A 116,141-nucleotide genomic window follows, 5' to 3' on the forward strand; every position below is an offset into this window, starting at 1 on the left:
TTGCATTTCAACCCCCCATGTGCCTGGGGCACATACATTCCTGTCCTGGTTGCCCTCTCCTGAAATCTCAAGGGACATTTCTTGCCTAACACCATTGGTGGGCGCTGGCCACTTCCCCTGCCTGCTAATGCTGACCAGATGGGCCTGTGTTCTTCCTCTGGGGCTATTGTCCTACCTTCCCTCACAGTCTCCAGGTACCTGGCCTCCAGTATGTCCACCAGCTGAAGGGGACACCCCTGAGTAGCCAGGACCAGATCCTACTCACACAGGGTTCAGGGCACCCCCCTCAAGGAGGTAACTGAGGGGACAGGCAGGTGGGAGGCCAGCCCAGCCTGTGCCTCAGCCTGCAGTGCAAACAAGACTGGCTCTGAAAAGGTCGTGACCCAGGGGCCTCCACACTAGACACCTAGCTTTCCTCCTCCCTGCCTGGGACCTCCAAGGAAGGGGACCCAGGAAACTGAAGGAACATAGAAGATGGGCAGGGAAGAAAATATCCCATGCTCCTTCTGAGCGGACACACACATACACATGCACACTTGTGCACACGTGCTAATGCAGAAAGGGAGAATGTGGTCACGTATAGCACCGCTGCCCATCAGAGATGGCTTAAGGGATGTCACCGGTATACACAGGGGCATGGACCGGGGGCTTTTGGAGAGCTGTCCATTCCTGAGACTATTTGGAAAATTGCTCCCACAAGGACCAGCCAGACCTTGGAGGGGATCACAGAGATTCTCCCACAAGGCACTCCGGCCAAGGGGAAGAGGAGAGTGATCTTTGCCAATAACCTTGGCAAACTACTTTGTGCCAGGTACCATGCTGGGCCTGGGAGTGCACAGTACACCTGCAAGGCTCAACTTGTACCAATACCGATGAGCATGTGGGAAAAAGGGTCCCTACCACCAAGAGATGGACCAGTCCCTCCACCCGGGGTTGGCTGAGCCGTCACTGAGGGGCAGCAGAATGGTCTTTGGCCAAGCTGAAGCCATGCTTAGGATTGAGACCCTCGCCCACCCCACCTAGTGCCCAGCTTATAAGGGGCCAGGGAGGGCCTCGGTGTCCTCCCTGCCCCCACCCCCACAGTTCAGGCCCCTGGCTGGGGCCCCAGAAAGGAAATCACTAAGGAGGATTGAGTGTCAGTTCACAAACTAATCGGATCAGCGCAAACAGTTACAGCACACGTTGTTCCACCAGTGGCCCCCTCCCCTGCTCCGCAGACCCTCGTGGCTGCTGGCTGGCAGGCAGGCAGGCCCATGACTGGCTGTGAGGCTTAATCACCACGGTGGTGGCGACGTGGTGTTAACAAATGTCTGCCCATCAGACTCCTTCTTGGGGAGCCCGGAGGGAATGACCCCTGACAGCTCTCCTCCAAGAAGGAGCGTGAAACTGGATCCCAACAACACGCTGGTGGCTGCCAGCCAGGGTAACGCCTGGCTCCTCTTGCTGCCTGCTGGCCTCTTGAGTGTTAGCCCCTGCTCCTCCTGCCTGGGCAGAGGGCCCGCAAGGACAGGCCTGGGGACTGAGCATCCCCTGAGCACTAATGCCACTGCTCCTTCCCCGCTGTCATTGCTGCCTACAGCTGAGCCTGGGGAGGTGGTGCTCCCTGGCAGCCAGAATAAATTAGGTGCCGGACATTGAGGTCTGCTAGGCATTTCCTGTGTTGGCTTTGGCTGGTGAAGCCAGGCCAGTGGGCCGCCCTCTTGACCCCAGCAGAGTCAAACAGGCACGTCCCAGACTCTGGAGCCCACTGACTTCTGCTCTGTGCCCCACAGGGAATCCTGTTCCGGAAAAAAAGATCAACCCTCCCTGCCTGGGTTCCCACTGTGCTGCCTTCCTTTGCCTTGTAGGGTGCTCTGACTGCCTGAGGCCTGGCCAGCCCCCAATGTGGCTCCTCTCAATGCATGTTCCTCAGGCTCCAGAATGGAGTCCACAGAATTTGTGGATCTCTGAACCTCCCAGTGCCTCTGGGATGTGGCGAGGCCCCTCAGCATGCAGGCCCTAAAGCAGGGGTTTAGCATGGGGCTCTGAGCTCCTCTGATCTTCTACTCCCATCTGTCTGTGGAATTTCTCCAACCCAAGGAGAAATTATCCTTTGCCTGGACCCCAAGGAGCAGTGGACAAGGAGACTGCTCTGGGTGTCAGTGCCTGGGTTTAAGCCTAGGAACCCACAAGAGCTCCCCTGCCCAACCGTGGAAGGGCTGGCTTCACCTGCAGGCCTCAGCATCGCTGGCTCTGGTTCCCCAGCCCATGTTTTCTTTGGCTTTGGATCTCTGGGATACCAGATTGTCCAAAACAAGATGTCTTCGTGATACTTATTTTCCCAAAGAGCAGAGTCTATAACACAATCACGCTCTTTGTGTGCTGTGAGGTCTCCAACTGCCCCCTCCCTGGTTGCCTCCATCCCTGCCCCAGCCAGGTCCCCTAGGGGCATGAAGCACTCCTCATTCCCAGTGGCCAGGGGTCTCTAGCCTAAGATTTGGCAAAGCTGGGCAGAAAGGTAAAGCCAAATTCCACCCCCATAGTCCATCACTGGTCCACAGTTCTTTTTCTCTCTTCCCCAGCCTCAGGGTTCTAGCAGAGGCCCGGTGAGAAGTAGTGGGAAATGAGAATAGTCTACAGCACAAGCTCTAGAGTCAGAAACACCCGAATAAGAATCCCAGCTCTACTGTACACCAGCTATGTACCTTAAACAAGGTATTGAATGGCTGAGAAGCTCAGTTGCTTTGTCAGGGAAATGGGGACAACAGAGGTATCTACGGCCTAGGGTTTGTGCAAGCAGTCAATGGGCTTAGTCTATAGTAAGCCCTCAATAATTGGCTACTATTGATACAGCTATCCCTCTGGATGCGGTTGGTTGAGCAATCACTAAAGGTTCAAAAGAGTGGTCCTGGGACAAGCCTATGCCACACTTAGGATGGAGGCCCTGTACCCCTACCCTACTAGTTGTTTCCTTGCACCCAGCTGGCTCTGCCCTGGCATCTCTCTGAGTAGGCTCCAGGCTCAGGCTGGTTCTCTCTTGAGCCACCACTTTGTGGCCATCAAGAACTTGTCACCTCGATTGGACAGGCCAGCCCACCAGGGCAGAGCAGTGTCAGGGGCACGTGAGGATGGTTGGATACCCTGAGTCCCTGCTTTTGGAGGTCTCTACCTTTCTCCAGGGAATAGAGAAGGCATAGCACAAGTACCCTTGGCTCCTCAGTGCCAGGCACATGAGTGCTCAGAAATTTGCTGAATGTGTGGTAAAGGAAGGAAAAGGCTTTATATTTCCTGCACTGCTCATGAGAGGAGCAATAGGCATAATTTTTCTAGTAAGTTTGGGGTGATATTTATCAAGACTGAGGAGTGTTTATCACCTTGATGAATAATTCTACTTTTGGTACTCTTCCTTGGGAAATAATCTGAAATGCCAGAAGTCAGGTCAGACTGCAATAGGTCCCATAAAAATTTCTACAGTGTCATTTATAACTGCAAACAAACAAACAAAAAGAAGATACCTTAGTATCCAATGGCAGGAGACTGGTTAAGTGTATTATGCTATATCCATTCACATAAGGAAGTAAAGAGTAAAATAAAAATATTCCATTATATATATATAAATGGAATATTATTCAGCCTTAAAAAGGAATAAATTCTGACACATGCTACAACGTAGATGGACTTTGAGGACATTGCTCTAAGTGAAATAAGCAAGACAGAAAAGGGCAAATACTGTATGAGTCCACTTATATGAGATTCCCATGCACCAAAAAGGTGGCAGGTTCTATTTCTAGTCAGGGCACATACAACAGGTTTCGGGTTCAATTCCGAGTCAGGGCCCATGCAGGAGGCAATCGATTGCTGTTTCTCTCTCACATCGCTGTTTCTCCCTCTCTCTCCCCCTCCCACTCTCTCTCTAAAAAATCAATAAAAACATATTTTTAAAATAAAAAATAAGAAATGATTGAAATGATAAATTTATGTTATGCATATTTTAACTCAATAGAAAAGAAAGAGCCCGGCTGGTGTGGCTCAGTGCTTGAGCATTGACCTAGGATCCAGGAGATCACAGTTCAATTCTCAGTCAGGGCACATGCCCAGGTTTCGGGCTCGATCCCCGGTGGAGGGCATGCAGGAGGCAGCTGATCAATGAATCTCTCATCATTGATATTTCTGTCTCTCTCTCCCTTTCCCTTCCTCTCTCTGAAATCAATAAAGATATATTAAAAATAAATAAATAAAAACTAAAAAGAAAGATCCTAGGGAAATGAATCAAAATGTTGGCAATGAATACATTTGAGTAAAGGGATTATGGGTGATCTCTATCCATTTTAGTTGCCAACATTTTGCCCCTAGTAAATGAGATTTTTGTTTTGTTTTGTTTGTTGTTTGTTTTAAGGAAGCTTGCTCCAAGATCTCCCAGATGTGTGCTGGGGGTGGGGGTAACGGGGTGGCTCTGTCCAGCTGCAGCTGGAAATGAAGGAGCACAGCCTGTTGGGGGAGGGCTGGCTCAGAGAAAGCTCAGGGTGTCCCTTAAACTTTTAAAAAATATATATATTTTATTGATTTTAGAGAGAGGAAGGGAGAGGGAGAGAGGGAGTTGAAACATCAGTGATGAGAGAGTTGCCCAGCCGGGCGTGGCTCAGCAGTTGAGTGTCCCCTAAACTCTTGCTCTTCTACTTGCTGGCCTCTTTCTCTGCCTTCTCTCCACACTTCGGGCCAGGCCCAGGGGCCTTTCCCCAGGAACAAGACAGTCACTGGCTTGAAGGGGTTGCCTCTGTCCTAGTGGGAATTTGGGCTTAGGGCTTTCTCAGACGGTCAGTACCCGAGACGCCTTCCTGCTGCTGCTCCGCCCCAGCCCAGCTGCAAAAACAACAGCCCATACCCAAAGCCCTGTGATAGCAGCCCAGAATGGAGCCTCAGTGTGCAGTGGAGTGAAGATGGGGCCCGTCAGCCCTAAACAGACCTAGGAACAGGGTTGCTTTTGGGAGTTTTGGGGGTTTCCTCCTGTTCCCCTGGGGAAACCTGGCTCCAAGGCGTTTGGTGAAGGGCTTGGGTAGGCCTGGGAGACAGAGCACCAACTTTGCCAGTGGCCTTCCTGACTCCCTGGGGACTTTGGAGGGTGGGGGCGGAGACGGGGAGGGATCCAAACCACTTGGGAACACGCTCAGCCAAGTGGTGGGCAGGAGGCTGCAACACCGTGGTTCCCAGGCAGACCAGGGCCAAGGATTTCCCACGGGCATGAGTGGTCACTGGGGTCCGCAGAAACATCCACCCCAGGTTAGGGCCTGTGAGCCCTGGGAGGTTTTGTGCAGTCTTCCCTCCAGGGGGCAGGGGTGATTCAGAACCCAGCAGGGCTCTTCCCTGTCCACCCCCCAGCACCATCAGGTGTGTGCTGGGCATCCTAGCAAGGCAGGGCACAGCTCTCAGAAGTCTGCCACCTAGATTTCTCAGCATCAGCTCCAGTCTCATCCATTCACGCCTCCCTATTCATATGACCGGGTAGGGCCACAGAGCTTATGTCACCAAGATACTGGTTTTAGGCTGGTGGAAGCCTGGCCCCTGTTTGGCCCCTAAAAGCCATTCCTCCCACTCTAACATGAAGGCTGTGGGTGCTGTGGAATTAGGAGGCACTCTGGAAGTCTCTGGAGACAGACACACCTGGGTTAGAACCTAAGCTCCACCTCGTTAGCTCTATAACTGGGCATGTCACTTAATCTCTCTGATCCTCAGCTTCCTCCACTGCAAAATGAAGAAATTAACATTTACCTTGCAGAGTTTTGGAAGGCTTAAATGTACATGCTTACTAACTGGAGGACACTATGATTCTTATTACTCAAACCCCCCAAATTAGCTGAGATTGGAAAGACCCTTCTGACCTCAATTCTTAGCTTCTCCCCCCTTATATTACATACAATGTAGAGCATGCTGGAGAACTCTCCCACTCCCCACCCCACCTCCTTTCACTCTGGTTAGGAATCAGTTCATCAAATTACACTCTGAAGTTAAACAATGACTGTTGTTAGGGATGTTCCTGGCCACAGACACCAAACCAGAGGTAGAAACTATTCCAGGAAAGGAGGAAAGCCAGCTGGGAGATGGTGAGCCTCGGGCCTCTGGGAGCCACCAGCAGCCTCTGTCTGCAGGTTAGTCACTGTGTCACTTTTGCACCAAGAGTGGAGGGAAGTTCCTCAGACCCAGGGCACCAAGCTTCCTGACTGGGCCATCCCATCATGCAAAGTCTGTTGCTGTTCTGAATGCTCTCAGGTAGTTAGAATAACTGGTTCATTCTTAAAGGAGAGGAGTTATGGAAATAAAAGCTGGTGTTATTTTTCTCTGGATTATCTAGTCTTCCAAATTAAAACCAGGTCCTTATTAACTACCCAAATCACTTTTTATGGGCATTTAAAAAAATGCTCTCAATTATGTAATGGGTATCCAGACCTACTGCTTTAAAGATCACTAGTAGCACAATGTCTCTAAATCTTTGAGATGACTACCACTTTCAGATGTCACTGTTATCATCTCCACTGACAGACAAGTTAGGAAGGGGAGACCTGAGATTCATATGACTTCCAAACCCAGGCTTTTCAACAGTATAACATTCAACTACACTGCTATCATAGCCAAGAGGATACCTGGACAGTGGCCCCGGGTCTCCACTTTTTTTTTTTTTTTTTTTTCAGAATCATAGACTATTTGTTTTTGTCTACCTATGTGCTTGGCCAGTTCTCACTGAGGATGGACCTATCAATTGTGGAATAACTGATATCTTGACTAGAACCAGCCAACTTCATAGGGGTGTTTAGAGACCAAAAGAGATAAGGAGCATGAAAGTCTTTTACTAAAATTCAAAGTACTCTAAGTGTAAGGGATGAGTTTCCCCTAGTACAGGGGCTGTTTTCCAATATGCAATATATGGTGCTTGGCATAAAGATGCTCTAAATACACATTGAATATGTTGATCTATAGAGCATCTGTTAATCTGCAACTCTAATAACAATGGGGTAGTATTTTTTCTAGTCACATGCCCTGTACCACTACCTGTTTGTCATTAGAATTTCCTTCCAAATTCCTAGCAACTGACAATGTTCAAGGGGGTAGGTAATCTCAAGAGCAGAGACAGATTCCACAAAAACATAAATCCACTTATAGACCATGATTAGCTTCTAGTCTAATCAATCAAATAATAATGAACTCCCACCTTGGCTGAAAATAGGGTTGGGTTCCCAGGAAGACAAAAGAGAAGCTTAAGTCAAGGCTTTAGCAACTCAAAAAGTTAAGCTGAAGGGGAATTTGTTGAGAAGTCCAAGGGTAGCTCTATGTTCAGGCCTGGCTAGATCTAAGGGCTTACATCAGCTCATTTCAAATAGTCCACCTATTTGCTCTTTCTCTCTAAAACTTGGCTCTGCTTGCTTCTGCTTTTCCTGGAGGAATGGCCTGACCTTCTCTGCAGACAAGCTTTCTCCATGAGGCAGGAAAGCTGGCCACTGGAAATTGACCTCCTTATAGCAGACAATCTCAAGGACAGAAAGCCTTTCTTCTGGGGTCGAACTGTATAGCAAATCACAGGGAAGGACTGAATGGCTTTGCACAGCCAATCAGCTTGGAAATAGGGTGACTGACCAGACCTGAGTGGTACGCCATCCCTGTGGCTAGGGGCTACTTGGGACATCAGGAGGCCCTGGGATTGATAGTTCCACCTGAATGTCATGGGATGAGGAGGGGCAGTTCCCAAAGGAAAAGGAGTGCTCAGGACAGACAAAAACAACAGGTGTCCACTACAATAGCACTTGTTCTCAGGTTGCGTAAAGACATGACTTATCCACCAAAACAATCAGAAGGATAAAAACAGTAGTGCATTCACATGCCCAAGTGTTAAGTCAAAGTCCTTCAGGAAAAGGAAGTGATCCGATAGCCTTACAGGAGATTCTTTAGAACTGGGGGAGAAAGACACAAATATTTTCATCAGTCTTCCTTCCCCCAGTTGAGAATTATCATCATAATCACCTTATTCTCAGAATTAAGTTTGGAAACTATGACTTGATAATTATGAAATTGGGACACTTTTGGAAAATCAACAACATCATGCTCCTGGTTAAGAGAACGGGCCTGATGAAAGATTTCTTCTTTTTCTTATAAATAACTTTTCTTTCTGATTAAAAATGGGACATGTTTATTGCAGAAATTTTGGAAAAACACAGGACAGTACACAAATAAAAATAAAGATAATTCTTGTATTTGTTAGGATTGAGTGTGACTGCAAGTGCTAGAAACCCCAAAATAACAGTGGCTTACACAAGACTTAAGTTTCTTTTGCTTGCAGATACATGAAGTCCCAATGTGCAGGCTGGTATGGGAATTCTACTCCACAGAGGCCTCAGGAGGAGGAGTTCTCCTCCTGCCAGCTCACTACTGCCGTCCCTGCAGTGTGGCCCGCATCCTCACCATCTAACCTGGCAGAGCACAGCAAGAGATAAAAAGGCCAAGGACTCATGCCAGCTATTTCCTAGGGAAGGTTCTCAGAATCAGCAACACCACACTTCCATAGTCACATGACTACCTCTGCCTGCTGGGGAGACTGGGAAACATCTTTATTCTGGGTAGCTATGTGCCCAGTTAAAACTCTATTACTATAGAAGAAGGACTTCTGAGGCAATTAGGGGTCTCTAAAACACCTGTAATCATACTACCTAGAGATAGTGTATATGTCATTTATACACTCACATATCTACCCACCCAACCATACCTAGATATAGATACAATATATAGATATAGATAGTTATGGTATACTATGTGTACATATGTATGTGTGTGTGTATATAAGTACATGTGAGCATATGTATATATATTTTATATAATACATATGAATAACATATATTTTTAAATGAAGTTGAGATCCCAACTCAAAATATATTATTTTTGCATCCTATTTTGAAAAATTGCAGACTTTAAACAGTCTTTTTTATTATCTATTTTAGCCCTGAGTCATTTAACAATTATAGCTAGAGTAATATAATGTAATAATTTATAATTTTCTTTTAAGTGTATGTTTTTATTTTATAAATCCTGGTTTATGAAGTTTTTGTTTAACTATTTATTTAGAAATAAGTGTAGATTAACAGGAAGTTGAAAGGAATGTACACCAAAGTCCCATGCACCCTTCCCCTGCCTCCTCTGATGGTAACATTTTACACAACTACAGTACAATAGCAAAACCAAGATACTGACATTGATGCAACACAGAAAGCTTATTTAGATTCTGCCACTTATACATGTGTGTATGTGTTTGTAGTTCGATCCAATTTCATCAGGTGTAGCCTTGCATAACCATCACACAATCGAGAGACCTAACTGTATTATATCCTGTGTGTCACTACTTTACACCCCTCCCATCCCAAGTCACCACCCATCCTTAAACCCACCCAACCACTGATCTATTCTTTATCTCTGATTATGCTACTTCATGAATGTCATGTAAATGGGATTATATAGTGTGTATACTTTTGAGAGGTATCTCTCAGCATAACGTCCTTGATGTTCATCTCAGTTGTTTCATGTGTCAATAATTTGTTCCTGTTTATTGCTGAGCCAATTCCATGGTATGAATGTACCATAGTTTGTGTAAAAATTAACCAACTGGAGGACCTCTGGGTGATTTCCAGTGTTTGGTTATTATAAATAAAGCTGCTATGAACATTCATGTACAAATTCCTGTTTGGACATAAGTGTTCACTTCTCTGGGATAAATGACCAGGAGTGCAGCTGCTGGGTTGTATTATAAATCCATTCTAAGTTTTTAAAGCAACTGCCAAACTATTTTCCAGATTGAGTATATGCAACCTGCCTTTTAAACTTACTATGTTGTCATTCAAACAATTCTCCTTATCATTAAGCATTTCCTGTCATTAAATATTCTTCTAAAACATGATATTCTATTGTATGGCTGTACTATAATTTCCTAATTTTGAATATTTAGGAATATTTGTTATTAATAATAAAATAAAAATATTATTGTGGATAAGTCTTTATTTCTATTTCTGACTCTTTCCTTAGGATAAATTTCTAGAAGTGGGCATACTAGTTTAAAGGTTATGAATGAACATTTTAAAGTCTTTTGCTATGTATTTCTAAATTGTCCTACTGAAAGGTGCTTCAATTTACAATCCCACAGCAATATATGAGAACTGGGCAAAGTTTCTAAGAATACTAATATTGCAACACAAATTGCAGTCAAACAGTTGGTATCTTAATATATAAGATCTTACAAATCAACTAGAAAAATATACATACCCAATATCAAGATACTTTGGGCTGCAAGTGACAGAAAACTCAACTCAAAATTATATAAACAATAGAGAAATGTAGTTTCATGTAATAAAATGTCTAAAGGTAGGGCAGCTTTCTGGATTTGTTGATTTCACACAATGGCTTTAATAAAAAGCACCACAGTATACAAACTAACAGCACAGGCTCTGAAGCTAGACTGCTGGGTTTATATCTCAGCTCTTCCACTTACTGGATGTGTGACACTGAACAAATTACTTACCCTATTTATTCCTCACATTCCTCTTTTGAAAATGATTATATTAAGAGTACTCTCTCATAGGATTGCTGTAAGGATAAGAAGAGTTAATATGTGTAAAATACCCATTAAGTGGTGATATTATCAAGAGTCTAGGTTCTTTCTGTTTTGTGTGTGTGTGTGTATGTGTGTGTGTTCTGTTTTGCCATCCTCAGCATGTTAACTTTACCCTCAGTCTTGAGGCTGCATGATCACAAGACAGCTGCAGTAACTCTAGGCTTCACATCCAATTAGGCCAGAGATAGAAAAGACTAAGTAGTCTTCTCCGTTTTTTCTTAAGAACAGGAAACCTTTCCAGGAAGTCCCAAGTGGACCACACTCATATGCCACTAACTAGAAAATGAGTGAAAGTATCATAATTAGCTTAGACCAACAAGGATTTACCCATAAGCTAAAGCCACTTACCCTTTGGATAGAAAATGAAACGAAATTAGTTCTTCTAATAAGGAAGAAAGAAACAGGTATTCAATGGACAACAAGAATGTCTACCATACATCACATAAGAAAGATGGGCAAATCATACATACCAGCAATTCATAAGAGAAGAAATATAAGTGGTACATAAACATGAAAAAATGTTCATTATGATGAATGATTAATGAGAAATGCAAATTAAAACTAATCAAAAATTTTTTCTTTATCAATTTGGTAATGACGAAAGGAATGAAAATCACCTACAGTAGCAAAAAATATATAAGCTGCATAGAAATAAGTCTTACACAAGATGTGCAAGATCTACAAAAATAAAATTATAAAATTTTACTGAACTGCGCTGGCATGTGTGGCTCCGTGGTTACAGCAATGTCCCTAGCACCACCGAAGGGTCTCAGGTTAGATTCCCAGTCAAGCGCACCTACCGGGGTTGCAGATTTGGTCTCCGGCCCTGTTGGGGCAATCAGTTGATGTGTCTCTCACACGGATGTTTCTCTCCCCACTACCCCACCTTCCTCCCTCCCTCCCACTCTAAAAATCAATGGAAAAAATATCCTCGGGTGAGGATTAACAACAACAACAAAAATAAATAAATAAAAAGAGCTCCTTGGTTTTAAAAAACTTTACTGAACCATATAAAGAAGACCTAAATAAATGAAGGTATATACCATGTTTACAGATAGGAAGACTCAGTATCTTAAAAATGTCAATTCTCCTCAAACTGACTTAGAGATTTAAAGCAATTCCTATCAAAATCTCAATAGCAGGTTTTTGTTGTGGTGGTGGTTGTTTTGTTTTTTTAGGGTTTTTTTGGGGGGGAATAGACAAGTTAGTTATAAAATATGTATGGAAGAGAAAAGGCCCAAAACTAGTTAAGACACTCTTAAAAGAAAAGAATATGGCACTGATTTTTTTTTTTTTTTTTTTACCAGACAAGCAAGACTTAAAAAAAAAGACAATAGTAATTAATGTGATATTGGTTCAGGAATAGGTAAATTGAACAATTTTTATGGATACTTTTGTGGATTAAATTTTTGTGGATAATTTTGTGATGATACTTAAATCATCACATCTCCTCCCCACCTCCCCCTTTGGGTCTTGTTGCCTCCAGAGACTCCACAGACTCAATGATGAAAGCAATCAACAAGAATCCTTACAGAAACTTGTTGTTTTTTTTTTAAAATCCTCACCTGAGGATATATTTATTGATTTTAGAGAAAGAGGGAGAGAGAAAGAGAGAGAGAAACATCGATGTAAGTCAGAAACATGGATCCAATCGGTTGCCTCTTGCACATACCCAGAACCAAATTAAATATGCAACTTAGGTATGTGCCCTGACTGTGAATTGAACCTGTAACCATTTTTTTGTGTACCAACCAGACAACACCCCAACCAACTGAGCCACGCAACCAGGGCCTTACACAAACTCTTGACAAAATAGAGGGCCCCCAAACATACTCACGCATTAGAGAAACTTGACATACTACAGTGGTAGCATTGAAAATTGCTGGACAAAGAATGAAAAAAGAAAATATAATTGGATTCCCACCTCTCACCCTACATAGAAAGTAATCCCAAATTATGTGTAAAGGCAAAATTTTTAAATATTTAGAAGAAAATATAGATTATATTTATGACTTTGGGCTAGAAAAGAATTTTTTAAATAAAACACAAAAGGCATTAACCATAAAAGACATTAACTATGAAAGACAAGATCGATACATTTGACCATATTAAAACCAAAGCAAAAAGAAAAAAAAGCCATAAACTAAGAGAAGATATTTATAAGACAAATAACTGAAAAAGATTATATAAAGAACTTCTACAAATATATTTGAAAATATTTTTTTAAAGCCAAAAGAAAGTAGGCAAAGGGAACAAATGTATTTCACAAAGAGAAAAACACTTGACCAAAAAACATGTGAAAAAGTGAACAACTCTTGGTAATCAGGAAAACAATTGCGATCACAGTGAGATAGTCTTTTATATCCACATGATTCTCCAAAACTAAAACAGTTGATAATACCAAGTGTTGATAAGGATGTAGATCTTGAACTCTTTAAGTCCTTCCAGAGATAGCATACATTGATTTAACCACGTTGGAAGACTAGCACTATTTGTAAAGGTGAACATTCACATAGCTATGACTCACCTGTTCCACTGGGGATATATATGAATTTATATTCACCCACCTGCTAAAACATTGGAAACAACCCAAGGATCTGCTGAAGGAAAATGAATACATAAATTGTGGTATAGTCACATAATTGAATATTATGCAGCTGTAAAAATGAGAGAACTACAGATACATGTAACAATATGGATAAATTTCAGGAATGTCAGTGAAAAGTTGCAAAAAGTTACAACTTATAAAAGACTCAAAACAAGAAAATCTAAACAATATATTGTTTAGGGATTGTAAATATATAATAATTTTTTAATAAAGTAAAGGAATATCAATCAAAATTTAGTTTAGAGGTTATCCTTGGGTATGAGAGAAGGTAGGAAAATGAGTTAGAAGAAGAGCTCACACATTGATGTGATGGTATTGGCGGTATTTTTAGGGTGTTGTGGTTTTTTTCATATATCACATATTTACAGGGGTTGGCAAAAGTAGGTTTACAGTTGTAATACAAATAAATAATACAATAATTAATAAATAATAATACAAGAATAAACTGTGTTACATGTACTCACAACTGTAAACCTACACTTGCCCACCCCTGTATTTATTTAAATTGTGGTAAAATACACATAACATAAAATATACCATCTTACCTTTTTTAAAGTATGCAGTTCAGTGGCATTAAGTACATTTACATTGTTGTGTGATGTAAGGACACATCCATCATCCACCATCCATCTCTAGAACTCTTTTCATCTGTAAGACCAAAATCTCATATCCATTAAACAATAATTCACTCCTCCCTCCAGCCCCTGACAACCACCTTTCTTCTTTCTGTCTATAAATTTGAGAATTTTAGTTTTTAAGTTGAGAGATGGGTCATGGGTGTTCATTTTGTTGTTATGCTTCGTAACTTCCATAAACATATATGTGTGTAGATATATACATATACACATATATATATCTACACACATATATATATTTATATGTATAAAATAATATGTGCTTTATTTTTTAATGGCTCAGTACCTGAAAAAAAATAAAGAACAATATCCAAAATTGACCAGAACATGGTAAGTGCTAGCAAGCATGTAAAATGATGCAATTTTTAAGACATTTAAAACTCAACATGTAGTGACATTGACAAATTTTTATGGCTTTTGGGAACTACTGTATTTTCAATTTTGGTTTTGATTATTCATTGCTAGTATAGAGAAATATAATTGATTTTTATGTGTTGGCCTTGTATTCTTGCTAAATTCACTTATTAGTTCTAGGAGGGTTTTTTGGTTATTGATTCTTCAGGATTTTCTACGTAGACGATAATGTCTTCTATGAACAGGGATAGTTTTCTTTCTTTCTTTCCCCTCTATATGTTTAAATTTGTTCTTTTCTTACTGCAATGGGTGGGACTTTTAAGAATAATGTTAAATAGGAATGGTGAGAGTAGACATCCTGGCCTGGTTCCTAATTTTAGGGAAAAAGCAGTCTTTCACCATGAAGTATGTTGTTAGGTGTAGGATTTTGTAGATGCCCTTTATTAAGTTGAAGTTTCCCCCTATTCCAAGTTTTGTGAGAGTTTTTAAAAAATTAAATGGCTGTTGAATTTTGTCAAATGTTTCTTGCATCAGTTGATATGATCATGCGGTTTAACTTTAGATTGTTAATATGGTTTATTAAATTGATTGATTTTCAAATATTGAAACAACTTTGCATTCCAGGTTTAAATTCTGCTTGGAAATTATGTATTAATCTTTTTATGTATTGCTGGATTTGACTTGCTAATAATTTATTCCAGATTTTTGCACCTGCTGTTCATGAGGGATACTGGTTCTCAGTGTTCTTTTCTTGAACTATCTCTCATCTGATTTTGGTATTGATATATCTTTTTGGAGGGCCATTTGTCAATTGTAACAAGCCTTAAAAATGTATGTGTTCCACTTCTAAGAATTTATCTTAAGGAAATAGAGATTCTCATTACACACAGACTTTGTGTTCAGATAGTTCTGGATTTAAATATAAATGCACCCCCTCACTAACTGCGTCTGTTTCCTAACCTGTAAAATAAGGATAAGACGACATACCTCACCGAGTTGCATTCGATGAGCCAGTCCACACACACTGCCCAACATCTGGACGCTCTGGGTAAATGGCAGCTCTCGGGGCTGTATTATACTGTCACTCCTCTGCAGTCTGTCCAAGCGGAAGGACATCATTTTTGCTCCCATGTGAGCTCCCTCTTTGAATTTCCTTATTTTGGTGGGTATCGGTCTCCTCATTCCTGATCCCTCTGTCTCATATCAGGTGTGCTGGACGGTGGGAATGCACAGGCAAGAAAGATACGGTCCCTGCCCTCAGCAAGCCGGATCCGTCAGAGGCGCCGCGCAAACGCTGCGTTATAAAAGGGGGTCTGCCCCCGGGGCAGCGGGCCCCGCAAGCGCCTTCTGAGCGTCTGAGGCAGGAGACGCGGCGGTCACTGGACCTAGGGCACCAGGGAAGAAGGCCGCAACTGCTCCAGCGTAGCCTCGGGTAGCAGCAGGCAGAAAGACGGGCTGTTTCCACGGCAACGGCACTAGCCACTCTCTCTGGACGCCTCTCGAATCACGTCTTCAGCGTCTGAGGAGCCGACGCTTCTCCCGTCCAGAGGCGCGCAGATTCGCCGCTGTCACTCAACTGGAGCCCCACGTCTTTGATTGGCTCAGGAAGCGAGGGGCGTGGCCTGCCACCTCCCCCAGCGGATTTTTTTTCTCGCAGAGCGGAAGCCGACCGGGTCCGTCCCGGAAGTGCAAACCCCGCGGTAGTGCAGGTGTGGATTTCGCCGTCACGGCGGCTTCTTTCAAGATGCCCGGAGCGGCGGACAAGGCCTCGGAGTTGTCCGAGAGGATCGAGAGTTTCGTGGAGGCCCTGAAGCGGGGCGGCGGGCGGCGCAGCTCCGAGGACATGGCTCGCGAGACCCTGGGGCTGCTGCGCCGGATCATCACGGACCACCGCTGGAGCAACGCAAGTAAGCAGCTCCACTGTGTCCCTCTCCACTTTCCGTTCTCCATTCCTAGATGAAAGTCGCCCAGGCTTCATCCTCTCTGTCTTGGACTTCAGGGGAGCTGATGGAACTGATCCGCAGAGAGGGCCGGAGGATGACGGCCGCGCAGCCCTCGGAGACCACCGTGGGCAACATGGTGCGGAGAGTGCTCAGGATCATCCGGGAGGAGTATGGCAGGTCAGGCCTCCGCCCTGGGCTCCGGTTTGGATCCAGGGACGCTTTTTGCACGAGCCCCTGTCCACGCTTGGAGCCTTTATTGGCGCTGAACAGGCCTTGTTACACATCACATCGCGTTCTCACCTCCTTCTTTGGGTCTTGTTGCCTCCACAGACTCCACGGACGCAGCGACGAGAGCGACCAGCAGGAGTCCCTGCACAAACTCTTGACATCGGGAGGCCTGAGCGAGGATTTCAGCTTTCCTTATGCCCAACTCCAGTCCAACATCATTGAGGCAATTAATGAGTTGCTCGTGGAACTGGGTAAGAGCCCTGACCCCTAGGTGGACGGAACAGGTTGCAGAAAAATGAGAGAACAACAGAAGACCCTCGGAGTTGTTCATCAGGAGGGATGGGCCATGGCTATTATTCTGGTTGTCAGAGGTTTCCCCTCCAACCTGATTAGGAAGGGTTGGAACAGGTGGTAGGACTAAGATAAGCCTCTCTACATTTCCTTACAGACCAATCCTTTGTAGGTTGCAAATCCACTATGGCAGAGACTCCATTAGGACACGACTTTATTTTAATTTTAAAGAAGATGAACTCCTTAAAGCCAAGGCTAGTAGACCCTCCTTCACTACACTTCCTCTTGAACTTTTGTACCCACTCAAGCCACCTCCATTCCCCTTTCTTTGTGACCCAGGTGATCTGCAGATACTTACTACAATCAGAGGTCTTCAGGGGAGGAAGAAGCTAGATCTGCCATGCACTGAGCTGCTGCTTCCAAATTCCTCCCCTGTTTTTCTTCTGTGGCCTCCCTCTCAGGTGGAGGTGTTTTGGCCACCTTTCAGAGGGTATTTTTTAGAAGGGGAAGTTCTCTTTACCCCACTGTCAGCACTTCAGGATTTCTCAGTTTGGACCGTTTCATGCCTGAAATCATTGTCTTCAAAATCAGTTGTAAAGGAGCTGGTGTCATGGCAGGGCAGGGGGGGGTAAGTTGATGGTGAGGGGATACTGCTGCAGAGAGGGCAGGCTGAGAACTTGGGAGATAGAAGATCTCAGAGGAGCAGGGTTTTTAAGAAAATGTGACATTTCACATTGTTTGTAAACCCTGTGTTACCAGCATCAGCTAGGTAGCCAGTCTGTGTGATGGGCACACATCCCCCTTTGTGCTCTGCCATGTCTGTGTTATGGCATGGCAGTTTCATACTTTCCTTGTAAAACTGGCTGTTCTTGCAGAAGGGACAATGGAGAACATTGCAGCCCAGGCTCTGGAGCACATCCACTCTAATGAGGTGATCATGACCATTGGCTTCTCCCGAACAGTAGAGGCCTTCCTCAAAGAGGCTGCCCGGAAGAGGAAATTCCATGTCATTGTGGCAGAGTGTGCTCCTTTCTGTCAGGTAGGAGCACTGCTGCAGTTGCTAAGAAAATGGGAGAGAATAAAGGAGTAATACATGGGACTCATGCCAACTTTGACTTGACAAACAAGACATTGAGAAGATAAAGTAAAATATTAAGAGAATTTTCAAGTTATTCATCCTGTGAACATTCTCAAACATTGGTTTAAGAAAGTTGGGTGAGCTGCTGGGTCCATGAAAAGATACATATTGATCTTTTTTTAGGAATCAAAATAGGGCAAATTACCTTGGGGATGACTGAGTCCTGGTCTGATGTCATTCAATCCCTAGATAAATAATAGGTTTCAAAGAAGGACATATGTAAGGAGGCAGAATGTTGTAAAATAATGAGCAGGGAGGACTCATGTTAGCGATGCCTGATTATGCAAGCAAGTAGTATTTCCAGTTTTGTGGACACTCTGGTGCTGCTGTGAAGTATTAAATATTTACTGGCTTCCTCTGGGCTTCCTTGCAGCTTACCAGAGAGTACCTACCATAGGCATAAAAATGAGTTATGTGTTGAAAAGTTAGTTATAGGTTGAATATGCTCAGTATTGCAAAATTCCACAGATCCAGTTACATTTTAGAGGTCTTTCACTCTCTCTCACTCTTTGTCCCAGCATCAGCCTTTGTCTTGTACTGCAGGGTCATGAAATGGCAGTCAATTTGTCTAAAGCGGGTATTGAGACAACTGTCATGACTGATGCTGCCATTTTTGCTGTGATGTCAAGAGTCAACAAGGTAGGTGTGTTTAGAGGTATGTTTTGTTGAATTTATGAAGATTATACCTCTAAAATATTGATTTTTATTCTCTATTTTGTAATATCCATTGGAAGAGGTCCTTTTGAAAGTGCACACTTGAACCTTTTAACTCTATTAACTGAATGATTTTCCCTTTGTCTGTCATTGGTCCTCATTTGGAATAGCCTGTTTTTGGTTAAAGTATTGAAAGAATGAAGTGGAACTACTCTAAGCAGGTCAGCTACTAGGGATCCAGGAACAGGCTCAGAGAACTTGGTGGTGGTGGATGGAGAATGAGAAAAGCTCCCTGCTTCTCGGGAGGTGTGGCATATAGATTTTTAGAAGACAAGGCCAAAAGCAGCAAGTATTGCAGTTTCCTGTCCTGCACTATGTTCACTCTTTCCTTGGGAACCCACTTTTAAGCTAGAACTTGTGGTCCTGAGCCTAGAATCCCTTTCTCTCAACTGCTGTGTGACCCCCTTCAGGATGCCAAGACTCAGGATTGAGTGTTTAGGCTGTTGTGCCCAATGGCCCTATTAAGGCTTTATCCCCAGGATGCTCACATTTTTCTTCCTGTCTCAAAGGTGATCATTGGCACGAAGACCATCCTGGCCAACGGTGCCCTGAGAGCTGTGACAGGAACTCATACTCTAGCATTGGCAGCAAAACACCATTCCACCCCACTCATCGTCTGTGCCCCTATGTTCAAGCTTTCCCCACAGGTATGTCTGTCTGTCTTTAAGCAACAGAGAGAAGGAAGCCAAAGGGTAGGCTTGATCTCTGGGCTTTCAACCTACTCTGGGGCTACTCTTTATCTGTATTTACTCAATGGATTAGATCCAGTAGAGGCTGGAAAAAGCCACCAGGGAGTCTTGATCCAGGAAAAACAATTGATATTTATAACCTAGCAGCTTTAAGAAGTCAAAATTGTAAGGTCAGGACAATACATAGTTGAGGAAGGCCTATTGTTTACATTGCTACTACTCCTCATCACCCTGACTACTTCTCAAAATGCCAAGCAAGTTAAAACTAGGAACATACAATTTGTTTTATTTGTCATAGTTCCAGGGACTGTCCTCTGAAGCCTGAATACAAAAAGTTACTAAGTAAAGAGTTATTTCATTAGTGATAAAAACTATTTGCTTTGAAAATATCAAATCTATTTATAGGTCTCTACTTTCTTAATTGAGGTATATTTCACACAACATACAATTAACCATTTAAAAATGTTCAGTTTAGTGGCATTTACTACATTCACAGCATTGTGCAACTACCACTCTCTAGTCATCTCAGAAAAACACTCAGTACCCATTAAATAATCATTCCCTTTTCTCCCTTCTCATCTTCTAGTAATCACTAACCTGCTTTCTGTCTCTGGGGGTTTACCTATTGTGGATATTTTATATAAAAGGAGTACAGTATGTACCCTTTTGTGTATGACCTTTTCACTTAGCACACTGTTTTTGAGGTTATCTGAGTTGTAGCACAGGACTTGATTTCTTTTTATGGCTGAATAATATTCTAGTGTCTGGATATACCACAATTTATCTGTTCACCTCTTGATGGGCGTTTGGATATTTTCTACCTTTTGGCTTTTGTGAATACTGCTGCTGTAAACACATGTGTACATGTTTCTGTGTGGACGTTATTTCTCTTGGGTATATACTTAGAAATAGAATTGCTGGGACTATTTTTTTTTTTTAAATGTTTCTTTTCTAGTTCCCCAATGAAGAAGATTCATTTCACAAGTTTGTGACTCCTGAAGAAGTCCTGCCCTTCACAGAAGGTACAAAAGTGTGTGTGTGCACGTGTGTGTGTTTTGATTTCAGTGGTCAGTGGGATTGAATACTGTCAGGTGGTACTTTTTTTTTTTTTTTTTTTTAATCCTCACTTGAGGATATTTTTTCCATTGGTTTTCAGAGAGAGAGTGGAAAGGAAAGAGAGAGAGAAACATTGATGTGAGGGAGACATATCGATTGGTTGCCTCCCGCACACTCCCTGACCTGGGCTGGGGATCGAGCCTGCAACTCAGCTTTGTGCCCTTGGCTGGAATCGAACCCGGGACCCTTTAGTCTGAGGGCAGATGCTCTAACCACTGAGCCAAACTGGCTAGGGCCGGGTGGTTCTTTTTATCATACTTGTGGGGACTGTTCTCTTTAGCAGCTTAGAGTGCCTGGAGACCTGATCTCATTTAGGTTCATTTTGTTCTGAAACTAATCTGTCTTAGCTGAGTTACTGGAGCCATGGCGGGTTGGATCACCCAACATTGACTGGGTTCGGCTTTGCACGTTGTTTGAGACACAGGCAACAACCCAATGGGAAATATACTTGTTTTCAGTTGCTGCCAGAAGTCATTTTGCTGAAGTGGTTGCCAAAGGAAGCAGGCTCTGAAATGTTCCGACTTATAAAACTTGCTTATAACTTGGATACCTTTTTGTGTTGGGGTCCTTTTTTCTGACTTCTGGAGGCAGCAGCTGTGGTCAGTGAGCCTCATCAACAGTTAACATGGCCTGAAACAGCCTCTGGGAGCAAACATAGCGTTTGGGGTGCTAATTCTTCTTGAAAGTTGAATAACATCTACTTATTTAAACATTCATTCTTAGAAATATTTGTATCTCTTGAGCACCCTCTATGTACTGACACTATTCTGGGCACGAGCAATATGACAGTGACACTGCAGGTAGGCCCTCCTCCCACAGAGCTTGCATCCTGGTGCAGCAGATGGACAGGACATATCAGGTCATGGGGTGTCTTAGGGAAAACAGACAAGGACGATGAGATGGAAAGTGACTAGGGGACGACCTTAGCTTGGGGAAGGGTCTTAATGAGATGACATTTCAGCCAAGTTCTGGATCCATAGAGCGCCCCAGGAAGATCAGGGAGAGAGCTGTCCAGGCATTGGTGCAAAGGCTCTGAGTTGGGTACGTGCTTAGCTAATTGGGAAAAGATGCCATATGGCTGGAGAGGAATGAGCAAGAAGTAGAGGGGTACGACTTGTAAGTAGTGGTGGTGGCGGGGAGGGCCAGAGCTTGAAGGCTGCAATTCCAAGTTTACTTCTATTCTAAGGGCGAAGGAGAGGCATCGGAGAGTTTTAATCAGGGAGCATCATGCTCTAAAGTCATCTCTTCTGGCTTGCGTTTGCTGTAGCTTCCCTTCCTTGGGGTTGCAAGTGTGCCTGCATTATTGAGCCTAGAATCTATGTGTTACTTAACCATTCGTGCAGGAACCTCAGTTTTATCTTTATAACCTGTGATTGCCTTTCAGGAGACATTCTGGAGAAAGTCAGCGTTCATTGCCCTGTGTTTGACTATGTTCCCCCAGAGCTCATTACCCTTTTTATCTCCAACATTGGTGGGAACGCACCTTCCTACATCTACCGCCTGATGAGTGAACTCTACCATCCTGATGATCATGTCCTATGACCCCACTCGTCCTAAGCAGAAGCTGCTTAGGCACTAAACACAGAATGGAGAGGGGACTTTGGTGCCACTGCTGAAATGCATTTTCCTTGTAATGGGGGAGTAAACTGGAGTCAACCTAAAAAAAACAGATACTGTTTTTGCCTTTTTAGTCACCCCATAAGAAGGATGCACGTCCAGGACTGTTTTTTGTTTGTTTTTTTGCCTTTCAGGTCTTAACAGAGCAGCAGGGCTTGACCTATTGGTTTTGGAGCTTCTTAGTGACCTGGGTGTCTGTTTCAGGAACTTTAACTTTCTGGTTCAGTAGTGTGTTAAACAAAACCCTGAACAGCTTGTGGGGATACAGGTTTTTGCTCAGAAATAGCTACCACACCTTTTCGTAGGCTGTGCCAATAAAAGCTGCTCGAAGGTTCCTGAGTTGGTTTATTTCTTGTTCTGCTCTGATTGAACTGCCTGAAACAGCAGCAGCAGAGCCCTTTTCATGTTTTCAGAGAGGGCTGTAATTAGAAGTAACAGTCTAAATCAGAGAAGTACAAATGAAAGTATTTACAGTTTCCTTTATAATTTACTGGAAATGGTCCCAAACAACTTGTTAGTAATCTAAGCCTGTGGTTCCAAAACCTCTGATCATCAGAACCATCTGGGAGCTTAAAAAAACAAACATTCTTGGGCTCCATCCCAGACCCACTACATCTGATCACTGGGGTGGCACCTGGGAATCTGTTTAAAGCTCCCCAGGAAAGGACCCTCTCGTGTACTGTTATTAGGATTGTAAACTGGTACAATCTTTTCTAGGGCAGTTTTGAACCTGCACTTCTTGAATTATTTATACAAGCACACAAAGGTACAAAAGAGACTGTCCATTTTAGCAGCTGTAATGTTACAGCCTAAGGGTTCAGCAATAACATTTTGTATTCTGTTAGTTAAAAGCAAGAAAGGTTTTAAAATAATTATGATATACCGTGGGACATTATGTATCCACTGCAGTAGAGGTTCCAAAGGGTGGCTTGAGGGCAGTGTCTGGATTGAAGACGTTTTGGCTGGTTCACCCAGTATTTGAATTAGTTATCAATATATAAATATATGGAGATTGCACATTAAACAAATTTAGGTCTCTTGCTTCTTTCGAGAACTCAAATGATTTGGCAGTTCTGGATCCACATTCCCAAGTGGCAGCAGTTGGCTAGAGTTTGGTAGCTTCTGATTTCATTAGATGGAAAACCTCCAGGTTTCTGCAGTTCCTCCCAGCTCCATTTAACTTATTTATGTTATCTGCCTAACCCCTGTAAGGCATTTGATATGTGAGCCTTGTGTTAATGAATGGGATAGATTTGTAAGGAAGTCTATTTTATATTAGTTAAAAACAAGCTAGGGAACAAACCAAGCTGCAGAGCAACATGCTTAATAAGATCCTTCATTAAAACCAAACCAAACTTATACTTGCATAGGATAAAAGTCTGAAAGAAGAACGCCAAACAGTGGCAAGCAGGAAGACGTCTACTTTTATTTAGTATGTTTACATATTGTTTCCATATTTTATGTGGGCTAATTTAATAATTACTTTTTTTTTTCTTTAATATATCTTTATTGATTTCAGGGAGAGGGAGAGCGAGATAGAAACATCAATGATGAGAGAGTCGTCATTGATCAGCTGCCTCCTGTATGCCCCTGACTGGGGATTGAGCCCACAACCCAGGCATGTGCCCTGACCAGGAATCGAACCTCGAACTCCTGGATCCTAGGTTGATGCTCAGCCGCTGAGCCACGCCCGCCAGGCAGTAATTACGTTTTTTAAAACTCTCCCCAGGTAACCCAGGTGATCTCTGTGTTTGGAAAGTACTGGTCTAAAGCTGAAGTCCAAGCAGACTTGAGTATGCAGGGACGCCCCCTGGAATGCTTGTCTCAGAGGCTGGCCTTCTACTTCTTGCAGTCTGTGGGGTGGAAAGAGCCCCGGGAGTCTGCAAGCACCCCAAGGGATTTTAACAAGGGATTTGATAACCACACTTGGGTAAACACTGGCCAGAGGCACTCTACTCTTTTGATATCTACTTAGATCTTTGCCTTAGGGCTCTTGCATTCCCTGAGGGAGGAAAAAAAACAAGATCTGGAGAGTCAGTCTAAAAGACTGACCTAGGAGTCCTATGACTCACAAGAGCCTGACTCACTCAGGGCTCAGTCTGTCAATTATTTCTCACAGCGTCTAAGACCTCAGCTTTCTCAGTGAAGTGGCTTCTAGTTGCCAATTACGAGCAATTGTCTCCTCTGAAGGCACCAATTCTAACAGCAATTCACTTGGGTATAATTGTGTGGTCTGGAGTAAGAGCAGCAGTGAGTCAAGGAACTTAAATCTGTTTCTGGCTCCAAAAATGCTTTATGATACTTGTTCTTTGTGCATCTTAGTCTCTGGGTTAAAATTAGCACCAACGTCCTTCCCAGGCATAACTGGGATGGATGAAGGTTACAAGGGTAGAGGCTCTCTTTTTGGTCAGCTCTTCAGTGCCTAGAACAGAACTGCATAAATGCATATTCTTTAGACTCTGAGGACCTCAAGTAAATCCCACAAAGCTATTTATGTGTCTCGTTTTTTCTATTTCTCTCTCCCCCTGTTCCTATTTGAGGAAGAGTAAATATTGGAAAGGGGGACCCTGGGTGGAACAGGGTCTGAGGAGTTCCACGTCAGCTTACTACCTGTGAGCCTTTGTCCCCACCTTACTCCCCACCTTTGCAGTCAGAACACAGAAACTCATTTAAAAAAACTTTTAGCTTAGAGATAATTAATAGAAAGAGGACGCCATGGATGTGAAAGTTTTCCTGACTATGCTAAATAAACCAAGTTAGATAACTTAATACAGTTTGTAAAGACACTTTTCCCACGGTCTGTATCTTCCAATTTGGGCGGAGGGCAGGAAAGGCACAATTCTTGGAACTCAAATAAGGAACAGAAATTCCTAATTTAGCCTCAGAAGAGAAGTCTCTGAAAAATACTCTACCAAGAAAAACTTAAGTGTAAAGTGATACCTCAAAAAAAAATGCCAGTACCCATAGGGTCATAAGTTTCACAGATGTGCTTCAAAACCACTTCTCAGAGCACGCTGTTGCATCAGCGTGCAGGTTAACGAAGGCGGCCAGCCACGCGGTTCCGCTGTTGAGCGATATGGCTCTGTAATGCCACATATGTAGAACTCAGGACATCAGAACTGCTTTGCCATAAAGATAGTACAGGTGGCGATGTAATTATTGTAAAGGCCCCATTGTATCCACCTGTCCTCACAAAAACTCCCTCTGCAGACATGCACCTGGTTTACACAGGGGAGCTATTTGAAGTGTGCCTTGGCGGTGGTTTATGTCTGGCCTGCCTCGCTCTGAATTCTTTCACTTGCCAAACAGCTGCTGCAGGACACTGCCGTGGCCAAGCAGTCCCTGTCAGCAAGGAGCCAGAGTCTAAGCTTGCGGTCTTCACGGCACTCACACGGAGGGCGGCCTTTCAGCCTAACCGCACTTGAAGTGATGATTGCTTGATGTTTGTATTAAACACTGTGCGGAAGGGAAGGAGCCTTTCAGTCGTGTTTTTTGTTTGTTTGTTTTTTTGAGTCATGTAACATTTAGAATTAAGACCTGCCTAGAAAAACTTGGCAGGATTCCTGAAATTCATAATTTATACATTAAATTCTGTAATTTACTACTACAAAAGAGAGGTGGATGAACTACCTTGAAGAATGATAAACTAATAACAGTAGCTAACTCCAAACCACTATTTTGTGGGGACCGTCATTACTTGCTTTTGAAGTAAAGGAGCACTTGCTCAGTCAGGCAAGCCGTACGGCAGAGTGAGGCCAGATCTAGCTGCTTCAGGCTGCTGCTGAGTCACACTAGCTCGCTGGCTCCCTAGGCTCCAACATGGAAGACACTCCGATTCCCACGGGCTTTGATTGCGCTGCCTGAACTTCATCAGATGTTTCTGGGTAAGACTGAGTGCTCTATGAGAAATGGCCGTGTGTTGAAAATGACCCAAGGGTTTGAAAAATCCTAAGCCATAGGATAACCCCTTTTTTCTTTATACCCCCCACAATTTCTGATGCAATTTGTTTAGAAGGGACTCGAGTTACTGAATGATGAATAAATGAATTAATGGAGGGACAGAAGGAAGGGTCTGCTTGGTGCAGATTATCCAGGTTTCTGGTTTCCCAGACTTCTTTTCCTCTCTTCTGAGCCCACCTTTTTGCCATCTCACTGTTGATGAGCAACTTCAGCTCAGAAAGGGTGAAAATAGGCAGGACATACAGTGGCAAACATACCCATCAGTTCTCATTGACTTACTTTTGTAGAGAGTTTTGATGGAATGAGGTGGTACTCCAAGTGGGAAACAGGGAGAAAGTTCTCTGTGCCAGAAACTGCTCCTCCCTTCGCTCAGATATGCTGTTACCGGCGAAGCTTCAGCTGAGCTCGGCTGTCAGTGCTCTCCAGGAACTGACGGGCTGCATCTGTTCTCAGCTTGGCATGGCCTCCTCAGCCCCCTACACATCTCTAGAACTTGGCCCCCTCCTGCTCTGCCCCTGTTCTGGTTGTCTTGTTTCTTTCACTACCTGTTAGGCCCAGATCCCAGCTGTTCATTTGTTCTGACACTTCCCTTGCTCTGAAATCTGATTGCTAGAAGCTCTCCGTTGCCAACTACTCATGGAGTGCAGATCCCCGGCTAGGTTCTGGACCTTGCCCTAGCCCTCTCCCCAGTCTCTCCCTACACTCTAAGCTTCCCGATACTGCTCCTATTGCCATCTATAGACTTAATTCTGACAGAATTATTTCCTCTTATCTCAATAATAAAGATATAGCTGGAACTCAGTGGTCCCTAAACCTAGAGGAAGTTACCATATTCTATCATCAGTTTCCTTGCCTCTCTCCCTGACTACAGCTAAGTTTCTTAAAGTTATGTACCTTTATTTGTCAATAAAAATTTGAAGGGTGTTACCAAAAAAAGGAACTCTTAAGAACTTCATTGCATATCTCATCTCTCAAGTTTTACTCTGAAGTTAGCGAAGTCTCCACCAACCAGAATCTAATAAAAATGAACCACTAAGTTTCAAACTGTTAAGTTGCTAATAAATTAAAAATACATAGGGCAGTATGGGGGTACTAATGGGAAGGACTGTGCGACGTGAAGTCACACAGACCTGGGTCTGCATTCTCTTAGGTAGGTCCTTGGCAAACTAGTCAACATCTCTGAGCCTTAGTAGTCTCACTGTAAAAAAGAGATACTAGCTTCCTAAGAGGACTGTTGTAAGGATTGAAATAATGTATACATGGTAACTATTATTCTTGTTATTGGAGCTAGAAAACTTGGATATCACTCTCAGCTTTACTTACCGGCTGTGTGATCTTAGACATATCACCTAGCATTTTTCATCCTTAGTTTCCCTGTCGGTAAAATGGGGAGAATACCACCTTATCCCATGGGTTGCCAAGAAATTCAAATAAGATAGAAAAGGTATGTAAAAATTATGTCATAAACTTTAAAAATTATGAAAAAGATGTTGCAATGAGAATTTCCATTTTTGTATTTCCTGACCAGCTGCTCAAATAGGCCTTTGTATCAGTGGAATTATTTTTCATTGATAAATTGGAAAATTTAAATGTATCTTTACTCTTATGGCACCTGAGTTAAAAAACAAACCAGAACAAAACCCTAACAGGCAGTAATAACAGTAATGTTAGATATTTTTGGCTAATAGATTGGTTTTATGCTGATGCATGCTACTGAGTTTATAAATTATTAAAATAGTATAATTATCTCTTACACTGATTGATTTGGGCTAGCTAGGAGAATTGGTTACATAATTTATGGAGAACTTTTTCTAATCCTCTCTTATTTTCCAGAAAACAGTGGTTTGAGGTTATAGCAAAACCTTTAGAAATTGCACCCCATCATCCTAATATAAGAGGTATTGTAACACATTTTAGTCACACAGATTGGTCTGACTTAAAAAGACTTTTAAAACTCTCAGGACAGCTGGCCTCCATGTAGGTCTGGAGAGTGAAGACAGAGGTCCAGAGGCCAGGGCACCCCACTGGGCCTGGAGGCAGAGCCCCTGACGGCCTTGTCAACCCCCCTGAAAACACCCTCCTAAGGTCATCTCTCCGGGCCATGAAACCGTTTATGCGTATTTAGAAGAATAAAGACCATTTCTAGACAGTGGTGCCTATTCTTCAGGGTTCCAATTACGTAATTCTACAAGGATCCCCTTGAAAACCAGCGAAGGCTTTCCCTGAACCTTCTCAGGCACACGCTAATGAATGCAATACTTCATTGCTCCTGTAAGATTCACTGCAGGGCTGTTCGCAAACAAACTTCTCTTCTATGAGCACTAATTTGTTTCCTGCATTTAAAAAGGAGGAAAGTAATTCCACTGATACAAAGGCCAATTTGAGCAGGCTGGTCAGGAAATAAAAAAGTGGAAATTTTCATCGCAACATCTTTTTCATTGTGTGTCACCCGGTTGCAATAAACACTGCCTGCTGTTTGCCCTCTTCCCCCTTCTGGAGGACGTTAGTCTACTGGGCCTGTTCAGCAGAGACCAAGTCCTCTACCCAGGCGGGGCAGTGAGAATTAGAGTGAAAAATGAGCACTTGCAGAAAGACCCCAAGCAGATTATGAGGCCATTAGATACGCAAACTGTAATGAAACCAAGATACAATCTGAAAGGGACCAAAAGAACCCTGTCTCCTGAAAAAATGGAGAGAACACATCTGGGTAGGTTGAGAATAAATGCATTTTAATACGAAAATTGCTTTCACATAAAGAGATACTTTATAAAGTACAAAAAAATCATATTTTAAAAAACAAGTTCACAGTACTTGCATTGTTTTACTGGTTTGGGATATGAACAACATCAGTCAGAGTTCTTAAAGTGACGATAAAACAAAAAACGAAGACAAGGACTTCGATTTTCTCCCTCTATCCTTGTCCTTGTTTCTCTTTATCAATTGCTTTGATCCCTAAAATAATCTAACTATAGGCCTGATGGAAGACGGCAGAGTGTTTCCTGAGGGCAGAGAAACTCTTCAAGTCTGAGGTTTGGAGTGTAAGCAGCAGCAGAGGGGAGCCAAGAAGCCTGAAGGAAAGGGAGGGGAATGCAGCAGGGCCCCGGGCAGGCTAGAAAGGCAGACCTGGTTCCTCGGAGTTCAGCATCAGGTAAATGGTCACAATGCAAATTATGAGGCTGGAAAAAACTGCAAAACCAAACCAAAAAACCCCACATCCCACCCCAAGAAAACCACAAACCAACCAACCAGAAAGATAATAAATAATTAAAATTTTATCCCTAAATAAGTTACAAAAAGTAGATATTATAGGGCAACCTCCTGTGTCCATGGATGTAAACGAATGAAGTATCTTTAGGCTTGAATTTCATCTGGCTACTCAACTAGAGGGATCATCTCCTCAAGGAAGACTGATACGTTACGTTGTTCAGGTGCCCTGGGCGGGTTCCGTCAAGACTGCTGGTACCTGCTGTTTATGCTCTGCTCAGGGGCATATCGTTAGCATCCCCTTGGTTCCTTACAGATCAGTAATTCTGTTCTCATGGTGGCTCACAAGAAGGCATGGATGCCTGTAGGCTTTGCCTCGTATCACATCCTTCTTTTCCAAAGAGATGCCAGGCCTGGGCCATTTTGCGAAGTTTTGCAAGATTGGGTTTAATCTGTGGGAAGAAAGAATAATTCCAATTACCAGTAGGAAAAGCCAAGTAGTATAGAAGTATTTCCTAATTATAGCTATTCGAATCTGTCTAGATTCCTCATTTCTGGATTCAGATTACGGATTTCTTAGGATAAGCGGTACTGAGAACTGGAAGTCTAGATCCCACCCCTTCAGGAACAGGGACATGGCTCTTTTTCATTATCATGGGAAGCAGACAGTTTTTAATGGAGTAAAATCTACTGGATGAATCAGAAAACAGTGGTACCTGAAAACTCCATGCAAGAAAAGACTTTATGGCCCTCAGCAGGGAAGGTAAGCAAAAGAAAAGATTTAGGCGCCGGCTGGGTGGCTCAGCTGGTTGGCGCATTGTCCCGTACACTGAAAGGCGGCTGGTTCGATTCCCAGTCAGGGCACATGCCTAGGTTACCCGTTTAACCCCCGGTCGGGGTGCGTACAGGAGGTAACTGATGGATGTTTCTCTTTCTCTCCCTCTCCCTTCCTCTCTCGCTAAAATCAATAACAACATATCCTTGTGTGGGGATTAAAAAAACATATATATATGAAAAGATTTTGGAAAGCAGCAACATGGACATTCCTATCATGCTGTCATTTCTGTTTCATTTAAGATTACAAGGACAGGATATATTCTTTAATCACTCTGTGCCTTTATTGTATTACCAACGTCATTGTTCCTGGACTGCTGAGTAATCATGGCCAAAGCCTGATGTTGAAATCTCCTAAGCTTGCTTCCCTGGGCCTGATGATCCTCAAATCAAACTCTAGAGGTCCTTGCAGATGGCTACCATTTTCAGCAAGGTCACCATTTCCAGCAATACCATCAAGCAACTGGCTGTTTAGGTTCCACTTGCCAGCAGTGAATTTTCTGTTTCTACCAATTTTCTGTAATCCCAAAGAACTGCATCCTATCAAACCTAGAGCCAGTAGGTAACAGATGTTCAGAATACATCAGCTTGTACATGTGTTAAACTAAAAAATACAAAGGTATCATGTTTATAATCTGACAGTTTACCCTAAGCTCCATTTTGAATTTGAGCTAGAAGCTGAAATGGCGAGACTTTACATAAAACTTCCAATGCGTAATTTTCAAAAAATCTCCTGTTTTGGAAAGGATTAAGACATTACATTTGAATAATAGGATCTGAAAAAGGAAAAGCAGATAGACTTTACTTCCTCTCTGTTAGTCATCACTGTACCTGTTTTTCCTGCTCCAAGTGGTCTATGTCAGCTAATGGCAGCATGGAGGGTCTCCCATGAGCACACTGGAATGGCAGCTGGCACCAGGACAGAGCTTCAATAAGGCGATAGCTCTCCTCTAAGCTCAGGCCATCATTAAACTTAATGGCCCCTAAACGAAAGACAGAAACAAGAAGGTTATGATGTATATGGTGGGAAACCAATGCTGACCCTGGGTCAGAGCCAAGTATCTGGAAAAAGTAAAATGTTTCTGAGGCTCTTTCATGTGACTTTAAGACTGCTTGAAATTGGCATTTACGGCCATGGATGAAACTAAGGCTTCAGGACTGACCTCTCTCTCAGCTTTTCCTTATGGAACCCTTGTCTTCCTAATCCCTGTCGGAGGCATTCCTTAATTTATTAGGATTTTGCTTTCAGAGGCAAGAACAATATTTTTGCCTGCTTACAGGTTTATGAAAGCAAGGTCATCTTTTGTCCATAGCCAATCTATCACCAAGATCTCTGACTGTTTTCTACAGTGTCCATTTCATTTGCATTCAATGTCCAGTTCATTTTTCTAGTTCCATAATAACCTTCTTAATCTAAACTCTCATATTGTCAGAACCTGCCTTTATGCATCCATTAACTCACTCAGTCAACAAGTATTTACAAGTGTATACTCTGTATTAGGAGCTATACTGGGCAGAATGAGACAAGGATTTCCACCCTTGTGAAGTTTTTAATCTAATGGGTCTAACAGGTGAGACAAACATTAAACAAATATTACACAATAATTTAAATGATAAACTAAACGATATATGTAAAATACATATTTATATATAAAAATATTTTATATTACTGTATATATTTAAATTATAAGTACTGTGAGATGTGAAAGAATATGTAATAGAAAAACCGAACCCAGTTTAGGAGGTCAGGGAAGGCTTCCCTGGCAAAATGTTATTTAATCTGAAACCTTAGGTTAAGAAAGACAAGAAAGAATCGGAAAGGCATTTCAGACAGAGGAGAAGGGCAAATGCGGAAGTGCAGAAACATAAGAACCAGGTCAAGGAAGCAGGCTGCATGTAAAGGGCACAGCGGACAGTGAGATGAAACCGGAGAGGTGGGGGCCAGAAAATTGCTTTCACGTAAAGAGATACTTTATGTGAGTAAAGCCCCTTGCAGACCATGGTGAAGAGTGAAATTTCTATCCTAGTCTTGACACATTTTAGTTAGAAGAAGGATATGCTCAGAGGAATGTTTCAAAAAGATTCCTCTGGGTGCTGAGGGAAGAGTAGCTTGAAGCAGAGCCAGAATGGATGTGGGGAGACTAAGAGGACTCGGGCAAGAAAGAGGGAGGTAGCAGTGGAAACAGATCACATCAGGCAAATTTAAGATACATTCTGAAGGCAGAGATGGTCAAATTTGGTGATGGAGTACATATGAGGAGTAAAGACAGGATAAAGGGAGTTTAGGATATTTACAGGAGACAAATTAATGAGTGATTGTGGTTACTAAGCTGGAAAAGACAGGAAGTGAAGAGAGGAGAAGGTCAATGGAGAGAGATCAAACAGGGAGGGTGTCATTTAACTGGAGACCCCTTTGTGGTCAAACGACAGCTGCAGGGGATTCTGTAGCTGTCAGGATCCCTAAGGTAAGTTCCTCCAATACCACTTCCTATATTTTATCATATTACCCTACTCAAGAACCCTCAATGATTCTAATGCCTTCTGTATAAAACCTAAAGGTTTTGCTGTGGCCTTCTAGGCTTCTTTCTCACCAGCCTAATTTACTGATACTCTCTGCTGAGCCTCATAACTAATCTGTGCCTTTGGGTCTCTACACAGGCTATTTCCTCCCCTTGCAGTAAACTTCCCCTTCCATCCTATGAATTCACGTCTCTCAGCTCATTCAAAACTTGACTCAAAATATATCTCCTCTAGGAGTTATTCCACTCATATTAGTCAGTTTGCATTATGGTCAAATACTATATGTGCTGGAATTTTGCTTTGTAAAGGTAATTTTTTAGTGTTCATTTTGTGTTCAGTTTCTTGATCTAAATTGTACCCTCCCTGAGATGAGTAGTAAATGTGCCTTCTACTTTCATACTTGCGGTACCCCTGCCATTGCTCAGCATGCAGAGGTCCTCATCACTGTTGTGTTGAGTCTTACCATGGCAGGCTTGAGATGCCAACACCTTCTGGACAGTCAGTGGCAATGTCCCTTGGATGCCTCCTGTGGTCTGGAGTAGCTAATGCATAAACATATTCTTCATTAATGGAAAAGGAAATGGGGTAATGATGCCTCTGTGTAAAAACTCAAAGAAGAGAAAAGTTTACCTCCACTTGCTCTCGAATAAGTTCCTACAAAGCAAACAGGAAAAGAGGCATTAATCTACTGTTAAGTTATTCTTGCCCCCTGATAGTTTACAAAATATCCCAATTTTCTTCTTTATGCCTCCTGAAGGAGAGTTCCAGCAATACAGCACTTAGGTGCAAATTATTTTTTGTAAGGCACTTTAAATATGAAATACCAAAACAACTGAATAGAACTCTTACTGCATAGAGAATATATTTAGCTACTGAAACTTCCTCCAGAGGTAGCTCATCAACTCATGCGGTTATGCAACTGGTGAGAGCAGCCTTGATGATTCGACTGACTCTAAATAGCAGGGAGGCATCTAAGAGTCTGTCTGTTTGTATTCATAATCTCAACCAGAACAAGTGTAATATTACACAGACACCGAATAAATATACAAGAATCATCAACACAACTGTGCACTCAGTATAACACTTGCTTAGATATCATAAACATAAACATAAGTAGTCACTTTAGTTCCCACAGGCTTTTTTTTTTTACAATTCTTTTCAGGTCAAAAAGTTTATTTTCTGAGGCATTTTGTTGAGCAGTTTCTCCTCACTAGTATATCTGTCCCAAGGCCTTTTTAACAGTTATACCCCTGCAGATCTTAATATTTACAAAAGGACTTTAAAGAAATCTAAAGCAGACACTATTTCATGTTACCACTTTGTTTAACCTCTGAAAGTAACTGTTTTGAAATATGGCACATTTAATAACTTCATTATAAGAAAACACAGGATTTTTTTACTCCTAGAAATGGCAATGTATAAATTAGCTTCCTAAGATTACAACATGGTAGATTTTCTTTTTACACCAGACTCAGAAAATTCTCTCCCCTCCCCATCTACACTCTAGTTCACCATGCCTATAAATGAGCATAGTTTCAAAGAGCTAGGTGCCAGATACTACTGCATTTCTTAAAAGCCACCTATTTTCCCAAACAAGCTAAACAGGAAGATGTCTCATAATATCTGACCCACTAACAAAGCTTAGTGTGGAGAGAGATCAAACCTACCTTTTTCGCTATTCTCTCTTTTGCTTGTTTATCTGGGACTTGTAAGCCTAGTCAGGGGGAGAAAGGTCTATTCTCTGTTTATTTCATATTTCAGTGGTTCAATTTTAAATAATTTAAGTAATATAAAAATGGTTCATTCATCAGGCTAGAGGACAGAACTTTATAGAAAGATGTATTAGTGATCTTTCAACTGCTAAGGTCCAAGTAGCTACCTTTTCTTCAAGACACCAAAACTTACTTCAGCCTCTTCCAGAGTCAACAGGATCTCTCCTGATCAGCCTGACTTAACATAATCAAGATTTACTGAAACCATAAGCATTGTTTCCATTTGAAGTAAACTCCTTACCAATAGTCTTTGAAGTCACTTTACAAAAAGTTTTTATTGTAATTTTCTGGTTAAATACTTAGGGATTGAATTACAATAAAAGATTCTAACAGATCTTATCTTTTGGATTTAAGACAATTTGGAGGAGGAGCCTTGGAAAAATAAGCTATGTTGGGAGGAAAGAGCGATGCTGAAAACAAAGGCTGTCTGATCAAAGGGCAATTTTGGAAAGGGTAAAATCAAGGTAATCCAAAAGCTCTCTTTACGCAGCCAAAGTTCTTGAAAGAGTAGTATAGTTAGCTCCACTGTCCCTCCCTTCACTCACTCTCTGACCCACAGCAACCTGTCTTCTGCCCCACCTGACTCCCAGGCAATGATTCCAAGGTAACCAATGTCCTCATGACAGCAAAATCCAACTTGCGACTGCTGACCATTCCCTTCTTGCTTAAACGCCCCTTGGCTCTAGCAATACTACTTTTCCCCAATTTCCCTCCTCCCTCGCTGACCAAATATATTCAATGATCCTTTACAGCTGCTTCTTTCTGGCAGAAGCTTTCCAGCCCTTTGCTAAAGCATTTACACCCTGAATGCTTAGTTCCAGGAGCCCTTCTGAAGACATATCCCTGCTTGAAGACACATTCACGTACCTAACAGAGGCTGACTCCCCAGGCAGGTGCACTCCTCCCCATTCCCCTTCCAGTCATCCGAGTTAGGACCCTCAGAATCATTACGTAGCTGTCCCCTTTATCCCTTTCATAGTCTCTAGTTTCCCAGGTCCTCTGGATTCTAAGTTATGTGTCAAATACGTTCCTCCTCTGCGTTACCACTGCTGTTGACTTAGTCCAGCCCTTGTCCTCTATCTGAGCCACTGCAATAACCTTTCAACTGCTCTCCCTACCGCAGATCTTTCCCATATCAGTCTATCCCATTAGTTACCCACTAAATGTATCTTCTAATTTTTATTTTTATATATTAATAAAGTAATTCACATTTCTAGAAAATGATAACGCTAAGTTGATGTGGATTTGCCTGTGCTCCAAACAGAAAGCTGGCGATGGAGTAGGAAACCATGATGAATAAAATGAGACACTGTGAAAAAGAGCTGAGAGATCTGAGAAAGAATCAAAATTTTGGAAATAAAAAATATAGTGAACGAAATTTAAAAACACCCAGTGGACAAATTAAACATCTAGTTAAGTAGCAGGTGACAATTTCCTTGACTTCCACCCTCCTGGGCACAGCAATAATTTTGTATTTCCACAGCACTTTTTTTAAAAAAAAATTGATTGATTTGAGAAAGAGAGAGAGGAAGGAAGAGAGAGAAAGAGGGAGAAACCTTGATTTGTTGCTCTACTTATTTATGCATCATTGGTTGATTCTTGTATGTGCCCCAATGGGGATCAACCCCCAACCTTGCTGTATCGGGACGACGCTCTAACCAACTGAGCTACCCGACCAGGGCCCATAGCACTTTTTAAAAACAAAATATTTTTATTGATTTTTAGAGAGAAGAAGGGAGAGGGAGAGAGAGAAACATTGATGCGAGAGAGAAACAACGATCAGCTGCCTCCTGAAACCTGGGCATGTGCCCCAACTAGGAATTGAACAGGCAACCTTTACGTGCATAGGACGGCGCCCAACCAACTAAGTGACACCAGCCAGGGCCATAGCACTTTTGAACATACTTCTGCCTAAATTTCATTGTGTTATAATTACTTAAATGTCCTTCTTCCTCACCTTGAGCTAATTCATCTTTGGCTCTCTAGTACCTGACACACAGCAGGTATTTCATAAATGTTTACTGAATAAAAGATGAATATACAGAGTTTCTAAACAAAATAGGAGGTTACTATCACTCAGCAATTTCAACATCTACAGCTGTCTTACCTCCACAATACTCTTGGTCACGGTAGATCTTCCTCTTCGAAGTTCATTGGCTTCTCTTTCTATAAAACAGAGTGGTACTTTTCCTACAAGGACCAGAGAATCACTAGTGTCTGGAAATATAATTCCAAGGCCCATATCTTCCAGATTTTTGTGATAACACCTAAAGAGATAACCTCAATGTAAAAGTATGACAATCTCAAATATAAAATTACTTCATTTACATTTCAGTACTGGTTCCAAATACCTGATAGTTTCTCAAAAGCTGCCACAAGTTTTATAAGCTATACTGTTTTTCTTACATTTATGAGTATTTGTTTAGGATCTTACTATTAAATTTCCTTTTTGAATTACAGTAACTTTCTTTTTTTCTCCTTTCCATTGAGAGAACCAATTTAGTTCTACGTCTTGTTCCTAAGTTTTTATTCTTCACTGAGCAATTGCTAACTTCTCGCGCTGGCACTTGAAGGAGTTTGGCTCAAATAAAAGGGCTAAGAGTGTTTGGAATCAGCATTACAGCAGGGAGGTAATGAATAGCCCCAGGAACTGAGAAGTCCTGACTAATGGGATGTAAATAAATGCATCTGCCTCTAATATAAATTATGCCCCAGGGGAAAAGATATATTGGCAGTGGCATACTCCCAAACCTGAAATAAATTCAGAGGCAATTCTCTTTTTCATTTCCAATAATCTGTGCTGCCTAAAAGTGGGAAAAGGTCTTATCTTGTGATTCACTATGTTATTTGTCCCTTCCTTGCAGTCCAGTGTTTTACTTTCTTCCCAGTATGATTATGATAATGAAAAGTAAGAATCTAGAATGCACCAAGGCAAAGCAGAGTGGAAGCAATTACTGCAGTAACTTTGTTTTCAGAAACAGGACAGCATAAACATTGACTGTTCCAAGAAATGGCAAGAGTATTCTAAGCCAACTGCTGGAAAAAATTATCAGGGTAACTCTAGTCTATGCTCAACAGCTGTGATATAGAGGAAAGAACAGCTTTTGGAGTCAGAAAACCTGCATCTGAGTGCCTGCTCCACCACTTAAACGTTGTTATGACCTTGAACAAGTCATGCAGCTTCTCTTAGTCTCAGGTGACTCATGAGAAAGGAACAGTAACTATGCTTATACCCCACAGAATTGTTGTGAATATCTGCACCACCAACATCACCTCCTCATGGTGGTACTAACCATAACAGTCTCCTTTGTTCCTCTGTTACTGTTATCGCTAGTGGAGGACTTACAGTGGAAGACAGCAATTTCTTCCGACCAGAGCCCTGTGGCTGTTGCTTCTCATAGGAATCTATGGGGAGAAAGATGAATGGGTTAAGAGTAGGAAGTGGTCTTCTAGCTTCACATAAAAATGAAGCATGGGAAGGCACAGCCATGTAAGTATGACAGTGCGCAGCAGTGTGTTCAATGTACAGTTTTAGGCTTTGAATTTCCATCATTAAAGTAAAACTAGTATATATCCAGTCTGTTTATTCATTTTAGCAGTATTTTCAAAAATAAGAAATACAGCCTGGCCGGCGTGGCTCAGCGGTTGAGCACCGGCCTATGAACCAGGAGGTCACGATTCGATTCCCGGTCAGAGCACATGCCAGGGTTGTGCGCTCAATACCCAGTGGGAGGCATGCAGGTCATCCGATCAATGACTCTCATCATTGATCTCTCTCTCCCTCTCCCTTCCTCTCTGAAATCAAGAAAAATGTAAAAAAAAAAAAAAGAAAAAGAAATATAAGACTTAAATCTTGCATTCAAATGAACAATGCAATGTTCCTGTAGATAGTCAATAAATGTGGTTTTAATAACAGAGGAGAGGAATGTGGATTACTGAGGAAATAAAATGGGTTTACTGTCTAGTCCTGTGGCTCAAGAAGGCTTCCCAATTCCTTCAGAAGGGTTTCCCATCTCCGAAGAGACTTAGTAGTGCTATTCTCAAATGGTCCAGGACGTATAGCAAGTAAGTTTTTCCAACACTGTTTTTACTATCTCTTTTCCAACAATTAGGTCTTCATTTTACAAGGAAAAGTGAACATGGAGTAATAGCATCACCACTCTAGTCCATAAAATATCTCCCTAGGTCCTCACTTAGCTCTTTGACATTAGGTTTTTTATTACTTGACCACAGGAGTAAAGATTTTCCTGGTATTTTACCTCTTGGAGAACACACTGCTTCATGGCAAGAAAAAAGGTAGCAAAGATTAAAAAGCACATATTGACTTTGGAAGGATACATAGCAAATTAGTGATACTGGTTGCCTCTGGGGAGAGAAACTAGGTGGGATGAAGGACAAGGGTAGAAAGAAGACTTTAATATATTCCCTTTTGTGCCGTTCAGACTTGAATCTATTTGATTACACTACAACATCGTATGGGCATGTGGAGGGGCATATATTTCAGCTAGATGTCATGCTGAAATAGCCTAATCCTCAGACCCCCAATCCCTAGGGTTGATGATATAGATACAGCAAATGTATTCTTGACAATGTAAGATCCAAATGTTTGAATTAGTAAAGTGAACTACTACATTCCTTCAGTTATAAAAGAAGCCAAAACAGAGGAATTCAGCTTAATTTTTTAAAATATACAATTCATTTTCCTCACAACAGTAACAGTTAGAAAAACTCTTTCAGTTACACTAATTCTGCTGAGGAGTCTCAAATCTTTTCTAGTCCCAAACAGATCCTTACCAATAATAAGCTGCTCCAAACGAACACGCTCATGGGCAGCATGCTGATCCACCAAGACTAGCAAATTTCCACCTAGAAGGTTATCAAAGATTACTGAAGTTTCATATTATCAGATCAAGACTGAAATAATCATGTGTGTTGAGGGAGAAAAAGGTTAATTCAAACTATGTAACAAGGTGAGCATAAGAGAAACATACCAAGTAGGAACATGTGTCTTATTTCCTTAAAAAAAATGAAATTATGGGGGAATACAACAAATCATTTCTGATGAAAAACTCTTTAGTTCATTAGTATTTCATTTATAAAACAAGGTTAAACCCCTACTTTTTTTTTTTTTTTTTAACATATCTTTACTGATTTCAGAGAGAGGAAGGAAGAGGGGGAGAGAGAGAGAGAGAGAAACATCAATGATGAGTCATTGATCGGCTGCCTCCTACATGCCCCCCGACTGGGGATCAGGTCAGCAACCCGGGCATGTGCCCTGCTGGGATCGAACTGCGATCTCCTGTATCCCAGGTCGATGCTCAGCTGCTAAGCCACACTGGCCGGGCCCTACTTTTTTTTTTAATTCTCCTCTGAGGACATGTTTTCATTGATTTTTAGAGACACAAAGGAAGAGAGAAACATCAATGTGAGAGAAACAGAGATTGGTTACCCCCCATACCCGCCCCGACAGGTGATCGAACCCACAACCAGAAACTGAGCCCACAGCCTTTTAGTGTACAGGAAGGTATGCCAACCAACCGAGCCACCTGGCCAGGGCAAGCCCGACATTTTAAGCTTCAAATACTGACTTTGCTTTACTAATACAAATTTGATACAATGAAGGATCATTAAACAGTACATTATTATAATCGGCTGACCTTGATTTGCAGGCTACCCAGGAGCCCAAGAAGAATGTAATTCTACTACACTTTAGATCAGAGGTCAGAAAGTTTTTTTCTAGGCTTTTGGTACAGATGGTTTCTGTCCAACTACTCAACTCTTCATTTTGAACTAGAGGAGCCATAGATAATATGTGAATATTGTAGCTGTGTCCCCATAAAACTTTATGTGTAATTTTCATGTGTCAAGAAATATTCTTCTTTTGCTTTTTCCCCAGCTATTTAAAAATGTAAAAACCATTCTTATCTACCTGGCTGAACAAAAACAGGTGGTAGTTGGATCTGGTCCACCAGCCACAGTTGGCTGTGATTTAGAATCAGCCTTCTCAAACTTAGGCACACGAATCACCTAGGATCTTATTAAAATTCAATTCTGATTCAGTTGGGGGGGGGGACACAAGCTTCTGCAATTCTACTAGACTCCCAGGTGATGATGCTACTTTCATACTTCGAGTAGCAAGGTTTTAGATGCTTAAGTGCAAGAAAGGAGGCAGAATGTCCTGACCCCAAAAGCCAAAACTAATCTTTTTCTCATTGACAGAAGGACTGACATTACTACATCACTTACATTACTACATCTTTTTAGCTTATAATTTAATACTTGGGCCAAAGGGTTGAGATTTATTGCTATTGATTATATTAAAATAAAAGTTCTCCTCTTGAACTTGATCAAAAGAGATAATGCCTGTTTCTCCTCTTTCTACTAAAGATTAAAAAATTGTTTCTATGACACTATCAAATTCACGACATGAGAGCTTAAGATTTAAAGAAAAAAAGAAATAATTTTTCTGACAGCATGTTCAACCACAGGAACAGGCCCCAAATTGTTGAATTGTAAACTCCTTTGAGGATAGGAGTTGCAGCTGGTTGTGATGAATACTGAACATCCTGTATTGGGCAAGACAATGGAATAATAAATTGGAGGGAGTGATCTCAAATTAGAGCCAGTGTGAATTTCCAAGAGTCAGTGACCCTAAAAAATCTATCCTGTACCTGACTCTGGAGGAATGGTTTACAGTCAATATAGTGTTCACAACCGTTTTCATTCCTTGAATGAAACAGAATATCTGAAGGTAACTTACTAATACTGGAAGCTGTATTTTTAATATTCCAACACAACAGAATATAAATTTCATATGGGCAAGGATTTTTGTCTGTTATATCCCCAGCATGTGTAACAACAATCAGGTCCATAATAGGCACTCAATAATTATTTTCAGAATAAATGAATGAATCTTTATTCTTTACGGTATCATAACTGAACAACTGTATTTTACTGTAGGTGGAAACATTCAATAAAAAATGATAATATATGATGATAATTTTACTATAACTTAATATACTTGTAAGTTACAAAAATATGCGGAGATATTAAAATACAAGTAAGTCAATTATAAGAATAGGTTGCTTTAGGTATTCATAAGCAACAGTAAAAACACATTTTGATTTAGAAAAATGTATTTATCTAAGAGTACTCTTTGGTGGCAGCTAACCAATACAATGATAATATAAAATTTCAAGAGAAATTTAAATAGGTCCCTTTTACTTCTTTGAACATCTATAGATTTTGTGGCTACACCCATCTCAGGAGCCATTAGTAGAGATTTGAGAATTTTAACAAAGAATTCCAGGTAATCAAAACTTTAGAATAAAATCTATTCATTTTCTAGAAACAGTAAAACTATAATTTCACCTTTATTAATTCCATATTTATGACAGAATTTTGATTAATTCGCCTTTGACCTATTACGACATTTATTAGATAAGTCTACACTGTAAATAGGGCAAAAGGGAATATTCTGAAATACAAAGAGGACGAACTGCTTTCAAACTTTAGAAGCACTTGCCTGCAGGTCTACTGCTCTGGAGCCAGGGCTCACAGCCACCCGGGCCTTTCCTGGAACCATACAGTATCAAGTATTGTAAATGTGCTCAAGAGTCTCCCAGTTTAAAGGAAGAAAAATGAAAAGAAGCCTCCTCTCACTCTCACCCTCTTTCAGTCCCTCTCTTCCACGTCACAGATTTCTGAGTCTCTCCTTGCAGCCTGCCAGCATCCTCCCCTACCTCTGACACAGTTCTCACCTGAGTCCCTCACTTCTGCTGTAACAAAGTTGAACAGATCATTTCAGTCCTCATCTTACTCATCCTCTTGGCAGCATTTATATGAAGTCTTGGCTTTGCAACACCACCTTTGTCTGTTTTCTTCCTATTTCTCAAGCTGTTCCTTCACAACCTCTTTCGCTGGTCCACCCTTTTCTGACTAGCTGTTAAATGCTGGGATTACTCTAGATTCAGAATCTCTTCTCCTTTCCCTTCACTCTTTTTCTAGGTAGTAAAAGTTACACTTGCAACTTCAATGACCAACTTTAGGCTGACAACTCAGGTTTATATCTCCATGTCAGAATACTTTTCTAGTCCCAAACCTGTAATATCCAGCCACCTTCTGGACATCTCTTCTTGAACGTTTCCAACAGATTACAGACTGAACTCGTGGTGCTCACTCTCTGCCGGCCTCTCGTCCAGACTCATGATGTCCTGCAACATCACCCACTCAGCTATGGAGGCCAGAAAACTAGGAGACCTCTTTGATATACCTTCCCCCCATCCAATCCATCACCAACACCTGTTGACTTTATCTCCTAAATATCTTTCCAATGCATTTACTTCTCTCTAGTCCACCCTGGTCCTCGCTATACTGCAATATCCTCCTGATGGTCTCTCTGCAGTTACTGGGATGCACCCTCCTACCCAGTTCATTCTCCACAATGCAACCAGAGCAATAGTTTCTTTTCTTTTTAAAAAATATATCTTTATTGATTTCAGAGAGAAGAAGGGACAGAGAGAGACAGAAACGTCAATGATGAAAGTCATTGATCAGCTGCCTCCTGCACGCCCCCTACTGGGGATCGAGCCCGCAACCCGGGCACGTGCCGTGACCGGGAATCGAACTGTGACCTCCTGGATCCTAGGTCGATGCTTAACCACTGAGCCACACCATCTGGGCCAGAACAATATTTTCAAAATGCAAATATGATGGAACATGTGCCACCACAAAAATAACATCAGAAAACCAATTAAAAAAGAAAACAGAAAGCTTTCAATTGTTTCCAGTTGGTGTTGGGACAAAGACAAACTTGTAAGTGGCATTTGAGACTAGGCCTCAGCTTCTTGCTCTCACTCCCATTGCACCTGCCCTGATTTTCCTCACTAAGGGAGAGAAAATCACACACTGCACGCTATCCCCTCTGCCAACAATACTCCTCCTTCTCTTCTTTCCCTAGTTAACTCATACTCATACTTCTGATCTCACTTTACCAACTAAACCTTCCCTGACCTCCCTGACTAAATCAGGTCTCCCAACACAGGTACTTACAGCATCTTGTTTCTCTCCTCCGTAACACCAGCTAGAGTTAACATTTCTGAAATTATCTGTTTCTCCTCCATGTATTTTTCCTCCACCATTGTATCCCTAGGGCCTAATACAGTCCTGGGCGTACAAAAGGCACTCAATATTTGTTGAATGAGTTAATATGATTGACAGCCCGGCCGGGCATGGCTCAGCGGTTGAGCATCGACCTAGGATCCAGGAGATCGGGGTTCGATTCCCGGTCAGGGCACATGCCCGGGTTGCAGGCTAGGCTGCCGATCAATGACTCTCTCATCACTGATGTTTCTATCTCTCTCTCCTCCTCTCCCTTCCTCTCTCTGAAATCAATAAAGATATATTTTTTAAAAAAATAAGAAAAAAATATGATTGACAAACTATTATTGTTTTATTAAAGCAGGTCACCAAGAGATTGTACTTAACTTTCGATAACCCTAGTATAGTTAATTATATAAACTTTCTATAATTATAAAAGGAATACATAAAAACATTATTTAAAAGTCAAACAATACAAAATATTTTAAAGAGTAAAACATGTAATTCCCCCTTTTCCCTCCCATTCTCACTCCTAAAGTAACTACTGTTTAATAGCTTAACATGTATCTTATATATGTATGCCTTATATATGTATGTGTATGTTTATAAAACTAAATGTGCTTTAAAACTATCATAATATTAATTTAGATTGGTTTTCCCTAGTCTTCTTTCCAAATCATTGCAATGGATATATATATATACACACATGGCCTTAAAAGGAGGCTGTAGGAAGACCAGCTGATTGTTAGTCAAGGCTAAACTCCATTCTTACCTGCTTTGCCACTTTCCTCAGTCTTAGTGCTCATTAAACAGGCAATAAACTTGTTATCCACTTGCTGGAGAACCTGCCATACATTGAAACAAGTGGTACAACACTAAATAAAAATTAACAAAGACTTATCTGTATAGAAAGAGACAAAACTGTACCTAATTTAGAGTTGCTTGCATTATAGCTTTCCTATCTGAGGCTGAGTTAGGTGCTGATGAACCTGAGGGAGTCGTTGGGAAGGATAAAAGGATGGGCAAGCAGAGTGAGCAGAGGACATAAAAGGAGCGCACACAGAGGCATCTAAGAGGGAAATGCTAACAAAACTTTAGAGCAGACCTGAAATCTTCCCAAGGGAATGACTTCTTAATGGGCATATAACCAGAGAATTATTAATATGACCAGGACTGCTAACAAATAGAGCTGATATAAATTTTAAAAATTTATGCAAAAGCAAGGAAAAGCATTTTGGAAGAGCTAGTCCATTAAAACGGTAAGTGAAAAATCTACCTGTGGCTTTAGGCCTTAGTGGTTCCTCTCTGTCCAGGCACTGACAAGGCTCCCCCCAGTCTATACCCCATAATCTATACCTCTACCCCATGGCCTATTTCTGGGTCAAACATGCCAGGTTAGGAGTTTACCTAGATGTGTCTAAACTCCTAATTTGTTCCCATACTGAAAACAAGGAAACAAAGTGAAAACAAGACGGCCAGAGTGGTATAGAGAAGGGGCATCTGGAAAAGCAGATGGGACAAGAGGTCCCGATTTTTATTGGAACGCCTCAACCTGGGGTCTCCTAAGTCATGTCATTTGTAGCCTCACACAACAGAGGTTGTTTGAAAAGGGACATTGTTGCACATTTAAGGACAGTATTTCTGCAGCACTTAGTTGATTTATAAATTACTGACAAAATATAAAGTCTGTAAAAACCTTGAAACTGGGAGCCTCGTCCATCACCCATCCTAAGGACATCTTCTTTGTGAAGAGTTCGGTCCCTCTCATTCTCTTCTCATGATAAAACTCCAGTAAACATCAACCCACATGTGCCTGACCAGGGTGCTCCACATCATTAAATAAACCAAATTTCCTAAGAGTTAGTCTAGCTTAGGGCTTATATATGTATTTTTATGAGATTTCAAAATCAATCTTTTACCTGCATCGAATGAATCATGTCCTTGGTGAAGCGATAAGGATATAAGATGTTGTGAATTTTAACAGCTAGGCCTTCAGCCTGACCACTGCTTACATCAACAGCAACCTAGAAAGACCCAGCACAAATATCATTTAAATTTAGGTGTGTGTTTTTTTATGTCTGCAGAACTGTTTTGCCAAAGATCTCAAAGTGCTTTAAAAACTTTCATTTTCATAGAGCCTACTAGAGGTGGGCTGATTTCAGAGAGCTTATAGGAATTCAAAAGGCTCTATGAACAAAATCATTGAAAAAACCCAATATTATTTCAGGTTAACAATTGGTCTTGGCTCCATAATCAAGTCCTTAAAGATATCTTTAACTGAAGGATCAACAATTAAGTGTTCATCTATTCTACACCCTCATTACAACACACAAAGTACATTCTGTGATAACCCACTGAAGAGAGTACTCTCAGTTCAATGATGAACTGTTCCTCCAGTACATGATTCACTACTTTATTTAATGATAATGGTTTTTATTATCGCCACCCTAAATACTCTGCCATAGCTACAAGCTGGAGTTTTGAAGAGTGATAAACACTTTCACTATTCCCACACTGATTATATACGCTTATTCCAAAATTAAAGCTGAGCTCCCAAAATATCATGAATTCTGATTCCTCCTTTCCACATTAAACATTAATTTCCAAGTAAATTATTTGGAAACATACCCACTTCCCATTCATAATTACAAATTAGTATAGTCAGTCACCCATGCCCAACTTAAATAAAATTCAAATATTAAAATAACAAGCGAAGAAAAACTGCTGCAGACCCACCTCTGGATAACGGGCAAATACTGGATTGTCCCATTCCGAGAACAAGGACTTAAGCGATCCACTCCCAACAGCATCTTCTACAGTACCTAGTGCGAAAGGGGACAGGTAAAGTTGGCATCAAGAGCCTCTGGGAAAAAGGTGAGTGACATCTCATATTTGGTGTGGTGCAGTCTCAAGACCAAAGATCAGACCCATTGTTCCAACATGCTACAAAGGTTTAGTGTTTGTTGTATCTCTAAGTTGTTTCAATATGTTACTTTTTAAACTACAGTTGATGACTGTATCTTCTCACATTATAGCTTTTTCTCCAAACTATTTTCAAGAAATATTTCAGAATACAAGCCTAGGAGAAATTGGTTCAAATTAGTAGCCCCACTTCCTTTAGTAAAAAAATATATATACCATAATCTATTTTTAGAAACAAAGAATAGGAAAATAATGTCTGTAACTTTTTAAAAAAATAAGAGTTTTGCGTATATAAAACTGCCTCAATATGGAGCACAACTCCAATCTTTAAAAATAAGAAACAATTTCTCAGTCACAAGACACCACAGACTGCATAATCACTCAGTATTGACCTCAAGTCTGGAAAAGTAATTTCTGATCTACATGCATGCACAGAATTACTTAGTTCTGCTGTTAAACAGGACCATGGAGTATTCCTGGTTCCAGTAAGGCACAGCTGGTACTGATCAAGCTTAATAATACAACCCTCCTTTTTTTTTAGTTAGGTGGTACATTATGCACTAGGTGTTCCAGCAATCTCCTATTGCCCCTACCTCTGTTAGTCTGTCTCATCACAGTCCTCTCTTCCAGAGCTCTAGGAAGGAAAGGAAGAACAAGGTCGCTTCTAAAAGGATGACACCTGTACTGAGACCCTAAATGTAAAAAAGAAAAACCTAAACATCTGAACTCAAAGGACAAACTATTAAAAATTAAGTTACATAAAATCTCTTTCTACACAAACTGAATCAAGACATAAGGCATACTACCAAACACTAGCTTGAGAGTCCAAAGTTCTTGAATGAAGTTAACTCTGCTAACTTATGAACCTACATTAATGCTTTGTCCCATTATCCATCTATACCAGGCAGAATGAGAACCCAAACTAGATCACTGATTCTCAATGGGGGCAATTTTGCATGGAGACATATGGCAATATCTTGGGACATTTTTGGTTGTCACAACTTGGGTGAGGGGGTGTTACTGGCATCTAGCAGATAAGAGGCTTGGAATGCTGCTAATATCCTACAGTGTATCAGACAAACCCTACAACAAAGATTTATCTAGTCCAAAATGTCAACATTGCCACAGTTGAGCAACACTATATTAAACACAGAGTGGTACCTAATTATCATCCTTCACTACTGAGTACAGCCTTCACAAGTCTCCAATTTATATGTCTCATATCCCAATATATGTATCTATTATAACATTTATCTCATCATATTATATTTAGATAGCTATCTTCTCTGATAATACTGTGAATTCCTTAAACCAAAAGTCGGTTAATCTGCAATGTGGCAGGGCCTAGCACTGTGTGAACAATCAATAAATGAATGAATAAGTGAATAGGTAAATGAATGAAAAGTTCTCAATTTAGCCCCGCTGAGAGCGGCTCAGTGGTTGAGCACTGACCCAGGAACCAAGTGGTCAGGGTTCAGTTCCCGGTCAGGGCACATGCCCGGGTTGTGGGCTCAATCCCCAGTAGGGGTGTGCAGGAGGCAGCCGATTGCTGATGTTTCTCTCTCATCTATGTTTCTACCTCTCTATCTCTCTCCCTTCCTCTCTCTCTAAAAATCAATACCAACTTTTTTTTTTTTTAAATGTTCTCAATTTAAACTCTAAGGTCTAGTAAGATTTGGCCCCAAATCTACCCTCCTTCCTGAAGGATGATCAGATTTGTTTTAGGAACAATGCTGAATTTGACAGTTTTTAAACAGGGCAAAACATGATGAAACTATTATTTCAAAAAGATAAATCTGTTGGACAGAAACTGGCGAAAGATTAACTCAGAACAATAAAATTAAAGTGGGAAGTGAAATAAGGTTGCAGAGTTAAAGACATTTTAAAGAGAAAAACTGTCAGGGCTTGGAGACTTCACACAATTCCTTAAAATTACCTTTATATATCCTCTCTTCTGTACAATTAAATTTACCTCTTAACAACTCATCTTAGGTTTTTATGTATGGCTCAACAATGTCCTAATATACATCAGCCATTTCCAGAAAGGTAACATTCCATGTAAATGGAAGGTGCTTAGGAGCCATCTTTCCATGGAACTTGTTTCTATATCCAAAATGCTTTATTTTTCATTATGAAACTCTGGGTCAACATGACCCTCAAAAGTTCTTTACAAGAACTTTTGCTAATCCAGAAAGTTAAGTAGGTTGAAGTGTGTGTTTTTTCAAACATCTAGATTTATTTAACAGGAGCAGATGCTTATGTTGAGTATGGCAGCCAACCAAGATTTCTGCCTTTGTTTAGGAACAGCCATGTCAGTTTAATGTAATTCAGTTATTTTTTTTATAACCAGCAGAAGTAGTTACATTTCAGGAAGATGAGGTGTGAGTTCCTTAGATTTACCTCTGATAAGCACTCAGTATAAATCAGGACATAAAACTACACAGACTGAAAAACACATGTGTCTTTAAGAGCAACCTGAGAGTCTCAGGAGCACATTGAAAGAAAAGGGTTTTCTCCTATTTAATGCTTTGAAAGTTACTACAGTGATTTTTTTTCCCAAAAGAAAAAGACAACAACAGTGAACCCATTGAAAAATAAAGGTCTTATTTAATCCTAAATCAGAGCTTCCTGCCAGATATTAATCCTAAAGAGAAATTATAATTTGCAACTGCATACATGTAGTTTATGCTCTTAATGTCTATCCTCCTGATGCAAAACCAAGATTACAGCCAGATGGGAATCAGCTTTACTATCCCCAGCATCTGGCCCTAAGCACACTGCCAGAACAACGTCACTATTAATGGGGACTTAGGCCTGAGAACCCAGAGTCCTTGTCTAGGCTCTGATGCAGCCCTGCGGTATGATCTAAGAGCCACATTACTGTCTCCCTGAACAGAGCTACCTACACAATAAACAGGTCAAGTGGATTAGCATATGCACTGTAATAAAGTACACATTTAACCTGGATCCCAGAACACTTATGGTCAAACCTTATTTTCTAAAAAAAACTCCAGTGACAAAAACATATATATGGTACTGTACTGAGCCATAGCTTTTACTGGGAAACCTAGGATGACTATAGGATCATTCTGGCTGTTTACCTGGGAGCTGCAGAGAGCAACTTCCAGAAAAATACTACACTGGCATTGCAGTTCCTTTACATTTCTAGGAGAGTGGTGTGTTTGGGAGAGAGGGGAAAGCAGGCTAGGGAAGCACAGTGGATCTTCTCTACGATTAATAGTACCATTTCATTAAAAACTGTCTCACCCTCTTACACATATACACACCCATAGACACATTTATGTACACACTTCCATTCTATAGATGTCCATTGTGTTTCTAGATTTAAATAGTACTGGACCTAGAGAATATTCGTGTACCATAAAACATGTTTTATAATTAAACTTCAAAATGTTCTATCTGCCAAGATAACCTTCAAAAGCATTTCATGCCATGAACACCATACACTTACCATTCTCAAGTATGACATCCACAGCCACAGTTGTCAGATCCTTAGTACAAGCAGCCCGAATGTCCTCAGGAGGAGGAACGAATGTGCTAAGGCCAGTTGTTCTGTTGACATAAACCGTTCTTCCCAGGGCTACATCGAAATGCTGCTGCCAACCCAAAGCACACGTGTTCGACTCTTCATTTCCAGAACAAGTTCCTGCTATAGAGTCCTCATTCTGCAAACAACTTCCACTTGGGTTGGTTGTGGAATCGCCTCTGTGATCCATCAACATTCCTCTGGGAGAGTTAGGACTTCTCATCTGCAGCTCCGAAGCTGTAAGAACATCTGAATCTTTACTAATAACTGCAGAATTATTATTGGCTACTGCCAAATTTGTTTCTGGTACCACAGAGTTCTCTGTTGTACTGTTGTTAGAATATGTTTCACTATCTTTATTGGAAGAATTATCCTGTGTGACAGAGTCTGACATCGGGATGATGACACTCCCCGTTTTTTTATGCTCATTTTTAAATAACATACAAGAATCTAGGGATAACCCACTGCACAAGTCACTGTCTTTCCTACTGGAATCTGCTTGTGGAAGTTCAGTAAAATGACTCATCATCTCCACTGTTTGAGTCTCTTTTTCAGAACCTTTCATTTTGGATAATTTAGAGGCTAGTGAGTCAGGTGATTTCTCCACATCCAAAGGTTTTCTGTTCAAGTGATGCAGATCCTTTAGAATTATAGGACTTTCTCTTAAGTGAGGCATCCGGTGTTGTAAGCAGTCTTCTTCCTCGGAGAATGGGAAGTTTTCTGAGTAAAGGATGTGGCTTACTGGTTGACAACTACTACTGGAGTCACTGTGTTTCACAGGGGTGGTTTTACACATATCAGCGTTGCCTAAGTGTTTTTTGTCTCTCTGTGGAATGCCAGGTTCGACCTGAGGACTGAGATTGGTATTGATTTCAAAATTATTTTCATCCGGTTCTGTATTCAGAGGATGTTTAACCTTCCCATAGTGTCTCTTAAACTTCTCTAAAGATCCTAGCTGTGAATTTAAGCTTAGCTTCTTAGGGGCTATGGGTCTGGAGAAACCAACCGACTTACCTTTTCTCCCACTCCCATCTGAAATGTGCCTACACCAAGAGAAAGGGGATATGTCTGGTAACAGGCCACCTGGGTGTAATTTTTTACTACCTTCCTGCAAAATAGCAGATTTTCTGTAAGTCGGTATAGAGTTATTCTCTAGCCTATAACCTATATTTGCTCTGCGCAATTTTTGGTTGGGCAGTTGAGCAAATTCTGTACTTAAAGTGCTGGTTAAATCTTTGATGTCTGGAGTCTCCACTGAATGGTGTGTTCTATTTTCAAGTGTTTCTTTGGCACTCACAGGACCGGGTCGAACACAGTTTTTAAATAGATGTTCTGTTTCAGTTGGTTCATTTTGTACCACATGAGTTATAAAACCAGTGGAACATAATTTAATTTGTCCATAACTAAAGACGTTTATTCTTCCACAATTACTAGGTTCTTTTTCTCTTTTCTCTTCCTCCCCCTGAGAACCATGTACTCCCAATAACGTTGTCTCAAAAGGCAGAGGTTGGTGTCCCATTTCAGTAGCACCTTTAAATATCTCTAGCTGATTCTGAATTCTGTTCTTTTTCAGGATGTCAGTAGCCATGCCATCAACAGCAGTACTTATTTTCTGTATTTCTAGATCTTCTCCACTCTCCTCAAAGTGATCTAATGTCTGGAAAGGGCTTGCAGACATTTCTGAACTGGTTCCACATGGATTTTCTGAAGAGTTAAGTTTCAAGCAAGGTTTTTTATGTTTCTCATTTTCTGATTCTGAAGCTCTAGCTCTCTCTTGTTCTAAGACCCTTGATTCTGAGCAAGAGCTATCCTTGTTTTGTAAAGTTGACTCTGTCATTTTACTATGACCTGGGCCATCTGATTCATAAATATACAAAAATGAATCATTTGTCTTTTTTCTGATAGCTTCTGAATTCTGTGTGTTTATGTTTTCTGTAGCTTTTCTTTTTACAGCTTTTGATTGCAAATTAAACATTTCATAGGAATCTAAAATATTATTACATGCTTCTTGGAAACTGACTTTGTCACACTTCTCATCCGAGGACACATGCTTCTGTAGAGTGGCACTAAATAAACTAAAATCATTATCTTCACTAAATTCCTTAATGTCCTCACCTGATAATTCCACAAATAATTTTTCTTTCTTTAAAAACATCTTCATTCCTTCCTGAATGCAAACCAAAACAGTATCCCAGTTCTGAAACTCAATCAGAGTTTTTGCTGGCTCCATACACACATCATATTCACAGGACTGGCACTGTATATTGATTACATATATCCCATGGAGTTCTGGGTTAGACCGATGCCGAGGACTTGAATTCATTTGCCTACTGGCAGAACTGTTTTTTGGCTTGCATATAATACTTTCTTTTCTTAATAAAAAGTCAATGAGTTTATGCAATTTTGTCCTTAAAACTAGCCTCTTGTTCACAAACAAAAACTGCATATTCTTATTGTAGTGGGCTTCAGAGCTGATATAGCCACTAAGCTCAAACTCTTTGTGTTTAAAATGTATTTCTCTTAACTTTTGGGACTTACCTAGTCCATAAATTTGACAAAATCGGGAACATATGTCTTTGGTTTTAGGGAGTTGAAGAACCATGGAACCAGAGACATCATTTCTCAAAGAGAAAGAAATGGAAGGGTGCATGAGTGAGAGAGCTTCTATCCTTTGCCTAACCTTCTCAAACTCCAGTCTAGGATCCATGCATTTCCTCCTTACAGGTAACTGATAAAATAGGTTATACACTGTTACCGTTGTTCCAGCACTCGGTCTAGTCAAGTCAGCTTCACAAGCTTTCAGGGCTTTTCCATTCTGAAACAGTTTCATAAAAGTCTTCACTGTTCCATTTTTCTTGGATGAAATTTCCACAGCACTGGCCATGTCAGCTATACTGGCCAAGGCCTCCCCTCGGAAACCATAAAACCTCAGGTTGTCCAAGTCCTGTATGCAGTTGCATTTACTAGTGAAATAACGATTTCCCACCTTGTCTACATCATCACTTCCCATCCCAAATCCATTGTCAATCACTTGAACTTGGAAGATTTCCATGTTCACCCTCACAGCCACACATTTTGCTTCAGCATCAAGACTGTTGAGGGCAAGCTCCTCCACACATTGGCCTAAGGAGCATATAGCCAAACCAGAACGCAATTTGGCTTGTACTTCATCTGACAAACACTTGATCATGGCAGGTGGAAAGCTGGTGAGAATGCCAGGCAGTGGTTTCCTTCTCTGAGTATAAATAATTGCCTTTGGGAGAAAAATAAAACAAAAACACACGTATCAAAGCTTCAGAATTACATAGCATTACCCATTTCTCTGAAGCATTATGAAAGACTATCATTTGATGTAAATGAAATCTCTTACTAAAACACATTGTAAAACAAATGACAGCTCTGATCTCTAGGCAGCTCACGCAGCTCAGGTTTGATGCAATGAACTTAACATCCAAAGCAGCCCTGATAATTTCATCATTTTCACTGACCCCGTCTAAATCCCACATGCCCTAAAGTGAGATCATAATCACATTTGAAGCTGACCCGTGAAAACAGTGTTCGAAATTCTAATCACTTCACAAAAAACAGATGCCTAAATTCCGCTAACATTAGCTAGAAATTATTCACACACAAAAATCTAAGCTAGTTTCATAACATTTATACATTACACAATAACCATGACTTTTAGAAAAACTTGTAAGAAGTATTAAGATGTGATAATGTGAAGGAACAGGAGGGAATAAAGTCAAATTATTGTATCAAGAAGAGATGGGCATAACAAGGCTATTGTTAATAATTACTATATTATTATGGTTAAGTGTAGTTAACCTCAGGGGGAAAAGGCTGGGAATGGGAAAGGCTAAGGCAGGAAAGTTCCTTTTCATTATAAGCCATTCTCTATCATTTGATTTTACTTTGATAAAAAGTTTTCAGAAGGTTCTTATTATGAATATTCTTTGTGTTAATACTCTGGTCTTTACAATGGCTACAAACTACCTTGCCAATAACAATGATGGTAAAGGACTGTCTAACCTTGATTTTTAAAATTTCCTCACAGGTTAAAAAATATATATATATAAAAATAGTGTAATTAAAGGTCCTATCCCTTCTTCTTAGTTGAGAGAGCAGCACTGTCTAGACCTCTTGCTGGCAGGGCTAGTTTTTGAAACCTGGGAAAATCAGAGCTATAACTGCTTATACAGAGTGGGGCAAAAGTAGGTTTACAGTTGTTCATATGGAAAATACCATAATAAATAAATAATACAAGAAATAAACTGTGACTCACAAGTGTAAACCTACTCTGGCCCCACCCCGTCTGATGATTTCTAAGGCAAAGCAAAGCTTTAGGGGACCGGCCCCCCAGGCCTCTCCAGGCTCAGGCTCAGGCTCCACCCCCGCCCCGCCCCCGACTCGCCCCGCCCCCGACACGCCCCCCTAAACCCCGGCCGCCCTGACGTGGGCGCACGCGGGGAAGGCAGGCCGGGCCTTCCTGGAGCCCTGACGCGGACGGGTCCCGAAGCTGGCCCGCAGGGCTCGCCACGACCCTTCCGGTGTTAGAAACCAGAGCTCCCGGAGTCGTCCAGTCGTCGCGTACTTCCCGCAAGTCACCTAACTCGCCCTTTAGCAGCTCCGGATACCAACCGCCTCGGACGCCGGCTGCGCGCTCCCTGGTTCGCGAGGCTCATGCACGCGCGAGCCCGGCGCATGCGCCTCAGAGGTTCGCCGAGAAGGCCCTTCCGTCCGCGAAACCTCAGTGCGCAGGCGCACTCATTGAGTCCCTGGCATTTGCACGCTGGTACCCAGAATTCCCCGTCCTTATCCTTTTCTCGCAGGGCGTGAAAAACTTCCTAGCGATTTTTGCTTTTGTTTTTAGTTCCCTCTTCCCAGTTCCCCTTTGCACGTACTACCAGGTAGTTAAGCATGTTACTTGCTTATAGTCTGTCCTCTCTCCGTGGAATGTAAGCCATCTGAAGGTAGGGACTTTGTTTTGTTCACCTGCTGTATTCCCGTGGCCAACAACAGTGCCTGCCCTACGTTAGGCACTCAATGAATGAATAAATCCAGAGCCTCCCATTTTACCAAATTACGGCGGTTAAGAGCTGGGAAGACTGAGAAACTACCTCAGCTTTCTTAATTTACAGATGAGGACACCAAGGGAGGCAAAGACTCCCTTCATTGTCTTTTTGGGTGTCTACCCGATACGCCACAGCTCCTTTTCTAACAGAATGGGGGTGAAACTCTAAGAACACTGTGAAAATAGGTGTTCTGAGAATCATTAACCAGTTTTTGCTGCCTCATTTTCATTGAAAGCTTATTTTTTAATAATTGGAATTTGTGACAAACTTGTCAAACCCAGTAAGCATTTGATACATACCTGCTTGATGGCTGACCAACCCACTCAGATTTCTAAGGCCAATGAAGCAAAATCCTGTTACTGTTTGTATTTGTTTGCCACAATAAACCACCACAGACTGGATGGCTTAAACTACAGATACTTATTTTGTCACAGTTCTGGAGGCTAGAAGTCTGAGATCAAGGTGTAAGAAAGACATGGTTGATTTTTTCTGCAGACTTTGTCTTGTAGAAGGCTGGCTTCTCCCTCTGTCTTAACCTGTCCTTTCCTCTGTGCATGCACATGTCTGTGTCCAGATTTCCTCCTCTTATAAGGACACTGGGGCACACTGGATTAGCACCCACCCTAATGACTTCATTTAACCTTAATTACCTCTTTAAAGGCCTTGTCTCCAAATACAGTCACATTCTGAGGTACTGGGCATTAAGACTTCAACATATGGAAGGGGGGGGGGCATAATTTAGCCCATAACATTGCTTTTTTGTGAATTCCTTACCTGGAGAAAAGGAATGACAGCAGAAACTCAAGAAAACTAAAAGTAATTAGACCAAGACATCATTTGAGCAGCTAACAAATTGAACTTGTGGTATTTGTTCTTATTAGGTGTGCAATTTCCTGAAGAAAATTTCATGGAAACCATTTAAAGAAATGATTCAAAGTAATTGCTAACTCTTTCTTTCAGACTTCTTTAGATTACCTCAAAATTACCTTCCCACAGATGTTTATTGGGTAAATATCTCTTATTTTGCTCAAAATGAATTTCACCCTATACAAATGGTTCTGATGTGTTTTATTAGAATTGTGTACAGTTGTAATTATTCCTTCCATTATACATATATACACAGTAATATTCAGGTGTCTGATACTAAAATAACTTACTGACAAATTCTAATATTAAACTCAGAATAATTCTATCTCTATTAACAATAAAAAACAAAACCACTGACTTTCTCTTGGAACATTTAAATTCAGGTCATTATTTTACAATTTGGAAATCTGAGTAATCCAACTTTAAGATGACTTTCTCATTGTTGAAGTTTGCTCTGTCAATGTGCGATTTGGGACTTCCTTTTGATTCCAGCCATTCCTGCATATGACGCACTTTGGAGGTGGGACCTTGCAATTGTCCTTGCACTGTGCCCTGGTCAGTGTTCTGGACCCAGCCTACCAATCCCAGTTTTTTACCCTCAGCCTAAGGGAAAGAAAAAAACAAGAGAGAGAAATCCAGTGAGATTAAACAAAACAAAGTGAGACTACAATCTGTTGCCAGAATCTTGGCTTAAAATCAAGCCACTGAAACTAATTTAATATTGTCCAGGAGAGTCAAAACAGAACAGCAAGAAGAATCTCACTGCTGATTTTAATATGAAGTGTTGGCCACTTCACTTCATTTCCTCCTCCTACCCTATAAAACCCGGGCACTAGAATTTTTCACTATGTAGTACTAACGACTAAGACAAATCAGATGCTTTCAAAATGATTCCCTAAGGCTAAATGTTGTTAGGATAGTGGGCTGTATCTTGTACATTTTCCCTTCTCTAATCAAGAATCTACTGGGTATATTAAATAGAAAAGGCATGAAGTTATCTGATTCTTCTCTTTGTCTTTAACCAAGACCACACCTAAACAAATCCAGATGAGTAAGTGTCTGTTACAGCTTTAAAGATCATGAAAGAGCATTTCACAACTTCCTGGGCAACTCATTCCACCGTTCTCCCTTTAGAGAAACTGTCAAGCCCACTGTCTTTATGTTACATCCAAAGCCCACTTTCTGTCATCCTCCTAGAGAAGGGAAAAGCAACTGGTGATCAGCCTCTGAAAACCAAAGTTTCATGAGATTACATAACTATTAGGTTTTGCACTCTACTTTCTTTTCTTCTGTCTAAATAATCACACCTTTAAAGTTGAATAAGCTTATGAAGCCCATCTAATCATTGTAGTTGCTCTTTGCTTAGCTTTTCCAGTGTTTTTCCTGTAAGTTATTAAACTGTGGAATAGCCGAACATTTGGAAAGGTACCAATGCTTTAGAGGTAATTTTATTTTTGTAAAATTTCCAAGTAAGGATATTATAAAAGTTATTGTTAAAGTAATCTATCTAAATAAAAGGGATTGGATTACAAAAGAAAATAGAGTTAAAGTTAACATTATTGCATGCCCAAATGCTAGAGTAGTGACCTAGTAAATGCGGGAAATTGCTGGAGTTGGCCAAAGAAAATGTTATGCACAGCAAAATCATGTTTGATGAGGAACTGAAGTATCCATCAAATCATATGTTCAAAGCAAAGATATAAAGCATAATGAACAAAAGAGAATGCAGTCAAATAATTTAAGGGATACAGAGGAAATTAAGGAATGAAGAAAAATAGGAGATACCCATAGCGTGCTTTAAGTGCGGAATATGGCAGCATAAAAAAAATGTGGAGAATGGATTTTGAGGAAGATTCCACATGCAACAGACTCTGTATAACAACTACACTCTTTTGCTTCAAATTAACCCAGGGAGTTGGCTAGCCCTAGGTCTTAGTGTTACCTTATACGGTAACTAGCTGTAAGAATGATTGTGTTGAGTTTTGAGCCTGAGATTTTAACAGTCAAATAAGTCTTTAAATTGCAATGTGATTTATCTGAACTGAAAATGAACAAAACACTTCCAACTTTGACTGGTGTTGAGAATGGGAATTTCCTACAGGTTTTATTTGTGCACTTGATTCTGTTTTTGTGTTTTAAATGATGGCATAATGTTGCTGACTCATTTTCAGTTCTAAATATCTGTCTAAACAAACAGCATTTTTTTTCCTATGAAAATTCCAAAAAGCTAATTCTCCCTCATAACCATATTCTGGAAACATTTTAAGAAATATACTCACCAACTCTATCCTCAATCTAAAAAGAAAGTCCCCTCAAATCAATAACCTGGACTTCTACCTTAGGAAACTAGAAAAATAAGAGCAAACCAAGCCCAAACAAGCAGAAAGAAGGAAATAAAACAATTAGAGTAGGAGTTCATAAAATAGAGACTAGGAAAAAAGAGAAGTCAATGAAACCAAAAGTTGGTTCTTTAAAAAGATCAACAAACCCAGCTGGTGTGGCTCAGTGGTTGAGTGTTGACCCAGAAACCAAGAGGTCATTGGTTTGACTCCCAGTCAGGGCACATGCCCGGGTTGAGGGCTCCATCCCTGGTGGGGTCATGCAGGAGGCAGCCAATTGATGTCTCTCTCTCATCGATGTTTCTATTTCTCTATCCCTCTCCCTTCCTCTCTCTCTAGAAAACAGTAAAAACACATTTAAAAAAAAAAAGTCAACAAAATTGTCAAACCTTTAGCTAGACTGATAAAGAAAAAAAGACCAAAGTTTCAAATCACTAAAATCAGAAATGAAAGAGGGGACATTACCAGTAACCTTGCAAAAATAAAAAGGATTACTATAAACAACTGTATGTCAACAAATTAGATAACTTAGATGAATAGGGCATATTCCTATGAAGACTCAAACTACAGAAACTGAGTCAAGAAGAAACAGAAAATCTGAATAGATTTACAAGAGATTGAATTATTATCAAAAACCTCCCACAAAGAAAAAACAAGGACTAGATGGCTTTATAGGTGAATTCTACCAAATATTTAAAGAAGAATCCTTTACTAACCCTACACAAGCTCTTCCAAAAAATAGAAAAGGAAGAAACTCTTCCCACATCATTCTATTAAGCCAACATTACCCTCATCGAAAACAGGCAAAGAAAGATACCACAAAAAAAGAGAACTGAAGATGAATATCCCTTGTGAACACTGATGCAAAACTCAACAAAATATGAGTTAACCAAATCCAGCAACATATAAAAAGGATTCTACACGATGAAAAAATTGGGACTTATCCCTGGAACGCAAGGTTGGGCCAACATACAAAAATCAATACACCATATTAATAAAACAGAAACCAGATGACCATCTCAATAGATGAAGAAAAAGCATTTGACCAAATCCAATGTCTTTTTGTGATAAAAACACTCAACAAACTAGGAACAGAAGGGAATTCCTCAACCTGATTAAAGGCATCTGTGAAAAACCCACAGCTAACATCGTACTTAATGGTGAAAGACGGAAAGCTTTTGCCCTCTGATCAGGAACAAGACAAGGATGTCTGCTCTTGCTGCTTCTACTCAACATTATCCTGGAGGTTCTAGTCAGGGCAGGAAAAAGAAAGAAGGCATTCAGAGTGGGAAGGAAGGCGTAAAAATACCTCTACTTGCAGATGACATATCTCCTATACAGAAAATCCTAAGGAACACACACACATACACACACACACTTGAACTAATAAGTTCACAAGGTGGCAGGATACAAGATCATGATACAAAAATTATTTGTATTTCTATACACTAGCAATAATCAAAATAAAATTAAGGAAGCAATTCCATTTATAACAGTATCAAAGTAATATTCTTAGAAATAGATTTAACAAAAGAACTGCAAGACACGGAAAAGTACAAAATGTTGCTGAAAGAAATTAAAGAAGATCTACAATGGAAAGACATTTCATGTTCATGGATTGGAAGACAATATTATTAAGATGACAATATTCTGTAAATTGATTTACAGGTTCTATGCAATATCTAACAAAATCCCAGCGGCCTTCATAGCAGAAATCAACAAATTGATTCTAAAATTCTCATGGAAACATAAGGGACCCAGAATAGCTAAAAATAACCTTTACAAAGAACAAAGTTGAAGGACTCTCATATCCTGACTTCAATATCTACTACAAAGCTACATTAATCAAGACAGTGCAGTACTGGCATAAGGATAGACATAGACCAATGGAATAGAATTGGAGTCCAGAAATGAACCCTTACATTTATGGTCAGTTGATTTTTGACAATGGTGCCATGACAATTCAGTGGGGGAAATGACAGTCTTTTTGACAAAGGTGCTGGGACAACTGGATATCCAAGTGTGAAAACATAAAGTTGGACTCCTTACCTCACCCCACATAAAAAATTAACTGAAACTGGATGAAGACCTAAAGCTAAGAGCTTAAACTATTAAACTCTTTAGAAGAAACTTTTAGAAGAAAACATAAACATGAACTTTTATTACCTTGGATTAGGCAAAATTTCCTTAGATATAAACTAAAATCACAAGCAACAAAAGAAAAAATAGATAAATTAGACTTCATCAACATTAAGACCTTTTGTGCTTCAAAGTTTTCATCGAGAAAGTGAAAAGAAAACCTTCAGGAGAAATATTTGCAAATAATATAATAAGGAACTAATATCCAAAATATACAAAAGTTTTTACAATTCAACAATAAGACAAGTAACTCAATTAAAAATGGGCAAAGGGCCCTGGCTGGATGGCTCAGTTGGTTGGAGAGTCATCCCATACACCAAAAGGTTGTGGGTTTGATCCACGGTCAGGGCACACACAAGAGGCAAATGATTGATGCCCCACCCCTTTCCCTTTCTCTCTCTAAACATAACCTTGGGTGAGGATTTTTTTTAAATGGGCAAAAGATTTGAATAGACACTTCTCCAAAGAAGATATACAGCATCTTTTTTTTATGTACCAATAAACACATGAAAAGATGTTCAACATCCTTACTCATTAGGGGAAGGCCAACAAAACCACAATGGGAATATATACATACACTGGAACATTTTTTAGCCTTAAAAAGGAAATTCAGACACATACTACAACATGGATGGTCCTTGACATTATGCTAGTGAATACTGTATGAGTCCACTTATATGAGAAAAATTCATAGAAACAAAGTAGAACTGTGATTGCTGGGAGCTAGAGGGATTTAGGAGTTGTTAAATGGGTACAGTTTCAGTTTTGCGAGATGAAGAGTTCTGTGAATGGGTGGTGGTGATGGTAGCACAACAATGTGAATGTACTTAAGGTCACTAAACTGTACACTGAAAATGGTTAAAATGATAAATTCTTCATTATGTATATTTTACCACAATCTTTTTAAAAAGTGTATTATATAGGTTCCATATATTTGGAGATTTTCCAGTTATTTTTCTGTTATTGATTTGTAGTTTAGTTCCATTGTGGTCAGAGAACATGTTTTGTATGACTTCAATCCCTTTAAAATCATTGATAACCTCAAAACAAAACAACCACAATGAGATACTACTTCATACACACTAGGATGGCTCTAATAAAAAAGACAGATAATAACAATTGTTGGCAAGGATCTGAAGAAATTGAAATTCTCATTCATCATTAGTGGGAATGTAAAATGATAACAGCTACTTAGGAAAATAGTTTTGCTGTTCCTCAAAAAGTTATATATATTACTATGTGACCCAGCAAGCTACTCCTTGGTATATATACCCAAGGGAATTGAAAACAATGTTTGCTTAAAAACAAGTACATAAATGTTCAAAGCATCATTATTCATAATAGCCAAAAAGTAAAAATAAACTAAATACCCATAAATTGATGCATGGATATATAAAATGTGGTATATCCATACATGGAATATTATTCAGCCATAAAAAGAAATTAAGTGCTGATATGCTACAATATGAATGAACCTTGAGAACATCGTGTTAAGTGAAAGAAACCAAACACAAAAGGCCACATATTGTATAATTCCATTGATATTAAATGTCCAGAACAGACAAATCCATAGAGACAGAAATGAGGTTAGTGACTGCCAGGGGCTGAAGAGATAAGGGGTAAATGCTAATGGGTATGTGGTTTCTTACAGGGGTGATGAAATGTTCTGAAATTAGTGTACAACTTTATAAATATACAAAAACCCACTCAGTTAGATACTTTAAAAAGGTGAGTTTTATGGATGTGAATTATATTCCAACTTAAACAATGTTCCTTCAAGTATTCTCATCAGTCATTCTAGGACTGGTGAAATTTAATTAAGAGACCTCATGATATCAACATGCAAACGGACTGTAGCAAAACAAAACAATTGTTAAAATGAATATATATATTTAAGTGATTATAAGTAGTAAAGAATAAGCTACAAGTCTAATTAAGGGCGAAAAAAGATGGCGTTTTCCTTAAAGTTCTCCAAGTCAGTATTTGTTTTTCTGCATTCTTTTATTGTCTCCAAATTGGGGGGTAGGGATGGCAGTAGAGAAAGATGGGCTATATTACCATCTGGTCCTTTTCCCTCAACAACTTTAATTAATCTTCTAAGCTGTCACCTCCATTTGCTCTATCAATCACAGGACCTTACCCTGCATAAATGGTAGGAAAGGTAACTGGAACACAGCTCTTTTGCTATGATTTTCAACATTTTTTCCCAAACAGGCACTTCTTATATGAGTGTGAAACAGGAGGAAATGACTTGCGTGACATTTAACATTCATATTTCAAAGATTCTGGTTGAATTTTACGTACTACAGTCCCAGGCATGTGACACTTGGAAAGTTCTGCAGTCTTAACTCATTATCTTTGGGGTTGGAGATACACTGGGTGGCAATAGCCCAATAACTCCCTACAGAAGGCAGAAGGGAAATTGAGATTGCATTTCTGTGTGCATGTTAAGGGAAGATTAATGACTTTAAGGCAGAGGTAGAAGCTATCAGCAGTTTGTTCATCCCGTCGGTGACTCCCTAGTACCCCAGTAGGAATACCAGGCTCCATGTTCAGTGTTACCATTACTTACCCTGGAAAAGTCAGTTCTCCTCCCCATGCCAAAATGAGCAGAAATGAATTAAATGGGGGAATGGGGAAAGGCTGAAGTGAAAGAGGTCTGAAGAAGATGCAGCAGCTGTAGAAGTTATTACATAAATTACATAAATGCCATGAGTTCATCTAAATGCCATCTCTTTGGTCAACATCAGCTTTCCTCCAGGAACTGTGATTGGTTTGATGATGCCACAACAGGGGGAGCTGGGGCAGCCCTCCAATCCCCTTTGGAAGAGAGAAGCTCATGAATGTGTGTCTGGGTGCTCAGGTACCACTGTTAGAAAAAGAAATAACAGCAGAGGAACCTGCCATTTACATTTTACCCGTTGCGAAGCATGCTCATACCACTGCTCCACAAGCCACCCTGGCCGTGCAGCTTCTAAGCGGCCTGCTTCTCCCAGCGCGCCTGGTCGGGGACGGGGCCCTGGTTTCCACGCACGGCGCTCAGGCACGTCCCCAAAGCCGGGAGGCCACCTACCTGAGTGTACTTGCGGAAAAACACCCCTTGCACCTTCCCAAAAATTTCATAATCCACTGAGATCAGGGTGTCCCCTTCTGCCATGTTCATGCTCAGACCTGTCAGAAACCAGGAGAACAGAAGGTAAACGTTCTCCTATACCAGGACCCCCAATGCCGAGGCAGAAAGGGCCACACCCACACTTCTACAGGCTTAACCTGACCTCTCCCTGACGTTAAGGTCCCCGAACCACGCGTAAGCGCGGGCGTGTGAAGTCTGCAGCAGGAAGACGCCTGGGCTAGGGAGCTTCGCGTCGCAACCGCCACAGAGGCCTCTTGGGGGCAAGTAATTAATTACCTTCCCACACCGGCCCCGCTCCCTCTCCATCCCTTCCTTTTCCCACGGGCCTCGCTTCCACACCGCCACCAGAATCCCCTTCTACTAACATTTAAGGCTAATGGAACGGATGGGCACGTCCCGGGCCGGTGCCTGGCTCACGTTCCTGGTCCTCCCGTCAGGAGGCCGGGACAACACCGGCGACCACCACGCCAACGGTCCGCCAAGTCGCGTAACCGCCGCTCCCGGAAGCTCAGAGCGCAGCTCTTCCTTCGCTGTTTCGCATGCCCATCACGTCTGCCGACCAATCAGAGACAGCGCCCTCGGTCCAGAGCCCGCCCATAGGGCGGGATTTGAGGACGCGTTTGTCTTAAGGGCCACTCGAGAGCCTCGGGTTGGGGATCTGTCCAGGGTGTCAGCTCGGATTTTGCAGACCTACCCCTCACCCCTTCTCAGTCACTAAGCGCATCCCTTTTCTCATTTCCTCGTGGCAACAGAGACATAGACGAAGAAACACGAGATACATTCAATCATTCGATAAACATTTACTGAGAGCCTTCCGTGTGTCAGGCACAGTTCCAGCTAGTAGCTGACATACATTAGTGAACAAAAAGGATTCCTGCAGGAGCTTAAATTCTGGAGATGCGACACGGATGACAAACATTAAACATCATCAAAAATTGAATAGAACACATGCAACCTTTCTGCCCTTTTTCTTTCAGTTCTCCTCAAATTTTTTATTTTTATTTTAAATATATCTTTATTGATTTCAGAGAGAGGAGAGGAAAAGAGAGGGAGAGAGAGAGAGAGAAACATCAATGATGAGTCATTGATCGGCTGCCTCCTGCATGCCCCTGACTGGGGGCTGAGCTACAACCCCAGGCATGTGCCCTGACCGGGAATCGAACCCCGATCGCCTGGATCCTAGGTCGACGCTCAACCGCTGAGCCACGGCAGGCTGGGCTCCTCAAATTTTAAGTCATGCCGAAGTTGGGAGCAGGGGAGATGAGTGTACAAGAGGACCTCGTGGTGCGTATTCCCCTCCTGTGCTACTGCAGGCTGCCCACCAGAGCCCACCTTTGGACTGGTTGTATACATTTCACCCCTTCATAACATAAAACCCCGTATGGGAATATGTGATGTTGGGAGACTTGGCAAGGGGACAGATTCCCAGTGGAAGCCACGGGTACTAATCACTCCTTAGTCCCCGTTACACAGTGAGGCTCGGCCGGGAGAGTCACAGAATCTTCGTGCTAGCACAGGGGTGGGGGTGGGGCGGGAGGCTGCACTGAACGCTCTGCTTGGTAACATTTGAAAATAATGCTAAAGAGTACCTGGCTGATGTTATTTCTGTCTCTAAAACTCATTAAAAAACTAGTTTATAGGATTCAAAACCAATTGAGTGTCTACTATGTATAGGACATTGTAGGGTATATAAAGCTGAAAGATATATAAACTTTGTCCTCAAAGAGATTTTTTTATTTCGTGTAAGGAACAAATATGCATGCAAATAATGACAATACAATGCACAATATGCTGATTCAATCCTGTGAACATCCACTGAAAGCTCGGGGTGAGCCACCAGCCCTGTGCTATTACAAGAACAGAAAATATCACAAGAACACAAAGGAGCAGAGATTTCATTCTGACTAGGAAGGCTGAGAAAATGTTCTTGGAGGAAACAGCATATTATCCAACCACAACCAGTAAGTGATGGAGCTGGGATTTAGTTCCAAGCGGTCTGTGTACACTCCTATAAATGCTATGCTCTCCCACCTCCCCACACGTGGAGCTTGGGTTAAGGTAGTACCACTGCGGTAAGAAAGTGCAGTAGTCAGGTGTGGCTAGGCCAGGGTTTCTCAAGCCTGGCTGCACCTTAAGACTTTATGGGGAGGCCTGGCCACGTGACTCAATTGGTTGGAGAGTCATCCCGTATGCCAAAAGAGTTTTAGGTTTGATTCCGGGTCAGAGCACATACCTAGGTTTCGGGTTCAATCTCCAGTCAAGGCACATACAGGAGGCAACTGGTTGGGGTTTCTTCTCACTTTGATGTTTCTCTCTGCCTCTCTCTCTCTCCCTAAAAATCAATATCCTTGGGTAAACATATCCTTGGGTAAGGCTTTTTTAAAAAAGACTTTAGGGGGAGCATTTAAAATGCCAGTACCCAGGTCTCATCCCCAGAAATGGCTTTCCAGGTAGTACTAAAAAGCACAGCCAGGGTTGAAATCCACTGGACTAGCCTGGGGAGGCAGGGATTGAGACGTAGGCTAGAGGTTGAGATACCAGGTTAAAATTACGCATCTCAACTTTATTCTATAGGTAAAGTAGAAGTCACTGGGTAGGAGGATAAGATCAGACATATTTAGGATAATTATTCTGACAGCAGCATGAAGGATGGGCTTGGAGAGCAGATGCTAAAGACAAGCACAGCTGTTAGGACAGTGATGCACACCGTCCCAATGAGAAGAGAGGAAGAACTCACCTAGGGCAGTAGGAATGTAAAAGGAGAGTCATATAGGAGACATTGCAGAGTAAATTCAACAGGGCCTGCTGCCCAGTTAGAGAGAAGAGGTGACAAAGGGGAGGGGGGGGTAGAAGGTGACTGATGCTTTCAGAATGAGAGGGAACAACGGAAGAGTGGATTGGGGGAATGAGGAGACGATCATGAGTTTGGTTTCTGTCATATAGAGTTTGAGGTTCCCGAGGAACTAAATGGAAAGTTGGAAATTTGAGTCTGTAACTAAGAGAGCGCTAAGCTGGAAATCATTTAAATATAGGTGATACCTGAACCTTCAGCATTTGGTTGAAAGTATTAAGGAAGAGACTGTCTGGGCCTGCATATATATGAGGAATAATAGGGCTCTGGAGAACACCTAAACTTGGGGGGCAGGTGAGGAAAAGACAAGTGCCGCAGGCCTGCAAGAAGACGGGGCAAGAAGATGAAAGAAGAAACCAGGAAGGTGCAGGAGCAAGTGAGAAGAGAGTTCCAAGGAGGTGAAAAATCAATAGTATTGAATAAGTAGGCTGAAGAAGTAGCATCCTTTGTCTTTGGTCACTGGATGGCCACTGGCAGCCTGGAAGTTAAATAAAGTGGAGTGGAAGCCATACCACAATGGACTGGACAATGAGGGGGCGATCAGGAAGTGGGGACAGCAAATGTAAAGTTTTCTACCAAGAACTTCTGTGGAGAAAAGGAGAAATGAATGGGACCCTAAGATAAGAGGCAGCAGGTCACGGAATATAAGGTTTATTTTGCAGGGGAAATAAGCATACAGGGGTGGGCAAAAGTAGGTTTACTGTTGTAATACAAATAAATAATACAATAATTAATAATAATATAAGAAGAAATTGTTTCGAGTACTCACAACTGTAACCTACTGTTGCCCAGCCCTGTATTTTAAAACCAAAGTGGAGTTGTGAATAGATACAACTTGAAGTTAACAACATGAACTCCACTCCTGAAAAAGCCTAATTCAAGAAAACTCTTGGAAAGGGAAAGATTATTCTTCTTCAAAAACAAAAAGGATGAAAGTCAAGATGGGGAAAGGCACTCTAGGAAAGTTTGCCAGACTGGAAGGGAGCTACGGGAGTTGACGACAGGCAGGCCTGATTGCTGAGATAACTGGAACATTCAGGAAAGTGGGAACTCTGAATGTCTGGAACTGCATGTACTATAGAGAAAGCAGTAGAGTCAACTAGGAAAGAAAACAAGAAATTAAAAACAAAACCAAACCCTGAGGACCCAGGAAGGAACTTCTTTGTAATACGTAAAAGCTGTCATATGACAGGCTAAAGTGTTAACACCGATTACTGCTGCCTATTATTTTCCATGTTCATGAATCTTTTAAGCAGTTACAGGAAAAAAAAAAAGTTGCCTGTTCCAAACAGCTTACACAAATGAACTGAAAGCATGAGGCAAATAAACTCTTCTGGTGTTACCAAGTCATAGAATATCAGTGTTGAAACCAGGTTATACTGATTATTTTTGATCTGGTAGTTAATTTTATTATCATCACATTTGGTTGAATCATTCTTGGGTCCTAAGAAGAGACTGCAGAGTTACCACGTGAGGGTGAAACACTGTATCACAAAAGCTAGCCGAGTTGCTAAAATTTGACTGCAAAGTCCAAGCTATTGGCGAGGAAAAGCACAGAGAGAGATGACACAGCCATACCTGGGAAAAAAAGAAAGGCCAGCAGCAGGCCCACCCCCGCCCGGCGGGCGCACCTCGGAACCCTGCGGCACAACGACTCCAGGGCATAGCCAGGGGCTCCTGCCTCGGCCAGAGAAGGGCGCGCCGCGGCGTCTGGGGTCATTGCTCTCAGACAAATACAAGTTCTTTGATGGAGCCGCAGGAAAGCCTCTCCCGTCCCCTCCCCTGTTCCCCGAGGGCAGCGAGCTGCAGAGTTGGCGGGACGCCGGGTCAGGAGACTGTCAGACCGACCGCACCCCCTCCGGGGCCGCGCCCCTTCGCATTCCGACTGCGCCTGTGCGTGATTTCCCGGCGGCCGGAGGCGGGGCTGGGCGCGCACGCGCTCGCGTCTCCAGGCAACGGGAATAACAGGGGCCGCTGAGGGCGCCTGCGCCGCGGTCGGTTGAGCGGAGGGACTTGGTCGGGAAGACTGAGCCCTGGGCTTTTCCCTGAGCAGTTTGTCCCTGAGAGCCTCAGGTACGCGGCAGGGCGGGACGACATGGGGTCAGCACCTAGACCTCCCAAGGGCCCGCAGGACAAAAGAGTGAAGGCTTGTCTCCTTAGCGGAGTCCCCAGTGGGGGCGCCCTGGCCGACGCTCCAGGACAGTGCGTGACTTCCGTGTTCCGGATCTAAAGCCCGCGGCTGGCAGGTCAGGTGGCCCCGCTTCTCAGGTTTCAAACCTCGGGCCGGCTGCGCGGCGCAGACTCCAGAGGTGAGGGTCTGGGTTTGGGTTTGGCGGCTGGGCACCTGCTGCGGCCCCGGAGCGGCCTCTGCTCCTTGGAGTCCAGCGTGGATCCAGCAGGAGGGAAGCCCTGAGAGCTCTTTGTGCCAGTCACTTGCCCCTGGGCCGCAGTTTTCTCACCTGTAAAATGATGGGGCTGGACTTGGTGTCCTCAGGTCCCTAAATTACTGTCGTACAACTCGGAGCGAACCCCTGTTTATGGTGGAAAAACCGGAGCCAGCGAGGGGAATTTGCTTGTTCTGTCCCAGACCTTCGATCCAATAGCTCCTTCCAGTAGCTCTTTCCACCTGTACGGATATTCTGTGTATGGCAGGAGCATCCTTGTGTACAGCAGAGCTGCTACTGGTACAGGGGAAAGGGAGGTGGCAGGGACACCTCTATCACATTCGTTTTTCTATCTTCAGGACCTAATAAGCACTCACAGGACAAAATAAGCACTCACCTAATGCTTATTGAAGTAAAGCTTTAGCAGACCCGGTACCACGGTCCCTAAAAAGCTTAAATAAAATGTGGATAGGGCAAAGGTAGAAACAGTTTGCGTTAGTGACCGGGGTCAACCTCAGACAAACTCCTCACATATATCTGGTTTAAATCTTCCCTAGGCTTCCATCCGGACCCTGAATGGCTGGTCTCCATTTGGCACCACCTCTGCTTGTGGGTGTTATGTTCCCATACAATAAAACGGAAGCACCAGGGCTGCACTCAACTAAGCAAGCCCCCTACGAAAAAGGTGACTCTTCCCAGCTATCCTCAATGGGGCACCTGAGGAACAATTCCCAGGAAAAGCTTTCGAGCAGCAAAGAGCCCATGTTGAATAATCTCTACACTCACTCCAAATGGAACACCGGCACAAAAACCCAGAGCTCCTTCTATCCCCACCATGCTGGAATCACCCAGCAAGACCCAAGAAGCAATCTCCAGAGCCAAGCGAAGGGTTTGTTTTACTCATCAGGCCCTCAATCCCGCTATCCCAAAGCAAATAACCAGGAATTCATCCCCTTTACAAAGAAACGAGTTGGAGTGGACCGGGCATATCCACTGAAACCCGTGTTCCACCGGAAGTCTCGTAGTACAGGTGAGACTGGCATGGGTGGGGACCAGAATGTTTCTCCAAGACCCCCTGAGCCAAGGGAGTTTTCATACAGCAGTTTTGGTTCAAGGAACTGGGCGAATTCATCTGTGGTTGGTACTGTTGCTGCCACACAGGAGGAGAGAGCCATGGCAAACCCCGGCAGGACTGAGTGGGTGCAGATCCAAAGACTAGAAGCTGCAGGAGAGAGTTTAGAGGAGGAAATCCGAAGAAAAGAGACTCTCCTGAGGGAAAAGCTGAAGAAGACGGAGGAGGAACTCAGAAGGATCCAGAAGGAAAAGGAACAGGCTGAGGAAAATGAAAACAGAGAGCTACAGAGACTGACACTCCCCAGGAGGAGAGTTAAAGGTAATGGCAACACTGCGTACAACCCTGTCTCGTCCCCAGAATACGGCTCTAGGGAGGTCTTCAGTGGAGACAGCGGAAAGAATGAAACTTGGGGACAGTCTCAAGAAAATCCCAATCCATTCCAGTTCTCTGATTATGGGGTACAGAAGCTCAGAAGGGAGAGACTAGGGGCAAGCGATAACAAAATCCGAGACCAAGCCTCAGGGCCGGTGAAGGAGAAGTTTCCTCAGCCTACAGCAGCTCCAGGCAGTGCTTTGCCACGGTCCGCCAGCAGTTCTGACTTGCCTAGGGCACCAGACTCCTCAGGTTCCAGCTGTTCCACTGAAGAGCCAGAACTGGGCGAGTGCAGCCACTGTGGACGCAAGTTTCTCTTGTTCAGGCTGGAGAGGCACTCCAACGCCTGCAGCAGGATGCAGGGTTCCAAGAGGAAAGTGTTTGACTCCTCCAAGGCCCGAGCCAAAGGCACAGAACTAGAGCAGTACTTGAACTGGAAGGCACCAGCCTCAGTCAAGGTAACAAGGGCCTTATGGATTTGACCTTGAGCAGGGATCATTGTAAGGGCCTGTTAAATCCTTGTAAGTTTTTTTTTTTTTTTTTAAACAAATATTTCAATTGTTATAAAGGGAGAAAGTGAGAATTAGCATTTATTGATTATTACTGTGATGGGAGCTTTTCATAGGACCCTCACCACAACCGTGTGAGGATTTCATGATCTCTTATCAATTCAGAAATCAAGTTTTAGAGAGGTTAATTTGAGCTCACAGACAGCTTAAAATGGCAGAGTCAGCATATAAATCTGGGTTGGGATGACTCCAAAACCTAAACTCAAAAACAGGTGTCCTTTTGATTATAAAAGTAATAAACATTTACTGTAGAAAATTTAAAAGACATGAAAAATATAAAGGAAAAAGCTATTCTTTTTTTCACTACCTTGAGAGAATTCCTTTCACTTTGCAATATACTTTGCCACCTCCGAATCTGTTACCATGCCTGTAACCATATCTTTTTTTTTATTAAATATATCTTTATTGATTTCAGAGAGAGGAAAGGAGAGGGAGAGAGAGAGAGAGAAACATCAATGATGAGTCATTGATCGGCTGCCTCCTGCATGCCCCTGACTGGGGGCCGAGCTACAGCCCCAGGCATGTGCCCTGACCGGGAATCGAACCCCGATCGCCTGGATCCTAGGTCGAGGCTCAACCACTGAGCCACGCCCGTCCAGGCTCAGTGTTGATTAGCTCAGTGTTGATACACCTTCAGAGTAAGTACATGGAACATAATTAAGTTTGGAATTATTCTCTCCATTTAGAGTGTAAACACCTTGACGGTACATGACTTTATTTTCAGTTAACATTCCTAGCTGCAGAAAAACTCGGTTGTAAAAAGTAAGGACTTTGGGATGTTTCCATGATAAGCTTAGGGGAACTTCACAGGCACCTGTGGACTGTCAGATCTGGAGGAGGTTGTCCCGTGAATAACTCCCCAACTCTGTCAAGGTTATGCCCCTTATTTTGTAAATGAGTGTTTTTCAAAGTGTGGCATGCTGACAGACATTTTTTATTTTAGTAGTTTTAGTGTGTATTAGGAAAACATAACATATTACACCCTTGATTTCTAGGAATCATGAATTTAAAGAAAAGTATGAATAGGGGGATAAAGTGAATGTGGCATGCAAATGATTGAAGCTTGGAAAAGTCCAGAAAGCCTAGGCCACGTGATCTCAACGCCTCACCCATCTCTAATATTTCTAGCAACATATGAGTCATTCTGTTTTCATTTTTTGATTGATTTTTTTTAGTAAGAGGAAGGGAGAGAGAGAGAAAAAGACATCCATTTGTTGTTCCGCTTACTTACGCACTCATTGGTTGATACTTGTATGTGCCCTGGCCAGAGATCGAACCTGTAACCTTGGTGTATGGGGATGATGCTCTAACCAACTGATCTACCTTGCCAGGGCCCCACTATAGTGGTTTTATTTCTGCCTGGCACCTAAAATAATCTTGTGTTTCTTAAATTCCTAAATACAGGAGCAGTGAAGCAAAGAGTTGGGTGTCTGAGATCAGATACCCTTGCTTTGTGGAAAATAGTTTGGGGGAATATGTTGCATTGAGGACACCAAGGCAGAAAGGATCTGCATCGAGATGCTCTTCCCTTCTTGGAATGTCCTAAGTCTTATTCCCAAACTTTTGTGCCTTTGTGTCTCCCTCTCATTCCTCTAGTGTACTCAGAACAGGTAATTTTTCTTATATCCTTTCATATTCACATAACTTTCAGTACACTTATACCTCTTGTCTCTCTACTGGACCCTAAGCATTTGGGCACAGAGGCCACAATTTTGTACTTATTGTGTTAATTGAATAAAATTTCAATACAATGAAGAATTTAAGTATAAGTATCATATAGGTGACAAACTTTCCTCTAATTCAGTTCTTTGAAAGGTTCCCGGACACCATCTCCAACACTGATTCTCTTGCCTTCTTGTCTGTTTCAGTAAGACTTTCCTGACGGGTACTTCCTTTTCCTTTGATAACATCTCTTCCTAGTGTTTGTCATTAATGATGTATCACCAAGTAGCTATTTGCCTTCAAGATTAATTTTATTTTAATCTAAATATTTGAATATTTTTATAATCATGAAGTTAGTACTTAGTAACTTATAATGCATATTAGCAGTATTCCACCTCATCTGTCACCAGCCCTAATCTAGTCCCCAGAGGCAGTCTTTAGTTCTGATAGATGCCTCTTCTGGAATGCATTTCCATATTTCTAAATAGTACACTTACTTTCTTGATTTATCAACTTTGTGCATTATCTGTTGAGTTCCTCTTATAGATGCTGCAGGTTAAGCTCTCATTTCCCCTCTCCATCTACTTCTCCCCTTATCCTTCCATTGGAGTGGAATCACACTTTTGCATTAAACCAGTAGTCAGCTTTTACATTATAACCACCACATAAATTTTGTTCACTGATGAGTGAACAAATTCTGCCCTGCCCACATGCACCTGGAGTTAATAATTGACTCATGTTTTCATTTGCTTGGTTTCCTACATACCTTCTCTCTATAAATTTCCCCCCCTAAATGATCCATCTGATGTCAGACACCTGTTAATGTTTCTGTAATTGCTCAAACACCCCTCACAATCCATGAGTTTGATTTTTTAAATTCTGGAAACCTCCCTCTGACCACTCTTTTTCCTCCTGCTCTAGTCTGGACTGGTTCTTCTCCAGGCCTGGTGCAGATCTGTTGTCCTAGGACTTCTCTTTGCTTCTCCTCTGTTGGGTGCCACGTTTCCAGCATCCTCTGTCTTCTGTTTTCTTGCTATACTCCTTGCCCTGTGGAAGCTTACTAAGAAAGATGCATGGGAGACATATTTTTTGTCTTGGAAAGAATGAAAATGTCTATATAATAGCCTTGTATTTGACTGATGATTTGATCAGAATTATGAGTGGAAAATGATTTTCTGTCAGAATTTTTTTTAATTTAATATATCTTTATTGATTTCAGAGAGAGGAAAGGAGAGGGAAGGGAGAGAGAAACATCAATGATGAGTTATTGATCGGCTGCCTCCTGCATGCCCCCAACTGGGGATCGAGCCTGCAACCGGGGCATGTGCCCTGACCGGGAATCAAACCCTGATTGCCTGGATCCTGGGTCGACGCTCAACCACTGAGCCATGCCCCGCCGGGCTGTCAGAATTTTTAAGGCATTTTCCTACTAGCTTTTAGCAACCAGTGTTACTGTTGAGAAAGCTGATGCCAATTTGATTTTTGCTCTGTTATAGGAAACCATTCTGTTTTTTCTTTTTCTATTTCTAAAAGCTTACAGGTTTCTCTCTTCATTCTGAAACTGAAATTTTACAATGATTGTGTTGGATACTTGGTAGGTTATTTCAATCTCAAGAATAGTGACATGTAACTCTAGGAATGTTTATACTATTATTTCTTTAATAATTCCTCCTCTTGTCCTCTCTGTTCTTTTTAGAATGCCTATTAGTCAGATGTTGGACTTCCTGGATTGAGTTTCTAATGTTTTAATATTTTCTACTTTCCATCTTGATCTTTTTTCCCATTCTGCATAATTTTCTTGACATTATTTTATAACATTTCAATTTTTATTTTCAGCTCTCAAAGTTTTAATTTATAATAGTTCTGGTTCTTTGGTTGTTCCTTTCTCATAGTGTATATATTCTTCTTGTTTTATGGACACAATTTCTTCTAATACTCCTTTGCTTATATTATGGTTTTTTGTAAAGTTTTCTTCTGCTCCCTATCTTGTTGCTGCTTCATGTGTGTGTGTTTGCTTGTGTACTTGTTTTGGTCTCTCTTGTTCAAGCTTACTCAAATATCTGTCCATTCACATTTAAGCTTAAGTGGGGCTTGTTGACTAAGGACTTTCATATTAGGGTTATCAAATAGTGAGCCTTTTAATTGGGGTGCCCCAGAGCCAGTGTCTGATGGCTTTCTGTCTCCTGCTCGGTACATCCAGAGAACCCTTCAGTCTCCTAAGAAGGTGCCCATGTGCCTGGTACTCTGGGAGTCGAGTGGGGCAAGGAGGCTGACAGTTCTGCAATTCATCATGTACACTTGCACTTAATCCCTACTGTCAGCTCCAAGATGAACCCTTTTTCCCCGTGCCTGTATTTCCTGAGTCTGACACCTGTCTGGTTCAATTTCTCCAGAGAATAAACTCCTGCTCCATGAGAGTGTTGGATGTGCAGGGTGGGATAGCAGCCCTGGGGCCTGGCACTGGCAAGCACTGAGGCTCTCCAGGTCTCTGCTGGGGAACGTGGTTTGCCTCTTGGGACTTGTCCCCGCTGGCAGGGCCTTAGTTTAAGTGCCTCCACTCAGGCAAGTCAGTTTTCCCTGCTGCTCCTTTCCTGTTCTCTTTGACCTTGCAGATTAACACCCTTATTTTCTTACTGTCATTCTAGTGGAGACTCAGATGGGATAAATGCCAAGTTGAATGATCAGTCTTCCTTTTACTCATAGGCTGAACCTCCTCGGAAGAGCAACTGGAGACAGAAGCATGAATCTTTCATCCGTACCCTCCGTCAGGCTCGAGAGGTCCAGCAGGTAATTGCCAAAGGTGGAAACCCCTCAGACTTGCCTCACATCCTGCTTGCAGAAAATCCAGACTATATTCAGTGTCCTCACTGTAGCCGTCAGTTTGCTCCCAAGGTGGCTGAGCGGCACATTCCTAAGTGTAAGACCATCAAGAACCGTCCTCCACCTCCAAGGAAGCATTACAGTTGAGTAGACAACAGTGGAGGCCTCCTCATTAGTCTCAGAAAGCTCTGCTTCTCTTCAGCAGTAAGTGGGAGTAGAATGATTTGATGCAAAGCAGGAAGAATGAAAACTTTTACATGCCCCACCCCTGCCTGCAGAGCTGAAATCAGAGAGGAGAAACCCATTGCTAAGCAGCAGGAGGCAGAAGGAAACCTCAGCTTCCCACTGAATTACCACCTCAGGCTTGTGTGCCTTATGTTACTGCCCTAAGAACTGATGGGTGAAGACGTTGAGTAGTGAGCATTAAAGCTGTCTTCTCACAGGCTGACTTGTGGTTTGTGCTAAGTGCCAGCATTTGCTTGGCCTTCTTGGTACTGCCTCTGCATGTCTGTGGTTCCTGCTAACTCTTCTTGCTCTTGCAAAAAGTTGGCTCATTAGGATGAGTTGGTGTCAGAGGATGATATCCAAATGATATCTCTTATAAAAGGTAACAGGATTTCATTGTAAGGCAAATGGAAGTTTACCCTTGACCTCCCTGGTGCATGGTCCTGGCTAAAAGCCAATACAGGTATGTAAGAGTGCCAATATATCCTAAACCCTCCCTATGGTGTATTGTGTCATAAAGGAAACCCATCTTTGTCTATTTCACAGGGTAGGGAGGGGGAAACACACTATATGTCTCTATACTTGCTCTTTTCTAATGTTAAAGAAGGGGAAGAAACTTCAGTTTCAGCTGTTGCTAGCACTCTGCTTTCAAATTAGGTTGGTAAGTTGGTTGGATGGCGCTTTAAATGAGGCAGCAAAATATACCATCAAAGCAAGCTGGGACACTGCTGTGTCACATGTCCCTGCTGACTAGACCACAGTTAACTTCTATTTCAGAGAGCAAACTTTGAAGGAAAAGGTACCAGATCTTTTTCATTTTTTGTGACGCATCATGCCTAGTGCAAGTAACCTTTATAATTAGGCCCTCAATAAATGGGTTTGGGGAGTTTAAATTAAACAAATGATGAGTGAGTCCTCGACTTGTTAAGGGGTAGTACTAGTTCCGATAGGATGAAGCTAGAATAACAGACCTGAAGTACTAGTAGGGTCATTGTCGTATGAGCATTACTCAAATTGTTACTTTAAAATACTGGAAAAAAGTCTCCCAACCTGACCTGGGCAAAGGCGACTTGGCAGACAACAAAAATGTATTTTACTCAACTACAGATGGCTACTCACTCCTGTTTCATTTCCATTGTAGCTTCTGCTGAGTGGCTGGGCCAACAGATCAAACCAATTTGAAATGTGAGTTTAAGGCTTTAGCTGTAAAGCTATAAGACAGTAGGCTGAAAAAAAATTATGTATCTTAAAAACAGCATATATTGAAATCCTTTATGCTCTTGTGACAAAGAAAAAGAGGTATGCTCTTAATTGTTGCTGAGAAAAAGAGGTATCACATACCAGGGCTTTTGGTTGGCCACCTAAAGAAACCTCACATAGACACACTGGCTATTTCATCCAATAGAGACATTCCCCAGGCAAGTTTAATGAGGTACACTGTTTTACACTTGATGGTAAGAACAACAGATGGCAAGAATGAGTTGTGGCCAATGTTACCAAGTGGTAGTGGCCTGTGGACTGCTTTGCCCCACAATTATGTTTTATTTGGCTGGCACAGCACTAAAAATATAATCCGACATTTAAAAATTGGGATATGAAGCATCTCTTACATAACTTGAAGTTCTGGAAACACTGGGCTATTCACCCTGCACAGCACTAACTGCATGAGGTTCAGAATCGGTTGCTCCTTGAGAAGGGAGAGAGGATTCAGATCACCACAGCCCCACCTGGCCTGCTTCACTTATTTTGCCTTATCTGCCTTGCCCGATAGCCACTGGGTTGGGAACCCCTGGACGATGGTATTAAGGTCACAGATAAGAGCCCTCTAGGGAGAACAACTGCTGTGTGTGTGTGTGTGCTTCATATAGACACAGGAAGCAGTTATTCGTTGTTGTAGAGAAATAAAACAATAGTCAAGGTCTTAATGTTCCCTTCAATCTCAACATGCTTTGGCCTTCATATGTTAGCAATGCCTATTAGTCTTTAAATTTAGCTTGATCTGATCTTTGGGAAGAGGTTAGAAACCTTTTTCTAAGTCTCTTCCAGGATAGTGGAGGATGATGCATGGAGAAATAAATGCTGCTTGTTAGTCCATGTATTATACTACTTCACCCAAGTAAATATTAGACATATTAAAGTTCAAAAGGTTAAGCAGTGGGGAAAATCTCACGGTAACTCACTTCATTTAAAAGGATGTGCAGACATGCTAAGATGGCGCTTCTTAAAAGCAGTGTGTTCAAGGCAGCACAGGACCTCCTGGCCAACACTTCCTTTTTGTCAGCAATTTCTCACTCTTCACAACTACACAGGAGGTAGCAGAGATGTGATAAAGTGCTCTTCTCCCTGATGTTATGATTCTGTGAGGTTTAGCGAGCAGTATGTTTATTTCCATAGTTAATTATCGAAGCAATAAGTGGTTTTTGGCTTTGCAGCAGGAAGGAACATGTTTTGTAGCCCTGACTACAGCCCACTCTGCCCTGACACTATCATGAATAATACTTCTTTTTAGGCCCAGGGATACTCATTTGAAAGAATTGATTTATATCTTCGTTCCAGAGTTGGTCTGCTTATGAATGTTTCCAAATATATGGCAAACCAAATGAAATGTGAGTTTAAGGCTACTTTTGCTTTAAATTTTAGTGAAATGCTCAGCCAAGAGAAGTTGTAACTTGGCTGTGCTCTGCCAGGGAGACCAAAATACAGTTCACCCTCTTTGAGGGAAACCAGTTTTATAAACATAAACTGGCATTATCACTTGAAAAAGCCCACTGTGATTGGGGAGACAAGTATAAGAAGTGATCCTTCCTCTTCTAATGACTTGTTTTTTTCTCTCTCTGCATTTTAAGACTATATTTCAGAAGCCTGGGGGTGGGGAAAAGCTGTAGCAGCAGAAATTACTCTGTTAGCAAGAAAAAGAAATTGGAAAGAGGCAAAGATTATTTCTGTGCAAATGTCCCTTGCATTGTTTCTGTTACAGACCACTGAATTAAAGATTCATGAAGGCCTGGAATCTGAGTGCTTTATCCCCAGTGACTAAGGTCCATGCACAGACTTACTGAGGCATAGCACTGATTGAGAGTTTAAATGTTTATTTAAAACAGAAATGCCAAACCACTCCACCCTCAACCTTTCAGACATCTGGCTAACAATAAGCTAGTTCTTCAGCAACAATGTCAGAGCGGAGGAGTAACTCAGGATATACTGTAACTCAAAAGCAATACTATGGAAAACTTAAAACACCTAGCACTGCATAGAAAAGTAGAGAATTAGCTACAGAAAACCGTTCAAAGGCATTTCTGCTGCCTCACCTTTCACTTTTTATCTAACCATGACTGCCACCTTTGAACTGGTTTCTGTTTGCATAGCTGTTTGGTGGGAAAAATCGTATGGCTGTCCCAGGCACAATTTGGGAAAGTGCAAATTGTTTCTAAGGCACAGAATTTAGATTCTCAGCCAGATTCATAGCAAACCTAGGTTTCCCAAGGGAACATGCTAGAGAAAATGACCACAGCATTCCACTGCTAGAGAATAAGTCCCCTCTGGAACAAGGGCAAGGATCTCACCCTCTCATCAGTGCTCACTTCCATCCCACAGTCTCAGCAACGTCCCATGTTCCTCAGATCCACAGCAGAAGCAACACTCATGATTAACACCCAAACTGACCCTGCCTCTCAGGCCTGCTGAGATGGTAAGCATGAGGGATACAAGAATGTGAAAGGCCAGTCAGTCCTTAAAAAAAAAAATCAAAGTTACATTTACATGATGAACCAAACCCCACTGTTAGGGTTTACAGCAAACCCCCAAGTCCCCAGAATTTGTAGCTTAATCCAGGGTTGGCCCCTTCCCTTATTTTAAGAAAAGGCTTCAGTGATTACATTAGTACCATTGTACTAGGCTTCCCAGAATTGAGAAAACAATGGGAACATCAAACCAAAAAAGATCCCATTGAACAGAGTTGCCCATCCCCAGCCATGAGGTTTTCCCGTAGCGTCAGCCTCTGCATCATCAGTTTTAGGGAAATGACATTTCCATTGCACAGATCCTTCCAAAATATTAAACAGACATCAAACATTCATTTTTTTGGTTTAGGGAAAATGAAATAAAAATTAATGTAGCTGTTTTTAGGAAGGTAGGCTATGAAGCGCCTCAAGACTGCTCCTGTGAATCTTTCATAAGGCCAGGTGGAGAAACAAAAGTTCACATCCTTAAGTAAAATCATCAAAAGCTCTAGGACATTTTCTTTGGGAAAGCTAACTTGCTCCTATCTATAAGGACATGACTATGGGATCAGAAGGGAGCTCTCAGCCAAATTTCTTTCACTTGGCAGGTTCCACCTGTTCTGTTAGGCTTTAGGGACTACCAGGTTTGGGGGCTGGCTTTGGGCCACTCGAGTAGGAAAGATGATACAGATTCACTGATATGGCTTCATAAAACACCAAAGGGGAAAAAATACTGACTAGACATACAGAAAGGGAGTGGTTAGGGCTGCTGATGTCAAGATCAGAACCCTAAGAGCCATGAAGGCAGAGGCATAAGAGGCCTTCTCATGAGCAGAGTCACTGTAAGCCTTCTCAAAGGTACCCAGAGGAGGCACTTCCTCTCCCTCATGGTTTTCCCTTAAGGCCATTCCTACTGCCCCACTGACTCAATTCTCTACAAGCCACCTCATCTCTTACAGGCATCTTCCAAAGCTAGGAAAGCCCAGCCTGCATCTGCCACAGCCAGTCACTCCAGCTGTGTGATGAGGAGGAACCTGCCCTTCTTTCTCTACTACTCCACTGAAGAAATTTCAATCACCCTCAGAGGAAAAGCATTCAAAGCCTACTTTTCCTCCTAAAGCACTGAGCTGCATGATGTAACTGAACTTTCTGAAAACAAGCCCTAGAGACTGACACCACCAGACATCCTTTCCTAGACTCAGGGCTCCTGAGAGGGCTCAGAGCACTTCACCACTCTCCAGATGACCCTGGACAGGCCACACACCTGGTTCCAGCCCACTCCAGCTTCACACTTTTCCCTCCTCCACCCAGAGGTGCAATGCCTGGTGTTGAATTCCCAAGGCAGCTTCCAATTAATGGTGAAAATGATAAATGAGATATAAGCTGCTACCAGCAAAATTAAGGTGAGCATTGTGTCTCCTCTTCAAAGGTGGGATCACCAGATGAGGTACAGAGCTGCTGTTGCTATGGCAGTCACTGAGAACAAAGCCAGGGCCATGGATCCCTTCCATTCTCCAAAACAAAACCACTCCTAGATCCTATCTAATAGGCAATGCCACTCTCCAAGTGTATGTGGAAAGTGCTTCAGAGCCTCCGCCTTGCGCTCCTTGTCTGCAAGTGAACAAAGCCAGGAAAGCGCTCTCTGCATTCAGTAAGTGTGCTGTGAAATTCTTTGGATCCCAGTTTCCTGGAGGCTATACAGGTTCAGGAGACTAGAGGCTGGGTCGACAGGAATCTGTTCCCAGGAGGCACCAGGAATCTGAATCTAAGTCAGGTTTTGGATCCATTTCCATTTCTTCCTTTGCTGTCTGAGTTCCTCTGGAATGCATCCCCATCTGTCCAGATAAAACACAGTTCCACATTAGCACTACTGCCACCTATCATGCAGTTCAGGACATTTTCAATGTCAAACTCTAAGGATTTGTTGCCACAGTTTTGTGAGAAGTTCATAATACTACCTTAACAAAATTAACACTAATAATCTCAGACCAAAATAATCTTAATTTTGTTCATAAAGTCTACATCTTTACATTTGCTGTGGGTAGGATGACAAACTGTCCTGGTTTGTCTCGGACTGCAGGATTTTCTGGGATTCAGAACTCTGCTTTAAAATTGAGACAGCCCTAGTCAAAACCACCCTCCTTCTGGCCGTAGTTGCCAATACGCCCATGCTTACCTAAAGTGTATACATTACGTTCCAAAGTATTTTCATAGACATTTCATTTAATCCTCAAAACAACCATACAAAGGGGGTGGCATCATTTTCTATTTTTAGGTGAGAAACCAGAGCTCATTGAAACAAAGTAATTTGTCTAAACACAAAAAGTTGGTAAATGGCAAAGCCAAGGGTTGAACCCTATTTCCCTATCCTAGTTCACTCTATAGTAGGGCTCCTTAAAAACAATGCATGCAGCATCACCGTGATGTATTTTTATCAGAAATGTTTAATTTAAATCTAATTGAGCCTATAGGTCTAACTTCCAGTTTACAGAAATGACAGGGTGAAAAAGGAGCAAGTTAAGCAATATCCCAAGAAAACAAGACAAATTCAGAAATGTGGGACATTCTGTTAAACAACTGACCCTGTTTCTTTAAGTCAATGCCATGGTGGGGGGAGGGGGAGAATGGTGGTGGAGGGAATTGTTCTAGATTAAGAGAAATGAGACAGAACAATGTAATGTGGGGTTCTTGACTGGATTTTGGTCTGAGATTATTAGTGTTAATTTTGTTAAGTGTGATAATGGTATTATGGTTATCCAGGAGAATGAATGTCTTTATTTTTGGATACATGTAATAAAGTATTTAGGCAATGTCATGACTTTTATACTTTACTTGAAAATGTTTTAGCAAAATAAAATTACATACATTTTAAATACACAGAGATATATATCCACACATATTCTAAATACACACACACACACACACCCCAAATATGGCAACATGTTAACAATTGTTGAATCTAGATGGTGGATATATGTGTGTTCACTGAACTATAATGTTTAAAGTTTTTCATAAGAAGGAGGAAAAGAAAAAACAAAGAGTAACAAAAACCAATGGAAGTTAGGTGATAAAAATCATTCAATCCAGGTGCCTGAACAAGGCCCAGGGTTTCTGGGATTCTAAAAGTTAAACCGTTAAAAGGTAAGTGCTTACAAAGAAGTATATTTCAGTCCTTGGTGTTTTGTTTCTGTGATTCTTCAAAACAGAATTTGGAACTGAAATTATTCTTTCAATGCTCTCACCTGCTGCCCTCCTTCTAACTTCTTGTTCAGCTTCTGTAGTTGGGTAAAAATCTGGAGGTTTTCCTGCTGTAGCTTCTGTTGTTCAGCCAGACACTTTAACACCAGACCCTGTAATCTCTCAACCTCCACCTGCAGACTGCTGCATGCACAGGTAGGAGGAATCAATGGTGTTCCCTTCCCAGCACATGTTCCTGCAGGATTCAGCCGAGGTGGCTAAAGAGTAGAGAGGAACAGGTCACAAGAGGTTCTGCCTGGATGCCATAGCTCCCCAATCCAAATTTCCTCAAAGTGCTATCAGATTTTACTTTTAAAAGAATAAGATAAAACTTATATACACATGAAGTAAATGCAAAAGAAACAGAAAACAGCAAGCATTACAAGAGCACCTGGCTCTAACATAATAGGGCAAGAGAACTCTGCCTCAGTCTCCATTATGCTAAGGTAAAAAAATAACCATCTATTTTGAAGGACTTTGTGAAAAAATTTTAAAGTGTACTGATATCTTCCCATTTAAAATGCTGAAGTGTGGCCCTGGCTGGTGTGGCTCGGTTGAAGCGTCATCCCATATACCAAAAAGGTTGTGGGTTCAGTTTTTGGTTGGGGCACTCATACCCAGATTGAGGGTTTGGTCACTGGTCGGGGCATGTATGGGAGGCAACCAATCTATAGTCTGTTTCTCTCTCATATCGATGTTTCTCTCCCCCTCTCTCTAAAATCAATAAAAACATATCCTCAGGTGAGGATAAAAATAAATTAATCAAAATGCTGAAGTGGAGAAAGCATAATTTAGTTTGGAACAAGTTTTTCTGATCAGTGAGGAAACTGTAATCCAAAGGGTCAATATTCATGAAATGTAGAGGGTTACACTTTAGAAGAGATTTGAGAGGTGTTCAGTAAACAGGATTGACAAAACAATTCAAGAATTATTGACAGAGGAATTAAAATATTTACCTTGAAGTTTTCAAAGGTTTTATTACCTCTTCTGGGGAGCTTTTCAATTTTCCTAGTCTGAACTTTTCTTCCTCCTCCTATTGTACACTGTTTATAACAAGGGGCAGAATAAGACAGTCCACAGGCCAAATCAGGACTACTGCCTGTTTTTGTAAATAGTTTTATTGGAACACAAGCATGTTCATTCATTATGTATTATCTATGGCTGCTTTTGTGCTACAATGTCAGAGTGGTGTAGCTGCTAAAGAGACTGTATGGTCTGCAAAGCCTAAAATAATTACTATGTGGCCCAAAATGTCTGAATCCCTGGTTTACAGTTTTATTGAGATATTTACCACAACTTGATTTCTATCAAGGTTAGAAATACATATGTTGCTCCCTCACTGGACTACAAGCATTATTTCTTACTCATCAGTATGGAAAATAATACAATGATTACTAAATAATAATACAAGAATAAACTCTGTGTTTCACGTACTCACAACTATAAACCTATTTTTGCTCCACCTTCTATTTAAAGCCTCCAACCACCCTAGCAGTGTCATGAAAAACTGGATTAGAATTTTGGAATTTCAATTTTGGTACTTCTGAGGCAGAGAGAAAAGACAGTTCTCTGCTATAGAAAAGTGTTAGCCTGTCAGCAATGTGCAAGGGTGAATACTTTTCCAAGACAACCTAGTTTACCCTTCACTAGAGGCTTTAAGCACTACCAGACAGTGTTATGAAATGATACAGGGCAGCTGGAGACCAAAGCTAGAGGAGGAGACAGTGAGGCCAAGAGAACTGGGCAGAGCTTGCAGCCACTCTTTACCTACTTGAGATTCAAAGGCAAAAAGCTCAGTTACCCAGGCTCCTACTGGGGGCTTGTGTTCTGAAGGTGCTTCGGAGGCCACTTTGAGTCCTTGCAGCTCTTCATAGGGCAGGGTATCTTTCTCAGACTCTGAAAAAACTGCACTTAGGGGAGATGGGCTGTCAGGCATGGGAATGAATTCTGCATTTTCCAGCTCCTATGTATAAGAGAAAGAATCTCATCAGTTTACTTTCTCCCAAATTCCCTTCTTTCTATAGCCTTAACTCTGTTGTGACATCAGCACCCTCTAGTGGGGCAGGATAGCTGTGGCTACTACACAGCTCACTCTAACTGCCCACAACCTTCCAGCCCTTCCTTTGGAGGAGTTACAGTGACATGAATTCAAATTCAAGAACAGAGTTTGGAATGTCTGGCATGTTTCCCCAACACACTTATTCTATGTAGGCTATTCAGTGAGTTGGGAAGCTCTAAGGTGATGTTAGTGAGAGCAATTGCCAGGCTTCTAAAGGCTGAGACTGACACTTTAGACAGTACAGTCTGCTGCTTCCTCCATCCATACTCCTGTATAGCTATCAGGTTTGGTTATCAGGTTATTATATAGGGAGCTGTAAATACATAGATTCAATCTTTTTGGTAAAAATTTTAAAACTTCACAAACTATACATGTTCACTGTAGAAAATGAGAAAATACAGATGCGCAAAGGGGATGATAAAAATCACCACCAATTCCATTACTCACAGATAACTGCTGTTAAAATAATTAATATAGTCTTCACAGAAGACCTTCTATGCATTACATATTTGCTAAAAGAATGGGATCATATTGCACAGATATTATTACATCCTTTTATGCATAGCCATATGCTATAACCAACTTTCCATATAAATAAACATACTCCAACATTTTTACTGTCTGCACTTAAACTCTTATTAATCCATTTCTCTATTGTAAAGCATTCCAATTGCCCCAATATTCCACTTCCACAAACCATAGTACAAAATCATAAACTTAATCTTTGCACATATGGTTTACAAAAACTGCCTTCAAGGAAGGCTCTGTTAATTTACATTCATTTAAGTAATACAGGTATGAGAACTTTTTGTATCTCTTCTTGTCAGGAAGAAAAAAGGATTCTAGATTTGGTGATTTTGTTCCAGGTAGAAATCAGAAACCCAGGTACCTGCTACAAAACACTTGAATAGGACACGGGAAACTGAAAGATTCTGACAACTCTTTTCTAATCCCTGCAAAGGATCTGATATGTATTTTATTTAAGGTACCTCTATCAAAGGAATTACCTTTCGAAGCCAGCCAGGACAGGAGCTGCTGGCCCCACTACTGATCCCCATGGCCTCCGTGGGACTGACTAAACCTTCCATTCCTCGGTCTGCTTCCATTGTTCCTCGGAAGCCTCCACTTGGATCGGGAGTTTCAGATTCCTGCTGACTGTCCTCCTCTTCTCCCCCACCGCCGCCGCCTCCTCCCGGGCTACAGCTCTGAACCACTGACAGATACACAGCACAGAAATAGACAACTTTGCCATGCAGCAAGAAAGATTTACCATCTTATAGCTCCACTGACTCCAGAAGAGGTTACTAGAGTTGCATAAAGTAGAATAGCAACAGTCAGTCAGATATTTGGGACTAAATTTTTTAGTTTTTACACAAAGTATTGTATATCAGTATCTTGATAATGATAATTCTTTCCAAACTTGCTTATCCCTATGTTCATAGCAGATGATCAATGTTCTGAAGCATAACTGAACAATCACCCCAACCACAGCTCACCAAATCTAGCACCCACACTTTAATAGATACATCCAGACTCCAGCATCCTCCAGCGAGGTTCATCTTATATACAAAGCTCTTTCACATATGGGCCAAAAAAACACTCAAAGTTGCCACATAAACTCACCACCAACTCCCTTTCTGGGGAAACATCTGAATGAAGAAGTCTTCAACTATTTAAAGTCATTAAATTCTCTGATGACTATTTGTAAGAATTTAAAAAATATGATGGCTGGTTCTTTCATATCATGAAGCATATTCCAAGTTACCTTAATGAAGACTAGTATAGTTAAGAAATGTTAACTGATGTGTAGTTAAGAAATGAAACTGAATTTTACTATGGGCCAAAGAAAAATATAATTTAAAAAGTAAATTTGCCAAAGCTAAAAAATATAATTGCATGGTATATTCTAAAACTAAATGTAAAGGACTTTTTTAAAAAAATACATCTTTATTGATTTCAGAGAGAGGAAGGGAGAGGGAGAGGGAGAGAGATAGAAACACCAATGATGAGAGGGTCATCATTGATTGGCTGCCTCCTGCACACCCCTGACTGGAGATCGAGCCTGCAACCCGGGCATGTGCCCCAACTGGGAACTGAACTACGATCTCCTGGATCCTAGGTCAATGCTCAACTCCTGAGCCACACCTGGCCGGGCTAAAGGACTCTTTATTACCACCAGCTACACCGGCTGGCTGATGGTGCTACAGTGCAATCCTACTGAAGCAGTAGGAACCGTAGATGCCAAAATAAGTCAGAAGCTTGCTTTTTGTTTTAAATGGCTTTTAAAAATTATGTTACACCTGAGATATATGTAAGACGATTTTTAACATATGTGTAAGTTCTGATGCCTAACAAAACACACATGAATCTACCACTTGAAGAACTAGAATTGTACTTTCCAATATGGTAGCCATATATGGGTATTTAAGTAGAATTAAAAATTAGTGTTTAGGTCACAGTGTTTACTTTTCAAGTGCCCAATAGCCACATGTAGCTAGTGGCTTTGTACTGGCCAGCACATATACAGAACATTTCCACTTCTGCAGAAAGAGCGATGGGACAGTGCTGAACTAAAACATTACCTGTATCATTTGCCCTGCTTTGTGAACTCCTTCTCTGGCCTCCTACCCAGATGTAAGCACTGTTTAATTTTGCATTTACAACTTCTTCATTAAGAAACAACTTGATCACATACTTATGTATTCTTAAGCAATATATTATTTATTTTGCTGGGTTTTGAACTTTATAAAAGATGTATTCTGCTGTAACTTGCTTTTTACATTACGGAAATATTTGTATATGTTGTTCATTTTCACTTTTGTGTAACATTCCATTGGATGGTCATAACACATTCAACTAACAAATATTTACTGAGCATTTACCATTTGCCAGGCATTCTTCTAGGCAATGTGGAGAAAATTAATGAATAAAAACAGACAAAAATCCCTGCCCTTATGGAGTTTACATTTTCTAGCCAATGGACATGTGCTTTTAATCTTATGTTTTTCTTTTAAATACTGTTCTAGCAAAACAAAGCTCTAACAGAACAGCTGTGCTTTGCAAAAATACATTTTATCATTTGTGACAGGTATTAATATGAACAAACAGATGCTGAGCAATGAATTACTAAAGGAAACTAATAAGAGGTATAATGTACGTGTATGTGTGTAAACTAAAGTTCAACAACTCTAGATCAGATTTTCAACTATTTTTAGAGGACTGATCTGCTTTTATTCTGGGTCTTTATCTGTTTGATCCACAAAATATCAGAATCGAGGTTTTGAGACGTCAAAGGCTACAGGTACTCTAGCAAATGGAAAACCAAAAAGGAACACAGATCCAATTTCCTGTCATGGTCCCAAATAATACAGCACCAAGAAGAAAGAAGCCAAAGGAAAACTACCAGAGAGCTTTAAGCTGACTTTCCTAACCACTTGGAAGTTTAGCCAACTTTTAATTCTGAGGACCTATTTTGAAGAACTATTTCTATAGACTAGAATACCCCTAGGAATACATGGAAGGTACAGGGTAGACAGAATCTATAGCCCCTAAGCATAAGGAAAAAAACTATGTAAGTCACATTACAATGCTAGGGAAGCCATGTAATTACTTCCATATGCGTGGGGCAAAGATGTACCCCACACTGTAAAAGTTGTAACTTACTGTGAAATCCACCAAAATATGATCCTCCCTCTTTTGATCACTGTATTCCTCATTTCCCAAAGATATTTCCCCCTTTTTTGGAGACTACATGGAATCCAACCCAAAGTTCCATACCTCACAAAACCACTGGTACCTAAGATATTGCTACTTACCAGTCCCAATGGATAAGCCACTGCTATTGGAACGGATGGTTTTAGAATTCAATACTTTCTCTGAGGGAAAAAATTCAGTAGTTAAGCATCAAATACAGCTATAGGCAGGAAAAATGAGGACTAGGATAGGGAGTTAATCTAGGAGATAATTGTTATCCCTCACTGAGTTCAGATAAATTAAAGTTAATTATTATTTTAGATATTAATATCATAAGCCAAGCACCACCAGCTACTCTAACTACATTCACTATGTAAAATAGCAATTCTCCTTAACTGTTCTTTGGAATCATTTGGGAAGCTTTAGAGATTCCGGTTTAATTGGGCAGGGATTTCTAAAAGCTCCTCAGGAGACTCTAATGTGCAGCCAAGGTTGTAAACCACTGATCTAAAAGAATGAACTTGTAAATCTTCACAACAGGCCTTCACATAATTTAGTTCATAACAAAGCACTCTTTATGCAGAAAGCAGTTATGATTTAGTTTCTTTTTAAAGGTGTACTAAATGTTTCTTATAACAGCATGAACTGACAAGTTCATTAGTAGAGAGCTAGAAGTAACAAATTCAATAGCAAGGGAGACAGAGAATAAAGTTATGTTAAAAATGGTCATGAGGTGGTAAATGACAAAGCTCAGGAAGTGACAACGTTCTGTTCCTACCATTAGGCATGGCATCACTTACATTATAAATTTACAGAAGTAGCCTCTTTTCTTCAGGACACTTCTAGGGCCAAGAATGTAGCCACCAGTACCTTAGGTACAAGTCTATCCTCTGTCAAAGCCACTTCAACCCACACATATGAAACCCTTACCAACAATGAGAATGGTGTGCCAGCCACGGCAAGATAGATCCGGGACGTGATGCAGAGATCCAAAAATAGGCCGAGGCCATGAGGTACAAATATCAGAGCCGTGAGGTCTCTCTGTGGGGGTCATTGCCAGGCGACCATTACCACCATTGCCCCAGGCAAAAATATGGTTATCTAGGGGAAAAAACCCACATTTAACAGCAGATAGTTTAATAGAATACTGGCTTCCCAACTCTTTGGGTTCCCCATCTTTATGCCCTAGAGCTAGAAAGTTTCCCCACTATGTACAAAACCGGGGAAAGCTGTTTATTCCCCTATAAGCCTAAACAATTCCTGATACCCCCCAAGGTAAAAATGACCACTGCTCCTACATACTGCCATCCAGTCACTTATTCATTTGACAACTTTTTTTGGTCACTCATTCAAATATTTACTGGGCATCTACTTCATGAAAGGCACTGCTTGAGGCACTGGGGAAAGAGCAGTGAATAAACAGTTGCTGCCCTGTGGAACTGACATTCTAGTGGGGGGAGACTGATGAATAAAAAATAAATGTCTAATACTTCAGGTGGTAGTAAGTGCTATGAAGAAAGATAAATGGTAAAGAAAAATAGTGGAAATAAAAAATAGTGAGCATTATAATTTTGGATGGGGTAGTCAGAGAAATACTTGTTGACGCCTGGCAGAGACCTGATTGAAGTAAGAGAGCCATGTGGATATCTAGGGGAAGAGCTTTCTAGGCAGAGGAAATAGCAAGTGCAAAGGTCCTGTAGGTAATGTGAGCATCACAAACAAGGAACAAGAAGGCCCCTGCAGCTGGAGCAAAGTAAGAGAGGGGACAGTGGTCAGAGAAGAGGTCAGGAGGTGGCTTGGGTCTGGTCATGTAGGGCCTATGCAGGCCATTGTAATGACTTTAATTTTTATTGATTGAGATAGGAAACTATTAGAGGTTCTGAACAGTAGATATTTTAAAAAATCTCTTAGGCTACTATGAGGAGAATCGCTTCCAGGCGAACAAAAGTGGAAGCAGGGAGACCAGTAGTAGCAGTGAAGATGCTGAGAAGTGGTTGGATATATTCTGAAGATAATCAATAGGTTTGCTGATGGATGAAATATAGGGTGTAGGATAAAACTGCCACTTACTGAGATGGGAAGGTTGCAGGTGGAACAGGTCTGCACAGAAAATCAGAAGTTTGACTTTAAATATAGTGAGTTTGTTTGAGATGCCTGTAACTTCCTATCCAAATCAGGACATTTTTTAATGAAAACGGGGTGCTATTAATGATTAAGCCAGGACAATAAGCATGAATCAGGACTGACTGGGGAAAAATGGGCTATGGAGCCACCATATCTTTAGACACCTAAGTTGAGAGGCTACTGAGTGAGTGTGGAGGTAAGGGGTGGTAATATAAAGTTATCAGTGTATAGGGGGGATTTAAGATAATGAGCTCACTTAGGAAGTGAAGGGAGACAGAGAGATAGAAGGTCTGAGCCCCACGCACTCCAGGGCTTAGAGGAGTTCGATACTGCCATGGCACCGGACCTACCTGTCTATACTACTCTGTTTATATGTATATCTCTCCTACTCCACTAGACTGTGAATTCCTTGAGGATAGGGCCTTTCTGGGACTTACTTCTACATTTCCAGAGCCTAAAAGAGCACCTGGAGCACAGCAGGCACTCTGTTTGCTGTCTGAATGAGGCAATCAAATACAGTTTAGAAGAGTACAGAAACACTGGTCAAGAGGTAATATGCCCAGCCACAGAATCCAATCCTACGTCCCTCATTCTGAAGTTTAACTTGTGAAGTACACAGATCTATTGAAGAAACATTACCTCTTTGGGGCCCTGTCAGAAAAAGTACTACTGAACTTGCTGCAGTAAATTCAATCCTTAGAGACATCTTGACAGTGTCTTTGTAGGTAACATTTCCACTTATCTAGTCCAACTAAATAGAATGTTTCCTAAAATCCCTTGTTTTGGGACAAGCAGAGAAGGTTAATGTGCCACTCTGAAAGCTGGCTCACTTAACTAAATATAGTTAAGAGATGACTAATCTGACACTATTGCTGAATCCTTCACGTTTACATACTAGGTAGACTAGAAGAAAACAAAGATATCTCAGAGCATTAGCTGAAATGAGTCTAAAGACAAAAAGAAGCAATGTGATTTGCTGTTCACCAGTCACAAGAAAGAAGTAGCTACAAAAATAAAGAGTTCAGAAAGTGACACAGGGAGTGAGAAAAAAGAGAAGAAAAAGAAAGCAGAAGAAAGAGGGAAGGAAATGAAGACTAGCAGAAGAGGCAGTACAAAAGAAAAGTGGTGATAAGAGCAAGCAGATGCCGCAGAGAAGAAATAGCTATGAGGGGAAGAGAAGAACATTCAGTTAGACCAATTCAGAAAGCGGAGAAACACAGTATACAGTCCTTCAGGCCTCAGCAGTTCCTAAGGGTGTCATTGCAGTGCAGCTGACCCCAATCAAGGAGCAAGGTGAAATTATGTTGTTCTCTTCTCCAGCCACCTAGCTAACAGTTATTGAAGCCCACATGGTGCTGAACAAGGTATATAGATAAGTATTTAATAATTCTTAAAACATTTTACAAAAAAAGTTAAAGTAAAAAAATAGGGACTTAGAACATTAACCTGCCATTAGCTAGAAATCTGACCTTTTAAAATAATCACTATGTTGAACACATGAAAACTTAATGAAGCCGTACATGCACAATTGGCCACCAATTCAACACAAATTAAAAGGTAAACATATGATCCAGCTACACAAATAACTAGTCCACCTCCTTCCCAAACAAAAATTAAAACACAGCCATCTGTCCAAAAATCTTGGAAGGGTGTGTCCAGACTCACCATCAGTGGCAGCAATGGTAAACTCATCACCACAGGAGACCCTGATCACTTGCTTCCCACCTAGGGGTCCCCCCAACAGGTTGATTCCTAGACGCTTTTTATAATTCCCAACGCCCAGTTGTCCACACTTGTTGCAGCCAAAGGTCAACAGCCGGCCTCGCTCTGAGAGAAGCAAGAATAAATAACCAGGAGGCACAAATGGGTCATTGAACAGAGAGAAAAGCAACCAATGCAGAGTTCCATGGGCTAGTTTCTGGTTGTTAGAGTACATATACAAGTACATATACACATGACCCTGGACCTAGGGAGCTAGGGTATACAGAACTATGACCAATTAGAGCCAGGAAGTGACTCAATATTGTATTTTCTCTCTAATATTGTATTTTAAATGTAGAAAATGAGTACTACCTAACTTGGAAAACCTACAGACGGTACTAATTAGAAACAGTAGTTGTCTGGAATTAGAGGTGTGGCATTCTCATTAAGGCATGTATTGATTAAGCATTTATAATTATCAACAAACATCTACTTGAATGTCTTAATTTGTTAATGAGATAACACGGGATGCTAGGGGGAAATCATGAGAATGTATATAGCTTAGAAAAGCTTATACTTGATAGTAAAATACAGCCTGAGCCACTAAGGCCTGTGTATACAGTTGTAAATCAACTCACCATCAATAGCAGCTGTGTGAGTCTTGCCTGGGGCAATTGTACGAATCTTATAAAAGGACAACTGTTTGGCCAATGTAAAGGAGGTCGTGTAGGGAACTTCATGGTATGCCTGAAACAAGGTAAAACAAAAGTGGAGACTCATGAGGTAAAAAATGGAGAGGTAACAGGCTGAGAATGTTGTCAGTGACCAAAAGGACTTTCAAGCAAATTGTGGGAAAACACTGCATTTCATTATGGTACTCAGAAGAGTGCGCAAGTTAAAATTTATGAATTACTTATTTCTGGAACTTTCCGTTTAATATTTTTGGACTGTGGCTGATTGTGGGCAAGTGAAACCTCAGAAAGCAAAACAGTGGATAAAGGGGAACTACTAAATGGTAATTTTGAATATGCCTTTTCAAACCACACACACACCCTCCCCAGACTTGCTCTGAATTTGAGAATCACTACTTCAGAGACTGCTTTAAAAATTAATTATCTTTCCCATTGAGTCAGTAAACTTTTGTCTCTTATTTTGATTCTTTAGAAAATGACAAAAATTCATCATACTAACACAAAAAGGGGACTAAAACTTAATATCAGTGGTGAATTTCATGACAGTCTTGAAAGAGGTGAATGGTAATTACATTTAATAAGCCTGTACAGCATCAGTGATTTGGGAACAATATATCTAAAAAACTCTCCAGAGATTTGATACATGGAAATATGATTCTTTTCACAATGTTAATTTTCTTATACCTATTTCAGTGATAAGGTAGAACCTGAATTCCATCACTTGATTCTTTGTAATCTATTTATTTATTGAAGTATAACTACAAAATATTACACAGCTGGACACATTTTTCTGTACGCATACAAATGTAAAACCACCACCCTGATCAAGATATAGACCACTCCCATCACCCTATAATCCCTCTTCCACCCCTTGTGTTAATACCCATGACCCTCCTCCCAGAAGTAACCATATCTTAACTTCTGCCATTGTAAGTTAATTTTACCTGATCTTAAACTTCATATAATTGGAATTATATAGTATGTACTCTTTTGTTGCTGGCTTCTTTTGCCGAACATGTCTGTGAGATCCTCACTTTATTCTTAAGTCAAATTCCATGGTCACTAAGCAACAATAACATTCCCAAAGAGATTCCGACAATGTGGTTAGGACACCAAAGGAGGTACTCACTTCATGGTTGATGATACCAGACATACACTGATTCAGACCCAGTTTGTTGAACTCATTGAGTCCACAGGCCAGCACTTTGCCTGACTGGGTCAGCAGAAATGTCCCATCACAGCCACATTGAACTGCGACAATAATTAAGGCCTTGGGAACATCCACCTGCAAGAAAAAAAAAAATCAGAAAAATACCCCCAAATGTAACTTGTATTAGGAAAAAACCCTCAGATTCTTTAAAAAACCCACATCCTACATTTAACAGAATGACTACTACAGGGAAGTAAAGACTGCTCTAAGCTCTGTTTTCAACAAGAAGCTCAAGTTTTATAATAAAGTAAAAGAAGGCAGTTCCAAGCCAGCTAAACAGATAGTCCCTGTCACTGTTTTATGGACAGGTCTTACTTAGGAAAACTCAGAAAACACTGGGAAAGGAGAAGCTTTACTCATTGCTGATGCTGTCCTTTTCAGAAGAAAATGTAAATAAACATTGTTACAGTGAATGGGACAGTTGATTACAGCCAACCTTCGAGTGGGCGAACCTGTGCCCTAAGGTGGGTGTGAGAGAGATGTGACTGGCTCTTCCCTCAGCTGGTTTCAGCTCTTGTGCCAGCTCTTGAAGTGACAGCTCTTACAGTGATGAGAATAATTAGGTATTATGTTTTATACAACGTGACCCCTAAATACAAACAACTATTTTATCTGGTGTTCAATTGTGGAAATAGAAGGGGAAAAAGGCTGTGTTGGGTTAAGAGACAGTATGTTGTTTTCCAATATCTTCCAAGGAATTTTCCAGGGTGTATTTAGCTCGATGTGACTTTTTCACTGTACAAGCTAATTTTACTCTCATCCCCGAGTAAGATGTGACTCCACAGTGTCCACAGAAGTTGTATCCTCCTTCTTAACTTTTTATGATTTAGTCAGATGACAAGACCACATAGTGCTAAATCAGGAATCCCGGATTGTTAGTGTCCCAGATAAGAAATCTTTCAGAAATAAGCACGTTGATATGAGGAGTTGGAAAGAAGACATGTTACTGGAATCTGTGTGACTAGATAGGCTTTAGGAAGAAGCTGCTTCTGATTTTACCTTTTGTGGTGTATAATAATCCTCTTCTGAATCCAAACCCAGTCGTCCTGAGACACACACAAGAAAGGAAATCATTAAAATGAGGGACCCCTTCCCAATGAAAATGTCCCATAAGATTCTCCTTTACTGAATTAATACTTTTCAAGCACAGGCTACAAGATGTGTTTAGATGTACACAAGCTTGAAGGCAGGTTGTGTGCCTGGGAATAACTGGACAGAGACAAGGCTACACCTACCATATTCGCCACAGCCCCAAGAATAGACTTCTTTGTTTCGTGTCAAAACCACCACATGATTATCTCCACAGGAGACCTGCTCCACTGGATTGTTCAGGAAGAAGTTCAGCTGCATGGGTTCTAATACTTCGGGGCCAGAAACCTTGTCCACCCCCATGCAGCCATAATAATCAGATCCAAAGGCATAGAGCTGACCCTCATCTGCAAAAGGAAGGAAAGCAGAACCCACCAAAAGAGTGACTTATTTTGTACAATCAGAAAGCTGGGCAGGACTAAAATGAGGAACACTCCTGCCAATGAGCTCACATGAGATGATTACATCACAGAAATCTGAAGGATAGACTGTGTAAGTATAGAGTTGTTTGTATTTAGGGGGTCACATGTACTGTTACAATAACAGGTTTAAAAAGTGGTAGTATTGTCATGTTAAAGGCCTACAATTTTACTGGGGCCATCTCTATTTTATAGAGAAGAAGAGAACTGAGGGATCATAAAATGAGTACTGGGAAGACCCAAACTGAACTTTAGCTCTTAATTCCTGATTTAGCGTTATCCACACCTGACCAGGTGGTGAGGTTGTTTCCCCACACCTGGGACATGCCATATCCCACCTCTTCTGCTATCCACCTGCCTCCTCTTTGCTCATCGCCCCCTAATATTATAGCAAATTGAGCAGGTTGTTATTAATGTGTATATCTGCTCATTGTCTTTGGTCCTGTGAATACTGTCTTTTGTTACAAAATCCCAACTGAAAGTGCATAGTATAAGTACAATACCCCACATTAAATATACTTGGATGCTTTCTGCTGATGGCTTACCTGTCACACAGACAGTGAAATCATCACCACACGACACCTGACGAATAGCTTTGCCTTGCAACTTTTCCACATGCTTGGGCTGTCGGTAGGAGGCTTTGTCTCCATGGCCCAGCTGACCATGGAGTTTTGTGCCCCCTTGCATGTTCTGTGAAATAAAGAGGTCTTGTGAAGTTTTAACTTTTCATGCCAAAAGCTAATCTTCAATATAATGTATTATTAAGAAAAACAGTAGGAAAAAAATCAGCTGGAAATTTAGAAATGGAAAAAAAAAAAAAAAAGGGTAAGGAGATTAAACCTTTTATTTATTTTTTTTTTGAGAGTAAATCTTTTAATTGTAGATAGTAAAGATTTAAAAAGTATCCAAATTGATATCCTTCAGGCCTTAAAAGGGCAGTCCCAATTTTGTCTTTTTCTTTCAAGTCTGAGGTAAACTATATATTTAATGATAGGTAATAGAGTATGTCCTCTTGGAAATCCTTACAAGAAGTTTTTACAAATTTGGTTACAGTCTCCTTGAAACATGGGAGAGTTATAAAGAATCCGGCTACATCAAAGAGGCTGCTATACAGCATCGAGATTACTTAAATGACTTTTCAACATTTTTATAGAGATGATAATGCTTTTCATTCAATAACTCAACTCTAAGTCCTTATATAAATATTTATTTTTTTTAGAGAGAGGGAAAAAGGGAGAGGGAGAGAAACATGAATGTGAGAAACATTGATGGGCTGCCTCCTGCATGTTTTTATTGATTTTTAGAGAGAAAAAGGGAGAAAGAAAGAAACACCAATGTGAGAGAGAAACATTGACCGGCTGCCTCCCATAAGTGCCCCAAACGGGGATCGAGCCTGCAACCTGGGCATGTGCCCTGACAGCGAATAGAACCGGCAACCTTTTGATGCATGGGACGCCCAACTGAGACACACTGGCCAGGCCAAATCCTTATATAAGTGTTTTTTTAAGGTGCTAATTTCACTCTGTTCTTGCAGCACATCAGGGGCTAGTTCTTTCAAGGATAGTGTTTTATGAAATAACAAAGTTAACACTCTACAATTGGGGCCATATCATGCATTCATTCATTCATTCATTCAATCAATCAATAGCTGAGTTTCCGTACTATGTCACACAGCGGGTTTAAAGCCTATCCTCATTGAGAAGTTATTGGAAATTACTGGAAAAAATGAGCTCCCTGAGGAGGAGGAAGAGTGAGAACCAAGGGCCTACAACAAGATCGGGTAAAGGAAAAGCAGTCTAAAATGAGCCTTAGAAGACACAGCTGAAGAAACAGGAAGAAAGCCAAGCGAACATGCTTTCATGGAAGCCAAAGCCAAAGCTTCGAGAAGGAGAGTGTGGTCGGGTCAATGCATCAAATGCTGCTGGGAGATCAAGCAAGATAAGGACTTGCTTATAAAAAGAATCTTTTATTTTCACAATTTATAAGTCATTTTGTCATGAGTAGTTTCAATCGAATGACAGAGATGGACGTTGCATTGTAGGTGAATGAAGAACGAATGGGAGATAGAGAAATAGTAATACATGTGATCTGTTTAAGAAGGTGAGAGACAGGGTGGAGTCTAGAGGGGAACAAAGGAAAATCTACTCAAGATATACCTAGCCATCTTCAATCACTGATGGAAGTCTTGGAATTTTCCTGACATGGCACAGTGCTTCATTTGTTTACAAAGCTATTTCACAGATACTGGTTGCTCTGAATATCATGGAAATAGAACAGATTAAGTGCCTTTCTGAAATCACCCAGCTGTAAACGAGAGTCCAGTTTCCTAGGTCCAAACTTAGGGTTCTTTTAATTCTTGCTCTCTCTCAATAATTCAATTCATTCAAAAAAACATTTAAAAAAGAGACCTAATATGTACTAGGCTTTGGGCATACATCAGTGAATCCTAAAAAGACAAAAATCACTGCTCGCAAAAGAGCTTACATTCCATCACCCCATGCTGCTACTCCCGAAGCACATGTTCAACTAACAACATACTCAGACATCCTGGGTCTGGTAAACAATTATGCTTACATCACTAAAGTACTTAGCTTTCACTTACCACCCAGGTGTACAGTTCCTTCTCCACTGTGACCACAGCGAAGTGGGTATTCCCTGCACACACCTGCCGAGCACTACAGCCACTCTTGATGACATCCAGTTTCTGGGGAGTGGATTTTCCACCACCCCAAACATAGACTTCACTGGTTCTCGATGTTACCACAGCAATGGGAGCTTCAGTCACAGTGCTTGACCTGCCAACAACCCCCAGAACAAAGGCACATTTAACATAAAAACTTTATCATAGAAAAACGCTCCCAGTCTGTTCCCTGAGAAGAACTGCCAATTATGGTATGAGAAAGAATGTTCTTTCTCGACAACCTATTTCAACCCTCTATCATTGCAGGCTTTGCAATTCCTGCCTCAGGGCTTCATCACAGCTTGGCCAGATCAGATTCCAGTCTGATCCATAACACCTACACTTTTCAACTTTTCAACATTAATCATGGTAATGACGTCCACTTTAGCATGAGGGTGAAATTATAGCTTTTCTTTTTCTCAGAAATGACTATCTGACATTTAAGCAGATGTTGGCTTCTGAAAGGAGGCCAAAGGCTAATTACTAGGATCAAACAATGTACAGACCCAACAAAAAAAGACCCCCTGGTGGTAATTTAAGATATATTACTTTTTAAGAGTCTCTGAACATTTACCTTGGTCTCTTTGTAGGTGCATTAAGCAGTGTGACTTTTTCCTCCATCTCTCTACCAAAAGAAAGGCAAAGATTCATGAGCGAAATAATAAGACCCTATATTCACCAGTGTCTCTTTAATATATTTCACAGATTTAATCCTCTATAAACTGTGTGTCCTACAATATCACAGTACTTTCAGGAAAGTACCTTGATACAACTCAAACAGTTATATAAACCTGGCTTTAGAGAATTCATTAAATACAAGGGGGCCAGCCATTGGGGCCGTTTGTTTTCTATCGCTGAGAAATGTTCCAAGCTGGAACAGAGAACCTTGAGAACTTTGATGCATATTTTTAGGTACCTGCCAAGATCTCCACCTAGTCTGCCCACTGACTCCCCAAACTCGGTATCTCTAAATCTCAGCTTATTACCTCTCTCCCATATAGCTTTTCTTTCTGACTCTCCTATTTTTTTAACTGCCAATCCCATTCTCCCAGTAAACACATTCTACAGAATCTATCTATATGACGTCCTCTATACTCACCTTTCCATTCCAGTCTCAACACCTTAGTTCTGGGCAGCTTTACTTCCCACCTGGATTATGATAGCACCTCTTAATTGGTCTCACCACAGTTCCAATCCACTTTACCCAGGCCTATACTGATTTAATACTAATAGTAGTATTGTTAAATAACTCTTAGGCATGCCTCTCATCACATGAACTGTCCCCTCATAAACACTCAATTCTTCTGTACTATCTTTTGAATTAAGCACAAATTCCTTTGCCTGGCACTCAAAATTCTCTACCTACCTTTCCAGCCTTCCTTCTATTTACTGTCCACGTTTTAGCCCAGGGTTCTCCTTCTGCCTAAATTGATTATAGTTGAATTCCTGGTTTGGTGCTTAGGCATCAGTATTTTTTGAAAGCTTCTGAAATATTGCTCGTTAGAGGCTAGTATATAGAACCACTAATCAGGTCAAATAGGACTTGGTGTTTCCTGAATATTTCCCACAACTTCCTGTGTCTGTGCTTTATCTGGAAAGCTCTTTATCTTACATTTTTCCATCAAAGTACAAAATTCTATATAATATATGTGTGCAAATCTACAATTATCTCAATAAAAACTGCAATTAAAATTATCATTAGAAATATTTAAATAAGATATTAAAACAGTGATTATACTGTTGGGAAATAAGTCAGATAAAAAATTTAAATGTGCTTAATCAGTCCCAAAGGGTGACAATGCCTAAATATACATAGAACGTAAATGTAAGGTCACACTGCTGCATCTGGAGTATCACACATAATTCTCGGCACTAAAACACTGTTCTGGAAAAGAACCAGAAAAGATTAATTACATGACACAACAGAATAAAGGTACTGACCAAACAGAAAAGATTATGGAATTAGGTGTACACTTAATGTACCTAAAGGGCAAGACTTGAAAAAGAGTGTAGTAAATGTTTGAATACTGGGAATATACAGAAACAGAGAATTGGTAGGGGAGGAAGAAGGGTAGTAAGGCAAAAATAGTGTAACAGAAAGAAACACAGACTAGGACATCTAAGAAAGATAAAGAATACCTCTTCCTTTAAGTAAGGGTTTGAAGCCTCCTGTAGGAAGGGAGCAATAAAGGACCTCCTTCCTACCTCTAGAGCCCCCTAACAGAATAAATCTCAGGAAACAACCTGTCAGGAATCAATCAAGCTTGACTTTAGGAAATGGGCAAAAGGCATCTGAAGAGGACTCCTCCAACTCTAGCTTACCATTGACAGCAGGGGTGGGGAACCTTTTTTCTGCGAGAGGCCATTTGGATATTTATATCATTCTTGGGCCATACAAAATTATCAACTTAAAAATCAGCTATGGGAAAAGCTCCTAGGTTTACTGAATTTTGAGTCCTGCCTGCAGTTGCCTTGGCAGGGCCAGACCAAATGATTTCTGGCCCATGGGCCGGACGCTGCCCACCCCTGATCTAAAGGAATGCATGCACACACACACAGAGGCCTGGTCCAAATCCACACTAATATCCAACAATTACTGAGCACCCCTGTGCCAGGCCCTCCTTTAATCCTCACCCTACCTCACTTTATGGAGGGGAAAACTAAGGAACAGAGATGTTAAATAAGTTGTCAAATATATGATAGAACTCAGATACAAACCTAAGGATGTTTTCTCTTAATTACTAAGCTTTAATGCCTAACTCTAGATTAAAATTCACAGATGGGGGAGCACAGGGCTCCTAGGGTCTCATAAGTATAAATTTAGAACAAAATAGCACAGGCTAAGGAGGTAAAAGTCTGGAGCTACCTTCAAATAATAAAAGCAGAGATGTTGGTAGAAAATAGCACCAGAGCAGCTAAGTCAGGAAATACCACCCTCTTTGTGGTACTCTGATCAGACCGCTAACAGTCAACCACCTACAGAAAAACAAGAGTGACTGTTTTGTACTTTACCTCCTGCGTTTCCTGAGAAGGGGGCGATCTAGAAGTTCATCTGCAGTGGGTCTTTGCTCAGGATCCTAAAAAGTACAAATGGGGCTAGTTTTAATTTAAAGGGAATGGGCAAAATGGGATCTAAAACAGCATTTTAGCCCTGGCTGGTTTGGCTCAGTGGTTGGAGAATTGGCCCGCAGACTGAAGGGTCCCGGGTTCGATTCTGACCAACTTGTACCTTGGTTGCAGGCTCTATCCCTGGCCCTGGTCCAGGGGGCGTATGGGAGGCAACCAATTGAAGTGTCTCTCTCCCGTTGATGTTTCTCCCTCTCTCTTCTGCTCTCTCTGAAAAGCAATGGAAGGAATATCCTTGGGTAAGGATTAAAAAAAAAAAAAATTTAAAGAGGCATTTTATTTCCTCTTAGAAGGCTGCTGGTTAATCATTCAAAGAGCACTGTATATGATCCTTTGTTTTTAAGAAATGCAATTTCTTGCCTGGCCGGGTGTGGCTCAGCAGTTGAGCATCGACTTACGGTCCAGGTGATTGGGGTTCGATTCCTGGTCAGGGCATATGCCCGGGTTGCGGGCTCAATCCCTGGCCGGGGGCATGCAGGAGGCAGCCGATCAATGACTCTCTCATCATTGATGTTTCTATCTCTCTCTCCCTCTCCTTTCCTCTCTCTGAAATCAATAAAGATATATTTTTAAAAAATTAAAAAACAAAAAACAAAATAAAAAACATAATTTCTTATGTCACATTCCATGCTTCATGTTTATCTCATTAACACTAACACTGGTACATGAGTGAAAATGCGACTTCCTCATTTGTTCATTTGGGCAGTGGCTCTCAAATTTCAATATATATGGAATATAAGAATCTTGTGGAGTGCTTATTACAAATAAAGATATCTGGGCTTATTCACAGAGATTCTGAACTAGTTGGTCTGGGGGCCCAGTAATCTTCATATTTTGCTTGTAACATCTCCCACCACGCCTGTGGTTCATGAACCATACCTTGAATAATACTGACGCAGAGCTATACAGCAAGGCAAACTGTGAGATATTAGAAATATATATATTCTGTACATTAAGAACTCTAAATTACCTCTGACTATACTTTTATAAAATCAAGTTACAAAATTCTTGATCATAAAAAATGGAGCACAGTCCTGGCCAGGTGGCACAGTTGATCATCCCATACACCAAAAGGCTGCAGGTTTTATTCCTGGTCAGGGCACATGCCTAGGTTGTAGGTTCAATCACAGGTTGGGGCTCATACAGGAGGCAACTAATCGCTATTTCTCTCTCACATTGATATTTCTCTCTCCCCCGCCCTTCCTCTCTCTTTTATAAAAATCAATAAAAAACATATCCTTGGGTGAGATAAAAAAAAAAAAAAAAGGAAATCCCTTAAAAAACCCCCCGAAAAACAGAGCACAATTTCACAAATTAATAAAGAACAAAGCAGAATAAAGTAAGAATCTGCTGGCTGAAGCCCACAAATATCAGTGACTGCCAATGCTTACACCCTGCCTAGGGAGGAGGATGTAGCTTTGTGCAGTTCACCTGTCGTACCCCAAACGCTAAAGCTGAAAGGAAAAACACTCAACTGAATTGATCTGTAAGCACACTCACCTGGTCGAGGCATGCATGGACCATCTGGATCAGTTCCAAAGAGTACTGACTAGAATCAACTTCCATGGCCCGGATTCCTTGTACAATCTTCACACACAAGTTGAGTGGATTCTATAAGAAAATGGTGATTGCACTGTCTTGGTTTTATAAAGATGACATTATAAAATAGGAGTAGAGACTCTGAGATGTCTGTGACTATTATTTAAAGAAGTGGCAATATTTTTGCATTAGGTCTAACTTCTTTTTATAACTATTACTATGTATCATCAGAAATGGTTAGGGATGCACTGCTGCTATCAGATGGAATAAAGCCAACTGGCCAACATGGAGATATGACTATGTGGCAAATAGTATAATACTCAGAGTATATTATAATCTGACCCTTCAACTGAATCCTCCCCCCAAAAGAAAGCAAGATTAGCCATGCTTCTTGGCTTTAAGTACCTCCTTTGCCAATTAATTTGCCTGCTAACTTATATATCCTAATAATGGTTATATAGGTAATACTATGCTCCAACAAACAAGGTAGTGAATAATAATAATAAGCTTATAATGATATTATTATTATAATACCATCACCACCTTTACAGAGGCCAATATGAGCTAGGCAGGCATGTTATATATTTGATCTTTTTTAACCCTTGCAAACACCACACAAGGAGGTTATTATCCTTACCAATTCAGAGATGTAAAGTAACTTTCCTAAGACTACAGGTAGTAAAAAATGGAGCCATAATTCCAACCAAAGTATCTGACTCCAAAACTCATTTTCCTTCCACTGTAATATTTAGAATTAGATGATCCACCAAAATAAGCTTAAGAATTTAGAAAAATAAATAGGTCTCATGAAAGGCCAATGCATTTGTATTATCTTACATTTGCATTTTTTATATAAATTATCAGAGCATCTCTGTGAGAAGAATATTCTTTCTTTGTTATAGATAAAATAGAGGATCAAAGAGATGAAGTGATTTGCCTAAGTTCTCACACTTGGTTTGTAAAGGAGATTGGAAGTGAACTCACTTGTTACTCAAATTGTGGTCCATAGACAAGTAGCATTAGCATCATCTGGAAGCTATCAGCCCTACCCCAGACTTACTCAGAGCCTGCATTTTAGCAAGGTGCCCAGGTGATTTCCTATGTGTATAAACGTTTGAGAAAAACTGTTTTACAATGGGCTTTACTTAAGAAGAAAAGAAAAAAAGACTTAAAGGGATTTGTTACCCATAAAACAATAACGATATTTAATGAGTAATTTTTCATAAAAAAGATCAAAACACTTTCATGAGTATTATATAACCTGCCTTAGCTTCTTAAAGAAATGATGCAACTAAAGCATAAGAAGTTAAATGGCATCACACAGTCGATCCTAGAGCCAGTTTTAAAGTTACAGTTAACAAATTCAAGCACAGTACTTGAGATACTTGATTATGATTATTCAATGGGGATTCAAACTGGAGCTAAATCTGGTATACAGTACTCTAATAATATACTACTAAGCCAGGGCCGGGACACTGGTTGTTATTTTTGCCTACAGTTGATTTTTTGTTCAAGAAATCAGAAGCTCAGGGATAAATGAAGTTGATTATCTCAATCAAGTTGTACCATTTGCAAGGACAATGTGGGGATAACACATCAACTTACTGTAGCATCAAATGTTCTCTTTAGCGTAAGCAGTTCAAAGATGACGCAGCCTACTGCCCAGATATCAGACTTGAAATTGTATTTTACTCCTTGGCAGAGCTCTGGAGACATGTAATATGGAGTTCCCACAAGCTGAACAAAGAAAACAATCAAAGAATAACTTCTTTTCTGAGGTAACTATACTAATATTTTGACAACTAAATCAAATTTCCCAGGAACTAGTGATAACAACCATAAAACATTCATCAGCATATCCCATAATGGTTTTTATGAGATGATGTCACTATGGGGAGAAATCTCTTAGACCAATCTCAAGAAACAATCTCTGTGGTAAAGGTACTGTGGGAATTTGGGAGCCACAATGGCTCTGTGATTCCTGGATTACAGAGACTGTAGGCATTCAACGCTCACCGAAAACCTCATACAGATAAAGACATACTAAGTAAAAGTTCACCGAAGTGGGGGGTAGGGGGACGACTGACAATGAGAAGAAGGTAACCGAATAAAGGGCTTAAAAGTTTTAACTGAAATGCATAGCAATAAAGTTTTTTAAATGGCTCAATTTGACATCTGTAATACTAACATAGCTAGTGAATTTCTTTCAAATTTGAAAATGATTTCTTTTTTTTTAAATCTTCACCTGAGGATATTTTTTCCATTGTTTTTCAGCAAGAGTGGAAGGGGGTAGAGAGAGAGAAACTTTGATGTGAGAGACATACATCAATTAGCTGTCTCCCGCACATGCCCCAGCCGGAGCAGGGATTGAGCCTGCAACCAAGGTACACATTGGCCGGAATCAAACTGGGGACCCTGTAGTCCACAGGCCGACACTCTAACCACTGAGCAAAAACGGCTATGGCTGAAAAAGATTTCTTGAATTCAAGAATAAATTTGCAAATAAAAATGTCCTGAATGAAGGTCATGTCTTTCCCAAGATGAGAGACAATGAGTGCCCCAGAAATTCTAATAAAACTGAGAGCCATCTTTAATCCGCAAAGAAATTTTCAGATGGCTTACACAGCATTTATAAATTTTCATATCATTCCATCTTTGCATTTAACTGGCTAATAAAAGTCAAGTCTTGGTTTTATCAAGACTTGATGAGAAAAATCCACATAAGACATGACTACTTCTTCGGAAGCTCAATATGGTACCACCACACAAGCAGACTAAGTCCCTGAAGCAGAGAATCCCAGCCCCGGCCATCAGTATCCTTGGATATCTCAATATTGCTTGCAGGCATATCTCAACATTATCAAAAAACATCAGAACAAAACTAATTTTTATTAAACTTACATTTTCACGTTCTTCTAAGGACTGAGCACTGTGAAACCAAAAGAGTAATAATTGGGTTTATAATTCCTAAAAGGATGAGATCACTGTCCTTTAAGGTCAACTTATGTCTATTCTTTACTAATGATCTTTCTTAGGATCAGGTGAGAACGGAGCCATGCAGTTCAGATTGTGTATAATATTAAAGATCAGATTGTTTTCTGGGTATCAGCCTTTATTTGTCATAGAGAGCTTCTGGACCAGAAAATTTCAAAGAAAACACAAAAAGAGATATCTAACATCATAAGCTCAAATGTTAAATAAGAGATAAAGTGAAATCTACTAAAGATTCTAGGCTGGAAAAAATAGTAAAGCATTTTGTTGCTTTTAGAAAAGTCTCTAGTAAGTGTCAGAAAGGGCTATGAGGTCAGAGCTGTAATGTGAACAATGACTCTTGAAAGAACACCTAGTGAGCCCAGGAAAAAGACTCCTGTAGATTTGCTTCATACTGGTAGTAGAGCGCACGATAAAAACTACCCGCAAACAATGTGATAAGTATGGAGAATCTGCAAGAATACTGAGAAAAAGATGCAAGATTTAGGGGGTATAGTTAAACCTCATGGTGCTAGAAAGGAAAAGGGGAAAAAATAAGACAAGGGAAACATACTTACCGTCTCAGCCATGGAATATTCAGAATTAAGTTTCTTTGCTAGGCCATAATCTCCAAGTTTTATCAGATTTGCCTTGGTCAGAAAAATATTTAATGTCTTTATATCTCTGAAAGAAAAAAAAAAAGCATAAGGCCATATAGTCAATTGTTTTATCTCATCTCCCACTGCACCCAGGATTAGTACAGAATAAAAATGATTGAGTCACCGCTGCTCAGACTGTTATGGATCCAAACACTGGTCATCACCTTCACAAGTACTTTCACACTGAAAAGGGGACTTGGGAGAGTGGAGGCAGAAGATTAACTTCTTCCTCCAGGGCTTCATGGCACAGGCATGCCTCCCATACCTCTGAAGCTGAGAGGGTAAGACAAAAAAAATGGTGCCCCAGGTAATTATAAAAGGTACACTGCCTCTTTAATTACCGCTTATGCTTTGAACAAAGTGATATCAAGGCAATTTTAACACTTGGTTGGTATCAAAGTTTCAAATCCAGTAAGGCAAGAGAAGAGGCTATTTTTCTAAAGATGAACTGACCACATGTTAAACAAATAAACTTTGCCTGGTTTACACTCTAGCTTCCTTTACTAAAAGGTGTGAAAAAAATCAGAACAATATTCTTTGTAACTTTTGAAAATATGCAACAGTAGTCATTCAATAGCTATCAAGACATATATGTTAACAATTAATAAATCAACAAAAAAGAAATACTGCTGTAGTAACATTAAGCTCTAACAATGGTCAATGACTCAAGGATATAATGATGTGGAAATGTTCATAATGGTTCTCTCCTATAGCAAAAAAATGAACAGAAAACTGTCCCCCCCCCACAAGATCTAGTAAAACTGTACAATTATACAAAATAAATAGGCCTTAGATTCAAATTAAAAGAATTATGAAATTAAAAACAATTGCCAATTATTGCTCAGAGAGAACATTCACTGTGAATTCCAACCAATCTAGTACTACTTCTCATAGTGGCTTCTAGGTTTACTGATGAATTAATGAAATGAACTCTAAAATATCTCTTAAAGCCTGGGCAGAGTGGCTTGGTGGTTGAGCATCGACCTATGATCCAGGAGATTGTGGTTCAATTCCTAGTCAGGGCACATGCCCAGGTTGCAGGCTCAATCCCCAGCAGGGGGCGTGCAGGAGGCAGCTGATCAATGACTCTCATCATTGATGTTTCTCTCTCTCTCCCTCTCCCTTCCTCTCTCTGAAATCAATAAAAATGTATTTTTAAAAAAATAAAAAATCTCAAAGAAATGACTGAGCAGTGCCCTGGCCAGTGTTTCCCAGTGGTTAGAGCACTGGCCAGCACACCAAAGGGTTACAGGTTTGATTTTTCATCAAGGGTTTGTACCTGGGTTGTAGGTTCTCGCCCTGGCTCCTGTCAGGCACGTGCGGGAGGCAACCAACTGTCTCTCTCACATCAATGTTTCTCTCTCTCTCCCTCCCTTCCACTCTCTCTAAAAATCAATGGAAAAAATATCCTCAGGTGAGGATTAACAAAAAAATAAAATAATAAAATATAAAAAAATAATAAAATATAAAATAAAATAAAATAAATGACTGAGCAGTACTTAGGTATTGAGGAAATTCTTCCTAGATCACAAACATGGTTTAACTTCAGGAAGAAAAGATAACACCCCTTGTTACTTTCCTTTCTAAGATATATCAACGTACCCTGGATGGGGTTAGAGCACAGGTTATAGGTTCGATTCTGGGTCAGGGCACATACAAGAATCAACCAATGAATGCATAAATAAGGGGAACAACAAATCGATGTTTTTTTCTCCCTTCCTCTGTCTCTCAAATCAATAAATAAAAATTACATATATGTGTGTGTCTACACACACAGACACACACAGACACACACACACACATATATCTGTAAAAGCCTTAACTGCTTAATTAAGAAAATAAGAGTGCTGCCCAGCCGGGCGTGGCTCAGCAGTTGAGTGTCGACCTGGGATCCAGGCGATCGGGGTTCGATTCCCGGTCAGGGCACATGCCCCGGTTGTGGGCTTGATCAATGACTCTCTCATCATTGATGTTTCTATCTCTCTCTCCCTCTCCTTTCCTCTCTCTGAAATCAATAAAGATATATTTAAAAAAAAAAAAAAAATAATAATAATAATAGTGCTGATGGGAGGTACCCAAGGTGGGGGTTGGATTGGTGGGGAGGAATAAGTCCCATATTCTTTCACTCTTTACCTATGAAGGATCCCAGCTTTATGGATACAGCTCACTGCTGAAACAATCTGAAATAGGTACCACACCACCATCTGCAGAGAAAAAATAAATTATATTTGGGCTGGAAACAAACAAACAAATTTGATTTAAATACTCTCTTTCTCTCAAACAAATAAAACAAAGGAAGCTGCAACCAGAGGTTATGATTTAACATGACTTGACATCTCTTGCTTGTAGATTGAACAGGCAAAGAAAATTGATAGGGGTAAAAAAAAAAGCAGGTCATCGTAAAATAGTTCCAATGTCATTATAAAATATAGTATGGTGAAGCACACTTGTGGAAAGAAATCCGGGAAGAATGCAAAGGTATAGAAAACTGGGCATACCAGTATGCAGTAACAGAACCAGGAAAGAAAGCCCATAGAGAATCATGATGTGGAGGTAAATTGTTTAGGAAGCAGCTATAGACAGCTTCCTTGTTAGAGGTTTCCTTTCTCAAGAATATCAACCAGAGCCTGGAAGGAGTCTGAACAAAAGGAAAAAAAATACTCTTCATTGTTGGAAGAGTTAATACAGAACCAGAATGCAACATATTACAATTCTAGCATCCTATCATAGAAATATGAATTACCTCTTCCTCAAACAACTTGTCCTTCTGACGAAGGATTTTGTCATACAGGTTTCCTCCTGCAATTAAACAAGAGACAGGTTTGAATTACTTAATAGAGACCAAAGCTTGGCTCCTGTATCTATTAGGGTTTTAACAAGTAACACAAGGAAATAAAGGATTCTCTCTCTCCAAAGGAAACCCCTGATTCCTCTTGGCCTCACAAGGGTACAAAACATCTCTCAAGGACTGTATCAAAAAATATTCTTCAAAGATTCCCCTCCCTACTGAAAGAAGCTCAATACAAAAACAGGAAGTAAGATATTTTTGAACAGAGAGTAAAGATCATTCCTATAATACCCCAATTAGTGAAATTACCTTGAATGTCTTCAAAATCAGATTATTTTCTTTTCTAGAACTCCTTTTAAAAGAATCTGCAACATTTTTTAACAACTCTCCGTGTGACTACTAGAACATTTGGGTACACCAGTGATAAAATGTTTTGTATATACAGGTGTATATCAATTTTTTTCTTTCCACTGAAAAAATTGCCCAAAGTTTAAGGAACAATCTAGACCAGTGATTTTCAACTGGTGTGCACTGGTAAAGTGATGTGCCACAAGAGGCATACTGGTGTGTTGCAAGAATTCTGAATACATGCACTACCTATTTAGTCGGAGCACTGCACCCCTTTCCCTTAGATTGTCAAATAAAAATATGACAACAGTCAACACAATAGCTGTCTGGTGTGAATGAATCAAAATTATACCTATTTTTTTTTAGATCAGCAAAAAAATATTTTTTGGTGCTGCAGAATTTTAGTAATTAGTGTACGTGTGCTATGAGATGAAAAAGACTGAAAATCGCTGCCCTAAACTGTTTCCAAATATTACTCCCTTTACTAATTCATTCCTGTGGAATAGGCATGAATTTGCTTCTCCTTTTCCTTTACCAAGTAATACAGACTACAAATGATCATGGATCACTTTACTTTCTACCTGCAACTATAACTTACACATTAGTTCTGGCTAAGTTTCACAACTTTTTTTCCCTTTGTAATTTAGTAACTCAAAATTTCAATAAATGTACCACTTGTTCTAGATCCTCCTAACCACAAAGGAAGTTAACTACTTGAGGCTTCTGCTACTTCAGAAATCTGTACTATAATCTTGTACATTTAGAGTTGATCAGAAGAGGAACAACCATGATACACAAGAGTCTAGACATGAAAGTTACAATGTGGGAGCTTTCTGAGATTTAAGTGAGGAATATGCTGGGACCACTATAGCATGTGGCTCAAAAAGGCCTCGGGAGATTCTCTTATGTAATGAGAAGGCTAGTAGCTAGTATAGTATGCATCAAACATCTGCTACATACCAACTATGCTAGGGGCTTTACATAGTCATTAAATACAATAACCCTAGGAGGTAAGTTATCAACTGTTATCAATAAACTCATAAGCTAAGACACAGAAAAACTGTTTCTTGAACAAGGTTACAGAGCTAAACAGTTGTGAAGCTTGGGATGTGGGTTCAGAGCCTAATTTCTTAACAACTAGACCATATTGCTATCTCACAAGCAAAATGGTCCAAAGAAATCAGAGACCAGATAAATAAGGCTGTGCCTTATTATGTTATCATTTTCATTCAGTTATGATCTTTGGACTACTTTTTAATAGGACAGCGTTCACTGAAGTCCATATAAATCAGTTTCACCTGTAAGATTTCATTAACTATTTTATCAAGCCACAGTATGTCTCTAAATGCTTAACTCATGTCATTTCATGAGGGAAGAAAACTTGAAAATGAATATAAAATCCAACTGAACAAGTAATTTGAAGATGGAACTATAATCATAAGGCAGAATTTGAGTATGCAGGGGAAAATTCCTCCCTTTATTTTGTACATCACTTCAAACTCTCCAGGGCCTGAACTAATTCTCTAAAATCGAGAAACTCATTTAAAGTTTTTATCACTGTATATGCTTTTTCTTTTTTAATCCCCTTAAAAGTAAGTATGAGCACAAGATTGTTTTTTTGGAGGGAGTCCTACTGAATTCTACCTTACCATTACAATATTCCAGCTCAATCAGCAGGGTGGTATTGTCCATGAAATGATTGTAGTAGGCAATAATGTTGTCATGCTGCAGCAGTGCCAGAATAACAATCTCATTCAAGGCATCACGGCGCTCCTTCTCTGACAGTCGAGTCAAATCAACTTCCTTCCACACAACCAATGAGTCATCCTACAACACAGCAACAGAGGTATAGTACTTTCCTCTTGCTTGGCAGAGAATGAATCCACACGCGGATCTGTAAACCTAGAAAGAAAACTTCCTAGATGGGCAGAGACTGACTGCTTTTATTTTTTCCTTTAAACGAAAAACACAAAGGGACTTTAAAGGTTCTGCACACAACTGAGCATCATAATTTGCTACAGGACACTGTTGCTACACTTAATTTGCATGATGTCAATTCCAGGTAAAAATATGGGATGGAAGTAATCTCAAAGATTCTGTTGAGGGACATTATGACAGTCATGATGAGAATTGTAGTAGGGCTAGAATATTGGAAAAATAGAGAATTAGAAAGTAGTTATCTATGGGTAACCAGTTTCTTATAAAATGGAAATATTAAATTTGTCTCTAATTTTATAAATTTAGATTTCTCTAGTGATTTTTGTTTACCCTTTCTGGATAAGAGCAAGGGCTAAGGGCTTTGAGTTCCCTTAACTCATACGGCCCATTTTGCAACTCTATCTCGTCACTTTTATGTATTACATGTTTTTCTCCATTCATGCAGCTCCCAATATCCACTCCCTTTTATAATATCTCTAACCCTTTCCTGACACTGCTCCCCACCCCAGGAATATCCCGCCCCCGTAAATAACCCTCCCCATCCTTTAAAATGGCTCTGCTAGGCTTTTAAATATTTTTCAGAAGGTCCTGATGAACCTTCTGCTGTACATTTATTCAATGCAACCATTCCCTTAATTTTCACTGAAATGATTTGTCCATCTTTTCATTTATATACACATACAACTTAAATGTTATTTGTTTACTAACTTGTCTTCCCATTGAAATATAAGCTTCTTGAGGGAATGGTCCCTTCTAATTAAACCTTGTAAAGACACAGATTTAATAAATATTTGGTGATAGGGATAATGTAGTGCAGTTCTGGGGAAGTGTAATCAAATTTAACTTAAAACAACCTCAGTAATTAAGTTCAACATGATAATAATGGAAAGGCATGGTCAAGGGTAAAACTTTGTTCTAGCCGAAGATTTACTCTACTTTAAGTGAGCAAGTCACTTAAATATACCCCTAGTTTCTTTAACTATAAAATAGGTACACTTGCTCATCTCTTCTTTCTCATATTGTGAGTACAAATAAGAAAACAGAATACTGAGAGTAACTCTAACATCATATATTAATGTGACATTAGGATAAAAAAGAACACATATTCTCTGGCAACCACCTCTCTCCTCCATCTTTCAGCCTTAAAACTATGTTAGTTTGGAACACGCATAACTCCAGATGGATCAGATGGATTAACTGCCTTCAGTAACCCCAAAAAGTTCTCATTAAATGCTTATTCTAAAGCTTAAGTTTTACGGCTTTAATGATCAAAATCAGTTTATGGTTTGTTTCCACAGGTGGAGTCACCACTACGTGGTTTTGGATCAGTACACATTGTGAATTTAGGGGTCAGTGATCCACAAAACTCTTCAAAGACTATGTATATGTGCAAATGTGGGCGGGGCGATTACCTTTACATTAGATTCTCCCAGGAGCCCTTGTGCCCGCCCCCCCAAAGTTAGGAATTAATGGTTTAGAATTTAACAAAAAAGTACTCCCAAGGCGTAAACGCTGCTGGATACATACACTGATTAATAAAACCAATACACCACGGTCTCCCCAATGGTTTTCAAGAAAAATTTCCAATTGAGCGTTCACGTCTTAACCTGAAGATACCGGAGCAGCCATAACTACGGGAATGTTTTGAAGCTATGCTGGTCCTCCCGACCCTGACCTTGGAGAGCTATACAGCATGAGAGGAAGTAGATTTTGATACCTCCTCATATTCGTGTACCAGTTTAATTTACACTGTGTAAAGCACCTCCGCTTGATTCTCAAAACAACCTTTCACATAAAGATTATTCTAAAGGTAGCTATTACTAACCCCATTTTATAGATGGGGAAACTAAGGCTAAGAGAAGGCTCAATGACTTGCTCCGTTCCCCGGGTTAAACAGAAACGAGCAGCTAGTAAACCAGTGGTCTAACGAATCCCTAGTGCGGGTGACTTGGAAGAGTGGTGGGGAGGACCCCGAGACCTATACCGGGCGGGCGCCGGAGCACTGAGGACCCGGCGCCAGACGCGGGGAGAGCGGGGCCGCGAAGGCCGGAGGCGGGCCGCTACCTCGGTGCGGCGGTACAGCGTGGCCTCCCCGAAGGCGCCGCGGCCCAGCACGCGGATGGGGATGTAGTGCAGCTCCTCCTGCTCCGGCGGCGGCGCGCCCGCTCGCGGCCCCGGACACACGCTGGGCGCGGGGCCCGAGTCCCCGCCACCCCCGGACTCGCTCCCGAAGTCCGAGTTGATGGAATCGCAGTGTCGCTCGTACTCGCCCAGCACCGACATGGCGGCGGCCGCGGAACTGGCCTGCGTGTCACCGGTGGCCCTGGCAGCGCGGCGCTTCTATCCGCTTCAGAAGCCCGCCCGCTGCTCCCTCAGCCCCGCAAACCTGCGAGGTTCCATGGTGGCTCCTGCCCCCTGACCCGGAAGCAGTTGTGGGCGCTTCCGGCCCGGCGGTGTTTCCTCCGCCTTCGCTGGCCCGCGGCTTAGTCTCCGGGCCACGGCTTTCCTCCCACCCCGCTGGCGGGGAAAGTGAGGCCTCGCACGGCGGTTGCGGGCGTGCGGTAGGGACCGCGTGGAATCGACAGGCTCCGGCAGGAGCAAGTGTCTGTAGACAACTTCCCCGATCCCTGGCCAGGTCCCAAGACAGCTTCGAAGTCCGGATTTCGTCCAGTCTCTTGGCGCCAGGCCTCTCAGGGCAGTGACTGGGGAAGCAGTTCCTTCCAACATTGCACAGCGCTTTGTTTAGAGAGATTGTAGTTAGCGGAAGTGTTTCCCACCTGTCATCTCAAGAGCCAGTGGGCCGTTATTTCTTCCAGGACCACCCTAAGTCCCCCTCCTTATACACAACTCCAAAAAATTGTTAAGCCAATTTTCCTGACACTCTTCTTGTCTTTTTTTTCATATTTAGCATTCTTTTGTCTTTCCAAACCTTTGACCATCTGATCTCATGAAACATTCTTTAAGAGCTGGGTGCCACTGTATTTGTGGGTGGGGGATCTGCAATAAGATGCTCCCTGGCCTCAAGCCACTAAGAGCATTGCACAGTGGAAAAACGTGTTCCATCAGTTATGTCACCTTGGGCAGCTTCACATCTCCAAGCTTATTTTTTAATCTATAAAGTTGGGAATATAATCTATATCAGAGAGATAGCAGCTAACATTTGTAATGTTGTGTTCCTAGCATCACTCTTAAGTTTTCATGTATCATCTCCCGTAATCCTATTATTCCCATTCTACAGGAGGAACTGAGATACAGAGGTTAAGTAACCTGCTCAATGTTACACAGTAAAGGGGAGCTGGGAGTCAAACCCAGCAATCTAGCTCCAGATCTGTTACAGAGCAGGATGTGTTGGGGCTAAGAGAAGGTCACGTGGCTGGAGGACAGGGTGCATGTGGGGTAGAAGGAGGAGACAGGGCCTCAAATATAGTTTTATAGTTTGGCTTTTTCTGTGAGCAGTGGAAAATTATTGGAGATTTTTAAGCAGGAAGTATATTATTAGTGTAACTGTATGTCCCTATTTGCTGGGGAAGTTCCAATTTACATCTCTTCCCCTATACCCCCCAGCATAATAGAGCCTTCTTTTGCTCAAGTGCCCAGCTCAGACAATAAACAAAAGGTCACCTGACATAAAATCAAAGTTATATTTTACAAAGACCTCTGATGATAATGTGGAAGAGGCAGGGAGACCAGTTAAGAGGCAATTTATATTCTAAGAAGAGGCACTAAGACACTATCAGTGTGAGTAGAGGTGGAGAGAAGGTCCAGATTGAAGAAATCCATCCAAGCAACATTTAAACTTTGTGATCAGTTGGGATATGGTTGGTGAGGTAAATGTACACGTCCAGGAGACACTTCCAAGTTTTTAACTAGATGGATAGTGATAGCAAATTGGAGGAAGATAATTGGTGTAATGGGGTGGAGGTAACTAATGCTTTCACATTCCTCTGACCTCTTTACAGTTCAACATTCCTTTTAAAGCACTCTGCATAACATCCTGTCTGAATAGGAGAGTAAAGGGGTCTTCTGTCTCCTTTGACCTAGATCCAATATTTCTATTAGTATACCAGCCTTCATAATAATGGTCTGCTTACACTGGGCTTGTACTTAACTAAACCATTTTCACATCCAGTGCAATCTAAAGTAACACAGTTCTCCCATCAGATCACATCAGTCTTGATTTTCTTCACAATGCTTATCTATTAAACATGGATGTCTTGATTATTATGTTTACTTTATTGGCTATCTCCATTCATTAGAATATAAGCTCCATGAGAGGATTTTGCACTCTTGTCCGCAGCTATATAACATCAGTGCCTCAAAGAGTTCTTGATATCATAGGCTTAAAAATTATTTGTTGAGCCTGGCTGGTGTGGCTCAGTGGTTGAACGTCGATCTATATGTTCCAGGAGATCCTGGTTCGATTCCCAGTCAGGGCACATGCCCGGGTTGCAGGCTTGATCTCCAGTCAGGGGCGTGCAGGAGGCAGCAGATCGATGACTCTCTCATCATTGATGTTTCTCTCTCTCTCTCTCTCTTCCTCTCTCTGAAATAAAGACATATTAAAAAAAAGTATTTGTTGAGCATCATGTTGCTATAATCTTGTATGTATATAACATTTTTAACCCTAAATGCAAGACTGATAACCCATTAAATTTTATTTTGTTGGTTTCAGTCCAGAGTTCTATATTGTACAGATATTTTTGAATTTTCAATGTATTCATTCAACAAACACTGAGTACCAACTTGTGCCAAATGCTGGGTTACAAGAGAGAATAAAATAAACGTGGTTCCTACTCTCATGGAGCTCACAGTCTGTAAAACAGATAATAA

The 116,141-nt window shown here is 41.0% G+C and overlaps 4 protein-coding genes and 1 long non-coding RNA gene across 14 annotated transcripts; 2 read left to right on the forward strand and 3 right to left on the reverse strand.

The window, feature by feature from the left end:
• Nucleotides 1–11,805: 11,805 nt before the first annotated feature.
• On the reverse strand, nt 11,806–15,787 carry LOC308567523. Its single transcript, XR_014000323.1, has 3 exons — nt 15,203–15,787; nt 13,772–13,874; nt 11,806–13,218 (listed from the first exon to the last, which is right to left on the reverse strand). It is a non-coding gene; the product is annotated as an uncharacterized lncRNA (long non-coding RNA).
• An 89-nt stretch (nt 15,788–15,876) lies between these two features.
• Nucleotides 15,877–22,285, forward strand: EIF2B2 (eukaryotic translation initiation factor 2B subunit beta). 2 transcript variants are annotated; one of them, XM_081123741.1, is made up of 8 exons: nt 15,877–16,122; nt 16,215–16,335; nt 16,489–16,637; nt 17,553–17,716; nt 18,359–18,454; nt 19,039–19,176; nt 20,174–20,240; nt 21,719–22,285. In XM_081123741.1, exons 1-8 carry the CDS (start codon nt 15,960–15,962, stop codon nt 21,874–21,876), a joined length of 1,056 nt encoding a protein of 351 aa, XP_080979867.1. In that variant the 5' UTR covers nt 15,877–15,959; the 3' UTR covers nt 21,877–22,285. The 2 variants fall into 2 exon arrangements, with proteins under 2 accessions (XP_080979867.1, XP_080979868.1); XM_081123742.1 differs by lacking the exon at nt 21,719–22,285 and adding an exon at nt 20,793–20,942.
• A 6,334-nt stretch (nt 22,286–28,619) lies between these two features.
• Nucleotides 28,620–68,075, reverse strand: LOC308568536 (acylphosphatase-1). Of its 5 annotated transcripts, XM_081161571.1 has the most exons (14): nt 67,792–68,075; nt 63,303–63,400; nt 49,735–53,062; nt 46,856–46,954; nt 46,077–46,162; nt 45,260–45,364; nt 44,113–44,185; nt 39,036–39,107; nt 37,535–37,646; nt 36,349–36,508; nt 33,100–33,123; nt 32,933–33,011; nt 30,781–30,932; nt 28,620–29,567 (listed from the first exon to the last, which is right to left on the reverse strand). In XM_081161571.1, the coding sequence occupies exons 1-14, from the start codon at nt 67,931–67,933 to the stop codon at nt 29,448–29,450; spliced, it is 4,650 nt and encodes a 1,549-aa protein (XP_081017697.1). In that variant the 5' UTR covers nt 67,934–68,075; the 3' UTR covers nt 28,620–29,447. The 5 variants fall into 5 exon arrangements, with proteins under 5 accessions (XP_081017697.1, XP_081017693.1, XP_081017694.1 ...); XM_081161567.1 differs by lacking the exons at nt 63,303–63,400; nt 67,792–68,075 and adding an exon at nt 54,451–54,547; XM_081161568.1 differs by lacking the exons at nt 46,856–46,954; nt 63,303–63,400; nt 67,792–68,075 and adding an exon at nt 54,451–54,547.
• A 74-nt stretch (nt 68,076–68,149) lies between these two features.
• Nucleotides 68,150–78,328, forward strand: ZC2HC1C (zinc finger C2HC-type containing 1C). 4 transcript variants are annotated; one of them, XM_081130536.1, is made up of 3 exons: nt 68,150–68,286; nt 69,155–70,502; nt 74,979–78,328. In XM_081130536.1, the coding sequence occupies exons 2-3, from the start codon at nt 69,174–69,176 to the stop codon at nt 75,240–75,242; spliced, it is 1,593 nt and encodes a 530-aa protein (XP_080986662.1). In that variant the 5' UTR covers nt 68,150–68,286; nt 69,155–69,173; the 3' UTR covers nt 75,243–78,328. The 4 variants fall into 4 exon arrangements, with proteins under 4 accessions (XP_080986662.1, XP_080986663.1, XP_080986664.1 ...); XM_081130537.1 differs by having other exon boundaries at nt 68,171–68,522; XM_081130538.1 differs by having other exon boundaries at nt 68,200–68,522; nt 69,155–70,565; nt 74,979–75,049.
• A 64-nt stretch (nt 78,329–78,392) lies between these two features.
• On the reverse strand, nt 78,393–113,733 carry NEK9 (NIMA related kinase 9). 2 transcript variants are annotated; one of them, XM_081130509.1, is made up of 23 exons: nt 113,376–113,733; nt 111,023–111,200; nt 108,981–109,036; nt 108,371–108,441; nt 106,157–106,262; nt 104,214–104,345; nt 102,570–102,680; nt 100,956–101,020; nt 98,518–98,568; nt 97,866–98,058; nt 95,809–95,953; nt 94,991–95,191; nt 94,755–94,801; nt 93,675–93,830; nt 92,492–92,600; nt 91,818–91,979; nt 88,959–89,129; nt 88,151–88,210; nt 85,343–85,548; nt 84,078–84,239; nt 83,233–83,319; nt 82,282–82,494; nt 78,393–80,874 (listed from the first exon to the last, which is right to left on the reverse strand). In XM_081130509.1, the coding sequence occupies exons 1-23, from the start codon at nt 113,592–113,594 to the stop codon at nt 80,752–80,754; spliced, it is 3,024 nt and encodes a 1,007-aa protein (XP_080986635.1). In that variant the 5' UTR covers nt 113,595–113,733; the 3' UTR covers nt 78,393–80,751. The 2 variants fall into 2 exon arrangements, with proteins under 2 accessions (XP_080986635.1, XP_080986636.1); XM_081130510.1 differs by lacking the exon at nt 83,233–83,319.
• Between the last annotated feature and the right edge of the window lie 2,408 nt (nt 113,734–116,141).

The sequence above is a fragment of the Miniopterus schreibersii genome, assembly GCF_964146895.1.
Source record: "Miniopterus schreibersii genome assembly, chromosome: 1".
NCBI lineage: Eukaryota > Metazoa > Chordata > Mammalia > Chiroptera > Miniopteridae > Miniopterus > Miniopterus schreibersii.

What these genes read in the sequence shown, in the direction of transcription:
- ZC2HC1C (XM_081130536.1), top strand. Translation starts at nt 69,174, where the DNA reads ATGGCTGGTCTCCATTTGGCACCACCTCTGCTTGTGGGTGTTATGTTC. An exon ending in AGGCACCAGCCTCAGTCAAG is followed by an intron (nt 70,503 to 74,978) that starts GTAACAAGGGCC and finishes TTTTACTCATAG; the next exon opens with GCTGAACCTCCTCGGAAGAG.
- NEK9 (XM_081130509.1), bottom strand. Translation starts at nt 113,594, where the DNA reads ATGTCGGTGCTGGGCGAGTACGAGCGACACTGCGATTCCATCAACTCG. An exon ending in TTTCACTGTCTGTGTGACAG is followed by an intron (nt 95,192 to 95,808) that starts GTAAGCCATCAG and finishes TTCCTTTTGCAG; the next exon opens with ATGAGGGTCAGCTCTATGCC. An exon ending in TACCATTGCTGCCACTGATG is followed by an intron (nt 89,130 to 91,817) that starts GTGAGTCTGGAC and finishes TTTTTCCCCTAG; the next exon opens with ATAACCATATTTTTGCCTGG.
- LOC308568536 (XM_081161571.1), bottom strand. Translation starts at nt 67,933, where the DNA reads ATGACCCCAGACGCCGCGGCGCGCCCTTCTCTGGCCGAGGCAGGAGCC. An exon ending in ACATGATTCATTCGATGCAG is followed by an intron (nt 44,186 to 45,259) that starts GTAAAAGATTGA and finishes AATGTATGGCAG; the next exon opens with GTTCTCCAGCAAGTGGATAA. An exon ending in TTATTCGAGAGCAAGTGGAG is followed by an intron (nt 33,012 to 33,099) that starts GTAAACTTTTCT and finishes TTTATGCATTAG; the next exon opens with CTACTCCAGACCACAGGAGG.
- EIF2B2 (XM_081123741.1), top strand. Translation starts at nt 15,960, where the DNA reads ATGCCCGGAGCGGCGGACAAGGCCTCGGAGTTGTCCGAGAGGATCGAG. An exon ending in ATCCGGGAGGAGTATGGCAG is followed by an intron (nt 16,336 to 16,488) that starts GTCAGGCCTCCG and finishes TTGCCTCCACAG; the next exon opens with ACTCCACGGACGCAGCGACG. An exon ending in AGTGTGCTCCTTTCTGTCAG is followed by an intron (nt 17,717 to 18,358) that starts GTAGGAGCACTG and finishes CTTGTACTGCAG; the next exon opens with GGTCATGAAATGGCAGTCAA.